Source organism: Schistosoma haematobium, chromosome ZW (genome assembly GCF_000699445.3).
Source record: "Schistosoma haematobium chromosome ZW, whole genome shotgun sequence".
NCBI lineage: Eukaryota > Metazoa > Platyhelminthes > Trematoda > Strigeidida > Schistosomatidae > Schistosoma > Schistosoma haematobium.
Genome location: NC_067195.1, coordinates 15,604,662 through 15,748,840, shown reverse-complemented (window position 1 = coordinate 15,748,840; position 144,179 = coordinate 15,604,662). Strand labels below are relative to the sequence as shown.

Genomic DNA, 144,179 nt, shown 5'->3' with positions numbered 1-144,179 from the left:
AGATTGGCAGCGCTTCAGGTGTATCGTCTACTGATGGAGGGTGCGAGCACTTGAAGGTCAAACTGTCGTGAGATGACTGGTGCGTCACATCGACAATTCGTGGAGCTTTCAGGAGTGGTCAAATCAACACATTTTTAGATTTGAATTGAGCTCAGCCGCACCATATGTGATAACGTCCATCCTTCAAGTAACGAAGACGATGTCATCTTGATGATGCATGTTATAGGATGAATTTTCAATGATATTATATAATATCGACGAGACAACAGATGTTATCTCCTCGACTTACAAGTTGGGACAATTTTGAGAACTATTTGAAAGAAGTACACAAGGTAATATGACTTCAGTGGTTAATAATTATTTTTGTACTATACGTTTTCTAAGTACGTTATATCAGTATGTAAAGAGAACAATGGTGACCCAACTGTAAGGTATTATTTCATGAGATATGTCTGTACATATGGACGTAAACCCAGTTCGTCAGAGTCAGGTGCTTGTGTTCAGGATGTAGATGATGATGGTGATCATCATTTTTCCGAAGAGCATACAACTTCCTATCACAGTATCGCTGCTGGTTGCGCACCACCGTTTAACGGCCTCGTAAGTTTCTATAGACGTTTCATACCGAAACGCGCATTACTTGTGAAACCTCTGACCGACCAACTTCGTGGAAATGCGAAATCCATTAATTTGGACGACACCGCACGAAAAGCATTCTCCACAGTTAAGGAACTGATCGCTAAAGCGACAATGCTCGCACATCAGGACACCGAAGCATCCATTAGTATCGCAGTAGACGCATCCGACTCGGCAATCGGAGGAGTCTTACAACAATGGGTTAACAACTCCTGGCAACCCTTGGCATTTTTCTCAAGAAGGTTGCTAGACACCGAATCGAGGTACAGCACATTCGGTAGGGAACTCCTAGCTATGTATTGTGCTGTACGGCATTTCCAACACTATATCGAACGCCGTGAATTCACTCTTTTCACGGACCATAAACCGCTCACTTTCTCGTTAAGCTCTCCTTCTGACAAGTACTCTCCCTGTGAGTCTCGACAACTGGGCTACATTTCGCAGTTTACTTCGGATATTCAACACATCTCTGGAGCAAACAATGTAGTTGCAGACGCCTTATCTCGCATAACTTCCTTGAACAGTTTCCAAGGAATCGACCTTCTTAAACTCGCCGTGCTTCAAAAAGAAGACAGTGATCTTCAGTACGAGTTATCGTCCACAACACTTAAACTACGCATCAAACAGATGGGAACAGGTAAGGAAACCTTACTTTGTGACACATCTACAGGTAGGGATCGCCCAATCGTGCCGAAACATTATCGACGCAATGTCTTCAATACATTGCACAAACTTTCTCATCCAGGCTTTCGTGCAACCATCAAGCTTATAGCAGAACGGTTTTGCTGGCCTGGAATGAATAAAGACGTGATGGAGTGGGCACGCTCCTGTGTAAGCTGCCGAAAATCTAAGGTTATCAGACACAATAAATGTCCCTTAGGCTCATTTAAAACTCCCGATGCTCGTTTCGACCATGTTCATCTTGATTTGGTAGGACCTTTACCAGATTCAAATGGATACTCTTATCTCTTAACCTGCGTAGACCATTTCACTCGATGGCCAGAAGCGGTACCTATCAAGGACATCACTGCTGAAACAGTGGCCCGCACCTTCGTCGAGCGATGGATAGCAAACTTCGGCTGCCCTTCAACCATCACCACAGACCGCGGACGTCAGTTTGAATCTGAACTTTTCCGTCGTCTGACCACACTTTTAGGAATCACTCGCTTCCGAACGACCGCCTACCATCCACAAGCAAACGGGTTGGTAGAACGTTTTCACCGACAACTGAAAGCTTCACTATCAGCTTCAAACGTTTCACAGTGGACCGACGCTCTTCCATTCGTCTTACTAGGTATCCGCAATGCAGTGAAAGCTGACATTGGATACACTGCGGCTCAACTCGTTTATGGAACGACACTTCGACTTCCAGGAGAATTCGTGGATCCTTCATCCTGTTCAATGAGCATGGATCTAACCTCCTACACGAACAGGCTTACAAACGCAATGCGTTCAGTTAAACCTGCTTCCACTCGACCACAATCAACCGATGTTTTCGTTCAACCTGACTTACGATATAGTACACACGTTTTCGTTCGTCGAGACTCGCATCGACGACCATTCGAATCAGCATACGAAGGACCCTTCAAAGTTCTTCAACGTGAATCTAAGGACTATATGGTCGATAAGAACGGAACAAACGATAGCATCAGCATCGATCGCCTAAAAGCAGCGTATTTAGAAGGAAATCCTATTCACGTCGATTTTCCTTCGGTACAATCGCACAGCACGACTCCTACACTCATAATTCCTCAACCGACAACCAACACTAGCGATGATACTCCGAATGTATCTGAAAATATACCTAAAACGACGCGTTCTGGAAGAAGAGTAAGATTTCCAGAACATTTAAACGATTACTGCACGTAAGGCACTACTCGACATATTATATTATCTCGATCTTTCTTTTTAACGATATATAATTTTTTTTTAAAAAAGACAATTTTATTATGCCTATGTATTTATATTTTTATTTTAAAAAAAACAAAAAATTTTTTTAACGCTATACGTGTGCTTGAGTATATTTTCCATTTTTTCGCCAACATTGTGGTTTTACGCACATACGAGTGTATTTCGACATGCACTTACACCTTCTTTTTTCTTTTCCAGGACGGCTGGAAAAGAACGATGCAGTTTACGAGGAGTCGAAATTTTCGTTGTAACTATGTTGTACCTTGGTCCCATATAGTGAGGAAAGACGACCAGACGCTGCTACACTTAGTAAGCTATCAGAAGAGTGTTTACCAACGACAAACTCGTTGGGTTTAAACTTCTGGCTGGCCACGTCTTAGGGTCGTCACTGCCCCACTAGGGGGGGAGTGATCTGTAGCGGTAAATAAATCCCCAAAATAAATAGCACTGTAAGTTTTCGACATTGGATGCTGACCATATGTTTTAGTGGACTCATCTAGCTGAAGGCGCTTGATCAGGCATCCGCACCAGATCACGTGTGGTAACGCCGTGCTCAACATCAACCGCAATCGCTAGCCAGATTAGATCAGAGAATTCCGATATATTGGTCATCGCCAAATATACTCTTCCGATCTCCTCGACTCTGTCTTTTGATTTCTCTGGGTGGGAACGAAATATATTAGGTGTCACTGGTAGAAGCGTTATCAAACACTGAATACCTGTGACATCATCAGCAGTTTTGGTAGCCCTGAAGACAATACAATTTTTAAGACGATATACGCCTAGGCCATGTTATTTCATATAAAAATAAATTATTCGCCTACCGTCAGTGTAAATTTGAGTGGAAATAATGGCTAGTCTGCGATGCAAATACGGAAAAACTATTATAGCAGCACCTGAATAATGAATTATCAAGGACTTCACGATACCGTGTACCGCAAAATGGAAAAACCCCTTTTCACTGAATTGTGAAAACGAAAAATAAAATTTCAAATTTGAAGTCGCTTCGTATTGTTTGGCTTGTATCTTCCCATTGAGGTTTAAGAAGGCAATTGGTCAGTCTGTTTTTGGCATATGTGCATACTGGGCGTATGCCTCGATATTATCTTAATTCACAAGCTATTTGCAAGCAATGATGGATAGTGGCTAGCAGTGGAATCCAGGACGCGCGTTTCGTAGCTGAGTGGATAACGCGCAGGCGTTTGAAGCGAATGGTACTGGGTTCGAGTCTCAGAGTGAACATCAACTGTGAGATGCAGGTACATCCAGCTGACGAGTCCCAAATAGGACACGAAAAGGGATCTCGACAGCGCTACTATCGATGGAGCATGTAATAACACTAGTGATGGCATGCTGCAAGTCAGCACCATCATGGCATCTACGGTAATAGACTCCCTCAGCAGACTTGGGTCCCCCAGCACACGATCCCCGAATGCAACGGTGGTTCCCCAAGTCTCTGTAAATGATAGGACGGCTGTTGACAAGGTTAAAAATGACCAGGCTTCACCGTCTTTTTGTTTCGCAATGACAGAAAAACAGGAATCGGGGATGGGGTAGCCATATACATATGATCCTGCCTGAAGGCACATCAAGTGCACAACCAAGAATTGACCAATCTTGATGAGTCTATATGGTGCTCATCAAGATTATCTACCACCTCAAGGTGTCTGTTGGGGTCATCTACGGGGAGCTCACTGCTGATAACGAGTACGACGATCGTATGCTGGAAAAATTATCCCGCTCCACTCGTCTCTGATTTTCAGTGTCATTGGGCCCTAACCACACAACACTGAAAGCCGAACACAAAACAACCGGGAAAATAGATATTCTACATTTATTACGGGGAAAAATCAAACGATGCAGATGGCGGGAACAGTGAATTGAATTAGTTCGAATTTATCGGATAGCATGGCTCGGCCTTGCAGGCGTGGTCTCACTTATGTAACATTATTTTAATCCATATTAAATATATTGTTCTATCTCCAGTCTAAATGCGTTCATGATTGTTACAACGTGATGAATCATGGTAGATATTGATGTGAATGTCACATAAGATCTTATAGATTAGGCAGTTACACAACAACAAACCTGCAATTTTGAGATTAGATCTTTTATTAGAGCAGTACTAATATCGAAGTAGACCACAATTCTACAGATTCTAAGGAAATTCAATCTCCCTAACGTCAAGTTCGCGGAACATACGTATATTAGAGTTGAAAACTCTACTGAAGCTCGGTTCTTCAACTTCTTTGAGGATCTGAGACTATTCGAAAATGTGAGATCGGCAACTCGTTGTAGAAACAGTCTGACGCCGTCGCGCTTAGACTAGACACTCACAAACGAAGAGTTCCTAATTAATAACCTCTTAATCCAGGCTCTACTGGAGAGGAGCGATCACACTGTCATAGCGTCTAGTTTTATCTGCATGTTTGATCTAAGACTTCCCGTCAAACACAGGCGCTAAAATTTTGAATGGTTGAATGTGTCAGCTTTACAGGACAATCGAAAACGGGCAGATTGTCAAATTCACCCTCAACTTGGTGTGAATGCTCATTGGGATTTCTAACTGCACACGATCTTATGCGTTACAAAGCAGTGTGTTCCTCAAATGGTCCCCAAAATCTACAAGCAACCTACAGTCATTAAGAACCGCAATCATCGTTTGTTTAACCGCAAAAAGCACTGTTGAGCGGAATAAAAACGAAATGATAACACCGGCGCGTACAGGCACTACAAACATATAAGAAACATATGTAAAAATGCAATAAGAGAAGACAGGCTTCAGTACCAGATAAAGCTTATCGATAAATTTTTCTTCGATCCGAAAGCTTATTGCGTTATGCAGCCTCTCTTCGTCAACCAAGAACCGGAGTTCCCCAACTGTTAGGTCCTAATGGCCCGACCAATAACGTTGATGATGCTTGACAGTACCCTTGGACATTTCAACTGACCTACATTAACTATATTGATGAAAGTTTCATCTGCAACTGCAAAAGACATTCCGAAGTGAACCTAAGCGCTGACTTGGTGTGCCGGAAACTGCAGCACCTACAAAAGACACATCTGCTGGTCCGGATGTGGTTCATTCCACCATACTGAGGAAAGGAGTTTCAATCCTGGCAACACCGCTTAGTGTGCTGTTTTCACACTCACCAGGCTGAATCACATCGCCGGAAATTCGGTTGGTGGCTCACATCACACGAATTTCAAAGGAGGTCGACATAGCGGACCTTCAAGTCACCGACCAGTGGCCCTTCTCTCAATACCATCAAAAATTATGGAGTTCCTGATACGCAACGGTATACACAACTACTTACTATCCTTAAAATTCTTTTCATCCCAACAGCATGCTTTCAGGAAGGGTCATTCTTGTATAACCTACCTGCTGAAGACGGTGAACAGATGTGCAACTATGCCTAGTCGCAAGGGGAAGGTTGATTCATTTATCTTGACTTCTCAAAAGCTTTTGATAGGGTCAACCATATATGTGTGCGTGTGCGGGATATCATTATTCCACAGACTGTCGAAAAGGTCCTCTTCAGACACTTCTTCTTATGCAAACCCTACCCATTAAGTGAAGGCGGTTTCCATGGAAATAACTGAATCTGATGTTCAGGTGATCATCATAATCCTCAGAATTGAAGGTTTTTCAATTAGGGAAAAGTCTCAAACGACTCAGAATGACATTACAGATCTCTGTGATACTATCTCGCGTTGTTTTTATGCTCATCATAATTGAAGACGCTCCTAAACTCCCCATAAAGTCCATCAAAAGAAAGATCCGTTGCTAGATCAGCAGAAGCTAATAAAGCTGACTGAGGTTGGTACCATGATAAGTGTGGTAGATCTTCTGGAAATTGTGGGAAACCTCCTGTATCGGGAAGCTTTCTCATCAGCAAGAAATAATGTTGATCGTAGTCGGTGGACATATCCATCTGTTACACATAACTGATGTGATGACGTAAGTTCGTCACCTCTTCGACACTGGTGTGGAAGCAAGCGTTTATCCCAAGAATGCTTAACACCATCTACAATATCCGGTCTTCAACTTGCAGGCGGAAAAATAAAGTCCATTGCCACATATGGTAAATGATATGCTCACTTGTGTGTGGGTTTACGAGAGCTCATTCACTGTATTTTCGTCGTTGCGGACGTTTCTGTGCCAGTGATAGGTATAGACTTTCTATAGTATCGTCTTCCGTTCACCGACCATAATAAAGTTTCTGGTTGTAGGTCATACATGGTCACGACTAAACATACAGTCGGTTCATCATTTCAACGGATGCACGACAAGCACCTAGAACATTACCAAACTCCACCGAAACTACAGTGTTCAAACAGCTATGTTACACAACAAATAATGACTACAGGACCACCTGTATTTTCGAAAGCGCCCCGACTAGCTTTCGAAAGGATTCAGTTGGCAAGAACGAATTCGATCATATGATAGACTTGGAAATTATCCGGCCATCAAATAGCTCATGTACATATCCTTTGCACCTTGTCCATAAAGAGATGTAGTGGCTTTGCTTCACTAGTCGATCACCTCGATAACCGTTATTGTATTGTTTTGACACAGAGAAACGGCAACTACAATTTATTGGAGGGTAGCACGTATCACAAAGCTATAAGCACATCGAGCGATTTTGAAGCAGAGGCAAATGTGTGTGAGAGCAAATTTATAATCAAAACGAATAAGGTGCAGATAGGCAAAGCAAAGACTAATAATAGGATTAGAGTACATATATACGTGAGTAAGAGGATGATTCTTCGAGCGACATTTAATATACTAACATTTTAGCTAGAGAGAGATGTGCGTAGGTTTTCATGTGATCAAAAGTACATATTTATACAGGTATGATAGTGATCATAATAGTGCAACGAAATATGCGAATTGTTACAGTTGGAATAACATTGTCCGTTAAGTAAGTTAATAAAGGGACTTAATCAAGATTAACCATAATCGAACTCGGTTGGGAGACAGTTGCTTCAGTGACACCAACGGTTGACGTCCAAACATTAATAATTGGCGACTTACTACGCAAACCACTTCTGAATTTTCCTCTATATCACACACAGGTTGAACGACTGTATATGAAAATGCCGTGTATATCAAAATTTAAGAAAAATTTTCTTAGAATTCGGTTTATCTAATTGATTATGTACTTGTTTTCTTATATAAGCCGGTTAACCAATTAAACATCTCTTAACCGTGCGGTTAAAATCTGGGAAAATTGATTAAGTTTAATTGAAATATCATGTGAACTGGTACAAAAGTAATGAATGTAATATGGTAAATAATTGTGCAACATGAATTTTTAGTAGTATTTTATACTTTCAAATGCAGTAATAATGAATTAAGTACGTACAAATTATTTGATGACGTTATATTAATTTAGAAAAATATATGGCTTATTGAAATAAATGATATTGTCCTCTCAATAAATGGACTATGAAAAAAAGAATACACAGAAAGCTAGATGAAAGTAACCAATATAAGTAATCATGTTATCACATGACTGAAGAATTAAGAAGTTGCTTGACATCACTTAACTATAGTAAAATGAGTTAATTGGTTCAAAAACAATTTGCATTGAAGTAGACTATTCAGTGACATATATTACCTAGAAGCTATTTCAGAAACATGTTCAATTAAATGCATTTGATAATAGTAACAGTAAGTTTTTAAAAAGAATTAGGTTAATTCTGGTGTCGAAATAGTCAAACACAATTAAACTCATTATACAAAGGCTTCCTATGAAATGTAAGATCATCTGCATATGGAAATAATAATCGTTCATCATATGATATTATGGTGTTTATATGAACTAATGATTCCTTTGTACTTGATGACTGCCTAATTTCGAATTCCAAATACAGTACTTTTGTTTGTGTTCGCTGAGTTCTATTTAGCCTTATTTGCATTATTTTTGGAATTTCTATTTCGTACAATAATCCGAATACTTCTAAATATCACAGATATTTAACGGCAATAAAACTGTTATTCAATCAGTCTACTGAATTTCATTTGTTCCCAATCTCCCGATTTTGGGGAAATTTTAGGGAAGCCGCTATAGAAAAGTTGGGGGAAATGGCACCAAAACCCCTAAATTTCCCCAGAAGCTTATTATACCTTGGGGAAATCGGTCTGTATTTATTAATAAAACCACAAAAAGTTTTACAATTTTGGGGCAATTACGCTATAGGTGTAAAGTGCCTAGTCAAAACGTTGAGAACTTGAAAGTTGACTGGAACGCATGCAGCTTCAATTTCAGCAACCTCTAGTTCTTTTGAAGTGCGTAAGTAATCGTTTAATTTGCATCTCAAAGTCTAAAAAATAAAGGAACTGCGTACGTTGAACAGTTTACCTTTTTGGCTTCTCAGTTTCACACGGAAGCGTGTCATCGTTGAATGCATTTTTGTTTTTGTAACCGAGTACTGTGGTAAAAGATACTTTCATTTCCCCGGCTGCGCTTACCGAAAGCTACAATGAAGACGCTAAAGATCAGTTCAACGATAGGCTGCAGTCAATCGTCGAGAAGTGCCCAACAAAGGACCTGACCATTCTGATGGGAGATTTCAATGCCAAGGCTGGAATGGACAACACCGGATATGAAGATATCATGGGACGACACGGACTGGGATAAAGGAACGAAAGTGGTGAGAGATTTGCAAACCCGTGTGCCTTCAATAAACTCGTCATAGGCGGCACCATATTCCGATATAAACGCGTTAACAAAACCACATGGACTTGACCGGATCACACTACACAAAACCAAATCGACCATATCTGCATCAACAAAAAGTTCAGGAGGACGATGGAGGACGTGCGAACCAAGAGAAAAGCTGATATAGCATCAGACCAACACTTGCTGGTCACCAAGATGAACTTGAAACTCAAGAAGTACTGGACAACGAGGCGGACAATATCACAAAAGTTCAATACGGTTTTTCTTCTGGATACTGGCAACCTCAACAAATTCAAGATAACCCTCAGCAATAAGTTACATGCCTTTCATGATCTATTCAATGGAGAAGGAACTACTACGGAGAGCAACTGGAAAGGCACAACAGAGACAATCACTTCAACATGTCATGAGGTTCTGGGCCACAAGAAGTACCATCACAAGGAATGGATCACTGTTGATACACTGGATAAGATTCAAGAAAGTAGGGACGAGAAGGCAGCAACCAATATCAGCCAAAAAACAGCAGAGAAATCCAAGGCACAAGCTGAATACACAGAAATAAACGAGCAAGTGAAGAGGAGCATCAGAACTGAAAAACGTAAATACGTGGAGGATTTAGCAATGACTACAAGGAAATATGAGAGAACTGTATGACATAACAAAGAAACTTGCTGGAAATCACCGTAAACCAGAACGACCAGTGAAAAGCAAGAAAAGCAAGGTAATAACCAACATTGAAGAGCAACGAAACAGGTGGGTAAAACACTTCAAAGAGCTCTTGAATCGAACAGCCCCACTGAACTTTGCCAATATCGAAGCAGCATCCACGGACCTCCCAATCAATGTTGGCTCACCAACAGTTGAAGAGATCAACATGGCCATCAGACAAATCAAGAGTGGCAAAGCAGCAGGACCAGACAACATTACAGCAGAGGCACTGAAAGCAGACGTAGCGGTAACTGCAGGGATACTTCACATTCTCTTCAGTAAGATTTGGGATGAAGAACAAGTACCAAGAGACTGGAAAGAAGGACTTTTGGTCAAAATACCAAAGAGAATCGATCTCAACAATTGTGATAACTACAGAGGCATCAATCTTCTCTCAATACTAGGAAAAGACTTCAACAGGGTATTGCTAAACGGAATCAAGGACTCCGTAGACGCCCAACTTCGTGACCAACAGGCAGGATTCCGTAAGGATAGATCGTGTACAGACCAAATCACAAATCTACGGATCATTGTGGAACAATCAATTGAATGGAATTCATCACTCTACATCAACTTCATTGACTACGAAAAAGCATTTGATAGTATGGACAGAACAACACTATGGAGGCTTCTTCGATACCACGGCGTGCCTCAGAAAATAGTCAATATCATACGGAATTATTATGATGGATTAAACTGCAAGATCGTGCATGGAGGACAGCTCACAGACTCATTCGATGTAAAGACTGATGTCATGCAAGGTTGTTTACAATCACCCTTTCTCTTTCTCCTGGTGACCGACTGGATCATGAAGATGTCAACATCTGGGGGAGGAAGGTTGAGATACAGTGGACAGCTGGGAAGCAGCTGGACGATCTAGGCATCCCAAATGATCTGGCTCTTCTATCACACACGCAACGACAAACACAGAAGACGACCAGTGTAGCAGCAGCCTCAGCAGCAGTAGGTCTCAACATAGACAAAGGGAAAGCAAGATTCTCCGATACAACACAGCATGCATCAATCCAATCACAACTGACGGAGAAGATTTGGAAGATGTAAAAACCTTTACATATCAGGGCAGAATCATTGATAAACACGGTGCATCTGATGCAGACGTGAATGCGCGGATCGGCAAAGCAAGAGCAGCATATCTACAAATGAAGAACATCTGGAACTCAAAACAACTGTCAACCAACACCGAAGGCAGAATTTTCAATACAAATGTCAAAACAGTTCTACTGTATGGGGCGGAAACCTGGAGAACTACGGAAGCCATCATCCAGAACATACAAGTGTTTAATAACAGCTGTCTACGCAACATACTTCGGATCCGTTGGCCAGACACTATCAGCAACAACCTACTGTGGGAGAGAACAAACCAGATCCCAGCGGAGGAAGAAATCGAGAAGAAGCGCTGGAAGTGGATAGGACACACATTGAGGAAAGCACCGAACTGCGTCACAAGGCAAGCCCTCACATGGAGTCCTCAGGGTCAATGGAGAAGAGGAAGACGAAAGAACACATTGTGCCGGGAAAAGGAGATAGACTAGAGAAAAATGAACAAGAATTGGATGGGACCAGAAAAGTAGGCTGAGGAAGGAGTGGGTTGGAGAATGCTGGTCGGCGGGCTATGCTCCACTAGGAGTAACAGGCGTCAGTATGTACGTATGGTAGTCATCTGAAAACAATAAAAGTGATCACAACTTACCAAACCGATGCACCACTGTACGTTTTCTCAGAATAAAGTGATGAACACAATCGATGCTATCTGTTACAGTCACATCATCCCGATAAATAAAATTTTCGTTGCTCAGCAATCATTTCCTATGGATGACTAAAACCTGCTTTTTCTCCTTATCATTAATCAAGATGTACTTTCCTGACTGACTCTAAAAATCAATGCCAAGACGTTAAAAATTGAAAGTTTATTACATTCATGAACATTCCTAAAAAATATCGTGATGAACGAGGCAAAGGCACTAACCAACATGTATACTTAGTGCACAAACTATTTGTAGAATCCAAACTAAGGTTTGGACTGAAGAATAGCCGTTCAGGTAGGTTATACACGCGCCCTTGCCCTTCAAAATCAAAACAAGTAATCGGGTAAACAGCGGTCCTATAATTCATCATAAATTTAAATGTACATCGTTACGTAAACAAATATTACCACCCGGCTATTCAACCAATAATTGTTCAATCAATCAAATCTAAATTACGACAAATAAAGAGGTTGATAAAAGATGCGGGAAAAATTGTCAGTCACAACGAATGAACGCTGTTCTATCCTGACTGGACAGAACAATCACAAAAGGAGGAGCAAATCAATATGGCTGCCGCCAAGAACAAGTATCAGGTAAAACAATATAGATGCAGTTCGGGAAGAAACACAAAACTTAGTGAAGGCGTAAGAACAACGAAAACTATAATAAAAAATACAAATATTAACAATTCAACTGTAATAAAAAAACTAACAATGTACAACTAAGGGGATCAATAGGAACAAAGTGCAAGTATATACATGGAGGGATTTTCACACACACCAACACATTCGAAACGTATATTACGCTATTATATTTGCGACAAGCATTGAGAAATGATGTCACATTATACATTGATATGTAAGTACCAGGTTAAGGATAACCTCATAATGCTGTGTCGGTTTACAGATACACTTGTAAAGTATATCTCTCAGTGTAATCCACGTACACTCTTGGCTTACGGTAGAACACTTGAATATACCTATAGTACTTGAGAGAATGAGGTCAGTAAATAAGTCTAAAGGGTTATGGAATGCTCCAAACCTGATTCGGTCACCATCAGTAATTTATGTGATGAACTCTAGTTGACTTTTGGCAATCACTACATTGTTAGACCTTGTAGTTGATAGCCTTAAGTTCCTGCAAGTGATGATTCTTTTTGATGAATCGTAACTTACCTTGAGCTCAATTACATCGTCTGCCATGTCCTGGTTCAATAAACTTTGAAAGTAAACTTCTTCGGCATATCGCTGTGCAGCTTGTTTAACCGCAGCAAATCCGCAGCGTATTGAACGCTTGGTTTTCGACATGTACGGCTCAAAAGGAAAGGTAGAAAATGACTCTAGAATGCCATGTTCTATCACGTCGTCAACAATGTGCTTTAAAAAAATGCACATTGTAGACTAAGTGTTTGTATGATCCGTTTTGAATGTTTGGTGTGTGTGAAAATCCCTCCATGTATATACTTGCATTTGTTCCTATTGATTACATTTGAATTGTTAATATTTGTATTTTTTTTATTATAGTTTTTATTTCCATTACGCCTTCACTAAGTCTCCATGTTTCTTCCCGAACTACACGTATGTTGTTTTACTTTATACTTAATCTTGGTGGCAGCCATATTGGTTTGTTCCTCCTTTTGATTGCTTTACCTGTGTTGACTGGAATTGTGAATTTTCGGTTGTGAATTGAGGCACTCTTCCAGAATTGGAAACACTCAGTTTTATAAAGCGATCAAATATTATCTTTTGAACGAATCTGTGCTTGGTCTATCCAGACAGGATAGAATAACATTTATTTGTTGTGATTGATTTGATCAATTGAAAAATCATTGGTTGGATAGCTGAGTGGTCATATTTGTTTAGGTGATAATGTACATTTAGATTTATGATGAATTATAGAACCGTCATTTTGCCCAATTACTTTGTTTTGGTTTCAAACGGGCAAGGGCGCGTATCTAACCCACCTAGTCAGCTATTCTTCAGTCCAAGCCGTAGTTTGGATCTTACAGTGTTCACTACCGTAATAGCATTTGTGACCCAATAAGAAGTTGTTCAGATTAACGCAAACACTGTTTACGAACGTGTTGTGTAACTGTGGGTGCGATAATAAATATGCTGACAAAGACAGGCACTGGAAGTTTCTGTACGTTGGTAATGGTTCCTTTTCATAAAGAACTAGTGGACGTAGGTATAATAGAAACAACCGACATTCAGTTGCTTTCCACGCAGAAACTTCATGTGATGAACGACATTTCTTTTGAAAGTTGCATGTAGTGTGATTCCTACATAAGTTCAGTGCTACACTGATGGATGCGAAAATTGATCCATCTGATTAAATCGCTGAACAGCTAGGTCCTTCCACAGGGAAATCCGGTTATCGTGGTGCCTAAGAATATCATATGCATAGGATCTGATGGTAAGGATTTTAACGTACCTAGTGGCAGATTTTCCAATGAACTTTCTGATAATTAGGGGTATTCGAATTATGTTACGAACTAAGAATACCAGAAATAATGCAATTGGATCATGAAGAACTAGATGAGCACGAACGAATGTATTGTATTTGGAATTCGAAACCAAGGATTCAACAAATACAAAGGAATCATTATTTCACACAAAGTTCATATCCGCCACAGCTTAGGTTGGAGTCCAACTTTCTGTAATCGATTGTACGTCTTCTTCTTAAGTTCATCTTGTGTCTGTCCGACAGTGTATTGGATAAAGACTCTGTATTATCTAGAATGTGCTCATTAGCATTAGAATTAACAACTAAAAATCGGAACAAACTCACCTGCTTCCTGGGATTGTGTACAGTCACAATGTCGGTTGAGTACTGAAACTACTGCTACCTAGAATTTGAACCATAGACTTTTAGACTATCCTCACCCATGAAATAATGTTGGGTCTTTATATCCCCAATTTATGAATAATGTGGCTTCATTTAAAACATATTTCTCACATTGACTAGAGTTAATATTAAAAGTGATTTCGTGATAAGGATAAACAGAAGTTGATATTAAATCATCCGAATTGTAATCAAACTCAAGCTCATTTAGTACTTGTGCTTTTCATTGAAAAAGTTTCCCACAAACAACAAATGTATTATGAGGACAGATAATATTTGATATGACATCGAGATTTGATTCTTCTGAAATAGTTTTCTCGAATTTATTAAGAATGTCATTGCAGAGTAAAGGATCATTAGAAAAACCAGCATCTATCAAAACTACATCAGTTTTTCGATCATGATTAGGTTCATTCAACATATTTTCCTCAGATTTGCAAGGAATTTAGTCAGAAATAAGTGAATTATTAGGGAAAACCATATCTGGTACAATAACATGAGAAATCTGATAAGTCGATTGACTAGGAACTGTTGTGTTGCACAGATTCTGAGTTTCATTTAACTCTGAACTGCTATATGACTCTACACTGTCTTTTGAAATTGTTGATAAGGATAAATGATCATTAGGGACACTGGACTTAATAGAATCAGAATTACAAGACTTAATATTCGTTGCAGCAAGATGAATAGTAGTATTATAAACTGACTGAATATGTCCAATATCACCACATTTAAAGCACTTAGAATTACGAAATTTACATGAATTAAAAGAGTGAAACTTGCCACAAGACAAGCATAGACCGAACTTGTGCCCATCTTGGTGAAATGCATCGCAACTTCTCAATGAATTATCTGCATAACGTTGAGTATGCACTGGGTTGAGATGACGGAATGTAGTGGAATTTTTTATATTCTCATGAATCATTTTACGAAATCTTCCTCCTTTACCACGTTCGAAATTTGTATACTTAACATAGTCTAGCAGTAGTTCTTTGAGAGTTGTATAAGGAAGCGAAATGCGCTTTTCCGGTAAAGCCAGAGCTTTTAATAAGCTGTATGCTTTTTTCCGATGAATGTGTTACAATATTAACATCCTCAGCATCTTCTTTGGACATAGCCCAGGTTTCGAACCTTTCGAAGTATTCCTCAAAAGCATCAAGATTTGAATGTATATCCAACGATTCCATCGCAGGCTCCATCGTGACGCCAATATGATAATTAGGAGTATTTGAATTATAGTACGAACTAAGAATCCCAGAAATAATGCAATTGGATCATGAAGAACTAGATGAGCACGAACGAATGTACTGTATTTGGAATTCGAAACCAAGGATTCAACAAATACAAAGGAATCATTATTTCATACAAACACCATAAACTTCTACTAGGATGATGGATGAATTGGGACCTACTACAAAAAATGACGTCACTTCTCAATTCGTTTTCACCATTGGAGAAAGTCATTCGACCACCTTGTTGTGTCCCTGAATCCTGACAGTTGTCACAACCAGCGATAACGTAGTGTCCAACAACATATCTGACTTCGCTACGAGCTAGAGTGTCACAAATAACAGTAACTAATTTAACTGTAAAATGTACCTGACACTTATCTACATAAAGCCCTAATGTCAGCAATTCTTGTAGCTCGGTTACAGTTGCTGCGGATATTTCGTTGAAATCAGATGGTTTTACTTCACCACCATAGATCCAAACTATGAATACTTCACTAACTAATGGGGCTACTAGGCGACCTAAAATTGGCCACGACTGTTGTTTAGGGCTTTGGAATAATGACAGGCCGTCGTAGTTCAGTTGAAATTTTACTTGGCTCAAAATGATTTGGTGTAGCCAATTTTCTGAAGTCCTCTGCAAACCTGTTTACAGTTGAATCTGGTAGTATACTGCTGTTTCCAGAAAAGTTCGTTCCACACTATAGCAACGACTTAGTACACTTGTGACGGATGTGGGGAGTTCTGAAGTGCACACCCAAAAAGGGCCTGGAATTCCGTTAGACTTCTTTACCGTTATTTCACCTCCTTTCATCATCTTGTACAGTGGAGTCGGGTTGAGATTAACTATGAACACCGCTACCAAGAAACACGTGCCAAATAAATCAGAAGGCGTAGGTTGAACGTAACCAAAGAAACCCATAAAATCTCCGAGGTGCCAAATACCAGAAGGCAATTAATGGACCAAGTCGATGTTTATTTGCTGGCGATCTCGTGGCATCGAAAGGATACTGAGATCGTGCCAGGATACAAGCTTGGTTACAGAACGTAACCGAATTCGCGCGAAGTTACAATCAAAGTGTAAGTATAAGAATGGAAGCACAAAATAGCTGTCATTAGCACAGTCAAACAAAAGCACATTAAAACAAGCACTGGTACAGTTGGTTATAATAATAATTGTTTTTATTAAACCAGTCGTGTTCTCGTGATAAATGTGAGTCACTACAGGAGCCCCCCGCTAGAAAGGGTTTACACTTTCGATAAATAGCGGTTTAAATCGTGGGACTGATCGGCTGACGAGCGATTGTAGGACGGAAGAATTGGCGAACAGGAAAGCGATCGTTGATCGTCGAGTTGCCAACGAAGGTCGTTTTCGGAGAACGGTACCAGGAGCGATGTGCTGTATTTATTGCTTGAGTTGGCATGCTACACCAGAGTGGTTTGTATCCAGAATCTGAAGAGGGCGTTCGTAGGGGTCCGGACCAGAAACGCTGCAGACGTAGGACGAAACCACGTTGAGCCAAAAGACCAGAAGCGACTGTAACGACCATGTTCGAGACCAAGCGTATGCCAAGCATTCGAAACCAAAATATCGACTGAGTGCGTTGACAAGAGCATGGGTGATCAGGCCAGCTTTCGCCAAAGTTGACTGAAGTCGACGGAACCAAACGGAGGTGGTCGAAGGCGTGGGCTCAGGAAACAAAAAGAAAATCAGAAAAGAGAAGAGTGTAGCGTGCGTGTAGTATAGGAATAACACTACACCGTATCGGTTGTTGACTGTGCGACTATTCGCGGAAGCGTACGGGCAACCGTACTCGGCGACCGGAACGTGAGACGGCAGTCTCGTTCGTATCGCGTGAGCCTGCAATCTCATCCGAGGTCAGAGGCGGCGTGGTCTGCTGATCTGGACGTGAGACTGTCGTCTCGTCCGTAGACGGTGCAGATGACGCGTGCTGTTGACTGGGACGTGAGAATGAGGTCTCAGGTGTATCTAGCGTGGGACCTGAAGAAGATTTGAGGATCCCACCAAGTTTAATAGGTCTAGCATTGAATCTCAGGTTACCAGATAGGGCACTGTCATCGACGTGTGCTGATTTGAGACGATCAACGCTGACGATCTCGACGCGTCCATATCGATCAACCTTGAAGGTCTTTTCGTGACGAGCGATCACGTGAAAAGGGCCTTCTTAAGGTTGCGTACCGAATCTACTCGTATGAAAACATGTGAACAGGTAGATAACTCTCGAGGGAGAGCGACCTGTCGATGTTGTATTCGAGTTGACACCGGAGACAGTGTTCGCATAAATGCAGACAGTCGATGGACGTAGTCTGATTTACCGAAATTAGGTCTGCTCCGTTGTGTGAATTCTCCAGGCAGACGCAATGTCGTGCCGTATACCAGTTCAGCGGCGGAACATTGTATATCTGCCTTCAAGCTCGTTCGAATACCTAAGGGGACGAGCGATAAGGTTTCGTACCAGTTGTCGTTCTCGTGTGCTCGTAGAGCACTTTTAAGTTGGCAGTGAAACCGTTCAACTTAACCATTTGATGCTGGGAGGTAGACGTTAATGAGTATGCGAATGCATTCCGTACCAAACAGCCGGGTCAGCGAGGAGAATAGTTAATAGGGGAAAATTTCTCGAATAAAGCGTGGAATTCATCGTCACGCGAATAAAAAGTAACAAGAGTTCGGTACACATAAATGGGAGTCTAGTATATTAATACTATTCTTATCGTTATCCGTCATGTCGAGTATATTATATATTAAATATGAAAATATACGACAGACGTGGATAGATAAATCATAGACTCACCGAATTGGCTTCTTTGGAAGATTTGACCAGAGGTTGAGGCGTGTTCCAAAATACGGGTCACCAATTGTAGCGTGGAGTCGAGTTGAGATTAACTATGAACACCGCTACCAAGAAACACGTGCCAAATAAATCAGAAGGCGTAGGTTGAACGTAACCAAAGAAACCCATAAAATCTCCGAGGTGCCAAATACCAGAAGGCAATTAATGGACCAAGTCGATGTTTATTTGCTGGCGATCTCGTGGCATCGAAAGGATACTGAGATCGTGCCAGGATACAAGCTTGGTTACAGAACGTAACCGAATTCGCGCGAAGTTACAATCAAAGTGTAAGTATAAGAATGGAAGCACAAAATAGCTGTCATTAGCACAGTCAAACAAAAGCACATTAAAACAAGTACTGGTACAGTTGGTTATAATAATAATTGTTTTTATTAAACCAGTCGTGTTCTCGTGATAAATGTGAGTCACTAAAATCTCAACTAGAACTCTCTCTAGCTGTTGTTTCATTGATAGATGAATCGGTGGAGAAATTTCTGAAATTGCACCATCTATATCTTGTTAATAAGGAAAGGTGGACTATACCGTGGGCTGAACTGGCTGTACGCTAGACGTAAGTACATGAGGCAATGGCTGATTGCGGGGTGATGCTGTCACATTGCTCTGCAGCTGCGGTGGTATCTACTTCTCCAACAACAACAACTGAGCCGTGGTTTTCACAGTCAGTGGCCGTTAAATTATACTTTATATCAAACTTAGCTTTTGACTCCCTCAACCCTCTGTAAAATGTTGATTTAAGACAACCCATAAACTTTAAATCTCTAGCGGCTTTAGTCCGTCTTTCAGCAATTTTAATAAACTCTATATTATTAGTTTGAAAGAAGCAATTAGCTGTAGTCAGAATGAACGAAAGGATTAATCAAAATTGTGGCCAAAACCAATAAAACACCTGAATGGCGTGAGAATTTTGAAAAAGTGGTTTGAAGCCGACGACTCATTGTCTTGTGTCTGTTTGACGTACTAAAACGAAACCTCAACATCGGTACAGTATTCGTGACCAAAGTTTATGATATTATTGATTTTTATTAATTGTAATTTCATCTTCAAAGATTTAAAAATGTACTGATGTTCATATGCTTGCCTGTAAAACTGCGCAACACAGATTTAGGGGTCCCCCCGAATTTCCCCAGCCTTGGGAGATCGGGTTTAAATGTGAGACGGATCAGTCTTTTAATTACAGTGACAGATCGATTCTCGTTACTAACTGTAGTTATATTTCTTTGGCGCTGCGTTTACTGTGTGTAACTGATGGCAAAGAAATGGGATACCTGAGCAGGAAATTTTACGTAGGCTTTTTGTGATATCTGTCAAAAAATGTGGGGAAGTATTGCATTAAAACGAGATATTTCGGATTATTTCACCGAAATTGCGGAAAATTTTCCGGTTTTATTAATAAATACAGACCGATTTCCCCAAGGTGTAATAAGCTTCTGGGGAAATTTAGGGGTTTTGGTGCCATTTCCCCCAACTTTTCTATAGCGGCTTCCCTAAAATTTCCCCAAAATCGGGAGATTGGGAACAAATGAAATTCAGTAGACTGATTGAATAACAGTTTTATTGCCGTTAAATATCTGTGATATTTAGAAGTATTCGGATTATTGTACGAAATAGAAATTCCAAAAATAATGCAAATAAGGCTAAATAGAACTCAGCGAACACAAACAAAAGTACTGTATTTGGAATTCGAAATTAGGCAGTCATCAAGTACAAAGGAATCATTAGTTCATATAAACACCATAATATCATATGATGAACGATTATTATTTCCATATGCAGATGATCTTACATTTCATAGGAAGCCTTTAGATATTGAGTTTAGTGGAGTTTAACGATTTGGCATATTATCCAGTGTGATTAGTTTTCAAATTGTTTTAATATTATTATTATTACTCTTATTATTATCCTTATTTCCGCTTAACCCATTTGCAGTCTGGTTGACACTTTATTTTTATACATAAATGTTCTTAACAAGTATATGTGTGATCAGATTTATATATATAACTTCATTTGTAGTGTCTCAGAAGTCATAGAAGATATACTATTTTATTAAATTTATAGAAATTAATAAACCTTCCTGCAGGTAAAGAAGGTCCAAAGTTAGAGTCAGATCGATTGTCCTTCTCCTTTCCCGTTATTAACTATTTTAAAATTCATGCCTTTTCAAAAATATAGCAACAATGAATTGGCACCGACTCTCTACAGGTTTTGTGATATATTTTTTACTTGAAAATGCTGAAAAGTAGTTGAAGAAGTAATTAACTTTGTCCTGGACTTATTGTTTAATACCGTCATTTGTATGATGTAAATTGATATGAATTGAGGGAATAAATGACCAGTCGATTAGAAAAGATTAAAAAGCTTTTCACAATGACTAAACTTCCTCAGATTCTGATACATATAAAAACCGGTATTTTATTTGGAAATGAACTCCGATTACTAGGTACCCTTTACCGTGTATATAATAAGATTCATCTGACTTCAGACAAACCGGCTTATCAACTACAAGTAGATCGTTTATCAAGTCTTAACTACCGATTACTACCACATTATTCCACATTTTTTGCATAATAACAAATAGGAAATCAATGTATCACAGTTTATTCTTATAACGTAATGTAACTCAATCAAAACATGACTACTAGAAATGAAGGATTTGAAATTTCTAAACCAGGACGTCTGATCGTAATGTGCAAATGTCTTAAGTAGAAGTAAGCTAATGATTTTGATATGATATGTAGAACATTCGTTGAAGTTAGACATTGACACCGTTGTATGCCGGCTCGGTAGTCAAGGGATTAAATGTTCGAGTGCAAAGCCGGGGGCCCTGTGTTCGAGTCCCGCGTGTTTGCGCTCTGTTGAGTAGTCGCATACAAGGGCGAAACGGCCGTCCTGTGAGCCCACATTTTCATTGGTGTTTTGGTTTAGATCGTCTCGTGATTTCAATTTTAAAATATTTTTCTTTCTCTCTAGTATACTACGATAATACGTTAACATGATAAGAAGACTAGTCACGTTGCATCAGATCTAATATTCACGACCCAGAATAGGAAACCAGGTTACAACTAGATAATGCTTTATTCAATGCAATTGCAAGCAGTCACTATCAGTGAGTTCGGAGTGGAAATCAATGAGGGGAAAGGAAATCACATGTTTAGTTATCAGTAGCCCGTGCCTGTTTATCCATACTCAGCGACCAATCATATCTTAGTTTGATCATTACGCATCAGATTTTATGGTTAAACTACACAATTCAAATCTTATAATATTTACCATACGTGTTTTGGTATGATGATACCTAACATAATTTAGTTCAGTTCAAATACTATGGGATTTTCACCCAGGTTACTAATTCACAGTGAGGGCAGGAAACAGATGGTGTCGTCAGTCTCAACTCTCCCAGTGTTTGTCTATTCCGTGTTACTAGCAGAACAACCAGCGTGCAAATTCTAATCGATCTTAACGCAAATGTATGTTGTCACGTCAGCTCCAAATAAATAATGCAACCTCATTACTTCATTAATATCCTAAGTTTTCAACAACATTATTAACATATCTGTAACTAAATATTTACCCTTGAGTTCCGTTTGTCGAATAGCATGTATGAGAACTTTTTAGCTTGTAACCTAAGTAAATTTTTTCCAATGATTTGAACTGTTGGCGAACAGGTGACTTTGCAGACCTATACACTAAGTCTAAAAGGAAGATTAAGTGGAGATATTTATTTTCAACCTATTAATTTTTAATCATTATATTTATGAATACATGGGAAGCTTATGGAAGTTATTTGATACTTCTATCATATTCGGACCAAATATCCAAGAGTTAGTAGTGGACACGTTTTAATAGAATGAAAATACTAAAGTTATGTCAATCAGTCTTATGGTATTGAAGTGAGTTTGACTTCTTGAACGTATTAGTTCAATATGTATCCTAGTGCTTATTATTTAGGTTCCTGATATATCAGATGAGAGGAAAACTTGATTGATCAACAGGTGGAGTTAGGAAGCCCTGGCTTAATTAAATATAAGAAACTATCTTATGTGTAAAATTAATTTCACTTTTAATTAAAGTGATAAGAACGAGATTTGCAGAATAACACGAGTTCATTACATTTCAAGGTTTCTAATAAGCTTCAAACGGCCTACATTTACTTTAGGGATATTATTACTATTATTTTAAGTTTTATAATATCCCATTGACATTCACCCACGACTGATAGGCCCTAGGTTCGAATCCCGCGAGGCGAGGCCGTGGATGCGCACTACTGAGGAGTCCCACGACTGGACGAAACGGCTGTTCAGCGCTGCCAGGTTTTTATGGTGGTCCAGCTTCAATTGACTCATGATCTCAACTATCGAAATTACTACAACCTCCATAAAACGCTTTCTGATACTTTAATTTTATGTTGAATATGTGTCTTGATTACCGCTAATTTGTTTTTATTCATCTTCTCATTATCATTGTAAAACACCAATATCAGTGAGCTATGTCGACAACCATTTACAACTTTACCCCCTTCTCCTTTCTTACGATTTAATCTGAACTATGATGTTTAATGTGCTGTCTCCTCTTGTTTCTTATATAGTTTCGAACTGCATTGATTATAGCATGTAATAAATCTTTTTTTATAACAATATCACTGATGAGAAGCCTTGAAATATAATGAATTCATGTCATTTTGAAAACTTTGTACTTCTTGCCTTATTCAAATTTATCAAGCGATTAGGATGTATGAAGTCCTACTTCTTATCCAATTACTGACTGATTTTAATCGTGTAATGATGCACTGTTGTTCTGGGTTATCTATGGTTCTTGATCATAGGTCAGTTAATTGAATGGAGTTTATCACATGATTTATTGAGTCTATTACCCAGTCTAGCAAGCTGGTGTTCAGTCTAAATTGTTCAATTAATGTGTGTTCTAGTGTTGTGTAGGACTGCGAAAGTAAACTATTTTTACCTTACAACATTTCCATATTGCGCTTAAGAGGGCGATACAAAATGATGAAACGAAATACTAATACAATATCTTATGTTTCAGGGTTGGGCCACCACTGTTATATACATATGGACTCCGTCAGGTCCATAGTCTTACTGCTTATAATTTAAATTTTTTATCCCGACCTGTCCCCATATTAACGAACAGTTCTTCACGCCTTCCCCCTTGAGGTCCTCAAACTTGTCACCCAATAATGTTAATAAGTTAAGAAATGGCTTAATCGGTTATCATTTTTTCAGATTAAATGGTGGTTGGAGGTAGTCGACAGGAAACCCTGGACCCGGGTTTCGTGCTACTTGGCACTCAGCAGCAAGGTGTACCTGTAACCTCCCTGGCGGATTCGACCCCGTGTCACCCAGCTTCACAGTCAGAGACGTTACCACTAAGCTATCCGGACCGCGACTGACCTCCTATAGGACTGAGATGTAATCACAGTTGGTTGATCAATATATAGTGCCCGCAATGTCGAATCACCTAGACTGGTGGCCACATTACAACATGGTCGATAGCATTCGATCTGCACCAAATAAGGACTTGACACACATGATCAATCAATTGTGATTATTTTTTCAAGATGGATGTGAGAGCCAATAATTTGTACAGTGATTGCCTTTTTAATAAGAATGAGTTTTAGTTATCACTCTACTACTGGTTTATCAGAGTACTATATACATGGGCGAAATAGGCATGCACCTAAACACGTTAAGTACACATTTCGATAAACAATACTTTATTTATATCCATGATTGAGGTAAGAAATCCCAGCGATTTGTCTGAAGAATGGTTCTATTATTAAGGAATATGTATATATTGGATACAAACCTCAACTCGTAGGGTACCTGCGGAGATTAACGCATCTGTGTGTTTGGAAAGAGAAAGGTTTCCTGTAATCACAACTTAAAGAGGTATTACAACATATAATAGCGTAAAGGACAGCAGATAGTTGTCTAATGCCAACAAAAGTTTTGTGAAACCAAAATGGGAAATAAGAGCCCACAAGTATGGAAAGTCGTTGCGTTTAAACGAAGATTCAAGGAATATAAAAACTGGGAATAACTTTTAAAAGGATTTGGAGCAGGTAATTATAATAATAAATACAATAAATATTATGAATTTATGTAAATACTCGAGGATATTACACACCATATTGATAGAAATTACTAATAAAACTGTTTACTAAATATCAGCAAGTAGTATAAAGTCTAACACAAAAGGCAAGTTGAGTGAGGGGAGAATGTGACCAGAAAACGCAAACTAACTTAACATGGTCATACACTAGAAATTCAACTTTGAGAATAAAGGAGAAAAACGACAGTCATTTAAACGTTTTTCATCCACTTGAATTGGCATATAGAATAAAAATGTCTCACTGAACGAAGTTCACACTTGTTACCTTAGCCAAAATTCATAATAAATTGGGACAAAAAATATTTACATCAATAATGTCATCTTTTTTCCCTGCATATCAAATGATATAGAACTAGAAGTATCAGTAGAAGGGTAATTGGCTTATCATAAAAAAATATAAATCCTTACGAAAGAACCTATATATATATATATATATATATATATATATATATATATGGTCAAATATGACTCAAAGTACTTAATATTAATAAGTAGTAATGATCTGAAGGAATGTTTACTCAATTAAGATGTAATTTAGAAAGTAGCAATTGTTCTTGTACACGTGGAACAGTAAAGGGAACATAAACAAAGTCAATTGCTATTAAAATCATTTCTTAGAGAACAAATATAGTTTTATATCAATAGATAATGTAATGTTTTTCAAAATATTTGTGAGGTTGCTACAATATGTTTTTGTACTTGTCTGGCCTTGGGTTGTTTTTAATATCTAATGACACTGCGTTACTAATCTTAATCTTCAAGTCACGAAATTCATCAAACGCACTATTATTTTCAACACTTGCTAGATGTAACCAAGTGGTAGGATATTGTCCTTTGAATATATTTGTTTCGCATAAATCCGATAATTATATAAGGATATACGAAGAAACTAGTGAACATCCTAATAATTATCTTACTTTCAAGCCCTAATTCTAAAAAATAACTTTTCGTTGAATCATTTGTCTCTAAAACATTTGACATTTTTCGAGGCCTTATTTCATACCATTTTGTCTGCTTGAATAAAAATGACCAGATATCTACTTTAACTGGCCTCCAGTGAACAAATCAACTTCACTTTGCTAAGGTTCATATGCTCAGATAGAATAATTAAACCATTGTAAATGATTTGAGTGAAACGACTAACCGCTAACTAATAACACAAATTTTATTTTATTCAGGTAAGATCACAGGGTTTTACAACAAACACCACAAGTTTCGAAATAGTGTCCATTTAAAACTGATAGTGGTCTCTTATCTTGCCTGGTAATCGACGGAAAACTATGTATGCCTGATACTGATTACCACTCATTCAACAGACATCAAATAAAAGCCAACGATATCTCTCTAGATATTTAAACCCTCATCACCTTGAGGTCAACACTATACTCATGGCACACTAAAAATTCTACTGGGAATTTAGTTGAGTTTAAGTTAATTTATTGCTTTATGTGTCGGAGTTATTCCATTTCTGTGACCTTTGATTTGTCGATTTTCCCTTGACGCGCTTATATAAGGTATGGACCAAAGAATACTCGCTAAGGGGCCGGCGTTGATAACTGATTGGCTCATTTAAAACCCATATATCTAATAAATTCAAAAGGAGTTTGAATTTAAAGGTTTAAATAATTCCTTTTAGAAGTTAGTTATGCTCTAACCTCTGAATATTTAATTGATTTGTGTTTGGTATTGAAACATCGAATCCGACAACAACTAGTGAGTACACAAAGACTGGTGACAGACGGACTGATGAGGTTATGGATACTTAAGAAAGAGGCAATAAGCTTTTACGAGGCCTGAGGAAAATCCTACTGGTTATCAATAATGAGAGTATAACCTTAATTTCAAGGCATAATGTAACCAACTCCAGTCTACTACACCTTAATTGAAATATCAAGTTACTGAAAATAGTAGCCACATCTTAGAAGATAAGTGTTCAGAAATTGAAAACGGTGACAGATAACTAAAAGATGGTATTTACGTAAACCAGTCAACAGATATTAGCAACGAAAGATCGACAAGGAACTCTTTTTATTCATCAATCTTGTTTTGCGTTTATGATTTAGATAAATATGGTTGCCGTAGTAAACATTAAATAAACACCTTGAGCCGTTTATTTTAGTTTTACAGGGTATATAAATTCATGATTGATTCGTGTTGGAAAATACCATATGTATCAGGATAACGACGAAAGTTTAAAGGAGATCCATACTGATATACGATTCAAACTAACGAACTTTTGGGCACCAACTGAGATATGATGCACACAAATGACAAATACAATTCAAGCTAAACCAACTTTAAGATTTTATTATATACTTAGTGAAACCCTGTGTCAAATAACTAAAGCTTCAATTATCAATCGGGATCTCCCCATTTATAATGAGCAAGCATTCTTAAGTACACTGGTACGAAGTTATACCAGTTACCACTTCAAATTAAGCCTCGTATAACCTACCATATGGTAGGCAGTAGATATAAAAAAATCCTAACTTTAGCAAAAGTACAACCAAACGACTGCAAACAAAAAGATGGCTTACATATTTAATCTGATATCAACCATGGAGTGATTAAATTGTTCTCATCACAGAATACCGAAACTCCATATTTAACCAGTTCATTGAGTTACGAGCAATGATCTCGTTACCATGGGATTGTGAATGAATTGGATATAGTAAGTGTTCTACATATCCTAACTGTAATTCGGAATTTATTATACTGGGAAGTTTGTATTTATGGTTGAATTCATAGACTATGAGTGAATGCTGTGAAACTCATTATCTCTCGTAAACTAGACAGAAATCGGCAAAAAACATTTTAACAATCCGATGTGAATTTTTAAATCTGGAGCGTCCCCAGTGGTTGAATATTAGGAACACACTTGAATTTCTATAAATATTTAGCGTTTTAAAACTTTATTATTAGCTGGATTGCAATACAAATTATGATCTTTACTTACTTAAACGAGTTATATAGTTAGTTTAAACCACGTTGGGACAAATCGGAAATCCCTCACATATTTATTTTGTAAAAGTTAATGATTGGGAATTTATGTGAAGCCTAGTGAGATTACTTTATAAAGTACGAGTTTCTAAAGCAACGGCTAAAAGTAGAGTGCTTCAATAACTAAACCACTGTCCATTAAGATTACGGTATCTTTTACAAAAAAATTCGCATCGTCAAAGCTATAGAATTACAAGTAAGTTGCTAAATTAATACTCAGGCAATTCTAAATATCCGGAAGTAACATATCAACTCACTTGGGAGATAAAATCATCATATCAGAAGTCAGAACTTGTGAACACACAAAAAGTAAAAGGTATTTGGATTTTACTTAGAGATTTCCAATGCATCAACTTAGAATGACTTATTTTAACAAGGTATCAGATTCTAGCAACTTAGCAAGATTCTACTTGATGAAGATAATTACTCTTAACAGCCACACTGACGTTTACCGCATAACTGGACGATAAATTTTACCGATCTACCACTACACCAGGAGTTCAGGATGACGGTAAAGCTAAGTGTAAAATTCATAAAATATTTAATTAAATGAATAGAAAGTTAAAACCGTTAACTGTGTAGCAATTATGAATTGAGCCCCTATTTTCGTGCATGTCATGAGATCGGTATCACACAAGTATCACCATTGTCTGATCTCAATTAACCTTTCAAAGATGTTTTCTGCATTTAGTTTAGTAATACTGTTACTACTCCTTAGCTTCTACCTTATCATTCTTCCTAAGATAGTTTGAGTCAGTCAGTCAGCTACAACGTAGGACCAGGCATATGTATGCATCGGCACAAGTTGCCACACCTCATTAGCACAACAAGATGAACACCGAATTCATAGAAGTAGTTACTTCACTGGTAGTAACACGTAAAAGAAAGATTATATATAACGATATAATACAGGACGAAAGAATTAGTTGGTGGAAAGGAAGATATAAAATACTTCTAATCTCACAATTTAAGGGAAGACAGGGTGTATACACCGACGCCATTGTGATCGGTTCAGAGCTATGTCACCAAGAGTCTCCAACCATTGGTTACGAGTCACACGGACCCCAACCAAGTAGTCTGCATCTACCAACATGGCTCAGACCAGAAGTTAGTGACTTCAAGCACTAATGACACGTTTTGGTTCGGCCGCCCCTTTCTTCCAACTATCCCCAACAGTCAGCATTTCGAGTCGTGGTAATCGGTGTTTAGGCACACGTAACACGTGGCCCAACCATTTCAGTCAATGAAGATTTACAAGCTCATCAGCTGGTTTGAAGCATATGAAGGTGTATCGTTACTTATGTAGTTACATTATTTGTGGTTGAGACAGCATCTGTTTGACATCATGGTACAACGATATTGCGCCTCTAAACTAGTTATTTTCATTGAAATAAAAATGACCATAATCCGAGCTAAACAAAACGTAGGTGGATGATTAGAGTAAAGTTCACTAAAGTTTGCAAATATTATGTACCAGTATTTTATTATACAAAAATGCATTTACTTGTAATTTCAGCTAAACGTTACAAAATAATCAAAAGAAATATGGACGGGTATAAGAGAAAGTAAGCTGCGTGATAAATGGAATGAAATCTATCATAAAAGTTCAGTTAAAGCAGTATTCATTTGTTTATCTCATTTCTTGGGATCGCAGGTAAGATAATATTTCCAAAAACAGATTCTTGAAAGACATAGAAACCGGGATATTTGTCGGGGTCCATCTGCGAAATTCACAACAAATGATGTTGAATTACCTGCACAGGCCTGACACTATTCAAAAAATAGCTGAAGAAAATGTATTGGGAAAGAATTCCAAACGTACCTCCCACTTCCACTGGATTTGCGTTCTTCTACTGCATCAACCAGCTTCCTGTTTCGTTTGCCTGATGGGTGAAAAAGTATCAGCATTAACCAACTTATGTGAGTAGCTATCACTTGAATAAATTGTATCACTGTACATCATTTGCCGACCTGCATTAAGTTAGCTCTTATTGTTCTACAAACTTTTATAACTATCTTATCTAGAACATTGGTCGAACTGGAACAAAAGTCGGGTTTTACATAAATGTGGATCAGATTGTATTGTTACATTGGTGTTAGGTCTTGCAATCAAGTTTGGTTGGGCTTACAGAACATTGAGGAAAGCACTAGAGTCATAAGGCAAGCCCTCACATGGAATCCTCAAGGCCAAAGGAAAATAGGAAGACCAAATAACAATGAATGGAAAGCGGGTCATTAGCACATAAGTCTTCGAATTCATGTAAAACGATACTTTCGTTTTTATAAGTCTGATACACGCTAATGATTTTGAAACAAATAATCAAACCAAATATCAGGTCTTGAGGAAACAAGGTGAAAATAAGTGAGTAGAGAAGTTGATTTCTGTTCACCATATCATCTTGATTCAGAGGAATCTATAGCATAGAATAGTAAACAAGCTGTCCTGTGAACTCCCAGTTCACAATCTTTGATTAAAATGTGGTAATCATAGCGACTAATTTATGTACGAACTTTGAGGCAACTTTTCCACTTGCCAGGGTCAAGAAAGGGTTATGAACTATTATGCGGAACAAGAATTAGGATTTAGATTAAAAAACTGAACTAACAGATTTCCATTAAGGACTGATGTCAGGTGTAATGACAAAATGCTATTTAACTATGTGAATTATGAGCCGAATTCCAAGACTTGTCATTCTCAATTTGTTTGGTTTGTTCATAGAATATAGTCTTGCGTTAATCACTAAACTCGATGCCCTCGTTCTGAGCATACTGGGTCAAATATTGTTTGCTATTCCAGGTGATGTACAACTTACCGTCACTTGCCTCCATAAGCCAAAGGAAGTTAATTTACGCGCTTCCAAAATGGTTCAAACGGTTATGGACGGAATAGAAGAAGCCCTCGCTTAACGGACTTCCGTGTCTGGTAGCAGTGGATCACCAATACCTCCAGGCAGGAACCAAGGTTTGTTAACGATAAAAGAGAAAAACAAGATTGGTGAATCGTAGTTAGATTTTATCCTTAGTCCTTAACAATATGTCAGGTTTTCTCTTCAAGGACTCTTGGAAAGTCTCTTGGACTAGCTCAGCTGACAGCGAATTCCAGCGTTTGACAACACTTAAGGAGTAGACGTTGTGTCTGCAGTCTGTTCTGTTGTGTTGTGTCTCCAGTTTTGTGTGTTCCATGTATTTATCATGTCCAAAATGCAGTAGTTCAGTCACTCGACTTAACTTATTCTAGTTATTTTGATAGTCGTTTGTAGTTTTGTATATTTTGCATTTCGAATGATTGTGTTTGTCTGAAGTTCGTAGGGTTTTCCGTATACTAGCAGTTATCACATTGCTAGAGAGGTTGGTCAGTTCCAGTGTGAAAATTGGTTGAGAATAGCTTAGGATTCAGAAATATCAAGAGAAGACAGTTGTTCGAGGGAGTAAATAATTAAATTGGTTGGTTAATAATGAGGGAAGTATGAGCAGACTGGAGTATGGTAATAAAAACGGGATGGCGATAATATGAAATGAAGTAGGATTAAACTGATGACATGTTATGATGACTATGGTAAATAAGTTAGCAGACGTGCATGAGGCACTGTTGGCTATTCTGTTTACGATAATCTTTAGGTGAGTACGTGTTTGTTGCGTCTCCTCATTAAGCTCTCTACTGGGGAGGGCTAGGCCGATTGGTCTGGAGGGGGGGGGTTATCTCGATTAGGAGCAAGTCTTAATTTGAAAAGTAGTATCGCATACGGATTTTCCTCTTTGATGTGCAGTCTATTCGATAGTTGTCTGGAGTGGCCTGACTGTGATGTTCTGGCAGGATGTTTGTGTTGGTGCGACTCAAAGTTCTTAGTATATTGTGCTCCATTATCACATCACCTCATAGTCTCCTATAGCTCAGAGAGAATGGTCTTAAGCGTCGGAATTCATCTTCGTAATATTATTTTCCCAGGCCTATCACCATCCAGTTGACTATCTCTGTACTTAATCTATGAGGTTTATGTCTCTTTCGTAAAATAATGTAAACAACGTCGTAAATTTCCACGTCAGGTTGTGCGTATGTTTTAGAGTGCTGGATATAATGCCATGGAGATTCCGTCAAGCTACCTCCGTATAAAATGTGGAGTTGCATCTGCTTTGGTTCTCTTAGTGTCTGTGGCGAGTAGTCTTATATTACTCCTTGTGAAAAGAACTGGACGAGAAAGTTACAATGCAGATTTTTAGTTTTGTGGACTTAAGGGCTTACTGTATACAACATAACACTATGACAGGTCAAACGTCAGGCTAATGATCGTCATTCACTTGTAACAACTGAGGTTGATTGGTGACGAGTTGGCTGCAGACGTCTTAGCAATTTCAAAACATTATAGCTCAAGTATTCGTTCACTTCTTTATTGCGTACTGGCATTATGCTTCCTAATTATTTTGAATGTTGAGAAACTTTGTTCGTTTGAAAAGGGTAACCTCGTGCTCCAGCTGTTTTGTCCCACGATCTGAAGAAGGACCTGTTGACCACTAGTCTGATTTTTTTTACCGACAGGGCGGAGGGTACCCGCAGGTAATGTAGAAACGTAAGTTGGTCGTTCTCGTTCATTATAGACCTCCATATCATGATTTCCTAACTAAGCAATGTTTGATGCTGAACATATAATTACGGAGGAGGTTTGCATTCAACATTTAGCACTATAGAGAAGATCAAATATGGTTGACACATGTTGACATGGATCGGCAGTGTGGGTGTGGCGTTTTATTCCTCTTTGTACTAGATATATATCATTTTGTCCCAAGCCCAAATGTGTTTCCCATATATTCTAAATATTGTAATGCTGATTGTCGTGGTATAAAGGGTTGGTATGGACAATAATGTGACTTGCACATTAGGTCATATAGAATAGATGGTCATATCATGATAAATCAACAGTTCGGGGATTGTATCTATAATTCTATTGATAACTATAAGTGTAATAATAGCGACCACGACCATGGCTCAACAAAACATCCCTTCCACAATGTCCAACATTATTGAATATACCACAATTGATCTTTAAAAGGTTGGATTTTTCCTGACTACTTTGAAGACTGGCGTGCTATCGACTGACTTCAATTTTTTAAAGTTTCCTGAATTTTAGTGAGTTTCTTAATAAGTCACATGCCAGCCTCGTGTTGGCATCACTCTTCCATGGGTTACACATAGAAAATGATGGAAGGCGTCAAAGACACACACTTATTCTTTAATCTTTTTAAGCATAGACACAGTAACTATCTATAGTTATGAGAATGAAGAATATCATTTTTGACAGCCTTTCACAGTCATATTCATATAAGTTTCCAACGGGATAACCACGTTAGGGGAGAGTACTCTTATTAAAATTATAGCATATGAATTTAGGATGTTGGGGCCATATTAAAGTGTTTAAACCTCGAAAATGTTTGATCCAGTCAGAGAATTGGAATTTACTTTTGGTTTCAAGTAACAGTACGTTTGTGAGACGGCTTCTTAGTGGTTACTAAACATCGCGCTAAGTGGTGATCAAGACTATTTCGCATATCTGGTCACTGAAGTTAAGGTGAGCGAGAAAGACTTTATATACAGATTCTTCTCAGCTCACTAGATTTACATAGGTCAGACATAATTATCAGTGAATCTTTGGGCTTATTTAAAGACTCGTCGAAGTCGTTCTTTATGTCACTGTCTGAGTCTGTAATTAAAGACGAATTCCAAAATAAATAATTCCATAAGTCGTCGACTATTAAGATCACTTCGTTAGTCCCACTAGACGCACCTCACCGGAGGTTATTAGTCACATATCTGCACGAGATCGTGATTGTTTACATCGCACCACGCGTACCTTGTAACTAATTTCCAGCTGAAATCGAAAGTTTTTTAAAAATGTCTTTGAAATCATTCATTCCTGACTTACTTGTACTAGCCAGTTTCTTTCAGTTGTAGAAAAGTTACGGGAAAAATAGTTGTGAAACCCTAAATTCTGTGATATATTTAAATCTTTTCAGTTATACAGTAATGAAGTTTGACTCACCATTCATGATGTTTTCTTATTAATGCGGTCTTGTTTTGTTAAGTGGGACAGTTCCTGGTGTTTTATATAGCCACGTAATGCTTCCGGATTATCATTTAAAATAGACATAGCCTGTAAAATAGGCATTTAGCATACTACCAGGGTCTAGTTATTTAAAAAGCTATTCAATTATTATACCCTAAAATTCAAACTGACTAAACAGTCGTATGTTTAGGCGACAGGAGACCTACTAAATGTGGATATTATAAAGCACCAGAGTTGATTTTGAACTGTCTGCTTAGTTTCTGAGGTCAAGCAAAGCGCCATAAGGTCCAATTCTTGGGTTGGTTTTTCGCTCTTAAAAGAAGATCTATCGGATGATTTCGAATTTTGGGGGCTTTTGTAGAAGAATGATTATAAGAATTGAGGGGTTAAAATGAAAATGTCAATACTATATAAGGAAACCACAGCATAGGTGGTGGTGAATATCGATAAAAAGCAGTATATGAGGAACGTCGATGGTGAATTCTAATATCGAACTGCCCTTGAACATTCTTAGGTTTTATTAGAGTAATACATTTCACTAACAAAATAATTAGGTAGTGCTGTTTTCATATGGTATAAAACATGGACGTTAACTCTCCGCAAATAAAAAGACTATTAGAAAATTAAATAACAGGCCATAAGCAAAAAACGGCATTTTATTTCTGACCAAGAAAACTACAGCTTAATACGTCTGTATATTACAATAATTCTGCCAAAATCTGATGCTTTGAAAGAAGCGAAGGAAATCATGTTGTAGCTACTCAAATGATAACTATTTTTCACTCTAGGGATTAGAAAAACAACCTGTTTACAAAACTTTTCGTTCGTAGTTTGTTTAAACGCATCATATTGATAAATTATATCGCATCAAAAATATGAGTATATTTGAATGACATATCATTATCTGCAACTAATATGTTTTCGTGGTCTTTTATCATCAATAGTAAATTCATGTAGTTTCCACATTTACAGTCTAAATTACAGCAAGTGGAATACATGGTTATTTTTGATGATAAATGTAGATGGATATTCTTGTGTTGTGCAATCTTGTACCTCTTGATACATAGTTTGAAATCTTTTGAACTCAATGAAGAAAATATTCCTCTGCATTTTACATCGGAGAGCTCGTACTTAATTGTTCCAGAAGGGGAGCAGGTTTTACTTCCTTGCAAAACAAATGTTTTCTCCGGAGCATTAATATCTTGGTACAAAGATGACATCAGAATAGCTGAAAATCTTACTTTTTCTTTTCGTTTCCGGTCAGCTTATCGTGAAGATGCTGGATATTATCACTGTGTAGTAAAAACTACTTATGGGGGGATCCGTAGCCGGAAAGTCAAATTAGAGATCGGTTGTAAGTTAATTTTGTTATTTATATTCACGTGCTTACTGAATTAACGTTTTTGTGATTAATGTCGCGTTTTCATTAAATACTCGTTTGAAGAGTTATGTCATGAGTGTATAAGTTAATATTTATGTCTATATATGGTGATGGCTAATAACAATTTGTTATATATGGCAACATTCAATCTCTAAATATTTTGTTAGTGATTGGGTCAGAGTTGAAAGTGAATATCAACTTTTAACATATGCTCCCAAAAATTATGTTGTGTAGAACTTCAAATGTCGTCATGAAGATATATAATGATTCAGGGATTCGATCGATGCATTTACAACTAAACGTTTCATTTCGTAAATAATCTTACTTATTTCGATATATGAACAACTTGAAAATATTGGACTACTGTGTTAAATTTTGAGCAATCTTTGAGTTACAGTCATCCTGTTTCTGTGTATAGACTTTGAATATATAGTCGTTGAAAAATTGTACGTTTAAAACTAAACCTCTGTCCCACTTCTTCGAGATATAAATTTTGTGAAACATAAAGTGATTATTTTTCATTTGATATATTACAGAGGAGGAGATCAGAATATGTTAAACAGTTTTGTACATCATTTATCATCATAGCTCTGATCAGTGTCTGCTTAATTATATTCAACCTTCCGTGCATTGGTGTCTAGTCCGAAGGTACTTTGTGCACCAAACAAGAATATAGAGTTTCAAATCACAGTTTTAACGGTAATAGAATTTACTCCACACTCAGCAACGATATACTTAATTAGTTCAACATCTTGAGTAACAACAAAGTTTGGTGATATTTAAATAACTGTCAATCATATTCAAATTGTCGCCGATGTTTCCTTCCGACCTTTACTTTATGAATAAAGTGAATATTGTATTTATAAAAAGCAGAAGCTATACTCAAAGTAGCCATGCAGTCACATTATTTTGAATAAGGCGCATTAGTTTTTTGTGGATAACCATATTTCAGGTTATAAAGTAGGTCTAGTTTTAAAAGTACGTACATGTATATCGCCTTCAATAACAAATTCTGACAAAGAAACCTAATTCTCAGTTTAAGATTAACTCCAGTTTTACAATAGATGTCTATAAAAAATGTGATTTCTCATGAATAACTAACTGAAAACACTGACCGACGAAATATCTTTTATTACTATGCTCAGGAATATAAGGGGAGTTATCTGTTGTTATTTTCAGCTGTACATGTATCTGCGGAATACATTGATAAGATTTCTGGACAGATTATATTCGTTGTCGAAGACCATATGTAATTCTAACTAGAGCTTATAACAGTAGCCGAAGTAGACTCTTGTTTTGTCACTGTGCTGAAACCTTTCAACATTTTATTGAGTTTTATTGATATGTTTTTATTACTATTACTTCAAACCTTTTGTTCACATGACGCTTTTTATTAGTGAATTCTATTTGTATGAAGTAAAATGACTTACGTTTTTGGTTTCTTTACTGACGTTCCTCAGAGGAACAACAGTAATTGATTTCGGCCATCTTGACGATTTTTTTGGTTGTAGTCAAGAATAATAATGGCCAACTTAGTGGTTTATTACCACCTTGTACGTACAAACTTATTGATTTTAAGAAACTGTTCTTCGTTTATAGTTTAAATGTCACTTTATTTAATGTTCTTTTGGGACTGAAACTAAATGACTCCAGGAGATAATAAGATACATCACAAACTAGATTTTATCATAGACATTCTGTGTTAGGGATGGAATAAAAATCTTGTTTATCAATAGCAGAAGAAATCAAATTCTTGGCATTATTAGCTTTGGGTTTTAACTTATTATATTTTGTTGATCAGTGTTTAGTTCCATGTTATACCAGTAAAGTGGTTTGTTCCGCTCAAAATATGCAAATATCACCAATCTATTTAAAAAGGTTGAACATCAGCTGTAGTACGATTTTCAATATTCCCAATGTAAAGATTTGAGCAATTAGCATGTTAATGTTTGAAATGCGACTGATTATCCAGGATAGTCTTGTTCTCAGATAACTTCTAGTGTTAGGCGTGTACTCAAATAAAATTCAAAGTATTTCTCATGAAAACCTGCAAACGAACCATAAATGTCTCTTTTCTAATTTAGATCGGTAAATTGATAGCTTATAATGATTGTTTCATTTTTCTATGAAAAGATTATTGAAACGGATATTGTAAAGTGAACACATGTATCTTCTTATCCGAGTAAAATCATACACGATTTTGTAATACTTTTAAAGAAAACTATTATTGTTGTCGACCTAAGAAAGCAGCAATCGAATTTCTGATGAAAGGTTTGTTATATATTATTGAGCTTGCACCTCTTATGACCAAACCATAAACAAACTTGATGTAGAAAGGGTAGAACGAAACTGGAAATGTCTTCAAATATTTAAGAAAGGCAATTAAAATAAACATACAGATGGTGACAGCATATATATCATAAAAACCCTGTCGAGTTTCATCTTTGACTGAAGAAATTTATTATTTAATGGTGGAAAAGTTCTAACACTAACATTTCCAGAGTCATTTTTAATGGTACTGTATTTAAAGACGATCAAAGCTTAATTATCAAACTATCTGAACCAAATAGTCAAGGATCATTAAAAAATGATTTCTTACATAATTGTTTGAAGGCCACTCACTAGTGTTCTTAATTATTATTTACTAATTGGTAGTAAATTGTAATCTCGATGAATAATGTCCGAATTTTCAAATGATTTTGAAATTAAGACTTGAGAAGGTTATTACTTATGGGTTACAAGTAGTGTAGTTGTTTTATTAGGAAGTCAATTCCGTTTGATATTAGATTACTACTATTTTTTAATTTTTATCTCAACAGATCTTGATCCACCATCTAAAACCAAGGCGCGTTCATTTATTGAAGTAACTCTAGATCAAGCTGTTATAATTTGGCCTGGTTCACTACATCAAGATAAACGAAAGCAGCCATTTCAACTGGAAAGACGAAATGGATTGTGGAAATCAGTATTCAACCCAGCAAACAAAACAAACAAAGCTTTATCTCCTTCATATTATTTACAAGCAGTACCGTTCCCACAAGCTATATGGACTATAAACAATGCCCCAATACCTAGTACATTGAATATTTTTGTTAGTCAGTTGGAACAAGCTATAGTATTGCTTAATATTGATAAAGAAATGGATTCAAAAGTGATTAGAGCACGACTGATCAATGGCTACGGAAGAGCAAATAGTGAAGTATTCAGTCAGGCACATATAATCCAAGTTAAAGGTAAGTAACAATAATTTTGACCTATAAATATTAATGTTAAATCATTTATGTATGTGAAAGTTTATGATAAAACTACTGTGTAATCCGCAACGCTGATAAACTATAATGAAGATATTATTCAAAATTTCTTAATGTGTCAGCGTATGCAAACTTGAGGTAGAAAACAGCGTTTGAAATATTCTTGCCCACTTTGGGACATAACTGTCTTGAGGCCTACTAACAATACTGCTCTATCAATTTAGTTAGTTTGTAAATATTTTGTTTGTTAGTAAACTTGAAGTCATCTTGAGCTTCTGAATTTTCACAATCAACGGGGCAGATTATATAAATAGTTTATGACATTTTTAAGATCAGCGATAAAAAGCCGGGAATAATTTCGAAGTTAAGAAAAATATGTTTACCGAGTGTTAAACTTCAATGTTGCATTTTACCGTGTTTCAATATTGGAGGTATTTCAGGTTTATTTGCAAGAAGCTGACTTATTTCATCGCAATTGTTAGTTTCAATAGTGTGTACAAAATCACGAAATGATACTCTTCTTTTCCAGGATATTCACCTCATGCAAGATATTATTTCTTCTTTGTATATTTTGAAAATAACCGTTGAAAAGAAACTGATGTGCTTAGGTTAAAATTTTCATTTTACAGAACATTGATGGTTCATATATAACAAAAAGCGGATAATTTATGAACTTATTGTGAGAATACTTTAGGACTTAACATCTATATTCCATCAGAAATGCTTAACAGTTCCAGTATGACATTGAAAGGTTTACATAATGAGTTGGAAATGAAACTACTTAAATTTGTCAGTTTCTTATCTTTTAGGGAGACTGCCTTCAGAAATGGTTAGTTGATTCTTAATTCATTATTTTATTACGGTTTATCATGAGACAGATGGAAGATTTTTGCTATATTTTATGAAAATTACCTAATATATGAACTTTAGTAATTTAAAGACCGTTCATTGTCATTTTGTTAATTTAACTACGTGCTTCAATAAAATTTTGTTTAACAGATCCACCTGAAAATATGGCCACCAATTCTTTAGATCTTGTCTTACCTCCAAAAGATGTGTCACTTACTTTAAAAGATGACCAACCAGGAATAGCAGTCTTTGAATGTGTATTTAATGCAAGGTAAGTGAAAAATAAAGTTTCATTAAAATATATTGGTGTTTGGAAAGCAGGAAAGTGAAAAGCATCAGATAATAAGGCTTGTCACTGCTTTTAAAAGAGATGTTGAAACCATTGGAAGCACATACTATTAAAAACTACTCTGGATAATACATTAAACAAGTTGTTATTTTTTATCAGACTAATAAGTAATAATGATAGGGGAGGAAATACTTAACAAATAATTAACAACGAACAGTAATTATCTGTCAAATGACCATTTCACAAATGTATTTTTATCATATACATTAGAATTCCTAAATTTACCATTGTCATAAGCAAGAATACTGATTTCCTCGATTTTAAATAATATTAGAAGATTAGAAGGAGTGAACAGTGATGTATCTTTCGAGTGTTCAACAATCAAATATTTGAATGTAGAGGGTTTAAATTTCATTGATATAAATATAAGTACTCGTTCAGTGGACGTTATTAAGATTAATCAATTGGGTTGCATAATAACAATATAGACGACTAGGCTGATACTTTTGGTTATTGAAACAATGCAAATACTTTTGTAGATTGCTACTATATTTTGACAAGATTTGTCAAAATACATGTCATTAGTTTGTAGCTTTACACTCAGCCTTTTTATGTATAATGAGAAAGTTAGTAGGCCAGTTGGGACGAGCTTAGTCAGTACAGAGTACAGTTACTATGGAAGTGATGACTATACAAGGATAAAAACCTCGGTCGAATTCGAAAACGTAGACTGTGTGATGTAAAAGTGGTGTTCACTTGTATATCCCCTGTTGAACATCTCACCCAGTTGTCTGTAAATATTCCATCTCCTATGATTAATTACACTCGTTTATGCACGTTGGTCTTGTGCAATAGTTAATTTCATGTTTAATCTTTAATAATGATTAAATTCAACTATTCAGGTTGTAATGTGGTAACTGGTTTTAAGTAATTGGATCTCAGAGTGCATTTTGCATAGTCTCAGATGGCTGAATTTAAGTAACTGAAGGTCACACACTTAAGTTTTAATAACTACTGAGTTTACGCGTTAGAAGGTAGTTTGAATCTTAAGTTGAACTGATTGTCCATATGGGATTGCAACCGGAAACATCTTATATCATCTTATATCACAGATATTATCTTCAAGCTACTCATGTTGTGAGTAATCTCTTTAAGAAGAATCTGTTTAGATCAATTCATCAAATTAGTCTCTTGAAAGACTTTCTTTTGGTAGGAGAAGCTCAAAATATTTACCATCAGCGCGATAAGTAAAAGGTCGTTTCTTCATTAGAATTTCATCAACTCATATGATTACCTTTTTAATTCTTCTTCAGAGGCTTAAATCTAATTTTTTCATAGTGAATAGGTGATGATAATTTTTAATAAAATATTTACTTTATATACAAGTCACTCTTCACGTTGTAACAACTCACAGAAGAAAGAAAAGTGTACATAAGAGTTATAGACTGTCTATTATTGAACACCGATACAATATTATTCTCTGATAAAAGAGCTTAACAATTACGAAGAATTGTATATTAGAAAGAAAGATTACATAGTAAGTAGTCTGAAAATCTTATATTATAAGTGAATAGTTCACCATCTTAAGAATCTCATAGTAACGTATAAACATTAGTAATGGAAAGAATAAAAAATTACTTTACTGTTCTTTTTGTTTTGTAAGACACTAAGCTACTGAATTATATCAGTTTAACAAGATAAACCATTGGATATAGAAACAAATATGCAATTCCTGTGTATGTAAATTTTAGTAAACTAGTTCGAAACTGCTTTCATTTATGAATAATTTTACTAAAAGAGTTCATATTAAGAATCGTCTATAGATGTAAATACAAAGTAATACTGTAAAGATGTATCAAAGTTATCGGTCTGAATAAAACATTTAAACAAGTGCTGAAGAGTCCCATACTAGGACGAAATAGCCGTCTAATGCTCTCAGGTTTTCCACGGTGGTCTAGCTTTAATCAACTCATGAATTCAACTATTAATTGTAAGTTTTTTTCTCTAAAGTTTAAAACAAATTTGTGCAGTTTGTTAAAAACGGTTTATCAGATTTTAAGTAATTGACTAACCCTCATTGGCTTTGATTATTAACAATAATCTTTTACAAATTACAGTATATTTATTATTTATGATGATATTGGTTTGAAAGAAAAGTACATAGTTGTCCAGTTAAATCATTTAATTCATAAAAAATATCTGATTGAGTATTTAATGAATAAAAGGCACAATAGAAAGCGTAGTGACATTTTAAGTTATTATGAAAACCAACTAAAATTCAAGTGTATTACTGGTCACTAAAATGATACTCCATTTTTTCTTATGTAAATAATTCCAAAGATGTAGGTACATTCATGTTTAATCCTCTGATAATTAATATGATATTTCTAACTATAAACATTACTGTCTATTTGTTCAAAGTATCGGTTACCTTAGTAACAAAGTAAAACCGTTGTTCCCGTTTATGCTGAATAACTATATAGCGCTAAGAAATATGAATACTCATACTGTACTGAAAGACATTTGTTATTCTTCTAGTATGAATAATTTATAAGTTGTCTAATCCAATCGATATGTCCAGATAAAAGAATACAGCAAAGACATTTTTAGTATTACTTTTAAAAAAAAAGTGGTTTCCCGGTGAATGAAATAATATAAGTTTATAAACTATAAGATAGATTAGTTTTATATTACTTGATTATAACCTAGTTAAGATTTTGTAATTTTTTTACATTATTCTGCTTTTATTTACATCAAAATAACTAATGGTAAGATGACGCAATTAAAGATAAATGTAATAATGTTGGACCCAAAAAGAACTATAAGGAAATAGAAAAGAAAATTACTGGAGGTATTCTAAAAATCTTGTGTTTAAATCTAAAAACAAAAAAAAAAAAAAACAACCCATCACTATGTTTTTACATGAGATCAAGAGTAGATAGTAAATGTCTACTCACTAATGTATAACAAAATGGAATGAAGAGAAAAAGAACGGTTTGATCAATAAAGAATTTAAGTTTGCCGTACAAACTGTTTACAGAATTTTATTCATCCATTTTGAATTAATTTAGAAATAAACGTTGTATTGACTTCTTGTAAAAAGAAGAAAAGAAAAAACAATCATTTTTCTTATCCCATTTAAAGTAATCAAAAGAAGCAAAAAACACTGCCAGTTTTTAAGGTGAAATGAAAGTAAGAACTTTAGAATTGGAAATGTGGTTAAAAAAGAAATATGGTTATTTATTGTAATATGTCGGTTTCAATTTTATAATTAAATAAGAGCTTTGTAATGTTTACATGGAAAATCGGAACTCTTAAATAATTTATTGAATAAATGGCTTGAATAATTAAATAATTAATTAATGCTTTCTGCTTGTTACTGATATATGTATATATGGCAGATAATTATAGTTTGTAACGTAATCTAAAACATTGAAGAATTTTAAATTATGTTCTACAGATTGAACTATGAAATCGAATTGTAAATTACTAAAGGTTTGAGGTTAGCCAGTTGCTCCTCAGTTAATGATTCCTGTGTTTTACTGTTATTTTAATACTAAACAAGCAATTTCTCATACATCGGTACATTGTTTGGGTGATTACATTTTATATATCCTATTAAAATCAAACTATACTATTTATGATAGATGAATGAGCAATAGATTTGTCTGTATTTGGTAGAGATGGTCTATGAAATTATGAATTTTCCCTTTTTAACACTTCTTTTATACCATTACTCTTTCAGTCAAGGGTGTCTAAGATAGTTTAGTTCATAAATAATAAAATGCTGTATGAACGGACGGTAAATTTACCCTAAATTTATTTCATTCAAGTAGAATAGGTATATTCAGTTTGAAAATTCAAAATTAAGTTTCATGTTAGTCTCATGTTAACTGGGTTCTCGTCATTAGCGGAGAGTAGCAGTAATAGATATTCATAAATTTAAATATGCCAAACATTAATTGATATGAAAGATTTTTAGATAATAACTAGATAGATACTTTATTTCTAGACACCCGATTTTCCCCCACAACTATGATAAAAATTCAGTGCATTAATTTATTATCCTTTCCTGTTGTAAATTTGATTGACAATAACAGTTGGTGGTAAACAGACTGATAGAACATTTAACAAAGGAAATAACAACAAAAAAGTCAAGAAAAACTACCTAGAAAAATTAAAATAATTCAGTAGTCTATAATTTTTGCTTTGTAATCCTTAAAGAGTAGATCTATGGGTTTGTCTAGATGAATAAATGATCGGACGATATAACATGTGTTAACATACAAACAATAATTATTCTTTCAATATGATTTAACAATAGAACTCAAAGAATATTCACTTTTATGTGTCGATTAGTATCATTTTATGGTTAACATTAAGATACCTTTAGAGATAATGTTATCAAGATATATATCTTATTCACCCATTAAAATAATGCATGAAAATTATCGTGGGTTAAAACTAAGATGAAATCAACACTTTAAAAGTCGCTATATTTAGTATGTTTGTTGCATATTATAAGTTTTCTGAGAAGTCTTGACCTTCATGACCACTTTAATAATATATTCATGTAGTGAGACTATAATTAATGTACGAACCAATGAGATCTAGGATAACAGGTCTTGGATTTTAGAGCGAAGCTCATTCATTCATTTGGCTAAATAACATTTTGGCATTTTAGCTGATGTCAATTCATGGTATAAATCGTTGATCTAATTCCTAATTCCTAAATTATGATCCTAATTACTCACACTAGTTAGTAAACTTCATTTAACTTTGGTGGACATCCTCAAGGTCACGTTAGCGTCGTTTGAAAATCATTCATAAATTGTAATCTCACCATAAGGTTTTCTAGTACTTATAACTTATAAATTCAATCTGATCGTTGATTGTAGTACTCAAAAGCATAATAAATATTAACTCTCTAATTTTAAATATCCGATAAACATACTGTCTAACACTGAAATGACTCCAAGATTATCAAACGAATTGATAATCGATTCAATTGTGCTTGATCGGAATTTACCTGATATTAACAACTTTCAAATGTATAACAGTGAAGATATAAATGAATTATTCTTTTAGTAGATTTTCTTTAATAAAATTTATTATTACATATTTCTCAATAAAGATAATTGATTCAATTACATTTAACTATATAAAATGGATTTAATTTCAACTCGTTTCCATGTCAAATTAAATTTTTTTTCTTTTTTGCATATTGATTCAATTAAAAATATAAACATCTTTTTGTTGTTGTTTTTTCTGTCAGAAAAATATAATGGGTCAGTGTCATAATGGAAATTATTCTTCTGGTATATAATTAAAAAGAAATAAACCTTCCTTAGAAATTAAATGAAAACTATATATATATATATATATATATATATATATATATATATATATATATAGAATTTGAATTTTAGTTATACTGTGTATAACTTGAGCACTCGAACTTTTGAACTCTCCAAGTTGGAAGTTAGAAGATAGGAGATGAATGGATAGAATTCGTTTTTCAATTAGTCAAGGACGGTACAAAGCACTCAGGTATTTATAGTCTTTTAGTAAAAACGAAATCACCGTTAAAGTCATTTTATCTGCTTGCAGTGATGTTTAGCCTTTGTCCGATTGGGAAGCTACATGTCAAGATACTGGTATGTTATTCCAAATGTTGATTGAATGGAATACTTTTGAGTGTTTTAGAGGTTTTTGAGCTTCCTTGAGTTGACCGAGAGCCGTTACCACAATATATATATGTTGATAGTCTTTTTTGAATTAGTTGCTATTAAATTCAACCTAATTAGTTTGCAAAATGATAATAATCTCTAAAATAGAAAGCGGTTTTTTTCAAATGGGGAAAATGGACTTATCATTTATATAATTATGTAAAAATACACTTAGTCTTGATATATTTTATACTTCACAAAATTGCGAGATATTTCCTAATTAATAATAGTAAGACTCAGCAAGTAGTGACAAGAAAATTACAAAATCAAGACGACTAAACATATTCATTATCATAAGGGGTTTTGTGGAGATTTTGGTAATTTTATAGTTGAATTCATGAGTCAATTGAAGCTAGAAAATGGTGGATGGTGGCTCAATTTCGTGGATTGATTGAAGTTAGACATTGGATGCCGGCTCAGTGGTGTAGAGGTTAAGCGTTCACCCACAAGATTGATAGGTGCTAGGTCCGAATCTCGCTCACTGCTGAGGAGTCCCATACCAGAACGAAACGCCCGTCAAGGGCTTCTAGGTTTTTGATGGTGGTCTAGCTTTAATTGACTCATGAATTCAACTATAAAATCATTTTCATCTTAAAAACCAATCATCATGAGTGCGATTTATTGATAGTGGTGCATATTTATGAATTTTCCGAATTCGGTTTTTGTTATTTTCTACAAAGTGATTGTTTTAATTCTACCACTTTCACAATCATTGCGATATCATTAGCTAAATTTGAAACCATTGCAGTACTACGTTTTGCACAAATACCATCGGATCATGATGTATACAGTTTTATATTGCATAAAATATTTAAAGGATATTGGAAGATAGAAATTTTAGAGTTCGATGTGTAATAATTTTTTAAATTGAGTCATTTAAGGAAATTAATTTCAAAAGAAGATAATATTCACCAAAGACTAACACTTAATTGGAGAACAATCTAAAACCAAGGACCACTGAACAACTGTAGTTATTTATAGTTAGATTGAATATTTATAGTCTAGGCTTTCTCTATTGCAGCTCTGTTTGATTTTGGAAACTAAGCGGTTCTTTTACTCCATATTATTAATGTTCACCATTAAATAAATACATCCATTTTATCAAACTACTAGTCACAGTAATGTGTAGAGTGTATAGTGCCAGTTTGTTCTTAATTAAAAGCAATGTCGACCGTGGACTAAGTTTAGAAATATTCACGCTGGTTATTAAATAAGGGGTTAGAAGACTAATTAATTACGACGAGGTTTGAAGATTCATCGCGAATTTGCAGATATAAGCTACTAAACAACCATCTGCTGAAGTGAAACACTTGTTCAATATTTCCTGAATTCAAATCGTTATTTGGCTAAATTCAGTTGTTAACTACAAACTGGAAATAGTCTGTTTAAATGATTTCGATAACATTTCTAGAACAGTAATTGAACATAAAACGGACTGATAAAATTTCAGTTGTTCCATTTTTTTATTTTTTGAATACGACACATTAAAAGGTAATATCACAGAGTGAAAAAACAAACCGAGGTTTTCCTCCCAAATAACATGTATTTATAATCTCATATGTAAATATTTTCACACGAATATCATAGCAATTTGCAAACATCCGCTTCTAAATTAGAAAACATTTAATGGCAAAATTAATTCTCGCACACACACACACTCTATAATAATAATAATAATGAGAAGTTCTTTTCTTTCCATTGAATTCATCATTAAAACTTTGCCAGAAAAATAATTGTAATTGGTTACAACAAGAAGTAATTATTAGATAATAACTTAGTTAAATGTTGATTACGTGTAAATGAAACTAATAATTGTGTAATCTAAAAAAAACAAGCAAATAAATGAATTAACAGCAATGATAACTATATAAGATTATAATGAAATAATTAATTAAGCTAGTAATATAGTGAACTATGTTTTTAATTTAAATGATTTTAATAGTTAAAGAGAAAATATTTAATCCGTAGATAATTTTAAAGTCATTTAATAATTGAATTCATGAGTTGAATAGAGCTAGACCAACATTGAGAACCTCGAAGCACTAGACAGGCGTTTAGTTCCAGTATGGGACTTCTCAGCTGTCTAGTGTTTCTAGGTTTTCCATGGCGGTCCAGCTTTAATCGACTCACGAATTTAACCATTAAATAACTACAATCTTCACAAAACTCCCTTTCTGATTATAGTTATTTCTTATCACGTTATCTATGTTAATTGGATTATTACTGATTACTGAAATCTGTTGTCTGAATTAATAATTGGAAATTTTATGCCAGATTTCACTTTATATTGCGTAGTGTCAATAAGAAATGATGATTGAATGCTGAAAAAAATCAATCGATTGATAGATTCCAATCGTAGAATATTGCAGTTCAAATATTGGTACTAAATCGAGATAACAAATCGTTTTGTGAAGCTGTATTTATTGTAACTGGGACTTCTTAAATGGATGTTGTGTATAACTGACTCTAATAATGTAAATCATTTTCATAATATATAATGTTTGGTCAGAATGATGCGAAATCTCAGTGTACTCTATACATTCTTGATAGCACTTTTTGAATAGGCAAATGTTCCTAGTTAAAAGAAAAGAGAAATACATGAACCTGTTAGATTTAATAATTAATATTTAGGAAAAACCATCGAAAAAAAGGTGTTCCATCAGTGATAAGATAAGAAGGCTTTTCAGTTGAAGATTAACGAAAAGGAAGTGTTGGAAATTTGTGCATTATTTTGAATAGTTGATTACTACAGCCAGGTACTGAAATCCAACAAAAATATCACTAAAAGTCCCAGATTATTATTTTTCTTAAGACTTTTAGATTTACTGTAAATTTAGTTGGAGTAAATTGGACATAACAATAAAAGTTGAAGAGGTCTTACAGGTTGATGCTTTTTTTAAGATAAACAAATACTTTATAAAGTAGGTCAGTAAAACTACTGGTTACAGTTTATGCGAATTTTACTTAACTGCTATACTTGCTGTTATTTTCATCGTGCCAATGAAAAGGTAACATCAGTATAGGGTTGTGGAGATTGTTGCATTTTGGGTGAGATCATGGAGCGATCAATGTTGGACAAACATTGAGAACCTAGAAGCACTGGAAGGTCGTTTAGTTCTAGTTTGTGACTCCTTAGAAGTGCTCATTCACGCGAGACTTGGACACAGGACCTTCGGTGTTGCACGGAAGCCTATTATCTGGACCACTGGGCCGGGATCCAACCAATCCTTGATATCGCAGGACCAACTTTCACTTTTATTGCAATTCATTGCGAAGAAATGATATTTCTTTATTAATCGGTGTGTGAACTGAAATGTTGTTGAGTCTTTAAGGGATTTAACTCATGTGAAACTCACCTTGAGCAATTACTTGTTTCCTACCTGAATATAAAAAGTATGCAAAAATAAATGACTGCACTTATCAATGGGTATAAGATAAACATCAGTGGATTACAAGAAAAATACATTTGACTTGGTTTTAATCTTCTATTAATTCAGTAGTTGCCTTATTGGCTATTTTGCATTTTGCAAATTGTTGTCGGTAATATTCGTTCTTGTGGCTTGAAGAAAACAGTGAGTAAAATGATTACTTTCGGATCTTATTAAACACAGTATCTGTGATTGCCTGAAATTTCATGCTGAAATGTCCATTTAGTCACATGTACTATTTGATGATTAGTAAATAAACACAGTTTTAAGAATGTAAAGTTTCATAAAAGAATTGTATCATATTCATCCTTAAGATTATGTAATATAAATTAATGCCTTCAATACTTTTCATTCATTCACATACATTTGAATTCAGATCCAATATTGTACATGATGATTTTTCTTTGAGAATAATCTTTTGTGATCCTACTTTGATATTTTCTCATTGTTGTTTTAATCTAAATTATAGACCTGCTCATGCACTAAGAGTTCAATGGTTTAAAAGTACACTGAATGGTAAACATGAGCTTATCAATCCATCAAATGTTATTTCATCACCAACAAAACTGTCAACCAATCATAATTCAAACATTAATAATCAAATTATTTATAAATTTGATACTTCAGGTCTCAATAGAACACTAATTATTAGCAATATATTACCGAGTGCAATACCTTCTGATTATTTTCAACAAATCAATCAAAAAGGTATTTATTCTGAAGAATATACATGTCATGCTTATTTAAATGACTACATTAATAATAATGTATTTGATATGAATAAATTCATATTAGATGATTCTCAATTTACTACATCAGTCTTATCCTCCTCTTCATCATCATCTTCTTCTACAAATTCTGCAATTAATTTATATCAACGTATTAGTCCCATATCAACTACAGCTAGACTAAAATTATATCTACCGCCAAAAATTAAATTCCCACCAAATTTGATTGTGAATAGTTTAACAAGTCAATCGGAAATTTCACCGAAATATAATAAATTAGTGATAATTGAAACAAATGCCAGTATGACTATTCAGTTACCATGTGAACTAGACTATTTTGGCATACCGAAAGCTGAAATTAAATGGTTAAGAAATGGCGATTCAATTGATACAAATAAACAAGAATAGTAAGTTACATGTTTTTATATTCTTTTTATAATGATAATAATGTTTGTTTCATGTTCAACGTTCAACGCAATGCATATATATATATATATCCATAAGCGTCCCGTATGCTCAATGTAATGTCAAAATTTGACGTTTCTGCTATAGAAATAAATGATACGGTCTTCGTAAATATTTATAATGTTATGTTTAAATTGTTCATTTTATTCATCATTAGGCAGGTCATACAAAATATATCGATTTATTGTTCATTGTCTTTCTGATTGATTGTTTGAATGAATCAAGTTCATTTATCAAAATAAACAAATATTTGTTTATTATCGATATATGATACACGATATTCCAAGCAATAATCATTCCAAATATTTCACATTGAACAGCATGAGGAACATTTTTACTTATCATCAGGTTCATATCATGTTACGCATAAATTGTTTTAGCAATGTTAGTTGAAATTCGGGGATGTAAACAGATACTTCTGGTAAAGTTGCACCTTCCGTTTAGCTCAAATATCACGTTACTATCAAAAGCTTTTTTGGATAACAGTCAAAATAGCACAGATAAGACGGGTGTTTACGAGTAGTGATAAAAACGTCGAAAGTTGTTTTATTTTCTAGCTCCTAAAGAATAAGATTCTTAACATAACCTTCGGTGCTCTAAATAGATGAAAAAAGTATGATATGAATTTTCTTGTAAACGCTTCATGTTTTTGTCATGGAGATCTCGAAAGGAGAATTACTGGGAGAAAAGGATAATTATTTTCTCTTTGTATGGGACTTCTCATCAGTCCACAACTCTTTCACAAGGGCTGAACTCAGGTTGTTCGGTCTTGCGTGTAAACGTATAGTCTCCAAATCAATCAGCCAAGACTATATAGTATACAAGTTCAACTCCAGTCAGTACATGAGGTCGTGCAACCATCTACCTGATCCCACACTAAAAAGCAATAGTTTTTAAGAGTTTTTTTTCTATGGACATACTATTAGGATTAGGTGAATAAGTAAAATTGTAAAATGCTCATAATTATTCTATGGTGAACCAATACACATACTGTTAATGTTTATTTATTTAGCGGTGGTGTCATGAAATTCTCATATTGTTCTAATTGTAAGGTTTCATTTGACTCATTGATTGCAGCTATACTTCTTGACATTCATAAATCATTATTAATTAATCCTCCATTCACTTTTGCGCCTTCTTATATAAACAGTGGGATTTATTAATTATTATACATGATCATCTTTAATTTTATATATATGTTAACGTGTGTTTAAGACTGAATAATAATGAAGGGTGTTTGGTTGGATTACTGGTACCCTGTTATGAAAACGGAGAAGATTTACGTGGGTTGTAGAAGATTACCATTTTCAGCATATACAATTCACATATATACCTCGGTGAACCATTGGACTGTTATCAATATAATGCTTACATGTTCCTTGTTGTTGATCGGACTCCATGAATTCAGTTCCACTGTGATCTCTAATCTAACTGAGCCGACAATGAGTGCTCTATGTTTGTATATTAAATTGTTATTTGTGACCATCAAAATGATCTAGACCTATCTGGCACCTGTTTGCAAGATATCTGAAAACTCAATAAACGTAATTCTACCCTTTGGCGTTGAACCACCTTTGACCTTAATTCTAGGGCTCTCCACCAATTAGCACTAATTAATTCATAATGACAACAACAATGGCAGATTATTAGGACGTTGTATGTGAATGTTAGATACATGTATCTCTATTACGGCATTTTGCAAAACAATGCATAATACTTATGATTTATCAGACGTCTTTAGTTAGATAAAGATGAATTCATCAACTGGGTTTTTGTGAACCGAATATGTTTATATTTCATCTCTGATGGGCTCCGTATACTTATACGACAATATAAACATATTTTATGTTAAATTCATTTTGACTGATTATATCTCCTTTTTGAGTAACTAGGGAAGTGAAATTTCAACAATATTATGCATGAGCATAATCTCCACACTTTCAGCGTAAAGGATACACGTTTTGCATAATACATAGTTGTCGAGGTGTCATTTATTAAGATTTACTTATAATCTCTCAAATTGCTTTTCATAAAACGCCTACATTTCTAAAGACAGTTTTATAAGATTCATTATTTACCATCTTTAAAAAAAACTAATGTAGAAAATAAACACTTTCTTTTATTCATACGTTATATTTCCCCAAATATTGATTATAGTGTTGTTGTGTAGTTTTCGTACTCCTGTTACATTCGTTCTTATTTCTTGCCCCATGCTCAGACGATTTTCATTTCATATATTATAATATCAACTAATTTACTCCTTATCATCATGGTAATTTGAAATCTCACTGTAATGATTTGAGGTATCCTAAATCTACCAAGTTCATATTTTTTTTATCAGATCCAACTGTGATTTCGATCAATAAAACACAAAAATTTACACTTTTATTTCAATTTTCACCAAACCATTTGAATTTTGCGTTGATATGGGCAACTAATGAAACTTTCTAGCTCTCCATATTTATTGTTTACTGTCAAAATGTCAATTTTTATTTACTTCATATATATATATATTGAAACATTTAATAAACTGTCTCCCACTAGTGAAAAGATTGTATTTTGATTAGTGTAAGTATAAATTGCGTGGAATAATGAATGTCAATTTTACTATAAATCAATTCATAAAAAAGCTAATCGAATCATTAGAGTTTATAAATGAGAACATCAAAAATCCAATGAAATCTGTTTTAGTTTTCATAGTTCCATAATGTATATGTTGTATTTAAGTAAGAAAAATTCCCAGATGACTTTCTATTTTGAACTTGATAGAAAATATGAACGTATAAATGTTTGAGATGTGTTTTTGATATTAAATGTCTAAAGATAAAATCGTCTAGAGACAGATATTGCAAATTCCTTATTCCCATCAATTACACTAATAAACTGAAGAAAAAAGTATTTTGAATCGATCGAAGTTATACGCGTATATCATTGAATGTCGACTCAGCGGACTGAAGAGTAAGCGTTCTCCAAGACATTCAAATATCCCGTGTTCGATCTTGAATGTGGTCATCAATCCACACTTCTGAAGAGTTTTATGCTAGGACTTAGTAGCTTTATAGTGTTTTTAGATTTTCAGCCGTTATCTAACTGAGAGTAGTCTGTAAATTATGGAAAGAAAACTGTACAGTTAAATCACTTCGGTTTCAACTCATTCAGTAGTGAATACACAAAATTTCACAAAATAATGAACAAGGTATTTTATAAATTTAATCGGTACGCGACTTTGCGTTAAAACTACCAGCTGTTCATCTCATAGGGGATTTAGCAAAACGTAGTGGTTGTGCTTTCTTATCGGTCGTCAATGCTATATTACCATAGTAAATCAACAGTTGACAATCAATCGGTTAGGTGTTAAACTGTTGATTATCTATCATTGTCATTAAGTTTAGAAATGAATCAGAGAAATATTAAGAAAACAAGAATAATTGGAAACGGTCATCTACACTAGTCTACACTTAATAGAGTCGGAAATGCAATTTACTGCAAAATTGTTGCACTAAAGTTTAAATTGACCACAGTTCAAGTAGATTCGGTAATTTTATTCATTTATCTAATCATAAATGTATGACATTGAGGTGCCTCAAATTAGAGTGAAACAATTGTCAAATAGTTTATTTTCACAGTGGAATTCACGAGTTAATCTAAGATAGACCACTACTGGAAATCTGGAAGCACTGGACTAGTATGGGACTCAGTGGTGGTCTATCTTAGACTGTCTAATGAATTCAACTTTCGAAATATTACAATCTCCACAAATCTCCATTTTGATAATGATAATAATCATATGCTCACTAGTAAGATGGATTTCTTGGAGTTCTAGTGAGAAGCCGTGACCAACGGAGTCCAATCTGTGTCAGATGTAAGACCGTTATCCACTTCAGACAATGGATGAAGGGTTGCGCAAGATCATGAATCGTTCGAAACTAGACACTAACACCTTTGTATGTCGGCTCGGTGGTCTAGATATCAAGTGTCCGCGAGCCAGACCAAAGGTCGTGAGTTCGAGTCCGGCGTAAGAGATCGTGGATGCGCATTGCTGAGTAGTCCCATAATAGGACGGAACGGCCGTGTACTGCTTTCAGGTTCTCTGTAGTAGTTTAGTTTAGATTGACTCGTGAATACAAGTTTAAAAATGCTACAATCTTCGTGAATCCCGAAAATTGAAAATATTTTATTGTTTAAATCACTACTCAGGTTTATTTCAGTCTAGCATGAAAATAATATTAAAACGATCTCAAATAACTGCAATTTAAGCAATGAAATATTTATAGTGATTGATAAACACTTCCAAATATTTACAGATGACGCTAGATAATACTGTATATATTGAATAAAGGTTATTTAATATTAACTACTTTGAATTCTCTTCAAAAATATATTCATCATTTGATTTTGTTTGTGCAAAAGCTATCGGCTCTGGCTATATATTCAATCTAACACAAAGAAATCCAATTTTTACTTAAATCTCGCATTTATGCTATGAAATGACAGATTTGATTGATATCAAGAACATTATTTGTGTACTATGTTTGTGTGTGTGTGTGTGTGGAGATAGGTGCGCTCGCTTATCAATCATCCAAGATTATATATGTATATATATGTACTTAGATTCACTTCTTAATCCACTCAGCTTTCATTCCTTTGCCTTGTTTAATTGACTCAAGTTATTCACTACAACTGATTAATTATTTAACAGCCATAGGATTAGTTATCAAGATTGCAGTTTACGTTATTGAAAAAAGTTGTTACTGACTTAGGAATGAGTGAATTATTATTTACTTCACTTCTGATCAATAGTGATTCGGTATTGATTAGAAAGTAAATCATTAGTCAACTAATGTAATTCCTAATTCGTGACTAGTTTATGTACCCAACATTGAAGTATACAGTTTGGATGAAGACTAATAGTATTATCTAGTTGCTCTAAAAGAAGAATGTAGAATGGAATTTTAGACTGTGATTTATCGCTTAAAAACTGAGAGCTTCATACTCTAAACTTAACTTTCCACTCGTGTTACATAGTGATATCTGAAATGTTGATGATTTGTAGTACAGTTGGTTCATTTTGATGACGTTCCGTTCTGTAAGCTGTATGGTTTATTTGTGCAGCTTCTGTTGTCCTTCTGAGAAGAAGCATTAGCACAAGTACCTGAAGTTAGTCCTGATGATGTCATTTATGTCGATAGTCGATCTGAAGTTTGATCATTAACCAAAAGCATTTTGCTAAAGCTGGAGAAACTGTAGTAGATAAAAGTAGATGAAGAAGATTTTTCATCTTTAATTAAAAAGGTGACATTTAATTGATTAAATTATTGATTCATAACTTTACTATAAAACTCCCAATGAAGTAGAAATTATACAATTAGATAATGTCATTAATTGGCAAATTTTGCTTAGTTTTTTTCAGAAACGTTTCTATGATAACGATCTTTAAAGCATTTCTGAATAGACTCATAATCAGATTGTTTTGTTCACTATAAAGTAAACGTAAGACCAAATTTTCTAATTTAAGAGCGATTCCAGATAGTAAAAATAGGGCATAATTATGTAAGTTGCTTGCAGACATCTTCAGAAAGTATCCTAATGGTTATCACCCTTGAGTAAAAGGCAGATTCAATCCTATTAAAATATCCCACTTTTTTCATCAACGTACTAAACACCAAAACATCCTATGTTTGATGTCTAATCACTTAAATTTGTTGTCATATTGCAAAACAACCAACGGAATTTCGATCAATGTTAAGAACTTGACAGGTATGTGTAGAACTCCGTTATACTTCGTAAATTATCCTTCTAGAATTCCACTTAAATATCAGCCAACTGATTATGTAATTCATTGTTTAAAATACAAGCGTCAGTAGCTTTGGCTTCCATTTCACTAAATGGAACCTGTCTAAAGGAAGAAAATAGTACAATTAAAAACCAATTAGACGTTCTTATATTGGTAAATCCTGAATATTTAGATCAATATGTTATGAGGAAAATTTCAACAGGTTTAGTAAATAAATAGATTTTCACATGGTTATGGATTATTACAAATGTTGATAGATCATTCTCAACTATCATACCTGATGTATAAAATTCATCGAGAGCAAGCAAAACTAACTGGTTCAAAGCTATTTGTTCTAATAAAGATGACTAATAAACTGTTTGCTTCAGAAATATCCAGCTATGCTAAAGGCGAATAAGATATTGCTAGTGAAATTAACGTCCTTCAATAACTGACGTATAATAATTTAAATGTATCTTGAATATACTACATAAATAATTATGGGTAGTCATCACTAAACATTTGAATTGGTATTATCGTCTTTTTTAAGTTTGATAAGTGTATTATGTATGTCTAATTCAAAAGATGTTTATCATCACTAATAAAGTGTCTAATCCAAAAGAAACATTATATATGGTGAAACTCCCAGGTAGATAATCACCATTGAAAAACGTACGTTACAATCGTAATTACAATTAGTCAGTGCGTATAATCTAATAGAAATCGCAACTGTACAGTTTCAGTTAATAATATCGTTAGAATAATCCGTCCATTGGACAGAATTTGTTTTCTGTATCAGTAAGTAAATGGGTTCTATTTATTATCTAAAAAAAAACCTTAAGATTAATGCAAATAATAGACATATTTTTACTGAGAGATGTGAATTTAAGACGATGTACATTGGATAGCTGTCAATCCACTAGAAGTGTAAGCTGTTTTTAAATGATTAAACATCAAAGTAAAAAATATAATGTTCATTCCTTGAAACAAAGATTCAAAGTAAATGGATTCATTAGAGTCAAGTAATTATTTACTAAATCTTCTCTCACCTAATAGCGATACAGGGATCGCATGGATGCTTGAATCAAGCATTTCAGAACATTCCTTTTCTATTGTTACGTTTAGTTACCTAAGGTATGTTATTGGAATCAAGGGATAATAACATACATAATTTAATGTAAGTAGTTACCTTTAAAACTGATACTTACATTAATCTTGAAAACAATCTAATACTATTCCAACATATATCTACATGACTTAATAATTGCTAATACGTACTGACAGAAAATTGCCCTCAGTTCGGTATTACTTATTGAACAGATAACATGATAGCTCTGTGCTCAATAACTTTTCCTGAACAGTAAGTGATTAGCGACATAACTGTGCTTAATGTATCGCTATAAATTAGGCATTCTTTAACCTGCAAGTTGATTTAAAGAAAACAACTCGATGTGGAAAAAACTATCAATGGTACAAAGAATAGTAGTTAGAATCTCGAAGTGTTTTGTATTTGGTGTCAAAACTGCAATGTATATAGTCTTGTACTTTAATGTGAATTTGTAACGGATAATACATATATATATATTTTCTTCTTGGTAGAAAGTATCAGAATTCTGACAGATGTTGATGGAGATTAAATTACTAAAGCAGTACTTAATTGACTTCAATTTGATTCTGCTCTTATTCTATTTGTAACAATATGCAAACTTTTCCTATAATATATAGTGTGGCATAAAACCATAGAATTTGTAAGCAGCTAATTGAGTACATTATGTTGATTATCTTCTCATCATACACTTTCAAGAAGTGTTGAAGGGTTTCCGAATTGCCTTTGTCTTTCCTGGGTTATTTTCGTACTCTGGGTAGTAAGGGCCTGATCAGTAATTTGGTTCTTTGTTTCATTCACTGATAAATAATTCTGTCATCAACTGAAAGAGTTCTGATGTTTGAGTCAATCTTTGACTTCAATAAACGTGTGTGTTATGCCTTGACAAAGTTACCGATTACCGCTGGTGGTACGGTTGTTTGTTATAGCTATGAACTAACTGTTTTCTGCTACATGTTTAAGGAAAAAGACTGAAATGACTCGATGCAATATATGAAGCAAGACTGTCTGGCGACATAAGTAACATACATCACAATAGTATAATGTTTCCAATTATATAACAATGAAATTTCGTGCTGTTTCCTTTGTCCTTTAATAACATTATAGTATATCGTTCAAGAGATATTTCTGGATAATTAACTATCTCTTTTTTTGTATTTACTGTTTTTGAAAAAAATTATTTAGTTACCAGATTCATACCAATCATACTTTAATCATTAAAAATTTGAAGTTAACCGATGCTGGTATTTTTCAATGTTACGCATACAATCATGTTGGTGAAGATTTCCTAAATATTTGGTTAAAAGTAACGTGTAAGTTACCATTTTTTCTTATATTGTTGACTGTCCAAGAATCTTTTTATTTATGTCTACAGTTTTGTATGCATTACGTTTGTTTTGTAACGGAAATAAGCTTAATTACTAGTCATAAACCTGAACTTGTTGACTGGAAATTCTTATATGTTTTTGCTTTCATTAATTCATAAAGAAAGTATTTCTGTGTATCTTACCTACATTGTACTGATTATGTCATTGAGTCATTTCACTTTTCTGTTAAAATACCAAAATTATAATGAATTCTCTGTTTTGATATACGTATATTACTTTTTCAAGAAATACTGGGACTAAAAATAAAAGACGTTTATTTTACAACATCTAAGTTACACAAATCCTATCTCTATAAAAATGATTTCCATTCGTTGGGCATATGAATAGCACATATACTACTGTTTTGTAAACAATAAGGTTGGAATTCCTCATAAAACTGGCTACCGATCTAACCACTGTTTCACATGAATAGGTTTTTCCTGAATTCTATGCACAAATGATTTCCACAAATTTCAAATAATCAATAATCATTTGAATAGGAAGTTGACTGTCGTACGGCTGAAGATGTCGTTCATGATTAATGATTTCAGTAGCCCTCAATGTTTCGAGAAATTCATGATCTAACGATAGTTATACCTATAATTTAATATTTACAAATTGATAAGTTTTTTGTACAGTACCGTTATTACAAACAAACACATGCTATGAACAGATGATTAGGAGATAATGTTCTGGTAAACAAACATTGCACAAATTTCCATATATGAGTTGTTTTATTTTATAAAACAATGTGATATTTATTGTTCGATATGGTAAATTAAGTAGCAGAAAAATATCTAAAATGAGTTGGACGCTAAAGCAGAACTTCTCAGAGAACTCATTTGTTTAGCATATTGCTGACTAGAAATATATTTCTATTTAATATCAATGGTTAAGATCATGAGTCAGTTGAAGCTAGACCACCATGGAAAACCTGGAAGCACTTCCAGGTTTTCCATGGTGGTCTAGCTTCAACTGACTCATGATCTTAACCATTGAAATTACTACAGTCTCCACAAAAACCCATCTGATTCTATTTAATATGTCTGATTTTTAACCTTTTAACACATTATTGCTAGTACATTCAGACATTTCCTTCTGAATTGAATATATAAATTTTGAAATGCTATCTGTCTTTTTCCCCCTCGATCCAGTAACGTTTCACTAAGCTTAAGCTACTATCAACGAAATTTAGTGAACAAGAACACCGGAAGGGACAATCGAATGTATTTAACACAAAATTACAGGACTTGTTAATAAAATCTAACAATCATAAAGTAAATGCTTAATTTGAAAAATATCCACCAATTGTCTCAAAATGACTCAGACTTCATTCTTCTTGCATTTTCACACAAATTGCATCCTGTTTCCACTCTTTACTGTTCGATTCTCTTGTCTCTCTGCTGCCAGACCTTCTGTTCCCGACTAGTATTTCAAATTTATTAGCATGGGTTATTTTTATTTTTTTTCACACGTCAAAACAATTATCATAGATGTCATTTCGTTGATTAAAGGCGAGTCTCACGTGTGAGATCATAGATACGCACTGCTGAAGAATCCCATACTGTAACGAAACGGCTGTCCATTGTGGTGATCTACTTTAGATCGACTCATGAATTAAACTATCATAACCAATTAATTATTGTTTATTTTAAAATAAAATAGTATGATTAGACTACTACACAAATAACTATGTTGAATTATTGTTCCTTACAAATTGTTTTATTGTCTACTATAGTGATAGTTATGATACTTGAAGAAAACAATGTGTTTTAATTACATTTCAGCTTTTATTTGTTACATATTATCTTGTTAAGAATCATTCATACTTTTTCTAAAATGTTCTATATTTTATATCCAACTGTGATAGCTTCTTAATAAAGATTGAATTTAGCCATGTCAATTAAAAAGAATCATTACAATAACTTTTAACAGTATCTTTATATATATATTACATATTACGTAGACTAGAAGAATAGAGTGATCGTGACTAGGCTAATAGTTCACTGTTTCATTATTTCATCTCGACATTTCACTTATCTATTCAAATCAGTTTCATTAATCAGTGAGTAATAATAGATTATGGTTAATTAATTTTTTATAATTATCTGATCAACTTTTATGGTATTTCAAAGTGAAGGTGAATTTAAATCATAACTAGTCAGGAATGAAATAGGCAAGGAAGAAGTATCCATTTAGATTGACGCTCATTATAAGATAACTCAAAATGACTTAATCTATCTTGCTATCATTAATAAAATTAATCTACATTTAATGGAATCCCTATCATTCAAGTCATCTGTTGATATTGTCAGGCTTTTAAAAAAAAGACTAAATGATAGTTTGATTAAGTGATAGATAAATATTGTCGCTTGTAAAATCATATCGACACTTATTTAGAAGCATAACAATAGGCTGATTTAATAAAAAAAAATGAGAATTTATTCTGATAACAAAGAACAGTGTAGGTTGAAGAAAAAGAGCAGTGAGATACTTAGCAGATGAAGTAAAAATTTCTGTTCTACTGAGAGAGAATGAGATTTTTATCAAACAGAATATAGAATTTGTGTTACAATTCAAGGGAATTGATTTTATAAGTTAGCACCTACTTTTTATGATTTACTTCAATAAACGGCAACTTTATGAGATGATATCATGTTGAATCTTGTTAAGTCATTATGCACATAGTCCCAGTTTTTTTCCTAGTTAATTCCGATTAACTTAAAATTATTCTCCAAGATAGATGATGTTTCCAGAAGTTAAATAAGCAACCAAGACATCTTTAAATGCCGATGTCCATAATCATATTTATTGGATTAACCTCATTGAGTAAAAGCTTTACTTTAGTTAGGTATTATTGAGTTAGTTGTTCTTCAACTCTACAGAAATTTGGTCAAATATATTCAAATTAAAATTGTACTTCACCCGAACAACTGCTTGTGTAACCTCATTACGATTATAACAAACTAAAACGTGTTTATAGTAATGTAATTTTTCAATATCAGTAGAATACATATTTAAAATTCCTAGCAAAGCGGAACGGGATATCTTCAGATTAACTGCTTTCAATGCCTCTATTTTGTTGTGCAATGACAAAATTTATGCTTATGGTATACACTTGTTCAACTAAACTATGAAGCATATGTATACTTCTAAATATTTTTTCAAATGTTTTACAGTTAACTGTGTTTTAGTCCTAAGTTTTCAAAAGTTATTTCTCATACATGAACTTTCTGGTAGTTTAATGACATTAGTAACTATCTACAAAACAGTAATCGTCAGTTGTGATTTCCCAAGGTACTAATTTCACATTAAAGTATACAACTAGTAAACGTTTCATAAATCATCCTCCGAAAGAGTGTCTATTCAAATACATCAACAGTGACCATTTGTCGAACATTTCTCATCTAACAATGTCAATGATCTTCATTCATATAATAAAAAAGTACGATTGCTCCTTTTAGCGTTCGCTCCAAGATTATGCAACTCAGAAATAATTATGGAGAATATTACTGTATTGAAAGAATCAACAACAGTTCTGACTTGTCCTATTCATGGAGCACCAACACCTGAATTTAAATGGTATAAAGGTGAGTAGATGAATATATTATTGTCTTGATTGTGCATGTTTTAAAATTTACCACTAACCAGTTTTATTTTTCGTTATCAATAATTTGACTGAAGACTGTAAAATTTTTTAGTTTTATGATAGGGACCTTTTCCTTTACTGAATACCCACAAAATGTCCTCAATAAATTCATAAAATTGAATGATCCGCGAATAGGATTTCGTCAAAATTAAATTGAAAGTAACTGGATTAGTTTCAATATAGATTCCACAAGTTCGAGAGAAAAATTAAAAAAAATTAGGGTCAATTATGAATGTTGTTTTTTAACAAAAAGGTCAATTCGGTTAAGTTGCTGGTTTTTTTTTCTTTACAAGATTATTTTTTTTCTTGGATTAATGTGTCATTTCAAAATTACAATGTTTCACAGTTAGAGATGTGATCAACAAGATCAACTTCACTAATTTAATCTATCACAGTTTACATGAACCGTGTTATAACTACAAAAAAAGGGAATTGATGAGTTTGACAAAAAAGAACAATCCAAATCTTAATGGATAACAAAATTGAATTATGTTTATAATGTATAATGCTCGATTTTATGTAATAACTATTATATGATTCCCCTATTCTTTTTCCAGAAACCAGTGAAAATGAATGGACACCAATTTATCAATTACATCAAAAGTATAAAAATTCTAATTATTCTTCAACTTTCAAGAGAAAGCAATATTTAATCAAAGAGGATGATGTGAATGTAATGTTAGCTGATGATAAACTAAAATCTATACAACCAGTATCTAATTCATGTGTACCGATCGGTTTAAATGAATTGGAGATTTATCATGTTGATTATAAATCAACTGGTCTATATAAATGTGAAGCAGTGAATTATTTAGGGAATCAGTCAGCTTTTATTTATGTCAGTGTTTATGGTAAGTTAGTCGTATTTTTTGATCAATCCAAATGAAGTAGCTAATAAAAATAAGGTCCTTTTAGCTTCAGTGATATCCTACCACTGAAATGATCATTTGGATCTCTTAGTACCCTTAAAATGGATTACTGTCACAATGAATAAATAAATGTATAGTTGTTTGATTTAGACAACCATTGTAACTAAGATGAGTCCATGATATAAACTAAGAAAATTAAGCAATCTCAAAAATCCCTAATGTTAATAGCTAGCAAACCCTGAAAAGTTATCTTGCATATTGGCATAAGGTTCGCGCGAGAACAAAAGTCCCAGGTTTTTTAAATTATATCACTTGTTGAAGCTGTGCTATCGTATTTGTAGAGATCTATATAAATCCACAAGTTGACTTTCTTTTATGTGGAAGCTACATTGAATGCACAAAGTGAACTCTTTGTGAAGTATTCTAGAATGTAAAATAATAGTGATCAATACAGAGAAATCTCATAAATTACGGTCAATTCTGTTCCATCAGAACTATCTTCCATAAAAAATCAACACAGTCAAACAAGTGGAAGCAAGGATGAAAAACCGATGAACTCCAGAGCCACTGACCATTCACCATCTTAAGCCTCAATTCCTCTTTAAAAATTAGCACATGCAATTTCTCAATCTTCTATCACTCCATTATTCTTTCCGGTCTGTTATTTATTCCATAATTAGTTGTCATTATTCCGTTGTAATTTAACTAATTATGGCTAAGTCGGTACCATCACTCCCACATTTCCATTTCTTGTACATAGCTGTGAAGTTAATGACTATGATTTATGTTTCTGATTTGCAAATTATTTTTATTTCGCTATTCTTTCTACAATCTTTGAGCCTTTAGGCAACTTTCTTATACATGAAATCTCTGAATACTGTAAAATATACTCTTTCCATTCTCCGGTAGACTAATATATTTTCCAAATCATAATAAGTAAGCTTTAGTAAATGATATCATCAGAAAGCAAGTTTACTCGGCTGAATTGTCTTTAATTCTTCTTCTCGATCTTTAAAGTTTGAATTCTTTAACTTCGTCAGTATCTTGTATAATGTTTTATCATAGAAATCACTTTTTTATCAATAACAGCTCGTACCATACCTGTTCACTATTTACCAAGTTCAATAACAGCTTTTGCTAATCAAAGCTTATCAATAATGTGTTCATTTTACATTGATCAAAATACACTTGCTGAAATTAATTGGTTTCATGGAAGGAAAGAATCTACTCTTTCAGGTGAAAAATATAAGAAACATAATAATACCATGATGATTGATGAAACTATCAAAGAGAATACAAAAGTAATTACAAATTACAATCTTGTCAAGTCTGTACCAATAGATCCAGTTATCACTTATTTCTCACGTGATATTCCACAGAAACACAAACCGCCGATAGGATTAAAAGAGTATGGTTCGACTTTACACGTTAACAGTGTTGATGTATTACATCAAGGATTCTATGTTTGTGAAATCCTATCATTTGGTGGTAATTACACTCTTAAAACTGAATTAAAAGTAAGAGATTTTTGAAGAAAATAATATTTATACTCATTTTATTGAAAAGAACTGCTATTTAAAGTTGATTATTCGTGATTTTAGCCTGATTATTCTTATTTATGATAATATCACTAGGATTCAATGATTAGGAAGAAAGCTTATATGGACAACAGATTTCTAAACGTTGTTAAGTAAACTAAAAGCTGGTGTTTTGAGGTTGGAAACTTGATTGGACCATACAACTTTGTAGCGAAATTTTCAATGAAGTAGTTGAACGGAACGGTTGTGATATATTTATCGTTAGTCGAGAATGACACATGTATAACCGATGATAATGAACATGTTATCTTAATGAGCTATAGTTCGTTCGGAAATAAGTGATACCGGTGTATATAGTGAATAATTCTAGGCACAACTTGATAAAAGGTTTAAGAAACATGATTCGACATGAAAAACAACAATACTGTGATAGATAAGCTGAGGTCGGCATATACCTTTGATTACCCCAAAATTAACTGTCTACTCAAACGTAAAAAGTTTTCAGGGACTCAAACTCGAATACTTAGTTTTTACAAGATCGTTAAAGTTTAGTTCAATCTATTAGCCTATATCTTCCAAACCACAATCTATTTAGAATGTATTTTAACAGTCCTTCCATTTTACAGTTATGCATCAGTCTTGAATCTTTGTTTACTTTGCATCAATAGTTATGGGTTTCTAGTGAAGCAAATAGCTGATGTTGCCTAACTCTGTAATATCTGTATTTTAATATAAGTTGCAAATAATTTTTCTAGTCAGTCATTTCATTATTTATATTTTAGTGCTTAACAAAAGTCAGATTATTAATTCCGGTTTATATTTCTACTAATTTTGTTAAGGTTGTTTCGCTCCCGACAGCACCGACTGATCTGTCTGTTACCAATGGATTTGAAAATAGTAACTATGATAATAATAACAATGATATTCATGACATCGGAGTTCAACTGTCATGGAGACAGCCACAAGCAAAACATCAGCTGAAAATAACTCATTATGCAATTTTTATTCATAAATTACCCAATCAACATAGTTTGGGAAAACAAAGTAAATTAAAATTTGATTTCGTAACAATATCAATAATAATAATAATCATTTTTTATGATCAGTGTAGCATAGACACTGACATATAACTGATTATACCAAATAAATGAATTGGAATTTTTAATACTTTCGTGTTCATTTAAAATCCGCTTAAACCTCTTATCTATATGGCTTTTGAATTTTAGATATTTGGTTGATATGAAGTTAAGACTCTGAACGAATCAATCTAAACAATTAATAAATTTTAAAATGTACAGTTAAGAAATAGACTTGACTTAAAGAAACATATACTTGAGCATAATATTCCTGTTAATTATTTGTTCAAGAATTTTAGTGAAACATTTAAAAGGATCAGTTACTCTACAGTCAACTTGGTGTCAAGTGGAGATAGTTATCCTCTTCAGACGATGGATGAAGGGTTGCGGGAGATCATGGATATATTGAAGTTAGACATTAACAACCTTGGATGCCGGCTCAGTCGTCTAGATATCAAGCGTTCTCGCACGAGACCGAAGGTTCTCGGTTCAAATTCAGCGTGCGGGAGCATGGATGCGCATTATTATGTGGTCCCACTGTGGGATGAAACGACAATCCAGTAATTCCAGGTTTTCAGTGGTGGTCTAGCTTAGATGAACTCGTGAATTCAACTATTAATCTGAAAATGTCGATTCCAATTAATGAGCTGAAATAATGTGAGCAGAATATTTTGTCTCAATAACACAGTGGCACTAAACTTGTTAAGGATTACCAGTAAAAAATTAAGGTGAGAATAAGTTGAGTGTATATCCACAAAAGTGTAGAAAATCTAAAGGAACTAGTTAAATTAAGAATAATTGAAATCTAAGTTCATATAGGTGACGTTAGTTGGAGTTACTCTAAAATAAACAGAAATTAGCAATCTATAAGGTGTCTAACAAATGTTCATCTAAAAGAATGATTTACTGCAAGCCATAACAATTGAAAACTACTGTTATTGAGACCGGAATTCAAAGAAACCAAATACAGAGAAATCGTGACATAATGATCAATAAATATTTGGAGAAAGACATTTAATATAATAAATTTGCTCTTTTTAAAATAGGGACCAGTTTTCACCAGTGTGTTTACCACTTTAACATTACGATCAATATTATGACTATTATATTTCCGATATTGAACCTTTATAACTGGATTAATGACGAGCCCATCTGAAGATACGGGATACTGAACAGACGTAAAGCTAGATCTTAAAGATATCAAACACATTTCACTATATCTCTTTTGTGTTTCAATAGTTAGTGCCTAACATGCGACACAGGTCACATTCTCATAAGACCGTTTCATTTTGTTGCCTAGACGAAACTTCTATTAACTCGTTCTTTATGAAAACCTTCTTCCTCACAAAACAATCCTGTCACAATAATATTCAAATTTCTTTTTATCTTTAATTATTTGTTTGCTTATGTAACCTGTGATAAGAACTAAATGACTCGCTAATTGGTCATTGTTTACTCAGAATTAAGAGAACTTAGTTCATATGAATCATTTGTATACAGAATGAATCTGTCTACATGAACATTTAAAAATACTTTTCAAATCACCTATAGATTATTAATATATCTCTGATGATGATATCGTTCAATTCATTTGATTTCTGTTGAAGATACATTGTTAGTTTGGGGTAAACGTTTTTACATTAGAGTTTGTTCAAAGTGTATGTCCATAATCGGTTGTATTGAATCATTGTTTTCTAATAATACACATGAAATCAAGACCGATTTCCGTTTTGTTTGACTAATGACAGAGTCAGTAAAGAATTGAGAATGTAATGAGAAATTTGTAGGCATCGAACTTGAATTTTTAAGCGTTAAATATTTGAAAAAATCAATTTCGGTCAAGATCTACAACCGTATTTTTCAGAATTAAATATTCTTTAAACGGTTCCTGTATTTAGAAAAAAACACTATTTAAATTGATGTAGTCGGAACTTCAAAAATACTCTTTACTTTTCAGTTTAATCTAACTCTACACCCCTTATCAAATCTTGAACTAATATTTTTATATTAGAATAAACAAGAAATGGAAATAGTGATCATAATTACTCTAGACACGCATTGGGTTAGTATAATCACACTAATCCATATAGGAATGTTATGTTACAACTTTCGTGCTAGCTGAAATATTTTTTTGTGTTAAATGGGTATGATAAGAATAAGGTTTCTAGTGATCCATGTCTGGACGGCCATGTATGTATCAAAGTTTAAACAGGAATTCAGTATATTTTGTCACATTACTTAGTAGAATGTATGTATGTATATACATATATACAGAGAGAGATACAGAAATATGCTGAAAATCAGAAATAGTAGTATGATGTCGAATTACTTATTTAAAATTGAAAAAGGTGTTTAGTTTTAATGATGCATTCTGTAATTCCATTACACATCCTATATCAAATAAGACAATGTGACTGGTGAAGTAAGTTTTTAACAATAATAAGTAATTGTTAAGTAATAAGGAGTTAAAATTTTAAATAATATCAGACTATATATTTGTTTTGTTCACGTTTGAACTTGCCCTCCTGAGGACATTAAATAATTGAGAATAGGACAAAACCAAAGTTTTCAAATTTATTTACACAAGCGGGATTCAGTGATTCACATTTTTAGCTAATACGAATTTGTGAAATACCCGGATGATTGTCCAGTATTGTATATAAAAACTAGTTTAAATATGAACTAGATGATCTAACACATGATGACTCGTCTATAACCTATCGAGATATATTGTAGTGTATATTACTTTTACTGACAGATATAAGTAGTATGCAACTGAAATCAGAAGTGGTATGCCCGGCAGCAGAAGACGGAGTTATAGAAAACACAAGGGAAATCGGAGAGCAATCGAAACAACAACAGAATTAGAGGAACAATGTAGTAGGTAAAGAACAACTCAAAGAAGATGTACAAATGATTTATTTATCGTATGATTTTCATATTTTACTAAACCACTGTGTAATTTCACATTAAACAATAAACTGCTTTATTCTACTGAAGTCTTCGTTCACTACAATACTACATAAGGCCAGCTACCACATGGACAGGTTAACTTGAATATTATTCAAAATTAACCATTCGAAATTAGAGTATTCAAGGGGATTTACTACACGTCAAAAGAAAAATTTACCGAATACATCTGTGCTATCTACCGGAAAAATACTGATCGATGTACTTATTATTAGTCAACCTAATGTGTGGTTATTCCCCAAAAGTAATTTATAAGTGATAATCGTTAAACAATAAACTTGATCACAACCGAATAGGAAATGTTGAAAAGTACTTTATCGATACTACAATGACGCGTTTAACGTAATCATTTTTATTCGTACATGATTTTGTGATGAGTGTAGAATTTTCATGGTTTAACTCATGAATCGATCTTAGCTAGATCACCAGTTGAGACCAAGGAGCGCCAAACAGTCATTTTATCATAAGATGGGACTGCCTACCTACAACTATGTCGAAAGGGACCGCGTCCAAAACCATTGATCTCACGAACGGACAACAAACCTCTTCTCCACTTAGCCGGGACTCAACAGTTTTATTATCTAAGTTTGTGTGTGATCATCTCCCAATGCATTGTGTTGAGTTTTGTCTAACATATGGCCATGGCTTCTCTCTAAAACCGCGAGAATTACACTTCAGCTTTTTACTCATCAAAACTTTTCATTATTATTTTCTAATTTATCTCATTTACAGATTGTGAACTAATCATGGATGAAGAATGGGAACTATTCAGTGTTATAAATCTAAATGAAACTATTAAAAATCCAATAAATGATCGTTATATATATACAATATATAATATATCAATAATCTTTCAGACTGGTTCATATTGTATCAGTCTATCTTCAGTAAATTTTCTTGGATGGAGTAAAAAATCTAATTCTGTTTTTTATTCAGTATCACATTTATCCAATAGTAAGTGATTATCGAATTGTGAATTTTCCTTTTTAACTGACTGTTGGATGTATGTATAGGAGTTTGATTAGTACTTTCATTTTCAGGTTTCCAAGGGAAATTTTATTCGATAATAAACTGTTTCCAGATAGAAAACAACTCGACTTGCATGAATAAAAAGCACTAATCAAATGCTGCCACCATATTAGAGCGAAATTTCATTAGAACACTTTTCGTAATAATGTTTCCGGCCAACATATTCAATTTTATTTTGTTAGTGGACAGCAGTGTGGTCTAGGACGTATTTTGTTTACACTGTTAAGAACTCGTTAGGTGAATACAACTGGATACCGTAGTCAGTGTTCACATTAATCTGCCATCTCGTTCAACAAATTATTATACACTACGCAATTTACTAACGACATCCACAAATATGCAGAAAAGTGACTGTAACGCGTCTTTCATTCATCATTTATAGTCCTTTACACCTTACGTTTATATTTTTAAAACACTTAATAACTTAACAATTGCAGAAATGATTTTTGTGGCTTTTTACTTTTTATCGAAATTGTGTTAGTTCATAAACAAAAACAGGTATTCAGAGAGCTTCCAAAAAGGTTGATGTTTTCTGATGCAATCAATACATGATCTAAGTTAAAAGTAGACATTTTCATGGGTGTGAATAATGCGAAGTTTTCCCAAAAACGAAACAGGATTCACACAGAAGAATAAAAGCATGAAATCAGTGATAGAACATAAAATATATTAAGCTAAAACATTTAACTAAAATAAATAATCCTGATTAAGGATGAGATATTGAGACCTGTTTTGAGTTGTTTCATTGAATTTGATGTTCAGTAGTAAAAATTTTATTGAAAAAGAATTTTGCATACTTTACAAGTAACTATATGCACTTGCTACTTTCAAATTTCTTTAAACGGAACCCATCAATACAGAATGCGCGATGTTAGTATACCATTCAGCGAATAAGCAGATTTAAGAAAACATTCATTTGTAGACTGTAACAAGCAATAAACTAACCTCTGATCAATGACTGATTCAATCTGAATTCAGAGAGTTAACAAAAGTTTGTATTTCATATTTTCTATGTACTTAATAATAGATATCTACCTATATTTCCTAATCAAACGAAGAGGTATTCTTAAACTAAGACATGTATCAAACAAAGTAGACATTGTTAATTATTTTTTTAAAATTTTTAAACGCCACTACTTGATCGTTTTCTATAAGGAATATATTTTTTCGAATAAACAAAACTAAATGGAACTATTCTTTGGACAGTTTCGTTAAACGTATGGTCATTTGTACAGTGTTTCAAGAAGTGCATAACAATAATAACAATGTTCAATTTCAGCTTTTTAGTTTCTTGATCTTCCTCAAAATTATGATAGTAAATTTATTTTCTTAATAGATTTACTAATACCTTATTTATCTTCCTTACTTTTAAGCAGCATTAAGTGAAGTTATTATGAAACTGTATTTAATAAACGTTACAAGCACATCTATTCATGTTCTTTGGGCAGCAGCATTGCAAACCAATACATTATCATTATCCTTAGTTAAAGAATATCAGGTTAGTTTTTTTGGCCACTAATAATGTATCCTTTTGTTTCACTAATTATTTAACACTAAAAAATAAACACAGAAATTCAAAATAAATGATGAAATATCTGGAAGCATTGATTGTATGTTTCATTTTAGTATGCGACTCGGCTGTGAGCATCAACGATCCGGATTGAAGATAAACATTAACACCTTTGGATGCCGGCTAGAGGTCACGCGGTTGAACGCGAGAGAGCAGGTCGTGGGTTTGAATCCAACATGCAAGACCGTGAACGTCCGCTGCTGAGGAGTCTCATGCTGGGACGAGACGGTCATCCAGTACTTCCAAGTTCTCAATGGTGATCTAGCTTAGATAGACTCATGAATTCAACTATGAAAATACCATAATCTCCACAATCCCCATGCTAATGAAATATCTGTCAATGATATTGAAATTATTTTGTTATACATCTTACAAATAATGATTTGATGGATTTTATTCTTTCAGACACACAACCGTTATTACCTTAAGATCTAACAAAATTGAATCAATCATTATTCTCTCAATCTTCAGTTTTCTTATATTGGACTGTAGACATTACTTATGTGGTCCACATTAGTAGAATTGTTAGATTAGTTTCAACTTACAAGTGTTTCATTACAAAATGTTTAATATTTCTCATTATTCTTAATTGTACAATCCATTTACATAAATAAAACTCGATTTATATTACAAGTATGTGTATTTCATATACCAACAATGAAGATACAAAACTTTAAACCATATAACAAATAAGCCTATTCGCTACCATGTAACCCTATAGATTTAGTAATTACAAAGAAAATTATTCTGAGTGTTCAATAAAGTTCTTATTGTACAAACTAGCGAGTGACATCTGTTTTTCTTCCTTATCTCTGATTTCATTGAAGATTGGAACAAGTTCTTTAGAAATTGTGGCAAAACTACTACTGATTTTAAACGGAAATTATTGTAATCGTTGATAAGTAAATGTTTCCATAGACAATTTTGTACATTAACAAATCCTTTAAGGGTTGCCTCAAATTCATATAAATAAAAAAATATAAATTTTATTGAGAACGTCAATAGGTCAGTGTTAGACCACTGTTAAAAACCCGAAAGCACTTGATGACCGTTTAGTCCTAGTATGGGATTCCTTACCGGTGAACATCCATGATCCTACGCACGGAACTCGGACTCAGGACATTCGGTCTCATGAGCGAACGCTTGACCTCTAGAGCACTGCGGCGGTATTCATTTTTGTTAACATCTAACTTCAGTCAATCCACTATATTGCGCGGCCATCTTCCATTTCCATCAGTAGGTAACTGCCACTCATTTTTTTAACTTCTTTCTATTTATTTGTCTATATTTCTTATACAGGTAGGTAGTATCTCATAAATATTCATGTGGTTTTATTTCAAAGTGATGGTTACTTTTTGTTATTGTCTACTTTGGGAATTTCAATTATTCGTTCTCGGATTGAAATGATGAATTTTACATGATACAAATTGATTTTTATCAGTATGGGGATTTGTGGAGATCGTAGTATTTTCAAACTTGAATTCACGTGTTGGTCTAAGCTAGACCACTATTGAAAACCTGAAAACACTGAATGAGCATTTCGTCCTATTATGAGACTGCTCAGCAGTGCTCATCCGTCATCCCGCACTCAGGACTCAGAAAAAGGTTTTTGTTCGCACACTGGTTAATAAGGAAATACCATTTCTTCACATTTAATTGCAATCTAACATAAATGAAAGGTGGTCGCTCAAGATTATGGAACGACTAAAGTTAGACGTTAACACCGTTGAACTTTGACTAGATGGGCTAGAGGTTAAGCGTTCGCACGAGAGCCCGAAAGTCATGTGTCTGAGTTTGGTGTAAGGGATCGTGGATGAGCACTGGTAAAGAGTCCCATACTTACTTACTTACGCCTGTTACTCCTCGTGAAGGAGCATAGGCCGCTCACCAGCATTCTCCATCCAACCCTGTCCTGGGGAGTCCTTTCCAGCTCTTTCCAGTTGTTATTCATTCTTTTCATATCTGCTTCTATTTCCCGACGTAATGTGTCCTTTGGCCTTCCTATTTTCCGCTTCCCTTCAGGATTCCAAGTTAGTACTTGTGTCGTGATGCAGTTTGACGATTTGCGTAGTGTATGTCCTATCCATTTCCATCGTCTTTTCCTAATTTCTTCTTCAGCTGGAAGTTGGTTTGTTCTCTTCCACAAAAAAAGTCTGTTGCTGATGGTATCCGGCCAATGGATGCTGAGTATCTTGCGTAGACAGCTATTTATAAATACTTGGTTGTTGTAGTTCTTCAAGTTTCAGCTCCGTACAGTAGAACTGCCTTGACGTTCGTATTGAAGATTCTCACTTTGATATTGGTTGAAAGTCCTTTTGAGTCCCATATTTTCTTCAATTGTAGGAATGCGGCCCTTGCTTTGCTAATCCTCGCCCCTACGTCTGCATCTGAACCTCCTTGTTCATCGATGATGCTTCCCAGGTATGTGAAGGATTCTACATCTTCCAGAGTTTCGCCATCAAGAGTGATTGGATTGCTGTTCTCCGTGTCGTATTTGAGGACCTTGGTTTTCCCCTTGTGTATGTTGAGGCCTACTGATGTAGAGACTGCTGCTACACTGGCCATCCAGTGCTTCCAGGTGTTCCGTTCTAGCTTAGATCGACTCATGATTTCAGCTGTCAATATAGTAATTTTGTTTAAAAATTGATAAACATTTGAGCAGTAGTATATCGTTTGTTGAAAATGAATATCCCTATGAATGATTAATTGAAATAGTGACTAAACTGTTTTCTTTTTGGTATTTTTATGATGCTAATTCTAGTTATGTAATTTTATTTTATAGTTATATTATTGGATTGAGAATAGTGATTTTGTGGAAGTGAAAAAATGTTCTAATATAAACAGTTTTGTACAACAAAACGAGTTGACCAATTTAAAACCATCGACAAGATATAATTTAAAAGTAAGTTATTTTTATTATTTAGGTGTTATCACGCGTCATATTTGTCGTTGGTCAGTGGTTAACATAAGTCAGTGATCAATCAGTTGTGCTGAAAGTCAGTAGTGAATCATCTAGTTTAGCTGAAACGTCTCAGGGTTTGAAACTGGATGACTTTGGTTCGAATCACGAAGGGGATATCAGTGACCTTCAGATTGTCAAAACTTATTAGCGAGACCAAACCAGCGTGAACCTTATGTCAATCAAGGTGTCCTCGAGATTACCTCTGATTGTTTAATAGTACTTCTCTGGAGAACTAAGTAGATGAACTATTATTTTTTAAATAGGTTTTGCTATCCACTAGTATGATATTTAAAACGAAACTGAGAATATCATGACAAAGAACATAACAAAGAAGAAATAATGTAATTCAGATTTATTGAGTTGCATAAATTGTCAATAATATAATAGTTTGTCAAATGTTTATAAGATGAATAAAAAATATTGAGGTGTTTGAAACCCGTTCGTATTAATTTCGGTGTTACTAGCTTTAAATGTTTTCTGTGAAAAGTGAACTTCGGTTCTGGCATTCATCACCGACAACGAACTTTCCAAATTGAAGGTTATATAATTAATTGCAGATAATTAAACATGTTGGAATGTCTGTATTTGGAATGGAAGCAATGAAACGCAACTAGTTGATGCATTCATCAAATACTATCGATCTTCTTTCAAGTTTGTAAAGGATAACAATTTTATGAAAGTTCTAGCGTTTACGACAAGATTCTGGGGGCATCATTTTACCATAGTAACAATAAATTATTTGAATTTGTTACAAGAATTAGTTGCTGAATCTGTCAATTTTAGGTTATGGATAAAGGAGTTTATTAGACCGGAAAAGTCGAAAATAATGTTAGGACATTCAGACAAGGATGATTGATTCTAAGATAATCAGTCACACTGTTATTATTAGGATAAAGATGTTTAGAAGTTATGATTTTATTTGCGACTTTACGCATGTGTATCAACTTGTATAAACCCTTTGTTGGTTCTATAGATTTTGAAGTGGTTTTATACAGTTTTCTCCCTTCGGAAATAGTAGTGAAATGGTATTGTGAATATGAAGTAGGTTTTCTTAGATAATTCAGCGACATCAATTCTTTTCATCCCAAAGACTGATTTTTACTAATAATATTTTTTGATTGATATTCCAATAGTTTCAAATGAGTTTCTTCTTTTTTTCATGTGTTAGACATTTTTTTGAAAATGCTTCATTGTGTATAACATAATTTTTTGATTTTCTGAAAAAAGATTTCAGCATGTAATGATTACGAGTGTGGAACATTTTCTGAAGTTCTCCAAGTTCAAACTCTTCCACATGAATTATTAAAAACACCGTCACTCATATCTGTTACTGTACATCAAGCAAATAAAGTGAAAATATCATTTTTCAGTGACTATATAGATAGAGATGAATATTACACTGAACAAATGAAAGGTTATTTAGTAAGTATACTTCAAAGCAAACATGCTTATTTGAACTTTTGGTTTTATATACTTAACGTTGTTAATGTAGTTTTAGTAAACGAGAACTTAGGTACGATAAACCAATTTATTATTATATGCAAAATTGTACAGTGTCTATATAAAATATGAAAATCATACATTAAATGGATTATTTGTGCGTCTTCCTTCAGCTGTCTATTACAGGCTTAATGCCTAATTCAATTCTGTAGTCATTACATTTACTCTCTGTTTTGCTTCCTTTTCTTTTTAATTTAATGTTCTGCTGGCAAACATTTTTGTTTCCGATTGCTGCTACACATTACTTAAATATATCTGCATATGTAGTGTACACCACATAGTTATTACGGATATGAAAGTGTTCTACATTGTTGAGTAGTGATAAAATAGTGTACTGAAATGGTTTATACCGACTTGATGTGTGTGCTTTGTTCAAATATTAACTCACCTAATGTTAGTAAAATGTAATTCTATTATCAGACTGACAATATACGAGCCCATTTTTAGAAAAAATATCAACTTTATAAATGCATTTTACTAACTATACCACTGTATTTCACTGTGGCTGGAAGTTATCTCGGTTAACAATTAGATGTAGAAGATAAAAAAAATAATGGATTATTGAATAGTGAAAGGCGTATTAAGTACAAATCCTGAAAATGTTAAATTCTGTACTAAGTTTTTTCCGAATATTTGTTATTATTTATATTATAAAGAGTGTATAGCTTGTTAAGTAATCCATGTTATGATAAGTGGTCAAAGCCTTACATAGTCGAGCTTCACTGGTTAAGGTTTATAAATCTTCAAATATTTCCTCTGAAATTTCACCACTTTTGAGTACATCCTGTATGTTCGATCTAGTGAAGTCGTGGAAATGATCTGCTTAGTAGTTCCATGAATTAAATAAATAACTGTCCAGTACTTCCCACTTTTGTTGTTCAATTTCCAAAGACATGGTATACTAGCTTTTTTCCTTAACAACTATCAGTTTCAGCGCAGTTAAAATTTACTTTTTGAGTAGTGAATTTTCTGTATGTTAAGCACGTGTTGTGCTGAATTTTTCAAAACCATAATGATCAATAATAAACCAAAATGAGTAATAAAATTAAAAACCCAGTGATATACTTTCATTTGTGTTTCGTTTTCTAGGCCAGATAGTTCTGTTTTTAGAAGGTCTTGGCTATTTTGGTAAAAAATATAATGAAAGCTTCAGAAACAAGCTAACAACGTAGAAAAATTTGATACACCCTAGCTGATTATTCTCTCACTTTTGTGTGTCTGCATATTCCTTAATGTTCTTTTAATTTTCTCTGTTCATTTTTAGATTAAATTATCTTGCATTGATCCACCTGGTTGTTCCGACTTGCAAGTGTATTTACCATTAGAATGTGTCACGGACGCTGAAACGTTTGCTGATGAACACTTTAATGTTAACCACGAAAACATGATTAACAATCAGCGTTGTAATGAATTAAACCCCTTCGAAAACTCCACAGTATTGTTCAGTGCAAATGTGAATAGAAGTAACCATCAGATTTCAATTACTTTGAATTCACTTAGTCCATATACTTTATACGAATTGTTTATTGCTTACGTATATATCAATCGAGTTGGTCCGTTCAGTAAACCAGCCGAGGTGTTTCGTACAACTGAAGATGGCAAGTTATAAATTGTTATCAAAAACTTTACTATTGAACTATTTTATTTATAAACTTTCCCTTTTACTGTCATCAGGTCATGCGTTCTATGTTCATGATCGTGGATGCACACTGTTGAGGAATACCAGACTAAGACGAAAAGGCCTTTTGGTACTTTCGAGTTTTCAATCATGATCTAACATTGATCGGTTCCTGATTTTAAGTGCAAGTCGAATTAAGTGATAAAATAGTTTTCACAGAAAAAAAGTGTTCGAACATCTACAGTCACTTTTAGACTGAAATAAAGCAATGAGTATTATTCTATTCAATTTCTATAAACATTCATATCAATAACTAGGAGTTATTTATCGTTCTAAAGTTTACTATGGTTCTGTAAATGGTAGTGATAGCTAAAGAATGGTTTCAATCTAGTTTACATAATTTGCATATATAGCGTACAAAGTTTTTTTTCTTGATTGAAATACTTAATAACATTGTTCTCCCTAATGAATTGATATATTTTACATGATAACTGACATCATCTTTCTTTATATCGAATTCTGTTTAAATCAATGATGCAACCATTGATATATACTTATCATTCAACTTTTTCTTCTTATAAATATCAAACATCAAGTGTACCAGAAACCTCTTTAATCTGAAATAAATTACATCTTGAGTTTATAAAAAAAAGAAGCATTCAATTTCATTTCATTTCAAGTGGTGTTCTCATTTTCTCAATAAAACCTCTACAAAATTTAATCCTCTTAAATGTACTGCTATACAATAAGCTTGAATGGTATATTATATGGAGTTACATAACTTTCAAAACTATAATTAGTGCTCAATCACGTGTTTCCACTCTGGATAAATGTATACATCAGAAGGGAGAGGCAGTGATAATCCCTCCATTTAAGTATATTGTTTACTAACAATTGATAAATCTGTAACGGAATGAAATTTAGAGAATATCATACTGAACAGTCTGTGGTATCCATAGCTCTGTTTGTACACAAAAGAAGAACATAGTCTTTCCGAGTTAAGTCATGTGACGAAGTGTTTATGGTTTAACAAAAGATCATTGACAAACCTAATTACAACTGGCCAACGTAAAAATCCAGGAGAGTTGGAAATCCTATTTTGAACCCTATGTTCAACTGGAATTTCAGTAATTTTAACCAGAAAATTAAATCGTTGTATTCTATGATAGTTCTGATATAGAAATTAGTTACTAAAAAAATATTTGTGAATTAAACAGTCTACTTTCTTTAGTATTTTCTTAAACAAGTTCCTAACTATGCGTAGCTGAATTTACATTTGTGTGGACTGTTCTGCACTCATCCTGTAAAACAGATTTTAGTTCAATCAAGAATGATAATTTTAAAAATTCCTTGAATCCCTAATGATTAAAACTTGCTTTCGAAATGTTCAAATTGTAGTTCCTTCTCGAATTATCAATTTAATGGTTAACACTGATGGTAGAGATGGTCTTATTGTTGAATGGGATGCACCAGAAAAACCAAATGGAAAAATATTACAATATATACTACATTATACTGAGGTAAGTTATAAAATGTTTTATCCCGTTAGCCTTTTAATTGATAAATAATTTGACAACAAAATAAGTTCAAACTGAAAACCTTTCAAAAAATACCAAGTTATTACAATAATTTGCTCATTTTCATTATTTCACGTGATAGTATTTATCTGGTTGTTTAGTATTACTCATTTTCAATAATAACATAATGTCGATATTTGGAAAACTGATTTCTGTACAAAGCACCATTATTTTGAGCAGAATTGTTCTCCACATTGCTTACTGAACAGATAATGTAAACATCTTGGTCCTTCGAAAAGTTATTCGGGGAAACAATAGCTCACTGATAACGTCTCATACTGTGAATGGCGGTGACGCCAGTCCTTAGTAGACTGAAGGATTACTTCCGAATACTACTAGCCGCCTGACATTGAAACATAGTTTTAAATTTTGCTACAGTGTCTAGTCTGTTAAAGTCAACATAGGACGTAGTAGGAATGTTTATCAATCCATAGTTCAACATCTCTCACCATCTTTGAGTGAAAGGCGATTAACGATCTGAAAAGCATTTGAAAAAGATTGCGACCAAGTGAAATGATAGATTTAAACATGAAGAGCACTAAAAATTATCCGCACACTTTTTATTCGCTTCAAGGACTCAAGTTAATTCTGCATCACACTCATCAAGTGAAACAGTTGATTACCAATAAATGGTAAATAATCTGTAAGATTTACCAAAGTTTACAAGTTTGTCATCAGTTTCATGCAACTACTTTTCACATACCTCATAAAGTATATGCGGTTTAGTGGATGTATTTTTAACGTGCCGAAATCCCGCTTCACGCCAACTTACATTTTAAAAACGATTCGGTTGTTTGAAAAATGTAGTAGATACCTACATCAACTGAACCGCGATTAACAGAAACTCAATAAAATGTGGGCTAGTTCAAGATACTTTAGCAATGAACACTCTCTGGCTACCGTACCTAGAATCTTCAAGTCCTCATGTCAAAGACATTTACAATCTGAACCATTGAATTGGAGCCTGTTACTTTTTATTTCGAAATTAATTAGTTACCATTTAGCATAAAAATTTCATCAGCGATATTTGCAGTTATACAAAAAAAAGCTTAAAAGAACAAAATTCTGCATATAACTCGATTACAATAATATATTTTGATACTGAACACGCCAAACCGGCTTATTAGATCCTACTGAATTGTCCTTATATGATTACTGATTAGGTTCCATTAAAAAGGCGAATGGTAATAAATTAGCAAGGGAATTTACGTGAAGAACGATTGTGTAACTCACCAAGAAAACCTGGTATGGATTATTAAGTAATTCAAAATTCTGTTGAGTGCAAAAATTAAATATTTATAGGATTAATTTTATCAGTATCATGTGTATCCCAAGCGAATTACCTCGATTTTGTTATATATCCACAAGTTTTTAGTAAAGCTGAATATATACTAACAGTGGAACCCAAGATGCTGATTTTATCGTGTATCGGGCTTGTCAGCTAGATGTCCTTGAATTCACGTTAAATTTCACAATTGAGCTTGAATCCAATACTTCCATCTCATATGAAAAACGCGTTATTTACTAAATTACTGTGTTTTAGCAGTCATTAGATGGTACAACGGATTGTTTTAAGTCAAAATATCAGTGGATGATGTATTGGACGTTTGAAGAGAAGAGCATCGGTTTCAAGTTCCAGTGTGAACATGAACGCACTAACAGATACATCTAGATAGACAGTCTTGAATACGAGTAAACGGTTATTTCAACTTTTTTTAAAGCCAAAATCCAGCTTTAATGGAATCTATTAGTCCAAATCCCTAACTTCTTTCAATTTGTAATATGATTTAATTTGATCTCTTTTGATTTTCATTACTTGATAGTTTATGCTAATCGGTTGAATACTAAAATGAGAGCTACTGTATAAAGTTAATAAATTTAAAGCAAAGAATATACACAAAAAAGTTCGTAGTTTGAAATACATTTTTTGAGCCTCATCTCAATCAAATAAGACATTCATTTATGTCACTAGTGAACATGTTAGGTAATTTCATAGTTGAATACGTGAGTCGATTAAAGCTAGACCATCATTGAAAACGTGGAAGGACCGGAGGTTTGTTTCACCCTAGTATATCACTTATCAGCAGCGCGCATCCACAATCCAGCTCGCAGGAGAAGCTGTGACCAGTGGAGTTCAATGGTATCTGTCGTAAGGCAGTTGCCTACTGAATACAATGCTGGACGATGGCTCAATTTCGTGAATTGATTGAAGTTAGAGATTAACACCGTTGGATGACGAATCAGTGATCTAGAGGTTAGGCGTTTGCGCGTGAAACCAAAGATCCTGGGTTCGATTCACAAGTGTGGGATCGTGGGTTCGCATTATTGAGGAGAAACGTCCGACTGTTGCTTCCGAATTTTCAATTGTGGTCTAGCTTTAATCAGCTCATGGATTCAACTATGAAATTACTACAATCTCCACAAAACTCCATTTTGATAAAAATGTTAAATGACACAAAGAAAGTAAACCGAATTATTAAATTATTTTGTTTTTTTTAATAAATAAAATATAAATTAATTTACATATTTAAATAATTAATTCATACATGAGTAACATTAAAACAAATCTACTAATAAATAAATAAGATACGCGTGCTGAAACCTAGTAAACGTGAAATATTCAATTGTCTATGATACTTACTACTAGATAAATGAACTATGGTGCAAACGTTTGACCAACGTTCGAATAATTTATGATTGGCTTCCTTTTTTTTCGTGTTTTTTTAAAAAGATCTATTACACATTTGTATTCAAAAAAAATGCACTATAAATATATTCATGAATAAGATCAGTAAGCAATAAAAGTAATATAAGAAGTTCATAGGTTTATGGTAACTGTAAGAGAATATGTAAATCACTTCAATGGTAGGTTAGTCTTCAAACTGTCAACCATTATAAGTAAAGATGGATGATCGCTAGCAGTGGAATCCAGGATATCATCATCCATCTTCGTTTATGATTCATGTGGCTTTAGCCGGTATCGATGCAATCCACACAGGATACACATATGCCAATAAGATACTGATTAATTGTAGTCCTAGACATTAATGGAAAGATTCAAACAACCAATATAAAAATGAATTAAAAATGTGTCAAACATTTAAAATCACACACATTTTGACTGAACATAATTCATTTAATGCGTCATAGTCTTTTATAGATATTAGTGACAGGAAAATGTATGGAGTTAATAATACAAATAATTTTTCCCCTGATTCAGGTTTGAACAAAATTACTATAATACCCCGACGAGAATTATGAATGGTAACTCTTGAGAATCATTTATTGATCAATACGATGCATATATATTTATTGTATAATTATTAAGTAGCTATACTATGCATTTTCATGTTTCTCTTATTATAAGCTTTATTTTGACCTATAAACTATTATTATACGATTTCCCATTCTTGAGTTATGCCCAGTCTATTAATTACAGTCTTCCACATTCACAACCACTTTTGACTAGATCTTGTACAAGTGTTTTTTTCTATTTTATGGTGCGATGTGGTCTGTTTAGTATGTATACAAACCCAGTATGTTTGAAATACATGATTCATATCTCAGAGGCTGAGAGTGGTGTTTTGGACTTAACAGGCAGGGCTAGGCGGGAAGAAAGGCCGAGAAAGTCTCTAGACTGCTCGTACAGGTTTAAGGCGTCATTGGTCCGGTCGATAAATCACTGTTCTCTATTTGGTGGTATCATCACGTTATGTATTAATAGGGCACAAGGCCACAAATTATGACAACTACCAATATTTGTTGATAATGAAAAATGCCTAAATATTCCATACTCTTCAATTAACTGATAGCGGATACAGAACGTAGGTTATGATTGTGATGAATGAAGGCTTATAAAAGTTATTTTAGTAGTTTTGAGAAAATCATGATGAATTTCATGCTGAATTAATGTTTATAAAACACTCAAGAGAACAATAATAACTGATTCGAAGACAAATTAATGCATATCTATAAATAACTTGTGACCTTAACTAGATTAGTCAGATATCAGTGACATTTAATGGGTAAAAAATGGACTGGATTCGGAAGTGATAATTTATTAATGTTTACGTTAATGATCGAAGAACAATGAATTCTTTTCGACATCATATGATACTAGATCGCTTGAAATATCGTTGATATGTACTGTTGGTGAATCCCATAACGGGATAATAATGACTGTTTAGTGCTCAAATCTTATTGTTCCATAGTCAATATTAATATGTGATGACAAACGCTTCTACTTAACAAGTTCATTTTACAGCATACTGTATCTTTTCAATGAACACTCATAAGTTACATTTGTGTTTTACTTTTGATCAAGATAAATGAAACAAATGAAACAGTATAAACTACACTAAAATATACTTATGATTTATTTGTGACTTTTATCACATTTCATTGTTACCTTTCTTCTTCCTTGTAGATTAAACCTATTGATTCATTAATTGACATTCACCGTCAATATGATCATGTAGAAGGTGAATATAATACAACACTGACTTTTATGAATCAAAGAATTAACCAAAACAGTAGTTATGATAATTATATTAATTATTGGAATGAACAATCAGTTCATCAATATCCAATAATAGACCACTTACAATCAGCTTATACAAAAGATCCTAATTTTATCCAATCTATACAAACTAGAACTTATGGCAATAGAAAGTATGCTGGCTATTATAGTTTAAATAGAACAATTAATCGTGTACATATTAAATCATTAATTCATAAACATATTTATCAGATAAGAATGTTTGCATTGAATACAGCTGGATTAAGTCCAGTTAGTTTACAATTAGGCATTACATCATTATTACCAGCATTGAAATACAAACATCAGTATACCGATCAAAATTTTATACAATGGATTAATTTAATACATTCAAATAAACATCAAGAGAAAATATTTAAATGGTTAAATAATACTCGGATACAGTTTCTCAGTGAACCAATTATTTCAAAGATAAATGTAAGAATTATTATTTCTTTTTTATTCCTGAAAAAAAGTTGTTTACTGTGAAACAACATAGTGAGTTTCTTCTTCCTAATAAGGAGATATGTTCTGGATATGATCTCGTTAGTAATTGTACCGCTGATTGAAATTAGCTGATACACTTACTGTAAATGTGTAATAGGCATTTGGTGAAACTTGATATTTTACAATATTAAGGTAGTGAAATTATATTATTTAATACTAATGTAAATAGAGTGAAAGATGTTTTTCTATGAAATTACGTAATGCTAAAGGATATCGATGAAATAATGATAAAATATGTTTGATAAAATTTCATCTGTTCAAGTTGAATAATTATTTTTAGATATACAGTCTATGAAAAAGAGGTTAAGAGTAGTACACATCTACGGTCGTACACGTGAGACTCGAACCCAAGACGTTCGATCTCGCGAGCGAACGTTTAACCTCTAGACCACCGAGACGGCAACCAACAGTGTTAATCCGTAATTTCAATTGATCTAGCTAAGAATGACTTATGAATTCAACTGTTAAAGGTTAACAAGCAAAGATTTCACTTTCAACATAGGTGAATGGCACAAGTTACTTTATATTCGTAGACGTTTTTCGAAGTTTCCTGAAATTAAGTCACAAACCACATGATGAGCACTTTTTTAGACTCGGAATCTCAACCCTGACTTTGTCGTCAGTATGCTTTCTAATGGATACTCTAAAATGCAGCTATCCGGTGCTTCTTCTTTTTCTTCAACTGTTGAATCACATTCAGTCCTTGATACAAACTATCTTTGGACCACAAAAAACTATCACTTTATTTTATTTATATGAATTTAATTTTTTTTAGTTTTATTAGATTCAGTTTCTTTAGAATGATTTCTTTTTCTGTTGTCAAACTTATAAATTCTATCCAACTTCATGATTTTCTTTTCAGTCAATATCTTTAATGTAAGTCTGTGCATAGTCCACTTTCCCTTCGATTTTATCTCGTTCATTAATCATGATTATGTGTTCATTTGGTCACATAAAAGCCATTGTACTGTGGTACATATATATATATATATATATATATATATATATATATATATATTAATCGTTTGACTACATATTTTTGTACCACTCTACTTGTAACCGATCATTGATACATATAGGGAGCTATGTCAGAAATTTATTTGCCTTTCAAAAAAACAAACAAAATCATGATTTATTATTTTCCAATTTTACTGTTTACATTTTAGAAAATAACACAGTGAAGAAAGAAAAACAAAAGACAAATTATTGTTCTTTTTTTCTTACACCTGAGATACACTTTTTTCTGTTTTGTTCAGAAGAAATAAGTAAGGCACAAAACAAACTTCAGTGATGATGAAATGTACACAATACATTTTCCGTCAATTCATAATCATAAAATAATTACTAAAAGTTAGAGTTATCCTGATGTTGACATTTACAACTGAGATTTGTTGACATAAGAATCCTGTTACAAGTTTTACATAGAATAGACGGATGTTCACTTTGGGATTCAAAGTCAATACTTTTCGTTTCCATAGTCTATGAGTTATACATTTGATCTTTTGAGTTCAGTTAGCTATCAACAAGTTATTGAGCATTATTTCATCTTTCTTTTCAATATTGGTTGAACACTTCTTTCATGCTGTAAAATAATAAATATACTATATATACCTAACAGTCTCTTCACTGATTGTCTTCTTAAATGGTCAGCAAGACTGAGCCAAGACACATTTCATCAAATACTAAGTCTTACTTTGTAGAACACTGATTGAAGGAGCTTTAGGAAAACAATTCAACAATTCTTTGATTCCATATTTATGGAACATTAAGATGAGTTCGAATTCCATATTCGAATCAAAACCCTATTTTATTGACTTTTTTGTAATAGAGATTCTGTCTAGCAGAGACATTATACAGGCTTACTTCTCTTTATTCATTCACATATCATTGACCATGTACGAATAACTGTCTTTTATGTGGTATATAGGCCACATTATATTTAAATACAACGTACTGTGTTACTCTATATTTCTAATGAAACACATCTCATGATGGAAATTAGTAACTGATCAGTATTCCTCAACTTGAGAAAATATATACTTGAAAACGGTACTATGAATAAATTCTATATAAAAAACACACCTTTCTTGTTTAAAACCTTTTTATTAAGGGGTAGTAATCACTTAAAACATTATCTGTTTTTAAAGCTGCAGGTTACCTTCACTATAACTCTTCACAAGATTTTCAGGAATTTTTAACCACAGAAGACAAATTTTGAAATAACTATTTCTCTAAAAAAAGTATTCAAGAATCCTCATCTTTCTAATCAACATTTTTTTAACGGAATCTATTTCAGGCTCATAATGCAGAATTTTCAATTGAATTCAATCTAAAATTAGATGGAAATATTTCTCATTCCAACCAATCTACTCCAGTTTTAGGCGATTTTTCACGAATAATAAAATTAATTGAAAAGTGTAAATGGCCAATAAAAATACAAAAAATTCCATTGAATGGTTATCAAGCTTTAAACGGAAATGATCATATAAACTCTTTGAATTGGGTAACTCACTTTTTTAATTAATTGAAACTCAATCTTTTATGATAGTTTAATTATTTATCGTACCAGATGTTGATTATATTTGAAGAAATCTTTTGTGTAGTTGAGATATATGCTTATGACTAAAATATAATCTTCACATTGATGTTTAAAACTGCAATTGATCGGTTTTTTATTAGCATTTGTGCATACTGTGCGTATTGCTTCGATGTTGCCTTAATTCACAAGCATTATAATCAAAGATGGATACTCGTAGTATGCACATATGCCAATAAGATAATGATCAATTGCCGTCCTAACCATCAATGGGAAGATTCAAGTAAACAATAACAAGTGAATTCAAACTTCACGTATTGCACAAGCAAGTGGCTATCAAGACTCATTAGCTAGGTGGATAACGCGATGGTGTTTGAAGCGATTGTTACTGGGTTCAAGTTGCAGAGTGAACAACAACTGTGGGATGTAGGTACATTCAGCTGACGAGTCTCAAATAGGATGAAACGTGTGTTTTGTATTCCACTGCTAGAGACTATACACCTTTGTTTATATAAACAGTTTATTATTGAATACTGCTTTATATTATTTACAAATATAGGCGTTTTCTATAATCATAAATTTTGATGTTAAAATAAAACATTCTGCATAACAGACAAATGATTGAATATCGAACAGTCTACAGTTTACTCAAGCGTACATATTTCGAAGAATTCATTCTTTCTAGAAGAGTATAACAAGTTACTAATATTAATAAAATCTCCTGAAACAACTTGCCAATTTAACTTGAAGTGTTACGTCGTTGTGTTTCTCATTCTGTAGGTGTTTTTCCTTAATAAACTTTGATTTTAAAACAAATTCAATATAAATTAAGAAAATCATTCAAACTATCTCAAATATTCAATGTCTAAATGTGATCAAGATATTTAGATCTAATATCGCTAATTTATAATAAAGTTTAAATACCTATGAATTTCTATAAATATAATAAGATTTTCATTTTAACTGATACTACGGTGCAATTTACTATGTGAAAGAGGGGTTTGGAAACTTAATATTATAATCCTAAACATTATCTTACAAGGTTCAACAAACGAAAGTTAATAGAAAGTTCTACTTTCAGAAATTCAGCTAAAAACCTAACATGAAATATCACCCTTTTGAAATGATTAATCGAATCCCAGAATTCTAGCATTCACGTTCATTCCGTTCCTTCCTATATATATATATATATATATATATATTGCCATTTAATAAGTGAAAGCAATAAATTTCTTGGTGTTACCTGGAAATTTGATATCATCCTCAAAATAGAAACAGTGTTTTTCTGAACTGAATAATCCAGCTTTATATAAATTATCAATTTAGCATTAGAATTAGAAATGTAATCAATCAATAATGACTATAGCTAAGTTCTATTCAAGTGATTTTCTTAAATATAGAGTTAGTGAGACAAAGAGACAAATATAATGGTCAGTGATTATATCAGAAAGAAGGATAATAGCGATATTAAAATGATACAACATACAAACGGTAAAAAAATATCGGCAAAATGTTTTATAACAATCACAAATATTTGTGATTCGATTCTATCTTGAATGATAATTCACTGAAAATAAAAGATTTTAAGAGTGAAATAAGAGTTTTCAATTTAGCATCTGTTATTAACTATACACTATTGTCACTAGGTATTGTATCAAATCAAACAAAAGTACTTTATTGTTTATTAGTTGTTTCTTTCGTTTTGTTACTCAAACTAAAATTCTTTGTTTAAAATCTTGTTTTGTATACACAACTTAGTTCAATGTCATCGTTGTAGGTAGGTCAAATTTAATAATACTAAGGGTAGTTCAAGATTTAAATCCTCTATTTACTGTATCATTTGAACAGATACTTTGATTTTGATAACACTTTTAAAGACTTATTGTCATCATAACAGTAAGTTAGAATTATACACTTAAATCAAATGGAAACCATTTTCAAATGAACAGTTTTCGAGAGTTGAAATAGATGAAAAGTAAAGGAACACAGTTCTTTACTTCAATGTTTGCGTTATATATCTATATAAAATAACGAATGGTGGAGAAGATTTGTAGCTCAGGTGGATGATTTTGATGGAGTTTTGTTCTCTAAGCTGGATGGTTTGGTCGTGGAGCTTTCATTTTTCTTCTGAACGACATCATCAACGCAAACTTCAGATCTCCACAACCAAACCATCCAGCTCAGAGAACAAAACTCCATCAAAATCATCCACCTGAGCTACAAATCTTCACCATCTCATTTTATCGAAGTATAACTGAATAATGAAAAGATTCAACGAATTAGTGATTTTTATGAAATTTTCAACTTTTCAAAGATTACATGGTAGTCCGATCATTACTGACTTAATTACACCTGTTACCCCACGTCAAGGAGCATAGACCGAGCACCAACCTTCTCCATTCACCTCTGTTCTGGACAATCTTTTCCAGTTGTTTGCAGTGGTTATTGATTTTTTTTTATGTCTGCTTTCGATTCCCGACTCAGTGTGTTCTTTGATCTTCCTTTTTTCTGTTTCCCTTCAGGATTCCAAGTTAAGGATTGCTTCGTGATACAATTTGATGATTTCCGTAATGTATGTCTCATCCATTCCCAACGTCTTTACCCAATTTCCTCCTCAGCTGGAAGTTGATTTGTTCTCTCCCACAGTAGTCTATTGCTGATGGTATCCAGCCAGCAGACATTTAGTATCTTGAGTAGACAATTGTTTTTAAATACGTATACCTTTTTGATGATGGTTGTAGTAGTTCTCCAAAATTCATCTCCATACATTAGAACTGTCTTGACGTCTGTATTGAAGATTTTGGCTTTGAGTTCCATATGTTCTTCTACTGTATGTATGCTTCTCTGTCTCTCAAATATATAACAGTTAAGAGGAGTTTAAAGTATCAAAGCCATAACTTATTCAGTATTTTGTTGAAAAGTACCGATACACTTTAAGACGTAACAAATTCTGAATACTGAAGAAATCGTATGAAGAGTATCTATTTCAAATTATACCAGAATCAGACAATGATCTATAGGATCAATAATGCAAAATATAACGTTGCACACCAACAGTATACATATTCTACGTTATTTTTCTACAAAGTTAATTTCTAACATTATCATTTTATCTTGCGCAAAGTAATCATTCATAATGATGTACAGTTTTATTTCTCAGAAGCGGTTTTTGTGGATATTATAATAATTTTAATAGTTGAGATCATGAATCAATTGAAACTAGACAACCATGGAAAACCTTGATGCAGTGGATGGCCGTTTCGTCTTATTGTGGAACACAGCAGTGTGCATTCACGATCCCGTCTCACGGGATTCGCGCGTCAGGCCTATAGGTCCTGAGTTCGAATCTCGCGAAGCATCATCGTGGATGTGCATTCCTGAGGTGTCCCACGATAGGAAGAAACGGTCGTCCAGTACTTCTAGGTTTTCCATGGTAGTCTTGTTTCAAATGACTAATGATCTCAACTATCAAAGTTTTAGTTCTGATAACTTATTTATTGATATAAGTAGTTTTTGTAATTGTCTGTCAATATTTCAAAGTTGATGATTTCATTCTAAAAACAATAATTAAAAATATATTCTTAAAAGATTTACTATTCCTATTCTATGTATTAATTAATTTGTCGCTAATTGGTGCCACTTTACAATCTTGTCAATTAAATGTCATCAGAGAAATGAGAAACGTTTTTCAATGTTTTCATTCTTGTATATAACTTAACTTACTGAATGAATAATTATTTTTTTTGTTTTTATTTCTATATTTATTCAATTGTATAACAAAACACTTTTAGAGAATAATCACAGCATATAAATATACCACTAGTCCATCATTGAAATTATCTTTGACAGAATCGACTGAATTCAATGTTAATGAAGGAGTACAACTGACGTTATCATTTAAATTATTTAATTTATCCAGTTATAATTATTATCGATTTGAAGTTTGGCAGCCGATCGGTTTACTTTTTGGTAATTATAACCAAATAGCTAACAAAATTTTGTATCATTCAAATTTATCTAAATGGTTTAAAATTGAATGTGAACCGCCATCAGTGTCGCCATCATTAGTATCTACTCATATGTTGAATTTAGATCAAGTGAAAATTATATGGCAGGTATGTTTGGAATAATTTATGAATTGAAATTTCTATAAAACTTTAATTCTACACTAAAAAGAAACATCAACATCCCTAGGCCTATTTGTTATTCATTATATGTTTAAATATTATCTTTCTTCCTATAATATATCATTCAAATTAACTAGTCTTTTAAATACCACTGATTTCAATCTTTATAAATTGTTATTCAAGCACACCGACACAGAATAAATTGGCTTTCAAATATATGTAATTACTAGAATCTATGGATTTTTATTATTATCAGAATAGGGATTTGTGGTGATTGTAGTAATTTTTATCGTTGAATTCATAAGTCAATTAAAGCTAGACCACCATTGAAAACCTGGAATGACGGGACGACCGGTTCGTCCTAGTATGAGACTTCTCAGCAATGGGACTCTTACCTTCTGTCTTGTACATGGACGGTTTACCCCTAGACCACTGATGTGGCATTTAATGTTGGTTATGTTTAACTTTAACCGATTCATACTCTTGCGCAACCCTTTATTTAATGCATGAACTGGATATCTCTCTCTACTCTACATAAATTGGACTGCACAGATCACGGTTTCCCAATAGAACTTCAGAAAATCCATTTTGAAGCTAGTCATTATTGAGCGTAGATCGTCTCATGAATTCAACTATTAGAATTTACATCACTTTGCTGTAATTTATACATAGATAAATGGTTCACCAATAAATTCAAATATATAATGCTTTTTATTTTATTTTTGAACTCAGTTAATAAAATACAGATAGAAGGAATATAAACGCCGATAAGTTTTTAAATATTCACAATACAATTGGTTTAATTTGGATATGGAATGCTTGACGATTACAATTCAGCTAGATTTCTTTTCATAACCCAATTTTTTTATATTTAATAATTATACTGATAACAGACATGAGATAGTAAATAAGAACTTTCGTCTAAATTTGAACGAATAGTTTCACAATATTTGGGCGCCGAGTTAATGTGAGTCATTAAAGAGGAATAATATATATTTGTAAAATCTCAGCGAAAGAATTTGAAGTAAATCTAACGTTTGGCCTGGCGATCTGGTCCAAGTTTATCGATAATTTTGTTGTTTGATTATATTTTCCTTGAAAAAGATTGGACCAGATTGCCAGGCGAAACGTTGGATTTACTTCAAATTCTTTCGCTGAGATTTTACAAAAACATTCTTCCTCTTTAATGTCAGACATAGGATAGTCTTATGAAAGTCAATAACAGAAAATAGAGCATTCATTAATTTTGTGCTTGTCACTAATCTGATCTAACTAGTGATGTATTAACTTAGATAGTGGGGCGGTTGTTCCATTATTTAGTATTATTTTGTAGTTACTATTTATTTGATTTACTTGAAACACTCAGTTTCTGAATAGTTTACCGAACATTATTAAAATGTATATTATTTTAAACGGAATATACCCACCGAGACAGATGAAAAAACATTAGTTTAGCAAAATGTTTTCTTTTCGGTGAATGATTGTGCAATCAAAACTGTTTATATCACACAAAATGATTTACTTACAAGTGACTATAAAAAATGTTCTTAACTTTCATTAGGACAAATAGTTGAAAGATGTTCATCATATAAATTATTATTTGTTGGACCATATGTTTGAAATTTCAAAATAATATAAACAATTATAAGCAGGGATGGATGGTGACCAACATTGGAATCCGGGACACGCGTTTCGTCCTTTTTGGGACCCGTCAGAAAGTGTACCCGCATCCCAGATTCGATGTTCACTCAAGGACTCGAAACCAGTAACGTTTGCTTCGATCGTCATAGAGTTATCCATCTCTGTTTAGGAAGTTTGTGACTTAAAGTAATATTGAGGTCATCTGCATAGGATGCACATATGTCAATAAGACGCGGATCAATTACGGTCCTAAACATCAAACAACCAGTACAAAAATGGATTAATCTAAATAATTGTTTTTACAGAGTACATCTTATTTAGATTCATGTTGTAGGTTAATAATAATGAAAGACGTAGCGATGAAAAATTAAATCGTAGTTATATTACGGGTAGATAATAGTTCTTTGTTCCAAGAGAACAAAGTGTTCTGTGTGAATCATAATCTACTTTAAATAGCAAATTATTTACTTAATAGAAATTCAGTCTTTAATTTACAACTTCACTGACGGTATTACTATAAGTAATGTAAAAAATACACTTATCATTTACTCGAAGTGTCAGTTACCATTATCACCATGGGAATTGTGGAGATTGTGGTATTTTTACACTAGAAATTACGAGTGGATCTGAGCTAGATCACCACTGAAAGCCTAGGTTCAAGTCCCGCGTGCGTGATCTTAGGTGCGCACTGCCGAAAAGTCCTGCACTAGGACAGAAAGGTCGTCCAGCACTTCCACGTTTTTAATGGTGGTATAACTTAGACCGATTCGTGATTTTAACCGTAAAATCTATTATGATTGCTCAAATTGTGCTCAAAAATTACGGTTCATTAAAAAATCATTTATAACCTAGAAACTAAGCTAAATGTAACAAAGACGGTATTTTCTGTGAGCAATGCTGTTTTAAACATGATTTTTCGTCTTAACAGATTAAAGATACTAAAATTGTCTCTTTTTTATCTCAAACGTTTTGAGATGCCTCCTAATATCCGATGATATTTCTCAACTATTACTTATGAACTGTGCTTACACGCATTGTATGCAGAGATACGTGGAACGGTAAGGGAACGGAGCGACTTGACGTCTGAGGACGTCAATGAACAAAGTGACATATCAATGAACGTCAAAGCTATAAAACAAAACTTTTATATTTCGGTCGCTCACTTCCAGATAAAAGAGATACATTATATTGCTAAATACGCCCTACAATAGTCACTAGAGTATGAATATTGATGGAAAGGCGTTTTTTGTGCTTTATTCTATGACTTCCCCTTATTATGTGTTAATTTTGTCAGATGATTAAAAGCTGTAAGCTTATTGACCACAGATGCTTTTATTGAAATAATTTTTAAACTTTGTTTACTTAAACTTTGTTGATTTATAAAATTCAGCCTCTTTCTCCGGAGGAGTGGAATGGAATACCTGGTGGGTATTTAATTACAATTCAGGAGGCTGAAAGCGAACATACACACAGTTTAATGACAACTTATCCGAATCACGATCACATGTATAGTGCAAATGAAACAGTAAAAATTCAAATTATTCAAAGCAAGTGTGGTTTAGATTATTTACAAATATTTATTAATGATAGCACGGCTTTCTCATATATCACTGGAGATTTGAAATTCGATAGTGACTACATAATAAGTATTCGTGCTGCAAGTGTAGAAATCGGAAATTCTGACAAATGGTTATTGGGTCCACAAACTGTTATTCAACATTTGTCAATTTACAAACAAGCAAAAAATAATGAAGACATAAAATTTCTAATTTCGATGAGAACGTCAAAATTTATTCCATACAATCTTAATGTTTCACGTGAACTAGATTGGGTAGTTATGAGTTGGAAAGAGAATATCAAAGTAGAGTGTGGACAATTACCAGAAGGTTACCAAGTAAGCTACCGTTTTGTGTGGAAGCATAAAGTTTTTCTCATCAATATCTTATGAACTAGTGTAATCCCATTTTCATATTACTTAGATCATTTATAAAGCATCTTTCTGCGAACCAATGTGCCTCTAATGTCATTTCATTCATAAATCCATTCCATTCATTTTCAAACATCGAAACCTGAAATCTCAATGAATTTTACCAGATATGTTGATGTACCCTAAATGTTCACAATCATACTCTGATAAAGATGTCACAATCAGTGATTTTAGAGAAGAAAGTCTAAACAGCTAACAAACATTAAAGTCCATGGTTAGACTTACATTTGTATGTATCTGTTTGAATAGATTAACATAGATGAAAGGTGATATGCACATATGATTACTCATTGGTATGATTTCTCAGTAAAATATATCAAGTATAAAGCTACGAAGGGATATATTGTTCACAAACTTATGGAATCAACGAACTTTCAGAGAGTTTACAAGATTTGTCATTAGTATATGATTTCAACAGAACGGCTAACAACTGTTTCTGGATTGAACAAGCATCTTTAAGTTTATCTGTGATACAGTCAAAAGGATTAGAACTTGTTTTTTTTATTTTTAGGTAAAAAGGATACTTGAAAGCTCTTGAAAACTTACAGCGACTTTACTTTAAAATCTACTTTCTAGTCATACAATATCACTCACGAAAGTAAAAAGTAGATTTCTTTTCATTGTGACATAATTTAACACTTATATTTGGATTCTTTGATCTTCGAAATTACTTTGTCAAAAATCTTAGGTCAACGTAAATAGACAACTTGTAAAAGATTTATGTAACGTGCAGCTTTTTATGTCAACAAATTGCAGATAGTCAAAATGGACCCCTATTAAGTTAAATAACATGGGATTATTGTTTAATTAAAGCTTAGTAGTTTAAAATTTAGTTAGAATAAGCTTTTCTCGAAATAAACTTTGATTTCACTTATAGTGTTCTAGAAATATGTCATACATCAAGTGCCGGTCATTCAAAACAAAATATGATTTTTTCTTTAAAAGACCATGCTATTTCACGTACTGAGAGCATTTTTTATATCAAATCGAAACGTTACCATGAAACCAAAGCTTTATTTAGCTTATTTTATCAGGTTATTTCGTGACACAACTAATTAGTGAAGTATGAGTTAATTTAAACGGGTGAAAAAAGTAAAGTGTTTACTTCCATTTCATGGTAAGAAGGTAGTTTTTTTCGTGTAAATATCGAATAGACTAGATAAATTATTATATTTCAAATGGTTCTTTTGTCTTGCTTAAGTGACATAAGTCATAGAATTTGTTAGTCAATAAAAATAATTAAAGATGTCAAGATTAATCTAGACTACGAAGATCTTGGTGTGAATACAGAATGTGGGATAGTAGATGCGCTTTTCTAAGGGTTCCCATACTAGGAAAAAACGGCCGTTCAGGTCTTCCAGGTTTCTATTCATGATTTTGTTTAGTTCGACTCGTGAATTCAATTATTAAAATTAATGGATTTGTTAAGAAATATATTAAAAATAATAAAATATTTTCGTAAAATTGCATTATTATTTTATGAATTGCAAGTATTTTATGCTGACAAAATGGACATTTTTAATGGACCTAAGCCGCATTCAGTGTTAGAGGACTAGAGATGATATCCATTACACAAAGCCGAAGTAGATGAATTGAACACTGAACATGTTCAGTCATTGAAAATTTAAGGAAGTGACAACTGACGTAAAGTAAATTTAACAGAGTATTTGATAATCGTGGTAAAATGAACATATCACGAAGCTACGCAACAAAATATAAGTACCGCGCTTTATCTTCCAGTTACTGTCAATCATCACTATGATACTTAATAAATCAGAGTGTCGTCTGTCATATAAATAGGATTTAAATATGTACCCATAAATTACACATCAATAGCAAACGACTAAAGATTCTGTTATGTGATGCGATAAGCTTTCTATGCAATCGTGTAAACTTAATATCAGTACAGAACGATTTTGAGAGTTGATAATTTGTTACAATAACAAAGATTCTATTTATGCAAAGCATGAAAACTCCACAAAAACACTGAACAAATTTTTTATCAGATATAAATTAAATTAGAAACGTCTAACTTGTGAAAAGTAATATTTAGACAATAGATCGTAAGTTAGATACATTAGTTGATAATAATGGTCTTTACATATAATCCTAATTATTTACTAAGATTTCAATTAATAATATACGTTATAATGATTCGCAACACAAAAGTATACAAATCTATACTTTGTACTTCTAATGATCTAACCAGTTTATAAGTTAAAACTGTACGAGAACATAGTAATGCCTACAATCAACTAGTTCCTTTAAACTAATTTTATTAAGAAACTGACATTTAAATACTGTACATTTACTTGTAAGCAATGATGGATAGTGGCTAGCAGTGGAATCCAGGGCGCGCGCTTCGTCCTATTTGGAACTCGTCAGCTGGATGTACCTGCATCTCAGAGTTGATGACGAAACGCGAGTCCTGGATTCCACTGCTAGCCACTATCCATCATCGCTTACAAAAGGCTTGTGAATTAAGGCAATATCGAGGCATACGCACAGTATGCACCTATGCCAATAACAGACTGATCAATTGCAGTCTTAAACCTCAGTGGGAAGATACAAGATGAACAATACCAAGTGAAATGTACGATTACTTCTGTTAATATCTATCCATGTTTAAATAATTAAACAAACAACGTCTAATTGTTACATTTCACATATCAAATGTGTTATGTCTTACTGATTGGACGCTATATTCGTTCCTAAGCTATTCTGATAACCCTCACGCGACCTGAACACCAGAAAGAAGACGCAAAGTATGAGAGAAACATTTTACTCCAAGGTTCTTTTTTGTACAGAAAACGTGGGTATTCATAGAGGTTAACGTTTGTTAAATCAACATCATATTTCGGCCAATCTGTTAGCGACATATTATGCTACTGACCAATAGTAGCACGCCACGTTGGAATTCTAGAATGTTCCATCATGCTCTGATTGGCTAGGACTCTTCTGCTCCTTTTGAGTCTCTGGAGGCTCCGTTGAAGTTCTCCGAAATCCGACTACACAAAATGAAACTAAATCATAAGCAGAAAAGTCTTGTATTAAGAATATTTTAAAAAATAAATGTTTATCCGCGCAAAAAATAATTAGGAATGTTCATTTCTAGTTAATAACCGATATGATAAAATTCACTGTTATGCACATTCTTATATAACTGATGAGGTCGGTAACAAAACTTGATTGGAATCTCTTAGGATTTCAATCAAATGTTACTTCTTAATTAAATATACATGAGTAAATATATTCTGTTGTTTGATTGAAAACTTGAAAAAGAAAATATAATTGATTACGTATCTATTCATCTAATAGCTAATCTTCAATAAAGTATGGTTTAACGAAAATACAAATGAAACATTACAGAATGATGATGTCAACTATTTGAAATTTATTCCATTCAATCATACAAATTTAAATCGTAGTAAGATTTTACAATCTAGTAATTCATTTTATGAAAATATCTTGAAACTTCCATTGAAAATATTTTTTAATTCAAATGAAGCGTGTTCTTTTAATGGATATTTAAGATTTCGATTATATATAATTGGCCAGTCAATCAATAAAGATACTGAACAGGCTACAATTTATATGAACCTTAAAGGAGAGAAACTAAGTAAGTTATATATTATATTGCTTATTTCAATCAAAATACATATAATTAGTAATAATTAATTGATTTTCTGTATAAGAATTGTACTTATGTCTTATTACTCAGTCAATTTTTCATAAACATGATTAATATCTAATTACATTGGATTTGTTAGTATAGAGGTTTGTGAAGATTAATGTATACTGTTGATATCACCAACCAAATCTGTTGAAAACGAGGAATCACTGGACAGCTTTTTTTATAGTATGGAACTCCCCAGTGTTATGCATCCACGACCCTACTGAGGATTGAACATGAGGCTTTAGGTCTCGTAGAAAAACGCTTAACCTCTAGACCGTTTAGGTTGAATCAAGTGGTAGATATGTATAAATTCATTCAAATCGTCATCTTTATAACCGCCTAATGATAACAACTTATTTCACGAACTATTTGATTTAGTACTCGACTGATTCAAAGTACTAAAAAAAGTCTGATGTGTGAATATTGAGTCGCAAATTCAAGTCTTTGAACATCACGCATTAAATAAGGTAAACCTAGAGAACATTTCAAATAAATTTTCATTGCGGATATAATTTTTATTACGATAAGTACTCAGTTAACATTGTTGCATATTTGCTTGATGAACACCCCAATCTTAAGCATATGAGATACTTTAAAAATGGATCCTTCCGAGAGTTACTGCCGAAATAATTAAAATTCAGTTTATTTTTTGCCTTAATCTGACTCCAAAACATTAAGATCACAATTAGGAAGCTGATTAGTAAGACGGTACACTTTATTCTAACATATTCACTTGTGTTGAATATGTGGACTAGTTTGACAAGTTCAATAACAATTTATATGTTCATATATAATTCAATTATAATAATGGCTTACATCAAAATTCTGTATATTTGTTTTGCAACACTTCCGTAAATGTCACATGAATGTATCGGGAGCACAGTATGTGTTGTTGATGGTTTTTATATTTAAATCTTAAAATTAGATCTTGATAACTTCTATTTCACAGCATAATTGACATAACTTAAAAGATATAACTTAAAAACTGAATTCATGGGTCAAGTGAAGTTAGACCACCATGGAATGCCTGGAAGCACTGGACGGCCGTTTTATCCTAATATGAGACTCCTCATAGTGGTCTAGCTTCAACTGACTCATGAATTCAATTATTAAATTACAACAATCTCCACAAAAACCCTCTCGGATATAACTTATTTAATAGTCATTTCTGTCTATGTAGACAATTTCAGATAAACAGTTTGATTAATTAACTAGTTATGTTTGTAATTATAATTTATTAGAAATGAAAGTCAGGACAATTGAATTATCGTAATGGTAAATGAACTAGTAAAAAAGTATACTTAATTAGTAAAGCTTTAAATCAACAATCAATTCAGTCAAAATAAACATATACACATTGTCGGTTATTAACTAATTGAAGTAAATTATTTAGGACATCAGTATAGGGGTTGTGGAGATTATTAATTTCTTGATTGAGATCATGAACCGACTGATGTTAGACCACCGTTGGAAACCTGGAAGCACTTGACGGCCGTTTCGACCTATTGTGCGACTCCTCAGCTGTGCGCATCTACGATCCCGCTCGCGGGATCCGAACCTAGGGCCTTCAGTCTTGCGCGCGAACGCTCAACCTACTGGACCACTGAGCTGGCCGTCCAGTGCTTCCAGGTTTCCAACAGTGGTCTAACGTCAATCGGTTCATGATCTCAGTCAAAAAATATATTTAAGATATGTTCATCTGTCAGACTATTCGTTCTAATCTTGACGAATATTCGTATATATGCTTATTATAGTTTGTTTGTTTTTTCTGACGATTTTCAGTATAATATACCAATTTTTAAAAGTATTCGTTATTATTTATTTATTTATTATCTTTTAGGACACCGTTTATTACTGCGTAAAATAATTCCATTGTCAAAACAGAAAAAAGCACGTGTGTTGATTACTTGGATACCAAATATTAATAATGATAAACCATTGTTTCCTCATACAGATATATTCACTTTACAATGGACAAGAATTGATCCTATATCATATGAAAATTTGAGTTTACCATTCACACGATTAATCAGTTGGCCAGATGCGAATAATCATGTCTTGATGAAATCAATTGAAAAAGCATCAATGAAACCAAAATATTCAGAATATTTGATTACTGTTGATGAGCTGTTAATGGAAGCAACATATTTATTTCAACTAATCGAAACAAACTTCAATCAACCGATAAATATTACCGTAAACGATGAAAAAATGTGTTCAAGTAAAACAGAGTTATTGGTGAGTGAATTAAGAATTTTGATTTAATTCATGATCAGCTAAGCTTAATTTTATAACGTGTAAGACAAAAAGTATTCATAAAAATGGATGATGGTCGTGCAATATTGATAATTGACCATAGTTGAAACAATTAATCATAGGATATCATGTCGCCTGAAGGCATTGAATATGACTAATGATGAGATTGTGAGTTACCACTACTTATATACTAGGACAAAACGACTGTTCAGCGTTCTGGGGTTTTAGAGGTTGTTGAAATAAAATAAGCTGACAAGGCAGATTAAAGATTGAAAAGATCTTACGGATCTCTAACGCTAAAATTGTTTAATGAGATCAATAATTTAACGGATGATGGATTCTTGTTATTGATTTTAAAGACTGTCGTCGATCAATCTCTATTGGAATATGTTCGTTTTGAGTGGATTGAATTCATACCGCCATAGAATTACAAGTTTTCTGGCGAAGTTGAATAATATCAAGAAGTCTGGCCCAGGATGCGCGCTTTGCCCTATTTGCGACTAGTCAGATGACTGTACTTGAATATGTGTTAATGTTCATATTTAAAGTCTTTCGAATAACGAATAATTCGTTCCCATTGCACAAGATAATTGTTATTTGGAGTAAGTAGCTCAAAGGGTAATGTTTTAGGCATTTGAGGCGAAAAGTGTTGGGTTCGTGTCCTGTTTTGAACAATAATACCAGATTCCAGCTACAGCTAGCTGATAGATCTTAAATGGATTAAAAGCCACTTCCTGTAATGCTCAACGAGACACTATCCAAATTCATTACAAAAGAGATTACATGTTATAGATTTCAGTCCTAGTTTACTTCCATTGTTGAACTTATTTTTTTTAGTCGTTACAATTAAGTTAAACACAGCTGATTTATCGTACGTGCCTAAGTTACTCATAAAAGTAAAAAATTACAGTCAGAAGTTTATCATCATGTATAAGATTGAAGTCAGCTAAAGATGAATATAACTTACTCCTCAGTGTATTAGTTTCCTTTTCTATACTTCTAATTTGTTAGCTTTTAATTCTAGTTAAAAAAGATCTCAATAACCAATTTCGATTAAAACGTTTTTGGAAGAACATATACCTAGAAGCTGAGTGTGTGTGTGAGATAGAAATGATATCGAGACTTTGGTAGTTTATTTGCTTAGTTTCATTAAAAATTGCTAGATTAAATTACGTAGATTATTTATAAAATATGTATATCATTTATCAAAAGCGCATGTAATTAATTAGCTCTATGTATGTTTTTTATGAACATAGAGGAATTAGAATTTTAAAATGGGTACTGATAAGACTATTCGAATATAATACATGATTTCCCTAAAGTTAACCGCCGGAAATAGTTTGACTGAATGTATCTAGTTTTAACATGTTAGTTTGGTTTCTTTGAAATGTCTTACAATAGGATTATCTTATTAATAAATTAACTAATCATGTCAGTACAAATCATAAACTAATGCCCTCGTCAATCTCGTAAAAACCGTAATCTTAATTATTTCACAGATTAAAATCACGAGTCAGTTGAAGCTAGACCATCATGGAAAACCTGGAAGCACTGGACGGCCGTTTCGTCCTATTATGGGACTCCTCAGAAGTGCACATCCACGATCGTGCACCCCCCAAGACGCGAAACCAGGACCTATCAATCTCGCGTCAAATGCCTTACCAACTAGACCACTGAGCCGTCATCCAATGGTGTTAATGTCTAACTTCAACCAATCCACGAAGTCGCGCCACCGTCTTCAGTGAGCTGATATCTCACAAAAGTCTTCGTGGATTGGTTGAAATTAGACATTAACACCATTGGATGACGGCCCAGTGGTCTAGTTGGTTAGGCGTTTGACGCGAGACTGATAGGTCCTGGTTTCGCGTCTTGAGGGGTGCACGATCGTGGATGCGCATTTCTGAGGAGTCCCATAATAGGACGAAACGGCCGTCCAGTGCTTCCAGGTTTTCCATGATGGTCTAGCTTTAATTGACTCACGACTTCAATCTGTGAAATTTCTAAAATCTCCACAAACCCCCTCCTTACTTATTTCTCAAAAATTCCTCATATCATATTTCTCATCTAAAATTTCAATCTATTGATTAGATCTCATCACCCTAAGATATCATTTTATTCTTACATAACCCTTTAACTTATTCAATGACCCATTTCATTCTTACGTAAGTGAAATTCAATCTATTCAATTTATAACTCCGACTACACTAATAATGATTTTGACAAGTAGTCCCCAATATTCTGTTGTATTTAACACAAAATTTATGTAATTTCATAGCCTAAGGAAAAATTATGGAAAATTATAATACACTAAATTATTTCTTGTTTTAAATTAGATGAATAATTAGAAGGGCATACTTATGTTTCATCTGCGAAATTAATTTATTGGTATAATTTTTCATATCACGATTTTTTTCCCCTGTAAATGTTTATTGATTAATTTACCAAGTTGACCTGCCCGAGCAATAATATAAGGAATTGTTTATAATCACCAAATTTGCTTTGGAATATTCTAATCCAAACGGAGAAGTACAATTACCTAATTGTAGAACTCTACAATGATTATGAACAATCATGTCAACATGAAGATTTTTAAATTTATTTACTTAAGAATTAGAATTTCCTAAGAATTTCATATTCTTGTGAAAACAGTAAATTATCTTCAGTCAGAAGTTGTGCAACATACGTTGATGAACGATTATCAGGATTTGAATCGGTTGGCGTAGACTAAATTGTTGTACTGAGAGTTGGAAGGCATGAATTTTTAAAAGTTAAATGTTATGTTTAAAAAGAGCTTCTGTGTAGATGTAAAATTTAGAATAAACAAGATGAAATAAACTAAATTCATCGTACAATATTCATTCTTTTGGGTCTAAAAACATTTAGTTAAGCAATAATTACACAAGGAATGTTGAATGATAGCGTAAATATTTGTATTTGAATTCGCTTTGCTCAAACTTATGATCATTTTGTGATGATATAACAATAACTAAGTAATCCTTGAATTTCTACTCTAGGTTTATGTAACAACCGTTGAAAGTTTTCAAACAAGACCACGACAACGTCCAGTAACTCCCAAAATACAAATATCACAGAGTAGTATCACACAAGAACGGAATAGATATACAATTTGTCCTATCGCCACAGCTCATTTATCTTGGCCTAATTATTTACGTCAGTTACAATCAAATCAAACAACTGAATATAGTTCCGGATTTCTGTATACATCTCCAGTCATAGATTATACTTTACATTATGCAGAAGTAATGAATAATAGTTTCAGTGAAGATATTTATGGTAAGAATCCAAATAATTATGGTTCTGTTAACTGGAAGACGTATCAACCAGCACCACAGATTGATGAAGTGAATGATTTTTTAGTAGATGGGTAAGTTGATATCTTTTGCTGTAGGATTTATTCATGAAATAAGATATCATTCTATTGCTTTGTTCACGTGAAAATATTCTATTGAAAATCTGTCTCAAAAACTTAGTTCAAATCTTAGAATTAAACTACTTTATGCAGGCGTAAATTCGTTCTATTCTATTTTGCTTCTGTTTCCCAACTGTAAATTTTCTTTAATACCATATGTTTGATGGCAGTAAAGAATTGTCAGAACAAAATCTGCAGTGGTACAACAACGTTCTGGTTTAGTAAAATTTAACTGTCTAATATTTGAAAACAGATGCTCAAAACGGTTTTAAACAATAATTAGCAACTCTTCATATTCAACTGTACATTTTCACAATCAGCCTAGCTCCCATAAGAACTTTATATATACTCTCATATAGTTAATGAACATTTTGCAAATTAGGTATTATAGTATGGTTTTTCTATTTTACCAAGTAACTCTGTAATGTTGTGCTAAATATAATTCGGTTGTCATCACCTGTGTTCGCCTTCACTAAAGTACCATATCACTGACTATATTATTTTTCTACTTATAGGACTTCTATGTTTTTTATCTGTTAACCCTACACTATGTTTGAAGAAATATTTTAGATTATTTCCTAAATGAATGTCCATTTCAGGTTTCTGTTACTATATGTTATCACATATTAGATGTCTGATTTCACATATATGACACAATAACCAATTAGATTGAAATGAATGAATAACTTAGGAGTTAGACATTTTACCCTTTACGCATTTTGAGTGTTTAAATGTATTCACTTCATAAATATGGGACTTTCTAACTACACTGTTAAACATGAAGCTAATAAGTATGATGTTCACTTAAGTTAAACTAAAAATTTTGATAGACATCTGTGATAGTCAATCGATTGACTAACACTCTTTATTTGTGCCTAATTAAGACTAACAGTCTTGATGTTGCATTCAGTTTCTATGACAAAAATAACTATATATAAAATGAAATATGGAGGTCACTAGTACAGAACAATTTATTCTAGCATAATTTATCACTGATACGTTAAAACAGTAGTTCATAAATTAAATTCTCATGGGTAAAACTGAAAGCTCTGCCTGCAGTTTTTCTAGAGTTACTGCCAGTATCACGTCCACACAAGTGAGGAGGGTTAAGCATTGGGTCGGCAGACTCATCCCGTAGAAAATAATCTTGCTAAGAAAAAAACAAACCAGCTTGCACAAATCAAACCATTTAAACTCTGTACTCCTAATTGAAGGATCTTCATTCAGAAGAATCATGATGTTTCATGATGAAAGCCGAGGTTCTTCGGAATTCACGAGGTTGATGCAACTTCTATCAACCAGAGCAACAAATTTAACAGAAACATGGAACGTTTAGACAACGTGAGAGACCGGGAGGACCAATCAAATAGCGTCGGAAATGAAGACATACAATTCGACGCCAAAGTCGGGATGGCCAAGATATCATGAGACGACACGGACTGATTGGGAGAAAGGAACGAAAATGGTTCAATACAGAGTTCCTTCGAGATACTGACAAACCCAACGAATTGAAGATAAATTTCAACAACAGGTTCCAAGCGTTACAGGATCTACTGAAAGAAGAAGAAACTACTATGGATGATAATAACTAATACAAAAAATGACGAATTAGATTGTTGGTTTTTGTCTTAAATATTTTAATTTTTGACGACAATAAATTTAATTTTCTGTATTTGCTTTTAGGCTCCTACCTTATAAAATGTACATTTTTCGTCTAGCTGCTCAAAGTGATGCTGGAATTAGTCCTTTCAGTCTACCAACTGATATTTTGGTAACAAGTCCACAAAGACCTTGCTATTATTCAATTAAATTAGAATTTGAACTGAGATCTCATCTGCACTCTGAAATATCCCAAAGTTCTGGTCATACCGCAAGGAGACAGAGAGATATTGTAACAAGGGGTTATTGTGAATATTTATTGTTAAAGTGGAAAGTGAGTTTTATTGTTTTCGACATTCTGGCTCTTTATATTTATTCTTTTTTACAAAAATAAAGATACTCGTATGGAAAGATGAAATTGTAGTGTATTTTTAACACCAGAACATGATTCTACTGAATTTACTGTTGCTATAGTAAATGAAACTGAGAGATCAGATCGAAAATATCAAATGTGATGTAGTGTAATATCAAATATATTGCTTAAAGTAAGTAAACGTTTAGATATCAATGAGGCTAAGAAGTCGACTAATTTCGTCATTGATTTGTTTGCCAACAGTCTGTCGAGTATTGCTTTTGATTATTTTCTACTATTTGTATTATTGTAAGCAAACATGGTTATCGAGATCTTTAATCTACCTCAGTCCAATATCCACTGATAATCAAGAACTAATAGAAAACTGCTTATCCTGATAGGGGATTCTACAGCGGTTCGCATCCACGAATCCATCTGGGAATAAAGTGGAAACTTCAGATATCGGGATGAGAGGTTTATATTTGGACCACAAAGGTGGTATTCGGTGACTAGTATGTTTAAATGGAACAGTTTGTTTGATTGTTCGATAGCTGGAATATGACCTCAAACCAGAACTCTGCGATTTATTTCTCCGAATAAGTCATCAGTAAAAACATGGTAATTACAAGTAAAGAGATTAATTGGAGGTCGTTAAATGTCATCTAAGTTAAATAATCAATAAAAGCCAGTAAACATTGGACTGATGATTCTTCCTAATACCATATACTGTCGAAATTGCTGTGCAGTACTTTTTGGGTTTTATTGGTTGCTCAACTTTGATCAGTTCATGATTTCGATAACAGTTAACAATATCCACATACAACTTATACTGACAAACATGTTTAATAATTTATCGAGTTTATATAAACATTGTAAACGAGTTTTTATGAATGTACAGTAGTACCAATCTCCCCATTATTCATCAACTCTGTGGTAAATAATGTTTAAACAAGTTCTGTAGATTTCGTTAGACATTAGCTCTACAACAATAAATAATATGTATTTTAAGGATGTCAATATATAAAGGATTCAATTGTTATCTCATACTTACACTTATGTGATATCTAGATAATGATAAAAGTACCAATTTTTGGAACAATATAATCTTCTTATAAGTAATTATTGCCAAATATGAACTGCTACATAGTACTTTGCAATGACAATATTGTTTGGATGTATAAATAGATTAATGCAGAAAGAATTTTTCTTCTTTTTTATGAATATGATTATGAATGATGTGAAAGATTTCTTTTATTTCCACTACGCGCTAATAACAATGGTACAAACCAATTTTCTTGCTTTCTGTTACAATTATTTTTGATCATAAATTTTGAAAGCAGCATGCCAACATGTCAATGTACTTAGTGCAAAATGTATAATGTGTACATGGGGAATACCTTGTTATGCTTATATACAAAATCATAAGACGTACTATTATTTACAACAGAAAATTATATATTTCACAAGTTGAAATCATGAGCCAATTGAAGCTAGACCACCATGGAAAACCTGGAAGCACTGGACGGCCGTTTCGTCCTAGTATGGGACTCCTCAGCAGTGCGCATCCACGAACCCGCCCCCCGCGGGATTCGAACCCAGGACCTACTGGCTTCGCGGGTTCGTGGATGCGCACTGCTGAGGAGTCCCATACTAGGACGAAACGGCCGTCCAATGCTTCCAGGTTTTCCATGGTGGTCTAGCTTCAATTGGCTCATGATTTCAACTTGTGAAATTTCTAAAAATCTCCACAAAACCCATTCTGAGAAAATTATATAAACTGAAGTAATCTGTGAAAAGTCGGGAAAAAGTATAACCTAATCCTTTCAATGAACAAAATAACAGTTGAAAATAAAATAAAATAATTGAATTAAGAGAGTAAAAATTATTGAAATTAATAATTAATAAAATTTAAGCCAGACCATCGTTAAAAGTCTGGAAGCACCAGATGGCCGTTTCATCCTAGTATGAAACGTTCCGGCAGTGCTCATTCACGATCTCGCACAAGGGACTCCATCTCAGTACCTTCGGCCTCGCTCGCCGACGCTTAACTCCTAAACCACTGATCCGGCGTCCAACGGTGGTAATGTTCGAATTCAGTCGATCAATGATCTTGTACAACCCTTCGTGAATTCAACTATGAAAATACTAGTCTCTGCAAATCCCCAATCTGATAATAATAGTAATAATAATAATCATGTTCTGATTAGTGACTACCTTCAATATGGATCCCCTGGAGTTTTAGTGATAAGCCGTGTTCAGTGGAGTCCAATCCGTGTCGAATGGAGACTCTTATCCACTTCAGACAATGGATGAAGGGTTGCACAAAATCATGGGCCGATTGAAGTTAAACACTAACATCGTTGCATACCGACTCAGTGGTCTAGAACTAGAGCATCCGCTCGCAAGACCAAAGGTCTTTGGTTCGAACCCCGCCTGTGGGATTGTTAATGGGCACTGTTAATGAGTCCCACACTCTGACGAAACAGCTTTTCACTACTTCCAGGTTTTCGATGTTGATCTAGCTTAGATTGAATCGTGAACTGAACTTTGAAAATGCTTTAATCTTCACAAATCTTCATTCTGATTTAATTTTTTTATTTGTTTAATTTTGTCAAAGTTTGTTTAAATTATTATTATTATCCTTTTGAATGTTGTATAGGCATTAAATTATCGTCAATGGAATAGTCAACCTGGTTGGTATCATATCACATATAGATTATGGTTATCAAATGATAATAATACAAATACTCAATTATTCAATTTATTTATAAAACATGATGAAAATAAAATTGAAAATTCATATTTCCATATAGAATTGAAAGATTTAATACGAAATAAATATTATTTATTTTCTATTGAAGCTATAAATGATTATAGTACAACTAATATATTCTCTTCAATGATACAATTATCATCATTGTTATTTATTAATAGTGGAATTGGATGTAATCAAATACAATTACAGTATAATCATCAAATGAAACAAATGACTGAATCATTAGTTATATATAAGATGAATAAGATCAATTATCCTGTATTATTAAGTAAACTTGTATTAAGTCCAATTAATTTTTTCTGTTTCTCTGATCCTATTCAAGTTTTGATTAAATGTACATGGGATTATAAAGAATATCAAGGTATTTTAGGATTTATTGTAAGTCAAGCTACGGTGTTTTGTTTAAAAAAAATTTTTTTAACTATTGATTTGATGACTTATTCAGTATACAGGAGACCGGTGAACCATGTACCTATTTATATTCGATAATTTTGATGTTTGATTATATTTCCTTGAAGAAGCTTGGACCAGATTGCCTGGTGAAACATTGGATTTACTTCAAATTCATTCGCTGAGATTTTCCAAATACATCCTTTCTCTTTGAACTATTTCATATGTTTAAAAATCCCCAAAGAATATTCAAAAATGTAGGATATTTGAGCGAACAATTGTTTTCAAGAACTTCATCATCATCATAACGAATCCAATTTCGGTTCCTGATGCTCACATACGATCGGTTCACAGAGGATTTTAGAGAGGACATTATAATTGCGTTGCTACAACAAATATGACTACTAAGAAGTTCCTGTAAGAGTTTCTGCGACCATATCATGGCTCCAGAGGCTGACTGTCATGGAGCCATATGGATGAGTCCCTGTACCATATGCATTACGGTTTTAGAACCTCTGAATCTCTTTCTAACCTTGACAAGATTTTGAACCATGTAAAAGAAATGCATCCAGTTTGGTTTTGCATAATATAGTTTTACTCCACACTACCTTTTTCCTGGTTGACCAATATCTCTAAAGGTCGTTCAAGATTCGTGCAAAGGTCGTCCATCAATTATAATCTCCCCGATTAAGCCTGTTTATTTTTAGATAATAATGAGTCTTTGTCTCAAAGTGATAAGTTAACGTGTTCCCTAATTTGTAAAAGTCAATATTTTATATAAGGTCATCAAAATATGGATGTGTCATTTATTTAAACGAAAACTACCACACCACATGGTACTTGAACACAACTGAAAATTATAGTTAATAACAATTCACCGACCTCCAGCTTTTCAACCAGAAAGTTATAGTCTGCTATACAACTGCTTTTTGTTAATAATTCGACACGTTGAAGACCTTACTAAACCACTAGGGTTTAAACCCGTAGACATCAAGCCTACTGAATATTAGAATACATTTTGATTTACTGCTAGGCTGTTCGCAGCTTCATTCAGTTTATTTTTTAAATGAATGAATCAGTGAAGAATGCAGTCCGCGAAATTACTTAAACAAACTAATACAATGTGTTTAGTTGTCACTACACATACATGCTTTAAACAAGATTAAACGAAATGAGATTTATACGTAAAATATGTTTGATAGTGCATGTAGATATTCAAATGGCTGAACTACTAAGAACTAACCAATATCATATTTGGTTTTTACTCTCTTATCTATCTACTCGCTCATCTGAGTCACTCTTCACCCTATGTAATATGTTATAATTTCGGGTGTTTGGAAAAACTGGTCATTAATTACAAGTCAGCAAAAAGTACTAATAATCTTTGAAGAAGTGTTAGTTTAGTAGGTTACGAAGTTATGGAAAAATAATAGTAGCTTACATGTAGTAAAACGTATATTCATACACTGATGATTTTTCTGTTTCATTATAATATATTTGTATTATAGTTAGAACTACATGAATACGGTGACATAAATTATAACATCTCCTATGATTCCATTAAAATTCATTCCATCTTCATTAAGCCACATGTACACGGTATTTTGTTATATTCTGCATCAAGTATAACTCAATCAAATGTTATCCTATCAGGTCAAACAATTATTAAACCATATTTTTATTATAAAATGTCAATTCACGTTATAACAACGGGTGGACATGGACTAAAAGCATATTTCCCACAATCCAATTATAAAGGGACACAAAGTAATACAAATGTTAAATTACATCATTCAATAGAAAATGATTGTTTATCTGGTGAACTGCTATGTACATCACAATCACCACCGAACCCTCCATTTTCATTAGCATCTCAATGGTTATCAAGAAATCTAATTAGACTTGAATGGTCACAACCTGAACAATTGAATGGAAAACTTGTAAATTATCGTGTCTCATGGAGTGAAATTACTTTTCCATCCAAAGATAATCAACTTACTGACAAAAGTAAGTAATTGAATATAAATTCATTTTTACTAAACATAACACTTTCAGTTTCTTTTGACGTATTGTATCGATTATACAATTATTTGCGAAACATGAAATTCGAAGGGGCTGTGAACAATTCACCTCCCTTTGTTTTCATTAAAGATTCCCGAGACAAATTTATTAATTACCGACGAACCTGCTGGAATGGATTCAACTGATGTATAATTTATACCTTTTTTTCTTCGTTTGTAACAGTACCTACTGATTCATCTGAGCTCGTTAAAAACCAATGTTTCACCATTTTTGCAGATTTAGTGCGGTACCTATCGATAAGGCGGCCTGCTTGAATATCTGGGCTACCTGTTCCTCCGATCTAGATATTTCATCAAGTTATCTGTTTTGTTGTTTGTTTTAGCACATCATTGTGTCTTATGTGCGCACAATTTATTCAGGCGCGTTTATGAAAAGTTTACAACCTTTCGCTATACGTGATACAAAAAGGTACAATCAGCGACATCATGGTGGCTGGCAATATGCATTGAAACGAATGAACATTAATCAAATGTGGATTACCGAACTCCTAACATCTAACCGGTCATCATCCAAAATTTATCGTCACAATAGATCAAGGTATAAGAAAAGGAAACTTGTTGAAATACTTTATGCTGAGAATTCTATGTTGTACCAAAAATATAATGTTGAATAAAGCTTCTAATAATAATAATAATAATATCAACATTACAATAATAATTTGTTCTTGAAAATTACTTTTAGTACCTACAATGTTTTTTTCATGTTTTTCTGGACTCAAGTTAGACAATCTTTAAAAACCAGTGGTCATGGAACAGCTGATTCATAGTGGTGTGAGGCTTCTCAGTAATGTATATCCAACCCAGCTATCAGGAAAGAAACTTAGGGCCTTTAGTCTAGCTCACAGATGTTTAACTTTTGGACCACTGAGCTAAGATCTAATAGTCTGGTAGTCAGACTACAGTCAATGGCATTCTAACATAGATCCCTCTCCACAAACCCTGTAATGGCGGTGTTCTTATAATTTATATATGATAATGACACCTCATGATGAAAGCTGAGATTCTTTGGAATTTACGAGGCTGATGCCCCTTCTAACAACCAGAGGAAAACGTTTTACAGAGACTTTCATACAATGTGGAAGACTAGAAGGATTAGTTAAATAGTTTCTGAGATGCAGAGATACAACTTGTCAGTGCTCGGAATCAGCGAAACGCATTGAACACAAGCTAAACAGCAAAGGTTAGATACGGGAGTGATGCTTTTTTGCTCCAACCACGAAGAGGAAACTGCTTCACACACTCAGGGAATTGCTCTAATGCTGTCCAAAGAAGCACGTAAATCACGTATACGATGAGAATCTTAAGGATCCAGGATCATCAAATCATCTTTAAAAAAAAGCAGAGAGGAAATCACAATGAATGTTATCTAGTGTTATGTACCCACCAATGATAGCAATGACGACGATAAAGATCAGTTCACTCCATCTATGATCGACGAAATCAGGATGGCCATCAGACAAATCAGGAGTGGGAAGACAGCTACACCTGACAACATACCAGCTGAAGCTCACAAGTGATGACCGGTGTCAGACAAGGTTGCTCACTCCCACTCTTTCTACTTCTTGCGTTAGTTGACTGGACTATGGAGACCTCTAGATCTGAGGGAAAGCACGGAATACAATGGACAGTTTGGATGCAACCAGACGGTTTGGACTTCACGGACGACCCAACTCTTCTATTCCTTACAGACCAACAAATGCAGATGAAGACAACTAGAGTAGCAGCAGCCTCTGCATTTGTAGGCCTCAACATGCACAAAGGAAAACCAAGATCCTGAGATACAACATGGAGAACACCTACACGGTCACACTCGATGGAGAAGCTCGGGACCATATGGGATCTTCCACATACCTGGTCAGCATTATCAATGAACTAAGAGGATCTGATGCAGATTTAAATTCGAGGTTTGCGGAAGCAAGGGCAGCATTCCTACTGTTGAAAAACATATGGAACTCAAAACAACTGTCGACCAACCTCAAAGTCAGAATCTTCAATGCGAACGTCGAGATAGTCCTACAATATGGAAATGAAACTTCGAGAACCACGACAACCATCATCGTGAAGCTGAAAGTATTTATAAACAGTTGTCTACTCAAGATACTCAATGTCCGTTGAACGGGAAGCATCAGTAACAACTTATTGTGAGAGAGAACATACGAACTTCCAGTTGAATTGAAAATTAGGAAAAGACGTTGGGTTATAATAGACGTAAATGAACCTAAATCATAAATCTTTATTATGAATCTATGAGTTTGTGTTAGAGAGGTTTGGTAGTTATTTCCATGAATAGTTCACTTAACTCATTAGTTTAGGCAATTAGAGTGCTGATTATGATATTGTGTAAAAATAATTTTCACTTGAGTATGTGAGTTGATAAAACAAATGTATATCAATGCAAAAATACCTAAATGACGGGCCTTAAGAAAGTAACATTTGGGTTATTTAATATGATACATTAGATGGAAAACTGAAATTTTCAGTAAACTTTACCCATTTGTTTAGTTTTCGCCTGTAGTGTAAATGGAAAGAACACATACAAAAATAAGGAACAATTAACTCCCTCTTAAATGTGGTTTGTAGATTAGTTTTTGAGACTGATCAATTTCAATTCATATCCAATGATGATTGCGTAATAATGTTTAATATTAGTTGCATTTTCGTAACTTAACAAAAAGGTCACTAATTAAAGAGTTAGTTAAACGAATCTATTATTTTACTTTATTTAAAGATTCAACGAATAGCAAAGAAATTGGGCAACAATTTACAGTGATACTAAAATCATTTGAAACAACATATACCATAGATCAGTTACATGAAAATACTTCATACATATTTAAAGTATATGCTCGAACACAATCAAAACAAAATGATGGTTGGAGTACACCAACTTGTATTTATGCATCAACAAGTTATTGTTGGTTTAATTCACCTCAAATAACCGGAATCATATCTCAACATAAATGTGACTTTAAAACTTTACTCAAAACAGTAAGTACTAAGTTTATTTATGATACAGTTAATACATTGATGGTGTCTTTATGAAATTGTCACTATAATCATTAGATTTAAGACGGTTGTGAGTGATCTATCATGATTATGGATAAATAAAAGTATATTTTCATAAATAATTTCTTGATTATCTTGCATCAATGACATGTTTATTGATATTAGCCTTCAAGCAGAGCACAGCAATTTTCTCAAGTCGTTCATAAAATATCTATTTAAATGCAAATAATAAGAATGCAATTTATCTAGTAAATAAATAACTAGTTCAACGTCAACAATGTTTAGTCAAATGTACCCAATCAGATGATCATATGTTGGAACGTGAATTTTCATTAGAATAATTCAACCATGTACGATGCAAGATAATCAAAGATTAAGGCGATTGAAATATGAAAGAGCAATATCGCAAACTGATGAAGTTTATGGATGTACACCAATAGTCGTCAAGTCATGGTCTGAAGATCATGAGCTTTCTTCGAGATCTGAATATATTGGCTTTGATTCGCGATGAATCGTATGTGAGCACTGCTGAAGTATATATATATATATATATATATATATATATATATATATATATATATATAAGATGCTAAAGCAGTCTTTGATGTTTACGAAGCGATTAGTTGTTAAAAGCTGACTATTCAGATTTAGGAACAAAAGTGTAAATTACAGCTATAATATTAACTATTTAAATAAGATGTATAAGTGTGCAGTATAAATGGCTTTTTGAACTTGAACATTCGGCCCATTTTATATTAATTCTTATTTTAAAATGTTTGTTAAAAAGGAGATAAATTCCTGTAACATAGGACATTTTCAATAGTGCCGAACAGAGAACCTTGAAATACACCTTTACATCATCTTGGTTGCATTGGTAATAACCTAACTTTCTAGTCCTTCTGTAATTTGTTTCCTCGAACGTTATTCATTACTTATGAGAGTTTGGAAGTTTACGTAATAAATATTCCATGTACAAGACTAACACATTCTAATATTATTGTCAGTAACCTTCGTTTTAATTTTAAATTTCTACACTTGATCATGTAGCATAAAGACACTTTTGAATCTGGATGTTAGATAGGTTCATGATGATTATAAGAGAAAGGTGAAGATACATGGAAATCCCAATCTAACACACCACGGTACGTTAACAGCCCGCGATTTTTCCTCCTTAAGATAGTGTTATGTATGCGTTAAACATTAGATGGATCAGTGTAAAATGTAATGAGGAATATTTTAGTAGAACAAAACGAGAGACTATTTGATTATGGTTTTAAAAAATAACTTTATGTTTGTACAGAGTCATTGAACTATCTAATTTTGCAAGGACTGAATCGAGCACATTTTTTTATCCTTGAAAAGAATATTCTGAATGAAACATACTTCATAATGAGTCATAATTATTCGTGTTAGTATTTACTACTAATTTACTGTTTTACATTTCATTTTAGATTGACCCAAGCTTGGAAAAGTTTTGTTCATTCAATTCACCAATATTACGTCGTCCAGTAGTGTTTATCAGTAGTATAAATAAAAATGCGACGAATCAAAAATTTAAGAATTTGACTAGGAATTCATTACAGTTTCATTACAATGAAACAAATATAAATTATGCATCAACTGTCATTACAATTCTATGGAGTGAAGTCATGTCTGGGATCAATTCGATTACGCATATATTAATTGAATTACGTTATTCATGTAGGTTATTTAGTACCATGAGAATATGTTTTCTCATGTATGAAAAATAGCACTTCAGTGTACATTTTATTCATGACAATATTGATAATGTAAATGCTCCCAGACAAACATTTGATAAATCTTCACAGCGTGAGTACATAGTTTGATTAACAGACGTTATTAGTAACTCAACATAAATTAGATATGAAAAATTGTTTCCAGTATCATGTACTCAGTCATGACTAGCTTCGAGAGGTAATTCTCGGAGTTCTAATGGGAAGCCACAACCAGTGGAGCTAATCCGTGTTGGGTGTGAGGCGGTTACCCACCAAAGACAATAGAAGATGGTTACGCAATATCGTAGATTGGTCAGACATTAACACCGTTGTATCTCGACTCAATAGTCTAGAGGTTAAGCGTTCAAGTTGACAACCGAAGGTCCTGAGTTTGAACCCCATCCAGGAGATCGTGAATGCGCACTGCTGATAGGCCCCATACGAAGACGAAATGGTCGTCCAGTGCTTCTGGGTTCTCAATGGTGGTTTTAGAATGATCCACTCATCTTCTCAATCAATCTTTCCAATAACTGAACATCTGGAAAATAGGTATTTCAGTAATGTTAGTAAAGCAGGTGATTAATACTTGATTTTCACAGTTGAATTCACGAAACTATCTAAGCTAACCCAGTGAAAACTTAGATGCACTGAATGGTCGTTTCTTTTTAATATGCTAATTCTCAGCAGTGCTAATCCACGTTCCCGCACACATATAGCCATGACAATTCAGGATGTTTAACCATTATTTTTTTGTCCCATCAAGTTACTAGACTAAGAATGAATTAAAAGGTAAATATAATACTGCAGATTTATAGGAACTGTTTATTGTAAGTAGTAAGTTGAGTGAAAAATTGTAGCAATAAAAAAATGTTCATATTTAATGTCTGGCCAATCTATAAGTTACGTTTTTTCTGACTATTTGATATAAGTATGCATCAGTTCGAGTGTTATCGAACGTGAGTGAACTAAAGATTTAGACAAATATCAAGCGACTGAATGTGTTATCTATCACATCGCATCCAGCATCGTGAACCTGTGATTTGAACCAACAAAATCTGAAGCTGGCATTTTCATTGGAAGCAGCAATATTCAACGTTACTTCGTTACTTCGTTTATGATTCATTGGTTTAAAGTTCATGTGATGAAGTGTAGATATTTTATAATCAAAGTTATTCACAAGTAAGACACTTTAAATAGTACATTCAGTCATGTTCAAGTTATGTGAATCTATTTAATACGAGAGATCCCATCGCTACTTCTTATTCTTTTTTTTCTTCACTAGAGTTCGTTTATTATGCAAGTACGGTTGACATAAAATGACGTTTTAAATGTGTTTAAAAATAGATTCGTCTTTGATAATAGTAGACTTAAATATTTGTGATGATCATTTTCTAGTTTACCAGATAGTAAATTACTTTAAACTGGTATTATAATAATAATGTTTTATCCTACAGGGAACTTGAACAAATGGTATTCTTTTACTATGATAAACAGTTCAATGAGATTGTACACTTTTGATTTTGAAGATTTAACAAAACTTTCAGTCAATTTAAATAAGGATTTAAAGCATTCATTTAATGCAGTGAAAAGAAAAGTGAAATCACAAACAATGAATGAAATCAATCATGAAGCGACAATACGAATGATTACAGCTGCATTTACTGATGCTAATGTACCGATAGATTCTACAGCACATGTAGCTATTCAATTTCGTGTATCTCCAGTTAATCAATTTCAAATAGGTCTACCTAGTCAAGAGTCAGACTGGAGTGTTATAAAGTGTAAGCAAAGTATATTTGATTGTTATATTGTTCTGGTAAATTAAAGAGAATATATATTTCAACAGTATATTCATCAGTAGAAAATGGATATAGCTGCCAGTGTATGGACGATAGACAACTTCTGTTTGTTTAAATCATTAAAAATACTTCTCCTGGAACAACTGGTAGAGATAATTGGTTTTAGGAAACTAATCATCTCGAAAAAATGACCATTAGTTGCAAGGAACAAATTATTGGGTCGGCCATGCACAACTGTTTTGTGAATATTTAATTTTATAGCTTTAGCATGTTGCTTTTTAATCCATACCACCAGGGTTGGAAACTCGTCGGCCTAAGAATACTATTGAAAGTAATTAAATAAGACTGAAATATTTGTGATTAAAACTGATGACAAATTAACCTTTATTAAAATCAACATATTTTATGCTGACTGGTTTATATATGACTGTGTGCGATATGGAGTAAAAGGATCTCATGGTATAAATATTTAAAATTCATTGGTCAGTCATAAAATATGGTGAATAAAACTGAAGATGGGGAAGTTGAATATGAAACTAAGATTTAGCGCAGTTCTGAAGTGGTTATGATAAGTCATATGTTCAAAGAAAGATATAAGGTGAATTTTGTTCATGATCTGGATGGTTTTATACCTTAAATCACTTTATGAGAAAACGTCTCAGACTGACTGTCAAAAAGTAACTAAATAGACTTTAAAGTATCCGTTAGAGATATTAATATATTTAAAACCCTGTCACTAACAAACATAATCAAATAAAACCTGGATGAATAAGTAGGTGGTTCTCCAATTTCTCAGTAAATCCTGAGCTAGGACGTGATACAGATTCTCATGTAGTTTGGTGGTATAGCTTACAAAATTCTACCTAAATGATGCTTGGTGTTTAAAATAACAGTTTTCTTAACTTGTCTGAAGTTTCCGATGAATTTGGTTATCTTTTCTTTGAGTTTAAAATATGTTTTTATTTGAAGTTATATCTGTAATAACTAAACATTAACTACAGTTATAATTTGGCTATTAATACATTTCCTATTTTAATTATTTGAGATATTTGAATACACAATTTCATTCTAGACCTCAAGTCAAATAAACAACAGTGCATTTTAGGGAAAACTCCGCTTGTAGCTCTTCTAGAGTTACCACCCGGATATTGATGCAGCACACACAGATATATATTACAGATGTCACTCCACCAACGAACGAAGAATTCAGGATAGTCATAAAAAAATGAAGAATGGGAAGGTAGCACGACCTGACAACATACCAGCTGAAGCACTGACATCAGATATGAAAGTGACTGCAAACATGCTCGACATTCCATTCAGGAATATTTGGGAGGAAGAACAGGGGTCAGTGACAAACTCGAAAGAAGAACATCTCATCACGATACCAAGGTAAAATGATCTGAACAAAAGTGAGAACTACAAATGAACCAGACTAATATCGGTACCAGAAGAGGTTTTCAACTGAGTGTTGCTGGACTAAATCATAGATTCAGTAGACGCTCAACTTCGATACTAACAGACCGGATTCCATAAGAATCAGTCATGCACAGACCAAATCGCAACACTACGGATCGTTGTTGAGAATCCAACTGAATGGAACTTGTCACTATACATCAACGTCCTTTACTGCGAGAAAGCATTCGACACTGTGGATAGGACAACATTTTGGAACCTTCTTTGACACTATGGTGTGTGAAAGCAAGGGCAGCATTCCTACTGTTGAAAAACATATGGAACTCAAAACAACTGTCGACCAACCTCAAAGTCAGAATCTTCAATGCGAACGTCGAGATAGTCCTACAATATGGAAATGAAACTTCGAGAACCACGACAACCATCATCGTGAAGCTGAAAGTATTTATAAACAGTTGTCTACTCAAGATACTCAATGTCCGTTGAACGGGAAGCATCAGTAACAACTTATTGTGAGAGAGAACATACGAACTTCCAGTTGAATTGGAAATTAGGGAAAGACGTTGGGAGTGGATAGGACATACGTTACTGAAATTATCAAACTGCATCACGAAGCAAGAGCTAACTTGAAATTGTGAAGTGAAACGGGAAAAGGTACGTCAAATAACACACTGCACCGGGAGTCGGAAACAGACATTAAAAAATGAATAGCAACTGGAAAGAACTGCAAGTGATTTTTCAAGACAGAGTTGGATGGAGAATGGTTAATGTTGGCCCATGCTCCTTCATGGTAGGTAACATGTGTATGTAAGTCAGCACATTTTTAGGAAGGAACCATCTCATCTTCATAAGTGCAGTGGTACATAAAATTATTCTGGAACGTTTTTGTTTTATTGGTAAGCGTCTAATTATTGACTTATAACCTCCCATACGTTTTAATTCACTGGTTTCGTCTTGAACTGTAGATTACTGGACGGTTTGCTTAATAAGAATAGATGTCTTTTTTACCTGTATATCACTATCGATTAACTTACGGCAGTGAACAAATCTCCCAATATTTTTTATAATAGTGGTAAATATATTATCAGATTACTCACTGACCTTTCCCATTGATCACGATAAGTCCTCACATAGTGCTGTGATATTCTTACTGTTATTATAGTTCTATCTTACTGATTTTCCTTTTAAAAAACATTTTAATATTTACTTATTTTATATAGTAAAAACAATTGTAACACCATTTTATCATCATTGGTGGTTTATAATCCTGTTAGGATTATGCGCTGTAACAATCATCTTCATTTTATTGATTACTTTGAAGTGGAATATACACAGAAGGCAACAATTAAATAAATCAACATTTGTTACTGAAAAATATGATTCCAAAGTATCTTCATCTAATGCTTTTATGAATGATTGTTGTTTAACATTCAAAATATATCATTCAAACTATTTGACAAAAACAATGAACAATAATATCCAACCAAATGGTGAGATATGTGAATATCCAAATATGAATAATTCAACCTTTCATAACATTAGATCACCTGAAACAGTTGAATTAACAACAGGAATACACTATACTGAGAATTCTAATAATGCATTACATAATAATCAAAATCCTTTTAATCTTGTCCTAAATAATCATAATTGGGATGTTCTATACAATACTAGTCCAGAAATTCTTATTGCTCAAACAGACAGTTCACTTGGTAGTAAAGCTCCAAGTAATAGAACAGTTAGTACAAGTGAAGTAGAAAGATTTGATGATTTTACTCAAAATTACAATAATTGTGTAACAAGTCAAGGATTAATAAACAGCTCAAATCAGTCATTATGTAAGTTTACCTGATTAATTTACTTATATATTATTTTACAATAGTAGTACACGATATATTTCACTCCAGATTTATTTGACTCATATGGTGATCAAACCCCAACCAGTCTAAAAATAATGATTTAGTTTAATGTTATTATACGGTGCTATTCGACTGTCAAAAATTGTGGGATAAAATACCTAAAATTATTACAAATTATATTCCAATTGTATTTTAATACACTAGGTAAGCAATAGAGTTCACTATCATGAACCGTATTCATTTACTCCATTGACAATTACTTCGAAGGTCACCGTTTAATAATTCTTGGTAAGCTTTTTCTATTAGAAAATTATATGAGTTACAAAAAGTTATCCAAAATAAAAAAAGGATCGAATTGGTCGTAAATCTGAATGGATCATTTATAATTATTTACTATTATGTTTATTATCAGTATATATTCCTAATCATCTGGATAATAAATCTGTTTGAAGCGTAATTAAACAGAAAAATTCCATTCAAAATGTCTTGTATACCAGTTGTAATAAATGTTTGAATAGAGGATAAAAACTATCGGTTGTTAGCATACTCTTTTGAAGAAATTGACTACACTATAACAAGGTTTGTTATGTAGCAGTTGGAAAGGCTCATATTTGACGATACTATAAGCAGAGATAGATGGTGATTAGTAGTGGAATCCAGGGCGCGTGTTTCATATCATTTGAGACTCGTCAACTGCATTTACTCTGCTTCTGATCCATGTGACTTAAGGCAATACGAACAAGATGTACATATGCCAATAAATGACTGACCAATTGCAGTCTTGAACATCAATAGGAAGTTTCAAACAACGTATATAAATAAATGTAACGGTAATTTTAAGATTGTTTTAATGATTTCATTAAAATAAATAATTGCTATACATCAGAATAGAAGATTATCTATTATATATCTAAAATACAACTTTTAAACTATCTAATTGGCCTGAGGTGAATATTGGAATACCGTTAGATGTAGTGCCTAAACTGTCTATTAAATGAAATAACTATGGGCTTTTAATTTTGTCTGTAACATCCATAAAGTCATTTATTTTAACAAGTGAACAATAACTGTAAATATTTTATTTATAAATACACAAGCTTAATCAATTGACAAACAAACTAAACGAGATGAACAGACAATGACGAAATAGAGTACGTAAAACATACGAAAACCATGATCGATAGTAATTATCAAGAAGAGTTAGAATTAAACATTTCACTGAATAGTGTCAAATTAATAAGACGATTTAGACTACTGACAACCGTAAATTAGGAAGGAAAAATTGTTTAAAATAAATAGAAGTCGACAGGTTGGACAGAGAATGTCAAATAAAGTTTAAAGGTCAAACAGATCAAATGATAAATACGTTTTAAATATATTTTTTTTAATGGAGGTGCCGAATAATGGCAGTGACGAGTAAAATTCTTTATTGCATAGATTAGTATGTAAAACAATCATGGTATGGAAGATTTGGACAGTGGGGAATGAAGTGCGTTCACTGTATCCCACAGTTCATTGTTTTTAGGGCTTTACAAAAATTGATTTGGGGAACTAATTGCAAACAGTTTACTTTCTTGTTTGATGTGTTTGCCTAATTTTAGATCCTGAAATGAACATTACAATTAACTCACCCTACAATTTTTCATTACCATACTCATTTCGAAATAATCAATTGATTAATGACTTAAGTCAACCAATAAACAATGAAATATTAATAAACCAGAATTTACTGAGTCCATGCAATTCAAACAAACTATGCATTGACCAATTATCAACACCTTATCTTTACTCATCTTCACAAAATGAGTCTGCAATACTAGATCAGAACAATTTATGCCAATTAGATATCAATAGAAGATTCAAATTCGATGAGTCAATAATACCATTGAACCAAACTATTAATTCCTTACCATCTGTTCAATATCAACGGAATACAAATTACCAGAATGAACAAACGCATCCTGATCAAAAATCTTATGATGTGGAATTTTCAATGACTCAAAATCGTTCTGTCTATCAAAAATTTATAAATTCCATCAATAATACACCATCAAGTAATGGTAACGCATCTTTCAACTTGACGGCTACCATCCCAAATAATCACAGTAGTAATCATCATTTTTATCAAATGAATACAAATGGAGATAATTATATAATGTCGAAATCACATATAGAGACGTATGAACCAGAAAATTCAAACTATATGAAGTATAATAGTTTACAGAGAAAATCTTTAAATAGGAATTCAATGACTACTGATTATAATAGGTTTAATACAGTTAAAACAAGTATGGAATTGAATTCATTGCCAATGGAGGTAAAATAATAAAGTGTGATTTCAAAATTTATTTGATAATCATTTATTTGTATGGGGATTTGCAGAGATTGTAGTATTTCGCACTTGAAACCACCAGCCGATCTAGGCTAGACCACTGCCGAGAACCTGGAAGCACTGGACGGCCGTTTCGTCCTAGTATGGTGTTTCTCAGAAGTACGCACTTGTGCTCCTGCATGCGGAACTCAAACCCACGACCTTCGGTCTTGCGCGCGAACACTTAACCGTCAGACCACTTAGTCCACATCCAACGATGTTAATGTCCGATTCCGGTTAATTTTCTATTTATAAAGCATTTTTATTAACATGCTAGAAAACTGTTTTAAAAAATTTATCAAAAGTATATATGTATGTAATTCTAAAGTTACAAAATAAAGCTGTTATGGTCTCTGAACTGAACGGCCCTAATTGTGAAGCTTTTATGATTTTTCTAAACAGAATTAACAGTACGTAGTTCATAAATCGGTGTTCAGTTAAAATATATTTACATTTGACTAACAGCTTATTCTGTTGAAAAAAGTAATTTAGTCGGTTGTTATTCATTGCTGAGTAGTGTTCATCTGTATGTTTGTTCCTCTTTGTTTCCCTCTTGATCTGAATTCTGACCTCTTAGTTACTAAATTTCTTTATATTTCCATATAGATTTGACTGATTTCGGAGTGTTTATTAATCGGTGCTTGTTTGGAGTACCAGCTTTTTGAAAATTCTCTGACTTTCTTTATGTTTTCTCTTCATAATATTCAACTGAATCCTGAGCTACACACATTAGTTTTACACCAGGTTAAAATAGTACTTCTAGCGTTTTTCCGATTTCTTTCACCCTACTCACTTTCCCTGTTAGCTATCTGGTTGTTTTCGCTTTTAGTTTGCTATTTTTGTTATACATTTTCAGGTACTAGGTGTTGATATATAAACAGATTTATAGTCATTAATAAAATGTTGATATCTTTGTAGAATTATTGGTAAATTCATTTTGTTTTTCAGACTAACTCCATCTTCTCATTATACTCTGAAAATTTACTAAAGGACTGAATTATAAATGCACAGTAAAATGAAAAGTATTGAAAAATTAGCCACACTGTAGCTATAAAAAAAACATTTTAAGCACCTCGTATGTTATTCTATGTTGTTAAAATTGTATTAGTCGATTAAATTCACTGACACTTATGTATTCAATCATTCATTTTAAAATTATTTGTTTTTCTATTTGAAAAGTTCTAAAGCAAGAGATTTGATCTTTAGACAAGTAACTTATGAGTACGGAAGGTTTGTGAGGATTGTAGCATTGAAATCACAAACTGGTCTTAGTTAAACCGGAAATGAAAACTTAGAAGTATTGGACTATCGTTTTGTCCTAGTATGAGACGCCTTAGATGTTCGCATCCATGACCACATACGCGGCAATCGAACTCGAGACCCTTAGTCTCAGCGAATATAATACGAATTCCCTACACTTATAACAACCATGTGGTCGCCAGTGACTGATTTCAAGATATAACTCTTGGGGTTTTACTGAGAATCTTTTATCAATAGAGTTCAAACAGTGACACAGTTATCCATAATGGGCGATGTGTTTAAAGTTGCACAAGATCTTGGATTGATTGAAGTTAGGCATTAGCACCATTAGATGCTGGTTCATTAGTTTAGAAGTTAAATGTTCTCACTCGAGACCACGGCTTCTCGGTTCTGATGTACAGTCGTAGGTGCGCATAGCTAAGGAGTTCCGTATTAGAACGAAAGAGACATCCCATGCTTCCAGGTTTTCAATGTTGGTCTAGAAAAAATCAGTTAGTGATTTTAATTGTGAAAATTGTTTTATGATTACGATTACGTACAGTATTAATATAATTATTCGTCATTGATTGTAAAAGTGCTATTATTTTTTTCGTGTTTCTTATTTGTTTAGTATTCACCTTTTAATAATAAAGATAATCAATCATCAGTGCGTCACGATGGACAGCGTCTTATACAAGATTTCGATTTCAATTTATTACCTGATCATTTGACTCTGAATGGTCAGCTAAATCAAACATCGATAAATAACACCACGGTCAGTCAAATATCAAATATTTATTCAACAGGATCTCATAATGATGACATTAGCAATGATAATTCTCAGTTTAGAAATACAAAACATTCATTAAATCAAGAGAATATTCATCAATCCCTATCACCTTACAAAAATACCGATTTATTGTTTAATAACTACAATTCTACAATGACCATTGTTAAGAACAACGACCAAGACACATTATCGAGTTGGGATGAAAATCTTGAATTTCATATTACAACAGACTTGGAATTGTTAACGTCTACAGAAGTCTAATCATGGTTTTACAGTGTTCTGAAGTGTTTTAGTTCCCGTGAATCATGTTTTAACTGATCTTTCATCGATTCACTATGTTGCCTATTTTGTTTGCGAATGAATTCTATCAGTAGAGAGATAGTTGAAGTAATCCTAAGATATGTGGTTCTATACACTTATATATTGTCTAATAGCAGATATTATGCATTTTGTTTATATTGTAACTACATTGTATTAAAAGTACAAATTGTTTCTGATAGCTCCTATTTTGTTCATTGAAAGTGTACAGTTATACAGACATAATTATATCTGAATCTAAGTCATTTTCCTTAAGTTATTAAGTGTTCTTTAAGCCTGTCCTCTTTCTTTTTTCTCTTAGAAACTATGATACATTAGAACATCATGAAAAAAACAATGGAATTTTTAAAATCTATTTTTCTCCTCTCATTAATGAATTCCCATAAATTATTTGATATTTGTAAATATAATAACTGCAATTCCCACTCTGTTCCCCTTTTTTTATTGATGCAAACATGTTTATTAACCTTTCAGAAAAAAAACGTTATTTTGTTTCGGATTTCAGTAATTCGTCTTATCATTTTTTGCTTCTTAATGGTAAATACTGTGTTTGCTTGACAAGTTTTATCACATGATATATATAAATACTTTGATTATAAGATAACTTTGAACATAATTTGTTTTTACCACTTAAGCTTCTTTAAGTAAGATCTACTGTAGCCTCTGGAGGTAAATACTGCAGTTTACTCTAGTGAGTCATATGAAGAGAATTAGGTTTATCAAGATTTTAAACTAATTTCGTTGTCGATTCACATCATATTTTCTAGGAACTACTGACTACATCTAGTTTGTGCTATAATTTGTGGCCTTGTACCCTAGTAATATATGAAATAATGATACCGCCAATTAAAGAACAGTAATTTGTCGACCGGACTAATGACGCACAAAACCTGTACGAGCAGTCTAGAGTACTTATCGACCCAGCTTCTGCCTTACCCAGCCTGTTAAGTTCAGAACACCAGTCTCAGCCTCTGAAATATGAATCATGTATTTCAAACATACTGGGTTTATATACATACCAAACAGACCACATCGCATCACAAAGTAGAAAATAACATTTGTACAAGATCCAGTCAAAATTGGTTGTGAATCTGGGAGACTAATCATCAGACTGGGCATAACTCAAATATGGTAAATAGTATAATAATAGTCTGTAAGTCAAAATAAAGCTTATAATGAGAGGAAAACGAATATGATACATTTAGTTATTAAACAATTATACGATAAAAATATACGCACAGTATTAGTCCAGAAATAGATTCCAGCAGTTACCAATCATTATTCTCATCAGGATATAACAGTTTATTAACCTCAAATTGAATTTTAAAGAATACAGTTATCTGTAGAAAAAAATAATAATACCGGCAGACTTAAATCGAACCACTGAAGTTAATTGGATATCAGCATTCAAAAATGATTCTTATTCATATATGAAAAATCTAATCTGATACAGCAAGTTAAGTAGATGAGATCATTAAATAATAGTGCTAATATTAGAGATAGTTTAATGAATAATCAAGCGAATTGATGTAAAACAATTAAATAAATAAATAATAAGGATAATGTGAAATACTTAAGTTTCATGATAGATTAGTTGTTATTGCTAAAGCATATTGTTATTATTATTAATGGCTTTATTCAATATTATATTTTGGTACAATATAGAATTCTCAGCACGAGGTATTTCCGCAAGTTTCTTTTACAAAAAAAAGGAAAAGATGAAAAAATATCAGAATCTGTACAACTTTTCAAACTCGAGACATTTTTAAGGATTCAGGTTATTGACTAGATAAACTCTAACAACCCATTCGTCGCAAAGTATATTTGCTAGGTAAGATATTACGGAACTTTTATACCGTTGCTTGAGCGCATGGATTTTAATGTATTGACGTCTCGTTCTACCAAAAGATACACAAAAAGAAAGTTATGAATGAAGGGAATAATTAGGATCTGAGAAGATAACACTTATCAGAAGTTTGCAGGAGTTTGGATGTTTACCCACAACCATTTTATTAATGACCTCAAACGATTCACCACACACCTTGCCAACTGCCTTCAACACTCTCGTCAATACAGTAAAAAATAATAGGTAATATGCATATATACAGTGAGATCATCCGCATATTTCACAAAAGTATTTTCTGTGGAGGATGGAAGATCATACAGAAAAAAAGAGAAGAGGTGAAAGAAAAGCTCCTCATGGCATACCTTCATGAGACAGTAGGGGCGTTGAACACTTTCCTCCAAACGCAGAGTACTGTTCCCTTCCAGAGAGGTAAGAACATAGTCGATTGGTTATCTAGCTGTCAGTGTTGCCGCTGATTACCTTGTTGGGTAAAATTTGTCTTGAGATAAAATCAAAAAGAGAAGCCGAACACTATATTGTGATGCAGAACAGCAATGTCAACTAAGGTGCTTATTTGCATGTGTAAGCAAACTGATGCGGATCAATGTGCTCTTATATCGCAGGTTGAAGTGGAAGTATCAATAATTTTTCCATTGTTTTAAGGAAAGGTGAAGTTAATGCTATGGGTCTAAATTTCACATTTTTATCACCAGATACTTTCTTAGGTATAGGGATTATCTTTATCTGTCTCCACATTTTCGGTATGAGATTACTTGAGAAGGATCTGTTAAAGATACTCGTGAATGGATAACATAGAGCGTCAGTATGTTTTTTTATAGAAGAGGTTTGGGATACTATCAGGTCCTAGACATTGGGATGAATTCAGTAACTGGAGACATCTTAGGACATCAGTTTCAGTGAAACTAGGAACACAACTATTCTTTAAACTTGTGGATATAGGGAGTATTACATCAGATGACTGACGTACAAAAGACTTATTTAATTCACAAACATAGTTGAACTATTCAAATTATTTTAGGATGGTTATTTATAATTGAAAATGTTTAATTGTAACGACCTCTATATAACTAAATAAATACATTGTTACGAAGTTGTTAAGTCAATGAGACTGCTTCACCTGGATAGTAAACGTTTGACCACCATATTGAATCTAGTATTATTTCCTTCTGAAACCTTGTTCCTTCTTGAATAAATTGATGTTAAGTTTCAAATGTTTATTACCACATATTTTGTAATGAGTTTTGATGAGACTCACAGATAACGTAATCATTTTGATGTTTGTGATAATTCGTATATTCTTTATTAAGTGGAAGGGTATTAATATCCCTGTAGGCATAAAGAAAATATAAAATAACATCTAAAAAATAAATATTTGCAAACCATCTTAGTCTTCTGGGCACAAGTCATACCAGAAGAGGGTTTTGTGGCTGTTATAGTAATTTTAATAGTTGAATTCATGAGTCAGTTGAAGCTAGACTATCATGGGAAACTTAGAAACACTTCATGGCCGTTTCGTCCCAATATGGGACACTCCAAATAATACCTCATCTATTCAAGAAACGTCAGAGTTTTTTGGTTACAATGAATTCACTGAACAGTGAACAATATAAAGTTAATTACTAATAATCAAATGCGCTCATTCAATTACATTAAAAATTAATTGATTGAAATCAATAGTTAATTAAAGCTAGACCACCATGTAGAACCTGTAAGCACTAGGCGGCCGTTTCGTCCTAGTATGGGACTCCTCGGCAGTGCGCATCCACGATCCGCACCCCGCGAGATCCGAACCCACGACCTACCTATGTTTGTAAAAGAAATGCTAACTTAAGCCCGAAAAAAAGTCATCTTATATAATAAGCATAATGCTACATATATATGCATGGTTGACTGTATTATATCGAGTGAAATGAATATGTTATTTTATTAAATTGCTTCACCATACATTTGCTCTCCTTATTTATTAATTTCCTCTAAAACAATAACAAAAAAAAGAGAAAAGAAAGAGTTCATCACCAAGTTATAAAAGGGTTAACTAAGAATTATTTATAATAAAATGTATAAGGAACTAATAAGACAATATGAATTAGTTATTATGTAATGATTGACACATATAAAAAGCAAACTGAATATTTTCACTTAAACAATTTCTTCTTTAAGTAAATGAAATCCTGAATTATTATTATTATCTTTATAATTATTGATAATACATATTTCATCGACATTTCAGTGTAGGCTTCATCATTCAGGAAATAATGAAAAACGGAAGACATCACTTGTAGCCCTTAGCAAGATCTTGTTGATAATATATATATGAACGATACTCAGTGACTGGACTCTAGTCAAATGGTTTTCAGAAAAAAGCTCGCTGAGAAAAACTGATTTCCCCTAGAAAGTAGATGTTTAGCATATATATATAAACAGTTGTATTGTTATTAAGATGTTACATTTTGATCCACCGTTGAATAAAAATGTGCCGATGCTATTATGCCAATTCTAGCATGAATGATTTTTTTTATATCATATTCTTCATAATTGATTACACTGTTATTTCAGTTTACTTAAATGCTCTTGTCAAATTATAATATTTGAATTATTCGAATTGTAGTATGAACTAGGAATCCCAGAAATAACTCAAATGAATTAAGAAGTAAGACACAAGCACAAACGAATGTACTGTATTTGGAATTCGAAATCTAGCATTCCACAAGTACAAAGGTATCATTAGTTCATTCAAACACCACATAAATCTAACCATTTCGATAACAATCTAGATCTACTTGTGTTCACTATTTGTTAACCTTGTGATCATTGTTATAGTCAAATTCAAAAGTCTTTTCTTTTTGGACTAAAATAGTAGAAAAAAGTAACGTAAGTGTTACCTTTCAAATGTAAAATACTAGATTATAACTATAATATGATTTTGATTAAGATAAAGACACAATATTACTTTTCTTTTTTCAATAAAGTAAAGGTGCATCACTCACCTATATTATATAAACATTTTAACATAGGGGTTATAGTTTTTTTCAGCACTAACGTTATTACATTTCCATTTAGATTTCTATCTGACAACAGTAACTTATTATTAATGATTACGTTAACATTGAATATTCCGAAATGTAGTTCATTTCGCTGTATGCTATAATATCTGATGTTGTTTATACAACTATCTAATAGCGTTTACTTTATAAACAAAACAACAACAACAAAAAAAACTGCTGTGAAGTGAACACTTGAAGAAGTTCGCTTAGAACAGATCATAGTTGTTATTATTTCACTACTTATTATATAATCGTTGTTTACCTTCATGTTAATTGTGTAATGGTTTAAGTTAAATTGTTTAATAAAATTTAACTATCATAGTTAATATTGAATTTTGTATAGCTAGAAGACATAATCAAGTCCATTAAAATTTAGACAAACAACGTCAATATATGAATGAAACCAAGAATATAACGAAATTCTCGTGTAGCTCAAAAACATCATTCACTGTGGAAGAATAAAACTTGATTATTGGCAAAATTTTACCTTTTTTTACACCTGTTACTTCTAATGGAGCATAAGTCGCCGACCAGCATTCTCCAACCCACTCTGTTCTGAGCCTTCCTTTCTAGTTCTATCCAATTCTTGTTCATTCTTTTCATGTCTGTCTGCAATTCTCGGCGTAATGTGTTCTTTGGTCTTTCTCTTTTCCTTTGGCCTTGAGGATTCCATATGAGGGATTACCTTGTGACTCAGTTGGGTGCTTTCCTCAATGTGTATCCTATCCACTTCCAGTGCTTCTTCCTGAATTCTTCCTCCGCTGGGATCTGGTTTGAAATTTTTAGCTTAAAATGAAATAAACGAAAACTTTTTGTTTTGTTCATTGTGACATTAATGATACAATTTAAGTGAAGAAATGTTAGTTCTTCACACATAGTTCTACACTGATATTTAGTTTTTTTTGTAATATGATACAAATTTGATGTCAAATACATGGTGGCAAATTAAAATAAGGTGACATTTCACAATCGGTTATTTAAAGATCAGGTAGTAAGACACCTTAGGTGCAATTAAAATGTTAACGAAATGGTAAGGTTTAGATAGTTTAAGAAAATAAAATTTTGAAAAATTTAATAATCTCTAAATAGAAGTCTACAGTAAGTAAAGAGAGTGTAAAAACTTCACCGGTAGAACGAGGTAAGGTTTGCTAATAAATAGTTCTATGACTTCCGCTCTATATAAAAACCGGATTATGTAACCATAGGGTAAGCTTCATAGGATTCTAGAGATAACTTCAAAGCTTCAGGATTGTAAGCTAGGTGACTATTATCAACTAGGTGAGCTAAGACAGAGATAAGTATTGTCTTCTTTTCTCCTTAGGCCAACCATGAGACTGGTATAATATTTTTAATGCTTTTGAAATGTCCGTTTAAATCCTTTTCTTCATGTTGGTGCGAATTTCGTCTTATAATGGAAATGCTAAAATAAATCTAATTACTGGTATACAATATATTCCCTGTTTTATATCTAACGTTTTTAATATAAACCAATGTATGCAACCTATTTTTTCCTTTCATACGCTATTAGTATTTCAATGGTTTATCCGCCATGCAGATCTTTCCAGTCATTGCACTATGTACAAACCATGAACTTGTTATTTTTAAACAGTAAAGCTAGATTGTTCGCTCCTAACATTCAAATGCTAATCATATATTTGTGCTATTCAGGTCGTGCATTTATGTTATACATTGTTTTCAGAAATCAACGAATTTTCTCTTAAACACAAGTACAATCTTAGACAATTTTATTTTACAGCCTTATTTTCTTTACTACTGACACCGATATTTCCCAGTACATAAACATTTATCTTAAAAAATGTTATTAAAATCAACTGATGTAAAGTCACATTGCACAGTTCATGGACAAACCAGACACATTTTTAATAGGATAAAGGATGGAATTACGAACATCTAAATTTATAAAAGAAGTAGTATAAACTTAAGCCACAGGCTTTTTAAGCAAAGGTGAATAGTGGTTAGCACTGGAATCCGGGATCCGTCAGCTGGATGTACGTGAATCCCAGAGGTGATGTTCACTATGGAGAGATACTATTAAAACAAAACCAATTGAATTTGAAGCAGTATGAAGTTTATCGTTTTATCACAACTAACACAATCTGATTCTAGGTTATAACTAAGCATCTTGTAATGTTTATGAAATTCATCAAAAACAATAGCTAATAGACAACAAATTACAAGCTAATGAATGATACAATTATTGAATAACGAATCGAAACCATTTGTAGATGACCTACGAATGATAGTCATCTATATAACTTTAAGAAAAAAGCTTCTACAGACTACAGTCATTTACCGAATTAAACAAAAATATTATCCGAGCATACATTTAGATTATTCGAAACACTAAAGCCCTGTTACAATAAATATAATTTGCTAACTAATCAAAAAAATGATTAACAAAGGTAGTTTAGTTATTCATCTTCCACAAATGACCACAATGAATCCTTAAAAATAACGGACATCATAGAACAAGTCAACCTCCATAATCATTTTTGTCTAATCAAATATTTGTTAGATGCCAAGAATCCCGACTTATCTGCTTATATCTGTTTAGCTTTCAACAAAATTGAACATGGACAAGGAAATATTTGAATCCTTGTTATAAACAATGTAATAAATAAATCAAAGATTCTTTAATTGTTTAATACACAGTCAAACAATCGACAGACTTTTGAACAGTCAACGAGAAGTTCAATAGACAGATTTATAATTACTGATTCAGCTAGAAAAACAATGAATTTTGATCTATGTGTAAGTGTTGATAGTCCATCTAATGTTGAGAAGAATTGGATAATCCTTCAGTATGAATATCTGGTATCCTCTTACTTACTTACTTACTTACTTACGCTTGTTACTCCTAATGGAGCAAAGGCCGCCGACCAGCATTCTCCAACCCACTCTGTCCTGGGCATTCTTTTCTAGTTCCACTTAATTCTTGTTCTTTTTTTCATGTCTATTTCCATTTCCCGGCGTAATGTGTTCTTTGGTCTTCCTGTTTTCCCTTGGCCTTGAGGATTCCATGTGAGGGCTTGCCTTGTGACTCAGTTGGGTGCTTTTCCTCAATGTGTGTCCTATTTGGTATCCTTTAGTTAAATAAATACAAGTATATTTTGTTCATTCTCCAAGTTGATTTTGATGACATCGAAATCGTTAATTAAAACTTCCCAATTGAATTATGTAACTCAAACGAAGAAAAATTCACAACAAGTAAATACATTCAAGAATTCATCAAGAAAATGAAGTATATTCAAGTATCGTTTCTTGTTTTAAAGCGTTTCATCGTGACAATTTATGTCAGATAACACTGGAAACATCACTAGGATTATGGTGAAATCATACAAAAATAATCCAAATGAATTTAATGTAGGAATTATGTTTCTATACAGTTTTAAGCTTTAATTATCAGCATGTTTCTACTCCACACTAATCACTTGTAGTGTATCAAGTTATATCTAATCTCTTTTTTTTTAAAAGCTACACTTGAGTAACAATCTATGTACAAAAACACTTAACTACTACTTACAGCTATAAAAATATGAGACATAGTTTAATACTGTATAAAGAATATAAGTACAATGAAATCAAATGACGGAAATAATATTATCGATCAAACAAGCTGATCAAAAAAGGGGAAGACACAAATGATGTATTCACATTGTTTAAATAGATTAAGAAAAAACTTAAAAAATTTAAAACAATAAAAATATTCTAAACTGTAAAAAGTGATAAGAAACTGTTAGGAAAGCTAAGGAAACATTAACATTCTTACATGATCATAAGTAAAGTAAACATCTCAAACTAATTTAGTACTCTGTATATTCAGATCCATTTTCTAGTCAATAATTTATATATATATATGTATTAAATAGTTGAATTCAAGATTTGATTAAAGCTAGACCATCATGGAAAATCTGAAAGCAATGGACTGCCGTTTTATCCTAGTATAGGACTCTTCGGCAGTGGATGAGCAATACTAAAACACCGACAAAACCCTATTCTGATAATAATTTATATGTTAAAGTTTGCTTACTTAATGTTTACTAGGACAGTAAAACGGTTATTTATCCTACTAAAGATTATTGATACCAGACAGTGAGATAGATTTTTTAAAGAACTGGTAAGTACCTGGATTGTAAACTGTTTTCACAATCTGTAATAATTCATCCTATATATATATATATATATATATATATATATATATATATATATATAGTCTGGGTACTGCCATGGTTCATTAATTTAATTTTCCTCTAACAAAACATTACACAACACAGCATCTTCACTTGAGTTAGTAGTAATTCGATTATCTATAAAGTTTGGACTTTTCCGTATAGCGCATAAGTATATTGAACTGGTAACGACCACAAATAATAAAACATTTTAAAATACCGCAATGTAATGTAAAATTCTCAAATTTGGAAACTGAACAATTTTTGAAGGTTACGGAAATCTCTGCTTACTCAACACTGTTTACAGTCCACTATTCACGATAGTATTTTACAAGAACTAACAGGGTTATAGTATTTCAAAAGGTTTGTATTCACCAGGTGTTATTGTTCAAATAGGACTAAATACATGTCCTGTATCTCACCCATTGTTAACCAGTATTCTAAGTCTAACCAAAAATTCTTCTATTGTTTCAATGATTGATAAATGTTTGCCTGTTTGTTTGTTTGTTCTAATCGATGATACTTAGTTTTGCTTGTTCGTTGTTACAGTTAAATTGTCAACAGTTTTCATAGACAAAATATGTACTAGTTTCACGATAATTAATTGATATTCACACGCACAGTCAAAAAAAGAATTTGCTTTGTTATGTTGTTTGTTTGAACAAATAAATTTTTGATAAATTATCCGGTTAAAACAACATGATGCTTTTTGTTTCATTAAAAATTTATCACAATAATGAAAGATTGCACAATCGACATATATTAATCACCTTAGCAATATAAAGATTGAGTATCTTTCGTTAGATGCAAATAATTAAAATAATATGGATACAGTTTTAGCAGTGATGTTCTATAAATCTACGTTTTATAAATATTGATTGTATCATGTTATTTTGAAGAACAGGTTAAAAGGGTATTTAAATTTACTATCACATCAATCCCGACAAAGTTCTCTATCGACTACATTTAATTATTTAACAAATTAATGCACGGCTCGGAAACTCGAGTTAAATAAACTAGTGTTCACAGAGCGACTTGACTGGTAGACCTTAATCATCACTAAAAAACAAGATCAACATCATATTGATCATCATTCAGTGATCAATGAATTTAGATATTTCCATTGGATTATTCAAGTGGAGAATGGTTTCCGTTTATTTACTAAATGTTAATCAAATAGCGGTCATATTTTACACTGTAACTATATTTCTATACGCTGTTGAATACAGTAATTAATATTATCATCAGTGTTATTGTTATTCAATTAGGAACATTTACTCATTCAAGTGATGTGTGATCTATACTAAGCATAAGATCAATAAATAGCAAACAAAAGTAAAAAAATAATGTTATAAGCAAAGATGGATGATGGCTACTGATGCAATCCAGGGTGCACGTTTCATCTTATTGGGGACTCATCAGCTGGATGTAACTGCATCTCAAAGTGGATGTTCTCATCTGGGACTTGAACCCAATACCGTTCGATTCAAATACTATCACGTTATCCATTTAACTACTGAGTCCTAATAGCTACTTACTTGTGCAATACTCATAGTAAGCACGTATGCTGATAAGAGAATGATCAATTGAAGTCCTAAACAATAAAGGAAAAAGTCAAACAATCAATACAAAAATGAATTGAAAATAAATATCGAAAAGTAACTAACTGAAAATGAAATAAAATCTAACAAATATAGTCATAAAATGCTGATTTATGTAAGAATAAGAAACATATCCCAAAAGTACTTATTATTTGACAAAGTATAATACCAAAAATCAGTTAATTTTAGAAAGTTCAGGTTTTTCAGTTCTATAAATTATGTATACTTTAAGTTTGTCACTAAACAATGGTTGATAAATTGTTTTGACCTATCGACTCCATTTTTTTAAACACATTATCGGATAGGATAATAAGCTGTTGAACAAATGTCGATTCCATATGTGGACAGTGATTCAATATTGTGGATTGGTTGAAGTTAGATATTAACACGGCTGAATGCCGGCTCAGTGGCCTAGAAGTTGGGCGTTCGCACGCGAGACCGATAGGTCCTGGGTTCGAATCTCGTGGAGGGCGGGATCGTGAATGCGCGCTGCAAAGGAGTACCATAGTAGGACGAAACGGCCGTCCAGTGCTTCCAGGTCTAGCTTCAATTGACTCATGAACTCAACTACTATATGTATATATTAGAATCCAAATGTGTATATCATATGGTTAATGGTCATCAATGAATTTTCTGAAATTTTATTGAATCTACAAAGCAGTTTGATTTAATACACAAACTGTTTGTTAAAGTTAGGTATTGTAATTAAGCGTACAGAATTAAAACTGATAAAAGCTTCTTAAAATAACTTTGAATCAACAATTTTACATTCACCTTGTAAATATTGGAAATTAGATTCATTTGGTATTGTTTACTTGAATCTTCCCATTTATGTTTAGGACTGCAATTGATCATTCTCTTATCAGCATACGTGCTTACTATGAGTATTGCACAAGTAAGTAGCTATTAGGACTCAGTAGTTAAATGGATAACGTGATAGTATTTGAATCGAACGGTATTGGGTTCAAGTCCCAGATGAGAACATCCACTTTGAGATGCAGTTGCGTCCAGCTTATGAATTTCAAATAAAACGAAACATGCGACCTGTATTCCACTTCTAGCCATCATCCATCTTCTTTTTACTTTGAAAAATATACTAATTAATAATTGTCACTGTAATAAGCAATCAGTAGATTATGAAAATCACTGGAATAAATGGATTGGTCATTCTTTTTCCAAACAAAAAAAATCTTTTCACTCATTGTAAATTTACTTCTTAGCACAAAAGTCAATCGAATGGGATAAATGTTCACAGTTGTTTTTTCTCTTTTTTTCGTTTCTTTTTTCCTTTTTTTTTTGATTATCTTAAGTGACCTGAGAAATTTATCTGTTGAACTTCATTGAAAGAGAAAATCCTTTTCCATAGTATCCATTTCCTCAACTTATTCTATTCACTTCAAGTAATTTTTTCCTTCTTTAATTTTGATCTAAATAAGAAGAATAATAATCATTAAAAAAAGAACGAATTCATTATAATAACCATATTTTTCTTTCCAGTAGATGTAACATTCCGTTCATCAACTTCCAGTTCAAGTGGTTCTTTTGTTTTCTCTTTTCTTTTTTATTTCCAATATTTATGAATAAAAAGAAAATAATCCTTTTTTTATTCATGTCTATTTTATTCTTCTACAGTAAGAAAATGTTGTTTAATAGTAGTAGTAGTAGTACAATATGATTCTTTCTTCTCTGAAATATTATTTCTATTCTGATAGGAAGTTTGATTACGTTTCATTTTTTTTATTGCGTTCGATTAATTCACAATAGTTTGATTTCTTCATTAAAAATCTTATTTTAAATATTCAAATTTTTTATTCGTTTAAGTTAGATATTAATACTGTTGGATGTCGGCTCAGTGGTTTAGACGTTAAGCGTTTGTGCGCGAGACCGATAGGTCCTGGATTTGAATCACGTAGGGTGGCATCGTGGATGCCCACTTCTGAGGAGTCTTATACACTATCCAGTGCTATCCAGTGCTCTTAGATTCTACATGGTGTTCTAGCTTTAATTGACTTTTGAATGAAACTACTATAGTTACTACAATGTCCAGGAATCCCCATTCTGTTAATTTAAAAAAAAATTTAAATTTAATAATGAATCAGTTTACTGTTATTCAGATTGGCTTATATAATTCTGAACGTTGTTGTATTTGTAGTACTGAATATTTCTATTGGATTTTCAAGCTGGAAGTGGGTTTTTTTCTAAAATAAAATCACCTTTAGTTTCGTTTGTTTCACAGCCTGCCTGCACTGTTTATGTCAAATTTTCTCAATTCATTCCACAACAGTCAGAATTTCTGATATGATGGAAAGAAAAGTCAATTTTCGATTGATTTACTCATTATGAGTTTTGTTCAAGACTACTTCTGTTTTGATTCAATGTAATGATTACTCAATGTAGTATTTGTTTTATTGTCTTGTATGATATTTTATTCTGCAAAACATGATATTCGTGTATTCCATTGACATGAACTATGCTCAGTATGTGATTTGTTATAATTGATTATGTGATTTAATCCTAATTATTAATCAAAAATGGGTGTACAATCAATATATAAATGATTGTATTTTCTACTAGAATCGTCGTCGTCGTCGTGTTTTGGGGTTAATAAATCATCACTTATACCAGTCTTTGTGTTCTTACTTTCGCGTCATGGGGATTGTAGAGGTCCCTCATTCTGGGTATAAGTGGTCAGCGCTTTTTCCGGCACAACAATTGCGACGACCCGAATATAACAATTTCATTGGTAAGATAAACATTTCAGTTTTTTAATTCATTTGTTTATTTTATTAATTTTAGCAATTTGGAAACTATTACTTATGTTCAAAGATCACAATTGGAACTGCCTGCAATATAACTTCAATTAACTGGTGTAAGTTAATGTAGACCATTTAGTTTTTCACATGGTGGTTGCTGTGTAGCAGTTAAATTTTGTTTCACTAACTAAAAACTTCAAATTTAAAAGAATATTTATGGGCAAACCAATCAGATTTACGATAACATGTCTTGGATTTGGGAACGAAATTCATTCATCCACTTGTCTAAATAGCGTCTTTGCATTGAAGCTGATAATAGTTCGTGATGAAAACCATAAGTCTAATTGAGAACCCTAACTATCAACTGTTAATCATAATCCTTATTATTCACACAGGTTTATAATCTCCATTTAACCCTAGTTAATTAACACTTAATCTTACAGAATAATTAATCTAAATAAAATCTAGTACTGAAACATCGTAACAACGCTTCTTTTTGTCTGCTAATTAGTCTTGATTTCTCATAAAATTTTCTAGTTAATTTCGCTGAACTGAATATAGAGCAAAACCTCTTAAGATGAACAATTAATTTCAACATTTCACACATCAAATACATCCAACATTTTTCCCAATTTATTCGTTAGAATTTTTCTTTGTCTTCTGAAATCGTGAAGTTTGAAATAAATTATGTAGTTCTTCTTCAAATTAGCATTTCTTTTACTAAAAACCTACAATATATAAAAAGATATTTCATCAACTACTGAACAATCAGATGTTATCTATATTATTCAAGCAAAGTATTATGACGATATAAACATTTCAGTGATGAATATTATATCATAACTGAATCAAGAAACAGACAATTACAACGGCAAACTAATAATTCAATCGGAAATTTCATGTCCAACATTAATTACATTTTAAAGAGGAAGAATGTATTTGTAAAATCTCAGCAAAAGAATTTGAAGTAAATCTAACGTTTCGCCTGGTAATCTGGTTCAAGCTTTTTCATTTTGTTTTAATTATATGATATCCTTCATATTCATTTTGTTTCACTTCATTGTCTACTCGTTTAACTTATTGGTGGTCAGTATATAATAAAAATAATATTCATTATTCGTATATTATTATTATTATTATTATTGTATTACTGTTCTACTTAACAGACTAATATGTCTCACGATATTTAATGGTTTTTTAATATAAAAAATGGGAATCAAATCGAAACCGTTGTCTAATAATCCTCTTTTTTCTTGTTTCAATACCCTGAACTGAATATAAATAAACATTTACATGTGATGATTGTTTGTTTAAGGCTTTTTTTGTTATTTTATGTTTGCTATTAAGAGAAATACTATAGTCATAAACGTATATGAAAGATTTTGGATCGCGGGTGCGCACTGCTGAGAAGTCCAACACTAGGACGAAACGGCCATTCAGTGCTTCCAGATTTTCCATGGTGGTCTAGCTTCAGTTGACTCATGATCTCAACTATTGGATTTTATATAAATAAGATGAGAATAAGCAGAGTTCAGAATACTTTTATTTTCGAAAAGAAATATTATTATCACAGATAAATGTGGGGATAAACCGGTTTTTTTCTGTACAATAATTCTTAAATAACAATATAATGAAGCCGAACTCTACTAACAACTGGATAAGTACCAATATACGCAATTTATGGAGATTGTTCAATGAAATTGAGATCACTAGTTAACTTAAGCTAGTGTTAGGTGTGAGGCAGGTACCCACTAAAGACAATTGAAGTTGGTTGTTCAGTATCTAAAACTGATTTGACTTAGCCATATGAAACACTGGATATCGGGTCAGCTTTATAAGTTTTATGGGTTCATCGTGAAACCTGAACGTTTTAAGTTCCATGCCCTTTAGGGTCATGAATTTTCACTCCTGAGCAGTCATATACTAAGATGAGATGATGTTCTAAGTGCTCCCTAGTTTTTCAGAATTTGTCGAACTAAGATCGTGGCTTTATCTCAATTACTTATTAATTATTTAAATTAAGTGACAGCCTATTCACTTCCAATAGGTAAGTATTAATCTCTTGAATCAACTTGTATTAACTTCACAGTACAGAATGAATTAACATGCTGAATAGGAATAAATTATTTAAATTTTTGAAAACATCATATTTTGTAATCTGCCACGTTTCACTTTTGAAATCATAAAGAAACGTTACCAAAAAAAATTAAGTGATAATGAAGAAAGTAAGCTTGTTAGCAGTGTATTTATACCTATTTATACCTATAGAGCATTTGTCCAACCAATTACAAAAAATTTCATTTACGTCAAATAAATTGGTACATAAACTACTCTATAAGAAGTAGAAAGAACCATCCAACTGTTCTTTTGTTTTTGAATCCAAACCCAGTTACTGAAGTCAGACATTAACACCGTTGGGTGCCGGCTCAGTGGTCTAGTTACTTAAGCGCCTGGCGTGAAACTGATAGGTCCTGGGTTCGAATCCCGTGAGGCGGGGTCGTAGATGCGCACTGTTGAGGAGTTCCACGATAGGACGAAACGGCCTTCCAGTGCTTCCAGGTTTTCCATAGTGGTCTAGCTTCAATTGACCCATGAACTCGACTGATGAAATTACTATAATCTCCACAAAACCCCTTCTGATAAATATAAAATGTTTTATGATACAGATATGAGATGGAAAGCAACTTTCTTGTTGTCATTATGAGATAACTTTCATTACCAAAGTGTTATTTTTATAAAATTAAGATAATGTTTAGAATAAGAATGAATTAGGTTTGAGCAATATTTTCTTCATTTGAGTTCAGAAGCATTGCTAAAACTAAAAAAGCACATAGGAACTACTAAATTTTACGGATTTTTGATGTTCCTTTAATCAATATTAGTATCCAGGTAACAAAATGAATTTTAGAGCTATTTAAGTTACCTTTAAACGTTCCTTCTTATTAAGTATTTAAAACTTCAACCAACTAACTATTCAAAATCACTGATTTATGTTCGCCCAAAAAATTATCACATATTCTGATGTACCAACATAAGATGGGCCGTAATTGTGATCAGTTTCCCACAAATTACTGTCCATTTTATCTTAATTTCAACTTCCGGATTTTTGTTTCTTCAAAATTTTCATATTGTCAAATTATAAGATGAATTCCATTGAATAAACGATTGGGTTAGAAAAAGACAATATACTGCGAATTTAGATTGTATACAAATATAGAGATTAGTTTTAGACACATGGAATTCTATTAAAATCTTTAGAAGACGATTTTTAAAATGAGAAACCCTAGTAAGTTTTGTTGTGCGGTACTTATAAATGAGTGAATGGAATCAAGCTTCATGAACTGTTTTAACGCATACCTAAAAGCGCATCTATCTACAGTATTATCTTTACTCAAAACTGTTTATCAATTTTAATGAACTGGGTTTAAGGAAAGTTGGCTGAGTGATTTGTGCTAAGTACAATATTTTTCAATTCGTCAATTCAAGCGTAATCTCAGCATTGAGAATTAACATGTGTAATCCTGTATTTTATAATGACTCTAACACTAATCCTAATTATACAAGTTTTTTCATCACCAGTTCATTTATTCTTTATATTATTCATGTGGATAATAATGTTTCACATCACTGATTTACATATTATTTTCATTTCGCCAACTTTTTATTACACTTTGACTAATACATTTTTTATGTTCAACAGTTAAAAATACATGATTAACTGGGATGGTGGAAAAGATTTATAAATTTAGATGGAGTTTTGTTCTCTGAGCTGGATGTTTTGGTCATGGAGCTTTCATTATTCTTCTGAACAACATCATCAGCACAAAATTTGAGCAGACATCTGCCAAACCATCTAGCCCAGGAAACAAAACTACACCTAAATATTTGACTAACTTTTCTTTAATTTGTTATTGAAGCAATAGCTTTGTATTCTATTATAGAAAGACTTGTGTAAAGTAGCTTCAATGAATTGTCGTTCTGCTTCCTTAACTGACATTTTGACACTTAATAAAGTATTATTTGACAATATTATACAAGCCCTACATAATTTAACAGTTGATTACCTGAGATATAAGCATCAGGCTATTTAGATTTAAACAAAAAACAGAAGTGGTTGTTGTTAATAAATATCTCGGAAAAACATCAAGTTTCACCATCTGAAATATCTATAAATTAGGCTGAACAGTATTGTGATATCGGAAAGAACTAATAAAAAGTTGTTTTCATCTTTAATTGTTCCGAAATTCGAGTTGTCTAGCGATGTGCACAATTAATTTAGATCCCTATCGAAACTATTGGAGTTTTTTCCACAAGCATTTCACAAGTATTATCTTTCAAACGTTTGTTAGAAAGATCAAAAAGAAATTGAACAGACTGTTTTGCGCATTCAAGGATTAATAATTTGTTGAATAATAATACAACTATTGTGACTTTTAGATATTCAGCAACATTTAAATATATGCATCAAATTAATTTCCGATTTCTTTATTCGAAATAAATCAGACCATATGTTAAAAAACAATCTCATTAATGTTAGTATCACTATTAATGGGAAAATAGTGAATCAAAATCAGTTCTTATAAGCGTAGACGGATGGTGGCTAGCATTTGAATCCAGTGAGATCTAGGTACATCCGTCTGACGAGTTCCAGATTGTATGAAACGCACGTCACTTAATTCCACTACTAGCTACCACCCATCACTGCTTATGTTGTGTGGGTTACTTATATCCACCTCAGTATATAATGGTGGCCAGGTATAGAATGCATATCGCGAATGAAAGAACGGGAACGGAACGCAATCGGTATAAAAATGCAGGAACAATCAAATCTAAAACGATAGATTGATATTTGCAAAAGGAACAGTGAAGATTGAGACGATGGATTAATATTTTGCAAATTAACTACTAACTATATGATTCTGAGATTTTATTGAAATGCTCTGTAATTTTATGCCAAATACATTTGATTGCCCTCAATCGTGTTCTATTCACTACACTTATAATGCTTACGATTTAAGGCAATGTTGGTGCCATCCTAAAAGGATTCACATATTTCCAATATAAACTAATCAATTACATTTATTTATTCATTTTAGCACATAGATGTTGGTACAAGGGGCACTAAATAAATATGCGCCACACAAATCTCATTTGATATGTGTGAGGGCTGTGCCACTTACCGGGTGCCCAAACCGAAGAAGGTGGTTTTCTTAGGGGGCCACACCCGGAGCCCTCGACATGAAGGTCTGATCCACAAGCAGTGGAGCAACATAAGGAGATGCAGTCCCATGGTAGCTGGTGACCAACGATTGGTTCATACGACATTTGTTTCCTCAGGATACTGGAGCCCATGTGTACCACTGGTTTGGAATTAGGATTTTTCTAACTCCCCAAGGTGAACTCTCCATGTCCACTAACCCGGTTAAAGCACCGGACATTCGCACTTCGTCCTCTCAATTTCGTAAACAACACCCCTGCCACGAGAAGGCAATGAGTAGGACTTCCCTGGCAAAGGCTATATACGCGTTGCCATGTGAGAGGATTTAGAGTGGGAGAGCGGACTCTCCCTACTCTCGGCCATACCAAGGCATTTCGGGGCAATACAATCAATTGCAGTCCTAAACATCAATAGAAAAACGAATTGAAAAATCAGTTTTATTTGCTTTTTTTTCTTTTGAATATTCTTTATGTGTATAAATAACAAATCATTCTCTTTCGGTTAACTAGACAACCAAAA

At 33.1% G+C, this 144,179-nt stretch overlaps 1 protein-coding gene across 1 annotated transcript; it reads left to right on the top strand.

Annotated features, from left to right (window-relative positions):
* Window positions 1–37,480: 37,480 nt before the first annotated feature.
* MS3_00010310 (uncharacterized protein) lies at window positions 37,481–124,930 on the top strand (the record flags this gene model as incomplete). Its single annotated transcript, XM_051218670.1, has 31 exons — window positions 37,481–37,487; window positions 38,036–38,449; window positions 39,467–39,587; window positions 49,232–49,897; window positions 58,019–58,146; window positions 61,665–61,790; window positions 62,407–62,700; window positions 63,808–64,235; window positions 65,096–65,300; window positions 69,035–69,256; window positions 70,708–70,829; window positions 73,684–73,803; window positions 75,091–75,285; window positions 76,628–76,961; window positions 78,380–78,501; window positions 82,985–83,533; window positions 85,899–86,105; window positions 89,930–90,253; window positions 93,297–93,800; window positions 97,212–97,512; window positions 99,410–99,807; window positions 102,840–103,210; window positions 104,939–105,188; window positions 107,866–108,360; window positions 109,881–110,379; window positions 113,182–113,441; window positions 114,911–115,160; window positions 116,650–116,976; window positions 119,631–120,248; window positions 121,871–122,586; window positions 124,511–124,930. 31 exons carry the CDS (start codon window positions 37,481–37,483, stop codon window positions 124,928–124,930), a joined length of 9,993 nt encoding a protein of 3,330 aa, XP_051070515.1.
* Between the last annotated feature and the right edge of the window lie 19,249 nt (window positions 124,931–144,179).